Source organism: Aquarana catesbeiana, linkage group LG02 (assembly GCF_042186555.1).
Source record: "Aquarana catesbeiana isolate 2022-GZ linkage group LG02, ASM4218655v1, whole genome shotgun sequence".
NCBI classification, from domain to species: Eukaryota; Metazoa; Chordata; class Amphibia; order Anura; family Ranidae; genus Aquarana; species Aquarana catesbeiana.
The window spans coordinates 715,325,602-715,469,780 of NC_133325.1; positions in this window are offsets into that span (position 1 = coordinate 715,325,602).

A 144,179-nucleotide genomic window follows, 5' to 3' on the forward strand; every position below is an offset into this window, starting at 1 on the left:
TGTGTACACTGCACACATATGCCTCAGTCTTACAAAATCCTACTAATCACTAACAAAAAAACCTACACAATTTTACTAATTACGTATATTAAAAAATATAATTATAAAATTACAATTATATTAAAAAATGATAAAAACCTACTAAATGTTACGAATTATTGTGCCATAAGTGAAAGCTTCACGGACATACATAAACCTCAGGATAAAGGATATTTTTTTTAAACATTAAACCCATATTACATATCTATTTCCTATATTTCCACACACAAAAAACTATCACTTTTTTGAGTCTACCTTAAAGCAGAATTTCATTAAAACCAACCACCAGACAATGAAGACTCATCACAATGTATATGGACCAAAAAGTCAGTGTTATGCACTGCAGTGCATTGTCCTATTGTCGCGTACATGGTGGAGGTCCAGCTGCAGAGGGGGCTTCTCTTGCACCTCTTGCCCAACACCCTTGCTAGTGATGACAGGAGGTGTGAGGACACAAAGTGGCACAAGGACCAGTGTAACAGGCAACACCAACTGATGTTTGCAGGAAACAGATGACCACAGATCACAGAGCAGGAACCAGAAACTGGAACACGGTGACACTTGATCAGCAGACAGGAGTGTAGCCAGGGCACAATCCAAAAGGTCATCAACGGGTGGGCAGCAAGGTACAGGAACATCAGGCAGTGTCAGAACAACACAAGGTATGCCACCAAATCCAAAGACATAGTTGGGGACATTTTTTATCTGGGTACAGCCTCCTTAAAGTGGGGACTGTCCCTGGAACCTGGGGACATCTGGTCACCCTATCATAAGCTGAATAGAAATACCCAAAACTCTAAGGTAAGTTGAAACAAGACAGAGATTTATAGCACAAAGTTTTCACTACTAATGTTTGCTCCACAAATATAAGAAGTCAATTAATAACACATCCAGTCCAGACTCCAACTCTACCTAAAATCTCACTTTTGGGTGAATTGACCATTTGGGATAACAGCTTTAAGGCTGTTAAAAAAACAGTAATTTAATATGAAGATGTCAGAAACCACGAATCAGACTGAGACAGAAGTACAGTTAAATCACACTTGTTTAATAATTAAAAAAAAAGGTAAACAGAGTAAACGTAGTCAAAACATAGCCAGAGTTCCGGAACCGGAATGGATATTCAGACAAGCCAAAACGTCAGGGAGCCAGAGAACAGCGTAATAGAACAGCAAGCAGGATCTGGAGCCAGAAGGAATGTCAGCCAAGCACGTCTTTAACAGGAACACAGGAGAGCGTCTCTAGAGATGTGACCAAGGTGAAGGCAGAGATCATCTGGACTGGACGGCTTAAGTAGGCAGGACTAACGAGCAGGACATCATCATCAGGTGAATCACTGTGGAGAGATAGGAGCTAGCAATTAGCCGACAGCTGAGCAGCCAGCTCAGAGAAGGAATGGCTGAGCCCCAGCCCTAACAGAAGACTGTGTTTAATTTTATAACAAGACAGAGCTTTTATACAATTTAACTTTGCTCCAATTTACCATGCATCCACAAGACAAATTGAAGCATATTTTCATGAATCCAGGCCTCACAAATATAAATAAGTCACATTATATTCCGAGTTGCAGACAGGTAAAAAAATTCTAGGATATTTATGGATGAAACATCTGAATTAAGTAGGGACACAAGACATTTATGACACCACATGAGGAAGATGGATTCTTATACAATGCAATATGACTTTCACGGGATGGGTTTGCCAATAGAGAATATCTTCTCAAGAACGGAATGATTATAACATTTATCTTACTACGTCTTTAGGGTAATGGAGCTCTTTATAGATGTGTGGCTTTGAAAATCAGTCATGAAAAATTTGTCCTGCTTAACAAAGTAAGCAACAACAACCCAGGATGCTTTGCAACAATCCATCTTTTTTCATCATTTTAATTAAGAAAACAAATGGACAATAAATTCAAAGCAAAGAGTAAACATTAATCTTGAAATCAAAGGGATTTACATGGAGATTACTATCAATCACGTGCACTGAATCTCATATTTAATAGTGTGGTGACCTCAGTTACTTTCTTTAATCACAAAGAGAAAATCAATTTCCTAAAATTGTAATTTGGATTATATCCAAGCCTAATGCCATTAATTCAGCTGCTTCTCTGACATTAACGTGTTAAAATAAAGCCAATGAAAGTTATTTCATTTTGTTTCCCTATTGTGCGCCTTCCTGTTTTTTGAAATATTCATTCATACAAATAAGACCTTATGGCAAGTGCCTAATCTTGCTCAATTTAGGAAGGATAATTGAATCTCAGCCCTTCAAATTTACTTTCATTTTAATACACGCACAGGTAAAATACTGTATGCCAAGTTTAGTTGTTCATTTTATTAAAATTTAAAAGCTGGAGAGTCCAGCATTGGGGAAGTTAATAATCTACAAGCCTTTAAAGGGGAAGTAAACCCTGATTGCTTGCTAAACTTCACAGTGAATGCTATTGAAATTGCTCATACAAAATTTGAGACTAAGGTAAACTAATACATATATAAAACATTTAACAGACTAGGCAATTGGCCGAATGACAGGCAGTATCTGTAACTTGCAGTTTACTAAACAGCTGCAAAGTTAGAAGCAATAATGCAAGACAGGTTCAGGATGGCAAACAAGCATGCATACAGATTATGAAAGCATTGACTCTTCACAGCAATGTCTATGTGAATCAATTAGGATAACATGCAGCTGCATAGCATCAGGAACAGGGGGGGGGGCAGAAGGGTAGTGTGCCCTGGGCGCAGCAGCTATATGTAGAGGAGGGGGCATGCTGGGAGCTCCAGCAGCACCCCTCTCCCTTTCTCTCGCTTACAGGAGTGACTGCAGTGTCATTCTTGTCAGCAGGACATTGTTCAGAGCACGGTGGTACTCAGTACCACCGCCCCTGGCTCTAGCCCTGTGCTCCAAGCTGTTACTTGTTCTAAAGACAGAAGTTACTTCCTATGCCAGCTCCTGTGCCTACAAGTTACAGTGCATCCTCTGTGCAGGAGGAGCAGCTGCCAGGAGACTAAGCTGTCTGTCATGCTGCAGAGCAGGGAACGCAAATACAGAGTGCACCTTGCTCTGCCACATGACAGCCCAGTCTCCTGGCAGCTACTCTTTCTGCACTGAGGACTGGGTAAATAGCTGGGGGTGGGTGGAAGAGCTCTGTAATGGGTGGAAGATGGGAGGTGAGCTTTGTAGTGGGAAGGAGGTGGGGGGGTCAGAGTTGAGGAAAGAGTTCTGTACTGGGGACCTGTGTAATTTTGTATGCGAGAACAATGAGAAAATAGATACGGGACTTTATATGAGGCATGTCTCTGTTAGTACAAAATAATGAATCAAATACTTACTTATAATTATAAATGGATTTATTATCCCAATCCCCGTTGGGCAGTCCATAAAATTATATTGTATTTGATTGATAATTAAAAAATTTGATAGGTAAATATATATATAGTGCATAATATAGAAATATATAATGCATAAGGTAAACGAGAAAAAACATAATTATTATTATTATTAATAATAATAATAATAATACCATATTTAATATTGATCATAAATGGACATGATTGGTACAGATAACAGTGATAACCACGATGGACATGTAAATCAATTATACATAATTATCATGATGAATACAAACCATACATGATATAAAAGTAAAAACAAATTCATGATTGTAGATGAGTTTAGCTTGGCACCCTTGAGTGTAGACTCAACGCGTTTCATGGCGTTTAAAGCCAATCATCAGGAGTAGGATGCATGAATTTAGCTACAGAATAAATGGATATAAGGGTAAGTCAATAAATAAAAAAGTGTTTGGTGTATTATGCTCTCAAACTGAGAGATGAGAGGTATAATCTAGCAATGGATACTTTACCTATAGGATAACTCATAGGTATAACTCAACAGCTCCTAGGGTGGAATGGAGATGGCTTGGAATAGATTGTCTCGTCCGTAGTTGAGATGGCAGACCCCCTCCCCCTCTCTCCACCCCTAAAGTCCTCCCAGGTGGATTGGGTGGGCTGAGTTGGGGGCCATGGGACCCAGCAAATAGGGGATGGACTGGATAGCCAAAGCACGCGTGTAACTTTGTAGCAGTGTTTCTTCCAATAACACCACCAATGCAGGGACATTTGTTGTTTTCTGTAACACCACCTACACAGGGACATATTGCTTTCCATGACACCACAGACACAGGGACATTTTCTCTTTTTCAGTGGCACCACCAATGCAGGGACATTTTTTCTTTTTAGAGACACCACTAAGGCAGGGACATATTTTCTTTTCAGTGACCCGACTCAGATACATTTTTTTCTTTTCAGTGACACCACCAACTCAGGGGCTTTTTCATTTCAGCACTAATCCAAGCATATTTTTTCCTCTACCTCTGTTGGCCCCATATTTTTGCACCAATTTTAAACTTTTTACTTGTACTATACATGGTACTTACATACCACAAACATTACAACCATTTTTGGCACTCACAACTATTGGCCCCATCCCCAAAGGGAGGGTTCAGTTTCCCATCTTCACCCCAAGCACTGGTTAACCTTGTTCCAGCACGGCATAGCATAGTCTCTATAAGACTCTATAACAACAGAGAGTCTAATAGGGCGTACACACGGTCGGACTTTGTTCGGACATTCCGACAACAAAATCCTAGGATTTTTTCCGACGGATGTTGGCTCAAACTTGTTTTGCCTACACACGGTCGCACAAAGTTGTCGGAATTTCCGATCGACAACCACGCGGTCACGTACACCACGTACGACGAGACTAGAAAAGGCCGGTTCAGAACCAAGCGCGGCACCCTTTGGGCTCCTTTTGCTAATCTCGTGTTAGTAAAAGTTTGGTGAGAGACGATTCGCGCTTTTTCAGACTCGTGGCTTTCAGATCGTTTTCTGCCGTTCAGTTAGTGCTTGTGGGTTTGTATCTGCTCTTCAGTGCGTGCAGTCAGTTCATATCGGAGTTTTCTGTGTGATCTTGCCTGCTCGTTGCTGTTTTTCAGGTCGCTCTTTACGGGCCTTGCTGTTCTTCAGTGCGTTCTGTTACTTCGCTCTGAGCAGCCGACCGTTTTCTAGCCATGTTTCGTATGCGTACTCCTCGTAGAGTTCGTGCTGTGCGGGGGCTTGGTGTTGGGGTCCTGACCTTGACACAAGTCCAGTCCATGAACGGGGTGGGGAGGAGTTCATGGACCAAGAATTGGTTGCTTCAGCGTGACCAGTTCTCTCATATGCCTTTGCTTTGTGAGATCCGTGAGAATAATCCTAATGATTTCAGGAACTTTCTCAGGATGACGGACCCCGTGTTTCACAGTTTGTTGGCTTCGCTGACCCCCTATATCAGCAGGCAGGACACCTGCATGAGGCAAGCCATCACTGCGGAGCAGAGGTTGGTCGCTACCTTGCGGTATTTGGCCATAGGGAGAAGCCTGCAGGACCTCAAGTTCTCGACAGGCATCTCCCCCCAGGCTCTTCTTTGTGGACATTTACTGCTTGTGTTTGTTTGAGCTGACCCTGACAGAAATGTGTGGAGTCCAGAAAATGGCGTGATTGTGTAACCTTATACAAAGCACTGTTGGCTGTTATTTACTAAATGCAAAGACACTTTTCACTACAAGTGCACTTGCAACTGCACTGAAACTGCACTTGTAGTGCAAAGTGGATTTGCCCTTAGGAAATTACCCCCATTTTCTCATAAAACAACAATTACATCACCCCAAAAGTGTTGTAGCGTTGAGACAATAATCTACACATTCTTGATGAACAATCTTTTTAATACCTGCACAATCACATGTGCATTCTGACAAACCAACATGTTTGTTGTATAACAATTTTTGTGGTGTCATTATCCAAAATCAAAATTTGCATTTTATAGAAAACAGGCCTGTGTAAAACCAACAAGAAAGACACAAATCTTGATCTTACAAAGTTCACATTTGGTAGAACTTGAAGGCAATATCAGACATGAGTATTTAGGAACTGTGTTTGATATTGCGTTCAGATGGGGGGAAATCACCCCTGGAAAAGCCAAATTTGGAAGATGCACACCAATTTCCCAATGTCAACATGTGCTATCTGCCATCACGGGGGATCAAGGGACGTGTTTTGGGGGAGAAAGCCCTTCCTCACCGCTACTTTATTATTGAGGAAGGGGTTGCACCCCCAAAACGCGTCCATTGATCTCCCGTGATGGCAGATAGCACATGTTGACACACTGTGTGCATCCTCCAAATTTGGCTTTGGGAAAAATCACAAAAACATTTCGCACATTGTAGCACACAAAAGAAGAAAGTGATTTGGAGGGGTTTTAAACTCGCCCCAAAACATCAATGATGTTTTTATATTTTGGAATAACATCATTGATGTTTTGCTTGATGTTTTCCAATTGTAAATTACACCCCATGATCTCCTTGATCAGGATCTGGGCACTTTCGGATGTGAAAGGATCTTCATCCACAACCTCACGATCACCTAAAAAGAGAGGAAACCCAAAATAAATTAGGTCTAAAAAAAATGCCGCCATCCATCTCTTATCTGAGCCTGTGGTTGCAGACACTGTTGTGGTGGCTAGTTCCACCACGTCTTCTTCCTCCTGCTCATCTTGTGTTGGGGGGATTTCCCCTTCTTCCAGGGGGGGGGGGCTCTGGTCTCCTCGGATGAGGGGTGTCTTCCGAGTCTTTTCTCCCCTATGTAAAGCAAAAATGGTATAATTAGCACACAGATATTTAATGTCAGAACTATAAAGATGAAACATTGCTTGGAAGTGGGGTACAATGATCTATTTTAGCAGAGTTCCAACATGTAGCTTTTTTTGTGTCCTTTGTCAAGCTGCAATACTTTACCTGTTTTGTACAAGCTTCACAGATGTATCCCCCCCTATAGTATACACTGGAGCACCTGTGTGGCCCCCCTAACAAAAATGGTGTTCTGGGGTCCCACACTAGTGCTCCAGTGTCCAGATGTGAAAACAGCTGCTCAGTGTCCTCTCCTTACACAGAATCTAGTTTGCATTTCATTCTATTAACAAAGCCATCTACACAACCCAATTCTTTGAAGACAAGTATAGGGCGTCAAAATGGTGGCCAAATGCATATGGCCTAAACAATGGTATTTTATCGTCCGAAATCAAAATGTGTGATCCGAACGAATAATGTGCCCATGAACATGAAAGTTGACATTTTAAACTGTACAACAGTTCCTAAAAGCACATGGAGCAGCACGAACGTAATAAACACAAAAAGAATAGGAACACAGCACAAATACTTACTTTTTTGCAGCACTCTCCGGATCTTTCTGTACTGCTCATGTTCTCGTAATTTCAGGTCCGACCACCGCTTCCTGAGCTGATCTTTCGATCGTCGTACCCTGAATTTCCGGTGCAGACTTCTGACCACTTTCACCATGATCTTGGCCTTTCGTATATTGGGGTTGGGGTAAGGCCCATACTTTCCATCATAGTCGGCCTTCTTCAGGATGTCCACCATCTCCAACATCTCCCCAAAGGACAGATTTGAGTCCTTTAATCTCCTTCTGGATCGGGACGTTTCAGGCTCCGGCCTTTCCTCCTCCTCCTCGTTGCTGTAATTAGCACGATCCTGCTGTCTATCCGCCATGTGCTCTTCCTCCACTGCGCCGAACGAAAAGGGGCGGGGAATAGAATAGAAAGAATGTCAGGGGCGGGCGGAGTTATACGCATGCGCAGTGTGTATAAATCGTAACGCGCGCGTCTTACGTACGATCTGTGAGCGGAGGAAGGAGCATCGGAGACGCCGAAGGTATGATCTAAACTTGGGCCTATACTGCTTCGAAATGGAAGCCTATATTGTAACAAGATTAGGGGAGTTTGGCCTGACATTAGGGTTTGTCTTGTGTATTGCAGAGAAAATGGATGGGTTCAACGACCCCAATTTCCTGCCCCTGTTCATTGACAAGTACAGGGAGCTGCCCTGTCTGTGGCAGGTGAGACACCCCCACTATAACCATAAACAAAAGAGGCAGGCAGCGCTGGAGAAACTGCAGGAGTTGGTGACGCCGGTGGTCCCCACAGCAACCATCCCTTATTTAAAAGCCAAAATTGGTGGCCTGAGGAGCACTTATCTTAGGGAGCGCAAGAAGGTCACAGATTCCCAGAGGTCCGGAGCTGCAGCAGATGACGTTTATGTCCCCAGGCTGTGGTACTATGAGAGACTGCGATTTCTGTCAGACCACACTGAAGTCAGGGAATCCCTCTCCACTCTTCCTTCCACACTTCCTTCCATACCAGCTGAGGCTTCCGATGTCCAACCTGGGCCTTCCAACCAGGAAGAAGTGGAGGAGCCCAGCTGGAGTCAGGTATAGCATTCTTCTACAGATTTCTGGGCAATAAATAAATGATGTTTACTAGATGTTATTATTGATCATTAATTGCTGATTAAAAAAAGTGTTTTACATATCAATAGACAGTAGTGGGCACCCAAAATTGGGACAAGAATGCAAAATGCTGAGCTCAGAATGATAGTCAGTTATATTTGTTAACATTCAATTTGCAGCAGTCAGGAGGTGAAAATTGTGTGTGATTGATGAAAACAATACTAAAACTATGTCCCTTTTTCATACACAGGAAGACCTCAGCCAGGAGGAGGCTGTGGAATGTGGCAGTCAGGAGGAGGCGGGGATTAGTGTCAGCCAGGAGGAGGCGGGGATTAGTGGCAGCCAGGAGGAGGTGGGGCTAAGTGTCAGCCAAGAGAAGCCTGGGACCAGTCGCAGCCTGACTGAGTCTCAGGTTCCTCCCCTCCGCCTGCCACATAAACGAGCCAGGAAGATGACTCCCAGTCCTGTGCAGGATTCAGCATACAGGCTGATCCAGGAGGCTTCGGCATCCCTCAGAGCCTTTCCCAGTCCTGAAGAGGCCTTTGCCTGCATGGCTGCCACCAAATTGCAGGGCATGCAGGAGGGCCAACGCAAGATCTCTGAGGACCTGATTTATAAAGTCCTACGTAAGGGGGAGAGTGGGGAACTGACACACAAGACGGATGTCATTGAGATCGACGATCCTCCTCCTCCTCCTGCTGCCACAACTCCACCACCACAGCCAAAGGCTGGAAGGAAGCGTGGAAGGAAGACCAAAGAGTGATGACCCTGTGTTCAGTCTGGTCTGACAGAAGATGCAGTCTCTCGTATGACCACAGCCTGGGGACACAGATGTCATCTGCTGCTTTCCGGATCTCTGGGACTTCTGGACCAGACTGCCCTCCCTTAGATAAGGACTCCTCAGGCCACCAATTTTGCTTTTAAATAATTGATGTCTGCCCTGGGGGTCCAAGACTTCGCCCACTTCTGCAGTTTCTCCAGCGTTGCCTCCCTCTTTGTTTATAGTTGTGACCCCTTAATAAAATTTTTTTAGGTAAATTCTACTCTCCTGTGTGTGTTTTCATCCAAAAAGGACAGTTTGTTGGTGACGATTCAGGTACATTTCTAAAGTACAATGTGAAATTAACACGGGACAACAACACCAAACAATCTCCTACAGATTAAATAGAACAACATATCAATGGTGTTGTGGGAACTTGTCACAAAAAACACACAAACATTTTCGGGAGTACAAATCAAAATCACCAAAAAACAAAATTAAAAAAGAGAAACACAAAAAAAGAATCTACATTAAAGTCAAAAAAAAAAAATATGTTGTCAGATGTGAGAAATCAAAATATATTGAGGAAATCCCGATAAATAGTAACGAAAGAAGTTTGTGAGAAGTGTGTGTGAATATGAGCATCAAAACGACTTAATTCTTGTCACATTATAAAGAAGAAGAGAGTGCGCTGTTTTAAACCATTTTGAACATTGCAGCGTGACGAAAGTGCTGTATCCATTGCGAACGCTAAGTTTACCAGAACGAGCTGTCCCGTGTCGGAATTTCTTCTGAGCATGCGTGGCACTTTGTGCGTCGGAACAGGCCACACACGGTCGGAATTGACGCGATCGGATTTTGTTGTCGGAAAATTTTATCTCCTGCTGTCCAACTTTGTGTGTCGGAAAATCCGATGGAAAATGTCCGATGGAGCCCACACACGGTCGGAATTTCAGACAACACGCTCCGATCGGACATTGTCCATCGGAAAATCCGACCGTGTGTACGGGGCATTACTGAGAATACTATTTTAATAAAACAGTTCAGAAAATAAAAAAAAAAAAATGAAAAAACAGGTGTTTCACCAGGCCTGCAGAAACACCACTCAGCGCCAGGTCACGATGCTGATCCCAAATGCAGATAGGTATAAAAAAATGCAAATAAAAATTCATAAGTGCATATATATGAGTGAAATCCACTCTGCAGCTATGCAGAGAGGAAAAAACACCAAAGCAGGAAAAAGCAGCCGTCTAAAAAAGAATACATAAATATAAACACAGTGTTTCAAATAATCTACAAATAGACTGAATTGTCACACTAGACAGCGCTAATGTTGAGCAATAATAAAATAAACTAAACATGCGGCCAACCACACATGCATAGGAAAATCCTTTAAAAGCAAATCCCTTAAAAGAAAGTCCCTTGAAAAGAGAAGTGATGCAGAGTTCAGGGTGTAGTTCCAAAAAAGTTCATCCGGTGATCATGAAAAAATTCCACAGAGTGCACCTTCCACCGATCACTAAGGATTCTACCCAGTGCGAACACACTCCCCCTAGGGGGTTAAACTCACCAGAATTGGAAAGTAATAGAGCATTCAGAATAATACTCCATGCCAGCAACTGTTGTTAACACCACTCATGAGGGATCACGGATGTTCAGGGCTCATAATAAGTCAAAAAGCAAAGAGAGAAGCGCACATAGCGTAATCCTGTTTATTGACTGTATTCCCTTCCACCACATATAAAAAACACCCCCTTCAATGAATACACGTACATCAATATTTGTAATAAACGAGCAATCAATCAAGCAGGTAGTGAGAGCGTATCTACTTCACCATGAAACGCCAGCGCCGCTGTACAGGAGACGTTGACCACTTCCTGGTTGTGCAGTTGGCTCAGGTGGAGCGCACGCGTCGAAGTCAGGATATGACGAAACGCGTCAGGGCGTGGCTTACGCGACGTAGGAAGTGACGCGTGCGCTCCACCTGAGCCAACTGCACAACCAGGAAGTGGTCAACGTCTCCTGTACAGCGGCGCTGGCGTTTCATGGTGAAGTAGATACGCTCTCACTACCTGCTTGATTGATTGCTCGTTAATTACAAATATTGATGTACGTGTATTCATTGAAGGGGGGTGTTTTTTATACGAGGTGGAAGGGAATACAGTCAATAAACAGGATTACGCTATGTGCGCTTCTCTCTTTGCTTTTTGACTTATTATGAGCCCTGAACATCCGTGATCCCTCATGAGTGGTGTTAACAACAGTTGCTGGCATGGAGTATTATTCTGAATGCTCTATTACTTCCCAATTCTGGTGAGTTTAACCCCCTAGGGGGAGTGTGTTCGCACTGGGTGGAATCCTTAGTGATTGGTGGAAGGTGCACTCTGTGGAATTTTTTCATGATCACCGGATGAACTTTTTTGGAACTACACCCTGAACTCTGCATCGCTTCTCTTTTCAAGGGACTTTTAAGGGATTTGCTTTTAAAGGATTTTCCTATGCATGTGTGGTTGGCCGCATGTTTAGTTTATTTTATTATTGCTCAACATTAGCGCTGTCTAGTGTGACAATTCAGTCTATTTGTAGATTATTTGAAACATTGTGTTTATAGTTCAGAAAATAAACAGCTGCTTGTGATTATTAGACATGTGCACACTGAAATATTTCATTTCGGAATTTCGTTTTCTTCCGAAAAATACATTTATGTAGTTACTCCCGAAATTCATTTTTATTTATTTCATTTTTCGTTAAAAATTGCATTCGTCCGAAAATCCAAATTAAGGTCTAATCTGTCATTGAAGGCTTATGATGTCTTATAGAATGTTCAAAGAAGATTCGACGGAGCAGCTAAACTGTACGACGCTGTATAGTTTACCTGCTCTGTCGAATCTTCTTAGAACTTTCAACAGACACCATAAGCCAAAGTACGTGTGTACTTAGTTCTACTTATTTTACGGCTCCTCCTCTTTGGTTACAATCAACCAATAACATTCATCATCATCATTATTTTTATTTATCTTTCCTCCCCTACGTCAACATTTTTCCCCCCCTTACGTCGAATCTTTTCTCCCCTACGTCGAATCTTTTCTCTCTATGTAGAATAATCTTGGACTAATAGAGTTAAGGTTAGGCACATTTGACCACAGGTTTGATGGACACAGATTGTTATTGTCATCATCATGTCGAATCTCCTATCTATATTGAACTGTTGTAGCAACGAAAACGAAAATAAAGCATTTGTTTATGTCGGATCTTTCGTTTTTCGGATTCTGCACTTTCGTTATCGTTTTTTAAATGAAAATACCTGAAATTCGGACGAAAATGCATTTGGACGAAAACGAATGCACATGTCTAGTGATTATTCTCAAAGACAGGTTCTCTCACAGTGAAGTCCTGGGTAACACAGGTGAACAGGGACTCAAGGACCAAATAGAAAGGGCCACCCCAATGAAGTATTCTCGAAGCAATTGGGGAGGTGCACCCCACAGTACCTGGTTCTTCCAGAGAAGCTGCATGTTATTAGGCTCTGGCCCAGCTACCTGCATGTGACAGTGGAAGGCCCCTCAGCTGGCTGCAGGACACATGCCTAGTTACCTGTGCCTCATTAGGTGTGGCTTCTCTAAGCTGCTGTGGGAGTGAAGCAGAAAAATGTATATTTGCATTTGCATGTCCATTAACCCAAGGAGTTGTGAGAAAAGAAATTAAAAGGACCTGTGCCTGCATAGTGAGTAAATGGGCAATCCCTTACATACACACTATGGTTCACATATGCATTATTTTAAAAGTCAACAAATCAATTTAAAATTCAGGCATTATTAATGACCTTAAAATGAGCTGCCAGCCATCCACTAAAAGTGGCTTCTATCAGAAGAAGGGTATTGAGGAAATTACCTAGGTGTGTTTGCCAGCAAATTAGGGTGTGTGTTCCCAGTCTGGCATTAGTCCAAAGTAGACAGAAGGCAATTACCATGTAGTACATAAGAGATCTGTGGATCAAGAGAGACCATACAATTTCTATACATGTGTTATAGCACTTTATGAATTCCTACCCCTGTCCCCCTCCCTAGCCCCTTAATACAATCAGGTGTGTTAAGGAAGACCTTATTAGGATAAGGTCTTCCCTCTTCCCCACAGTCCCTTACCTACCTCCTCCAATGTCTAAGGCTTCCTGCTTATGCAGTTTGGCCCATAGACTTGAATGAGTTATACCTATACTGCAGGAATAATATCCCATTCCATTCTATGGTACGTTAGTGCACAGGCATGAGCAGCCCAGCACTAAATGTTAACAGCCAGGTTACACAGGGCAGGAGGATGAACCTGGCAGAAGCGGTAAGTGCTTCTAGGAAATTGGGGGGTCATACACAGAGCTTTATAAAAGTAAAAAAGAAATACAAGCATTTCTTTCGATAATTATTTCTCCGACTGAAGATCTCCCTCCTCTCACACAACCCCACCCCCTCCTCCCGATAGGAGCACATACTATTCTGTAACAGCTGCTTTGAGGCATTCCCCATGGATACATGGATTTGTGTATTTTCAATGCAGTCCCACTGAACCTATTTTTTTTTTTTTGCCCCAAGGCAGTGCTCAGCCACCCAGCTCCCCAGCTTATTAGCCTTGAAAAAAAAATCAAAAAGAAAGCTAGTTATTCCCTTTATAGACTTTAACCACTTTCCGCCCGCACTATAGCCGAAAGATGGCTACAGCGCAGGCTTAAATTGCTGGCAAGGCTTCCATAGACATCCTCTCATTCTTGCGCTTCCCGCGCGCCCCTTGGCAGCGCCCTCTGTGTTTGCCGAGTCCGTGAGACTTGGCTGATCAAAGATCTGGTAAAGTACCAATCAGGGCAGGCCCTTTACCAAGTGATCAACTGTCAGCCAATGACAGCTCAACACGGAAATAAACAGATGCCTGTTATCATTTTTTTTTTTCCTTCACACTATCAGCATGAAGGGAAGAAAAGCTGCGGCTTCTGTTAGAGGGACATTGGTCCCCTTAGTGCCCGAATATGCTGCAAATCAGTGCCATCTATCAACGCTCACCGGTGCCACCTATTAGTGCCCACCAGTGCCACATATCAGTGCCCATCAGTGCCACCTATCAATGCCCACCAGTGCCACATATCAGTGCCCATCAGTGCCACCTATCAGTGCCCACCAGTGCCACCTATCAGTGCCCATCAGTGCTGTCAATCAGTACCTCATCATCAGTGCCGCCTATCGGTGCTGCCTACCAGTGCCTATCAGTGTCCATTAGTGCCGCCTAATAGTGCCCATCGGTGCCACGTATCAGGGCCCATCATTGCCGCCTATCAGTGCTGTCTCTCTGTCTCGCCTATCAGTGCCCAGCAGTGCCACCTATCAGTGGCCATCAGTGCCACCCATCAGTGCAGCCTCATCAGTGCATCGTGATCTGCATCGTGATCAGTGCTCACCAGTGCCGCCTCATCAGTGCCTATCAGTGCAACCTATCAGTGCCCATCAGTGCCACCTATCAGTGCCCATCAGTGCCGCCTCATCAGTGCCCATCAGTGTCGCCTATTAGTGCTATCTCTCTGTTTCGCCTATCAGTGCCCAGCAGTGCTCACCAGTGCAGCCTCATGAGTGCTTATCAGTGCAACCTATCAGTGCCCATCAGTGCCCATCAGTGCCCATCAGTGCAGCCTATCAGTGCCCATCATTGCAACCTCATCAGCACACATTAGTGAAGGAGAAAAATGACCTGTTTGCAAAATGTTATAACGAATATTCTGTCTTTTTTTTGTTTGTTTAGCAACAAATAAAAACCCCAATGGTGAATAAATATCACCAAAATAAAGCTCTATTTGTGTGAAAAAAAAATTATAAAAATGTCATATGTGTACAGTGTTGCATGACCGCGCAATTGTCATTCAAAGTGTGAGAGAGCTGAAAATTGGCCTGGGCAGGAAGGGGTTATAAGTGTCCAATAAGCAAGTGGTTAATGGGATTCGGCACTCAGTTCAATAAACTCAGCTCTAACTGTACCTGGCCAGATTTGTTCATCCTTATTTTACTGTAATTAGAACACTGAAATATTAAACTGTATTTATAGACAATACTTTATTACAGCTCTCAAATTTTCACAGGTAGGCTGCATTGATGATCACAGGTAGGCTGCATTGATGGACACAGGCAGGCTGCATTGATGGACACAGGTAAGCTGCATTGATGGACACAGGTAAGCTGCATTGATGATCACAGGTAGGCTGCATTGATGGACACAGGCAGGCTGCATTAATGGACACAGGCAGGCTGCATTAATGGATACAGGTAGGTTGCATTGTTGGGCACAGCTGAAGCGGCATTGATAGACACAGGTTAGGCTGCATTGTTGGGCACAGGTTAGGCTGCATTGATGAGCACAGGTGAGGCTGCACTGATGGACACTGATAAAGCTGTTGTTAATATTTATTTTTGTAACCTAATTCTGCATAAAACAGTTCATTTCATGAGATAAGTTATGAGGGCGTGTTTAGGGGCGGGGCAGGGTAGGGGTTTAGTGGGTCAACCGGTGCCAAGTAAACCTTAAGGCCTGACTAGTAGCTCAGGACTTGAAATTTTGAGCCCTGACTTGACAGGGGTATTAACCTTTTTTGCTCTATCCAAAAATTTTTATAACTAAACTTTATGGATGATTTTTAAAGCAGATGGTCATTTCTATTTTTTGGAAATAGTGGGAAGCATCCGCCACCAGCTGTCACACACGGACCTCAGCCCCGTCCACCCTTCTGCATCCCAGACTACGGGCAGTTCTCTCCTATCACGCCTCCCTCTATCTCCTGCACTTGCCCAGATCCCATCCCCGCCGCATAGTACCCACCATCTCTCTCCCCCCGCAGATTCCTCAGACTCCCATGCCCACTTCTCATCAGCCCCTTCCACCCATCCATGTCCCCAGCGGTACCTTTTCTTCAGTCCCTCAAAATTTCTTACCCATCATCTGGAACTCCCATTCGATGCCGATCAGATGGACAACCCAGTGCATTCCGTCACCTCCCTCAGTCACATCCAGCAGGTCAGTAACCATTTTTCTGGTAAAAATGTTTTTTTAAGTATCCCTTGGATGAAGTTTAGACTATCTTTAAAGAAAATGTTCTTATCCATTTCAAGATTCTGCTTCCCTTTATGTCATTTTATCAGTTTTTATTAGTTTTTTAAAAATGTATACTGTTTGTTTTTTAAATACAGCTTCACCCTTGTATACAATGTGTCCATATATATGACATGTAAACTATTTTTATCCTCTTAATCTTTATTTCCATATATGTATAACATGCTATATTTTTTTTTTTTCCGTACATTTTTATTTGTTGTCTCTGATAGCCCTGAAGAGAGGGGAGTCTTTGTTCCCCCAAAACGCATTGTAAATTGCATTGAACTGCTTGCTTTTTTCCCTTTTTAAAACATTAATGCTATTCTATGTGCTATAGCACACTGCAATGTGTTTGTGCTCTTTCACACTGATCAGTTTTTGATGAGTTTTTCAGTTAAAAAAAGTGGAAGAAAAATGCATGAAAAATTCATCCCTTTAAATCCTATGGAATTCTTCACACCAGTCTGTTGTGTCTCATTCGCGATTTTGGCTGCTTTCACATTGCAAAATCATGGTAAAATCGCATAGTCTTCTGCTATTTTTAACTGAAAAACTAATGAGTGTGAAAGGGCTCAACATGCACCAAAAATGCAGCAAGCAGGGCTTTTAAAAGCACAACTGAGCAGTGTAAAGAATCCTATAGGACTAAGGGAATGCATTATGCGTTTTTTCCACATTTGTGCAACAGAGCAGCGTGAAAGCAGCCAAAACGCAACTAAAAATCAACTGACCGGTTCCATAGGATTTAAAGGGATGCATTTTTCATGCATTTCTCTTCTGATTTTTTAACTAAAAAAAAAGATCAGTATGAAAGGGCCCTTATAGATCGTGGGAGTGCATTGCGCAAAAGTTCAAGATGTCCTATTTTTTTTTTTTCAGCGCTCACCAATGCAGTGCGTTGAACTGAACCCATAGGACATAAGGCATATTGGGGTTCATTTACTAAAACCGAGGAGTGCAAAATCTGGTGCAGCTCTGCATAGAAACCAATCAGCTTCCAGATTTTATTGTCAAAGCTTAATTGAACAAACTGAAGCTAGAAACTACTTGGCTACCTTGCACAGCTGCACCAGATTTTGCACTCTTCAGTTTTAGTAAATCAACCCCATTGCCTTAATGTTGACCAGGGACTGTGTTGCACAATGCTGCTGATCAGGGCCGCTGATAGAAATCATGGGGCCCCGTACAGCCTACCTGATGGGGCCCCCTTCAGCTCCACCCCTGGTCCCGCCCCTAGTCCCTCCTTCAGCCCCACCCCTGGCCCGGCCCCTGGCCCCTCCCCAGACCCCGCCTTGAAACAAAGTGCAGGTTTGTCTACAAGTGATAGGCATGTGTGGCACTGTCTGCAGCACATTACGACATTGGTGGCACGGGTGGCACTGTCTGCAGCACATTAGGGCATTGGCAGCACTGTCTGCAGCACATTAGGGCATTGGCAGCACTGTCTGCAGCACATTAGGGCATTGGCGGCATGGGTGGCACTGTCTCTGCAGGCAGCACATGCGTTATGGGCCCTAATGCATGTGCTACCTGCAGACAGTGCCACCCATGCTGCCAATGCCATATTGTGCTGCAGACAGTGTCACCCATGCCATGCTGCCAATGCCGTAATGTGCTGCAGACAGTGCCACCCATGACACTAATGCCATAACGCATGTGCTTCCTGCTGACAGTGCCACCCATGCTGCCAATGCCATAACGCATGTGCTGCCTGCAGAGACAGTGCTACCCATGCTGCCAATGGCATAATGCCATTGGCAGCATGGGTGGCACTGTCTCTGCAGGCAGCACATGCGTTATGGCATTAGCGTCATGGGTGGCACTGCCTGCAGCAGAATATGGCATTGGCGGCATGGGTGACACTGTCTGCAGCAGAATATGGCATTGGCGGCAGTGCAACCCATGCCATAATGTATAGATGCTGCTTCAGTAGTAGTAGATCTTGAATTCTCCCCCCCCTCCCAAGCAAGCGCACACCTGTGTAATTTTTAGCTGGGCCTCACGAGGCACTTCTACCCTGATCCTGCTGCTGCCTGGACTGGAGTGTCCACAAACGATTCCAATCAGATGCGATGTCGATGATGCCAGCTGCTTTTTTTTTTCTTCTGCTGCCGCCGCCGCTCGCCGCACTGGTACTTCTCTCACAGGAGGGAGAGGAATCACTCTGCGGTGCCAGGGGGACGGCACTGTAGAGGAATCGCTGGCTGGCACTTGAGCCAGCATGAGGAGCAGGCTCGGAAGAGGCATTCTTCCGCTCCCATAATAGACGAAATAGTTCCTCCCCTGCCACCACCTAGTCTGCATATAGCTATCTGCACAAAAAAAAAACGCAAAAAATAATGGGGGGGGGGGGTTTGGTTTGCATGGTGGTTCAGTCGGACGGACTCTAATCGGCCATGGCTGGAGGATTTTTTTTTTTTTTTTTGAATTAATTATTTATTTGTTCAGCTTGCCCGGGCCCCCCTGCTGGTCGGGCCCGGTACAACAGGGCCAGTTGTACTGGCCTATCAGCGGCCCTGCTGCTGATGTGGAGGAGTCAAAAAGAAACTCATATTGAACTTAGAAGGAGTTCAAACTGATCTCAAATGGAGGCTGAAGCCATCTACAAGCAGGCTGCATATGTCCATCTATACAAGCACAAACAGGGGTACAAACAACACAAAGAAAGTTGACAGAGGTCCTAATTCTTCTCCACTTAAAATGGAACTTTACTCTCTCAATCAACATTGACTAATTTGAATCCTTATGCTGCTAGTATTATATCATATGAGATTGTAGGCTACACTCCTCCCAAACGCTTTTCCCCATATACAAAACAATTAAAATAAATACACAGAAAACAAAACTTGGCAAAATGGCCGTGGCACTTTATTGGTTTTCTACACATTAATATCCTTTAATACTCTTTTATTATCAACCAAATGACATAAATTCAAATAAAACATCTATTCTTACTGCTCAGTTTTCAGAACACGAGCAACAGTACCACATATTTTACATAGAAAATAACCAGCCCCCCAGAATACCAGGGTGACCCAACCACATAATAGTGCTCGCGACTGGGGCGGGAGGGAGGGAGCTTTTTTCCTCTTGTCTTGACCGCCAGGAAAGAGGGCAAACCCCCATTCTCACTTACTTAAATAGCCTCTTCCCGGTCTTCCAGAACATTCCCGGGATTTTCATTGGTTCCCACAGCAGAAACTTTCCCCGCATCCTTAAAGGGCACAGCGTCCTTAACCGGTTGCGGACCAGCCATCGCAGTTTTACTGTGGCAGGTTGGCTCCGCTGCGCAAAATCACGTTATATTACATGATCTCACGAGGCTTCGATAGCAGGTGTGCCTGCCGCGAGCTCCGTGAGTCCGATCGCGGGTCCTGCGGACTTCCGGAGAGGAAGAACGGGAAAATGCTGATGTAAACAAGCATTTCCCGTTCTGCCTAATGACTGACACTGATCATAGCTCCCTGTCAACCCCTTCACTGCCAGTCACATTTAAACAATAATCATTGCATTTTTAATCGCACTGATTGCTGTATAAATGTGAATGGTCCCAAAATAGCCATAAATCTATCCCCTATTTTCTAGACGCTATAACTTTTGCACAAACCAATCAATAAATGCGATTTTTTTTTTTTTACCAAAAATATGTAGAAGAATACGTATCGGCCTTAACCGAGGAAAAAAAAAATGATATATTTTTTGGGGATGTTTATTATAGCAAGTAGACAATATTGCTTTTTTTTCAAAATTGCCGCTCTTTTTTTGTTTATAGAGCAAAAAATAAAAAACCGCAGAGGTGATCAAATACCACCAAAAGAAAGCTCTATTTGTGGGAAAAAAAGGACGTCAATTTTGTTTGGGAGCCACGTCGCGCACCCGCGCAATTGTCAGTTAAAGTGATGCAGTGCCGTGAATCGCAAAAAGTGCTCTGGTCTTTGGCCAGCCTTATCCTCCGGGGCTGAAGTGGTTAAATACCTAGAATACTAAATGCTATAAATTCTTATTTTATTAATTAAGTTGATTAAACCTGAAGGGGTGACCACAATCTTAAGAAAGTGGGCCCATATTGTGCCCCCTTTTAACATTTACTTGTTTTAAACAGCTTTTTACATTTCATTAGTTACTTCCTGGTTTCCATGCCTAGGCAAATTATGTAATACATCCCAGGAGCTTCCTACCTGCATGCCTGTGTTAAGGGCAGATGGATTCCAGGAAGTAAATAATACATGAATCATCTGCCCTTACTCAAGATGGCCACAGCCAGAAATGCTAGGGGGGGTGTTTTTTAAGGTGATTTCTCAGCAAAATAAAGCATGGAGACATGGATGGGTGGGTGTTTTTGATTTGAATATTAAAGTGAATTAAATAGCACTTTTGGTTTGTGCTGCTCAGATACAGTGTAGTTCTGCTTTAATGAACAGTAGGGGAGACTCACTAAAACTGGTGCACACAGAATCTGGTGCAGTTGTGCATAGTAACCAATTAGCTTCTAACTTGTTTAATTAACCTCTTAAGGACTGACCCACGTACATATACTGCGACAGGGCCGGCCTTAAGAGCAAGATCACATACCTGTATGTGATTTTTTTCTTTGGCTCTGGGACGTGCGGGCGTACGCCACCGGAACCCCCGGTCCCGCTGTGATTGGACAAAGCTGAAGCTAATCAATAGCTTCAAATGCAATGTTTTCTTGTGCGATTCACATGCAGTTCTCTGTAGTGCGATTTCAACCCATTTATTTTAGTGCATGCACTACTTTTGGAAACTCACTGCAACCGGATCGCATGGTACTCTTTTATCATGCGATCTGGTGCAGGCAAGTGCACTGTGTTTGTGACCTGCGTTTGGGGTGTCATTAACTAAAAGTGGTTCTTAAGCCACTTGTATAAAAAGCTCCCATCCCCTCTGTATTAGAACAAGAAGTTCCCCTGTGTCTGTGTTATATCATAAATATGCTTATCTGTACTGAAAACACATCATCTCATCTTCCTGCGATCATGTGGCTCTGTCTCTCCTCCTCTCCTCTGCCCGGCTGACAGTTCCAGTGGGCGGGGCCGAACACTGCTGCTGACGTCAGCCGGGAAGGAGAGGAGAGAGGAGAGACAGAGCCATATGATTGCAGGATGCTGTGTTATAAGTACAGATAAGCATATTTATGATATAACACAGACACAGGGAAACTTATTGTTCTAATCAGAGGGGATGGGAGCTTTTAACGTTGAGTATGAGAGCAGCAGGATTGGATGGGGGGCGGGCACTGATACAGGCAGACAGTCAGAGACGGGGGGTGATGGAGGAGAGGACACAGGAGATAGAGAGCAGGGCTGTGACTGACGGAGGCACGTACTCTGACAATGGTGCTCAGCAGCCCTGATATATTGTGGTCAGCGTACTGGGGAAGGGCATAGCCAGGTAGGATCAGACAGGTATTACAGGTGATACAGGGGTCCAAATGACACAGCACAAGCGCTGTACTGTATAACATGCTTTAAGAGAACAGGATCTGTTTTTTTGGGGGGGGGGTTAACAAACGCTTTAATATTGACACCCGCTGCAGATCGCAACTGCAGTGCGTTTTGAATGTGTTGCAGGAAACGTGCACTAAACTCAGGTTTATCGCACTGCGTTTTCTGGTGTGAACTGGTCCTAAAGCTGACCATACACTAGAAGAATTTTGTTTGACAATTTTAATTGTGTTACATTTATTTGATTTGCTAATTGTTGTTGGGGATAAACTGGCAATCATTTTCGACTTTAGTGACAAGAAAATTCAAAGGAGCAACTAAATTAACTTTTCATTCAGGAAATATCATGCATATTGTAATGCGCATGCGCTACATGCAAAATAAATCTGTTTATTATGTCTGGGATTCCATTCTAGTAGCAGGTCCAATCAAAATTTGAAGGGCTTTTGAAAAAAAATTAGTTGACTCAATGATGGGAAGATCAATTGCTTTGTCAAATGATTTTTTGGAATTTCCATGGGAATGATCAAACAAAATTCTGCTGGTGTATGGCCAGCTTAGGATACATATTTTCTAATAAATACCTTTGAAAAGAAAAAAAAACAAAAAAAGTCTTGGAGCAATTTATTTTTTTTAGCTAGCCTGCAGTTCAGCTTTAAAGTATATGAACTTGCTTCTTGCCTCCAGTAAATCTCTAGAAAAGAGTCTGCGGTGAAGTACATTTTTGAATACAGTATGAAAATAGTACTACCGTTTTAATTTAAATTATGCCAAAAGAGACACAGCCCATGTTGCCCATAGTAGAAGAGGGCTTTAGGTCTCTTTCACACACCATTAAATATTCCCCCTACCTGTACGGTGGGATCGTTGATATAGAATTGGCCTACAAGCAAGGAAATGAAAGTCATAACACAGACACTGTACACTAATTAGACACATTTTACCCAGACAGATCACTTAATTAAACAGCATGAAATCATGTTACTCAGGGGAAATTTTGAGAGCTGTCATGAAAGCAGGAAAAAAAAGCATTTAATAAAACAATTTCATGAATAAAGTGGAACTTTTTTCAAGAGTGCTGGGATAATTGCACTTCTACTGTCCATTCACACAATACAGTGATGAGATAACATTGAAGGAAAGGTCAGGACACGGAGGTGAATTATATTCCTTACATGAGTGTACTGGCCTTCAACTTTTTTCCTCCTTAACCTCCCTGGCAGTATTCCCGAGTCCAGGAAGAGCTTACTTACCTTGTCCCCTGGATCCTGCGATGTCTCCCCGCAGTGTGAGCGGCTCCTCCTCCGACCGATTCATCACGGAGCTGAGCTCCGTTCCCTGCGAGCGCTGCGACGCACGGGGACGGAGAATGGCGCCAAATTCAAAAAGTGAAACACAAACAATACATACAGTATACTGTAATCTTACAGATTACATTACTGTATGAAATTATTTCACCTCCCTTTTGTCCCTAGTGGTTTGTCCAGTGACCTGCATGCAGTTGTATATTATAAAAACTGTTCTTTCTGCCTGGAAACTGGAGATTGTCCATAGCAACCAAAACCGTCCCTTTACATCAAAAGTGGTTTTAGACCAGCTAGAAAAGAGTGATAATAAATTAGAATCACTAGCAGAATTGAGTGATAGTGATTTGTGGGGAGATCTGTCATCAAACACTGAAAAGTAATGACAGTGACTCATTCTGCAACTGAGCAAATTTTAGTGTTTTTGATTTGATTTGATTATTATATTATTATTTGGTATAATTATTTATAGTTACAGGTATACCCCATTTTTAAGTACACAATGGGGTTTATTTACTAAAGCTGGAAAGTGCAAAATCAGGCTCACTTCTGCATAGAAACCAATGAGCTTCTAACCCCAGCTTGTTCAATGAAGCTTTGGTAATAAAACCTGGAAGCTCATTGTTTTCTATGCAGAAGTGAGCCTGATTTTTCACTTTCCAGCTTTAGTAAATAAACCCCATTGTGTACTTAAAAGTGGGGTATGCCTGTATTTATTATATTATAATTTATGATTTCGTGTTTCAAACTTTATCATACCCGGGAACTAGACTCTAGTTTGGGCAGATTTAAGTGAGTTATTCCTAAGAATTACAGGCCTACAATATAAAACGTCAAATTTCCACAAAATAATTGTACCGCTTTCAGCATCAAAAATATGAAATAATCATACCGCCAAGGAGGTTAACACACTATTTTTATACATTCCATATAAATCAATTTAAATACAAGTATAATAACAAGCTGATTTATGTAAAAAATCTCTAACATGCACAGAAAGGTATGTCTAATATATTATTATTATGGTTTTTATCAGCCATTCAAGCAGAGTTCTACGGAACTTTAGGGTTGCTCAAGAGTTTTCTAGGGGTTCCTTGAGCTGTAGCTGATTGACTTCCCATTTAATGGCGCCTGTATCGTTTCTCCATTAATGTCATTTGACAGAGTCATCTGCATGACACCAATGATCTTTTTAGCTGTCTGTAAATAGACTTTAACGGTGTTCACGTGTTCGTCAAATTTTTTGCCTGTTTGCAAGTTCTAGTATGAACTGAACTGGGGTGGGGGGAGTGTTCGGCTCATCTTTAGTAGCAGAATACATTTTAGCCAAAATTTCAGAAGAAATTTAATTTTTTACATTTTATTGGATATGTTTTATAACAGAAAGTAAAAAAATTTTTTTTTTCAGTCTTTTATATTACAAAAAAAAGTGGAGAGCAAATACCCCCAAAAGATCTATTTGTGTGAAAAAAATGATATAAATTTAATTTGGGTACAGCGTTGCATGGCCACGCAATTACCAGTTAGTAGCACAGTGCAGAATAGCAAAAGATGGCCTGGCCTATGAAGGGGGAGTAAATCTTCCGGAGCTGAAGTGGTTAAACTTTGTATCTCACTTCCTATAACAGACATGGTCACTGGGGCATGATCGGACTGTGGCATCATAAGGAGCGGGGTCACTGGGTGACATCACCCAGTGACCACGCCCCATGCCTATATAAGTCGTTGCGCACCTCGCACATGGCATTACAGCGGGAGAGAGCGTTGTGTCAACATCGGAAGAAGAGAAGAAGGAACAAGACGATGGAGAAGACCGGGCCACCGCTAGCAAAAGACCGGCAAAAGAGCAGAAGATAGCGGAGGAGCCAGGCAGAAGAACCGGAGAGCGGGAGAAGAACCGGAGATCTGGAGAAGAGAGTGGGAAAAGAGGCCGGAGAGAGCGGAGAAGAACCGGACAATGGGAGAGGATCCCGGGGAAAGAGCGGAGAAGTCAGACGAGACCCAACGAAGTCGGAAGAAGACCAAGGAGCTGCCCAATAAATTACTTTAAAAACCTGTGTAGTGTGTTTTTATATTGACACTTTTTTTCCCCCCGGGTGAATGGGTAGGGTACTACATACTCATTCACATAGGGTGGGGGGCAGGATCTGGGGGCCCCCTTATTAAAGGGGGCTCCCGGATTCCGATAAGCTCTCCGCCCGCAGACCCCGACAACCAACGGCCAGGGTTGTCGGGAAGAGGTCCTTGTCCTCATCAACATGGGGACAAGGTGCTTTGGGGTGGGGGGTCCGCAGGGCGCCCCCCTTCCCCAAAACACCCACTCCCCCATGTTGAGGGCATGTGGCCTGGTACGGTTCAGGGGGGGGGGCACTCGCTCGTCCCCCACCCCCCCTTCCTGACCAGCCGGGCTGCATGCTCAGATAAGTGTCTGGTATGGATTTTGGGGGGACCCTCATGCCGTTTTTTCGGCATAGGGGGTTCTCCTTAAAATCCATACCAGACCTAAGGGACTGGTATGCTCCTGGAGGGGAATTCTCTCTCGTGCTGGCTGCAATAGGAAAATGTGTTTTTCCTATTGCAGCTAGCGCGAGATGTACAGTACCCTGTCGCTGAGAACCAGCGCGATGGGATCCCGCTGGAAACACATTCTCGTGGGCAGGTACTGTATGTAAACTCAAGGTCTACTCACCAACACGTATCAAGAGATGGGGGTATAGCTGTCTCTCCTCCCATCTGTTGGCCACATATAAAAATGAGATGAACAGAGGTTTTGGTGATTTGATTTTAATTTAGGTTCACGTGATTTAATTTTTGTTATGACACATTCTGTCCCCCCTCCCCTCCATTTTTTTTTGTGGGGTGAGATATGCCTTGTGTCAATGCAGTCTTGATTAAAAGGGAAGCTTTTTGTGGATATGGTGATATATAGGGCTCGTCCATCAGTGGTTATTTGTGTCCACATGGATGATTGTACTCATATTACATATCTGAGAGATAGATCATTTCATAGGGCAGATAGTCCATATCTTCAGTAAGATAGTATTTACTAGCATACTTTCTCTTTTTCCGATCATCTCATTTTTATATATGGCCATTAAATGGGAGGAGAGACAGATATAACCCCATCTCTTGATACGTGTTGGTGAGTAGACCTTTCATTTATATATCCTCTACACAGCCTGGAGCCTTTATATTGAATGTAGGAGGAGATTATAATCTCATATTGTCTATATGTATCTATCAAGAGTAGTTTCACCATTTAAACTTGGTAGACTTAATATTACCACATAGTGATAGAACGTTGATTCATACATATTGGCATTGACCTCATCCTATAGGTATACCTGTTATAGTCATTTACATACCTTTTATGATTTACAATAAAGGTTACGTTTTAGTTAAGGTTTAGTTAAGAACTAGACACCTTTGTCTAGTTCTAGTTTATTTTTGCCACAGTTAAGTGTTATCAATATCACAGGCTTTTGTAGATACAGTGGAACCTCGGTTTGCGAGTAACGCGGTTAACGAGCTTTTCGCAAAACAAGCAGGTTATTTCTAAAAATCCTAACTCAGTTTGCAAGTGTTCTCTCACAAAATGAGCAGGATTCAGCTCACCGCTTTTGGCCTGAGGTGGGGGGCGCCGGAGCCGAACAGCGCCGATCTTCGGCGTTTGGAAATGCATGGAAAGGCCCGAGATCAGTTCGGCTGACCTCGGCAAACCTTGGAAAGGCTCATGAACGGAGTCTTTCCGAGGTTTGCCAAGGTCAGCCGAAGTGTGCTTGGGCCTTTTCGGCCATTTCCGAGGCTCTCCGGCGCCCCCTGCCTCTGGCCGCATGCGGTATTGCATCCCATTGAAGTCAATGCGGAACAAATTATTTTCGTTTCCATTGACTTCAATGGGAAAACTCGCTTTGATATGCAAGTACATTGGATTACGAGCATACTCCTGGAACGGATTATGCTTGTAATCCGAGGTTCCACTGTATATATTTATTCTTTGCTAGTTTTGTTTTTCTTCAAGAGTGGCGTTTGACTTTCGAATAATTCCAAATAATTTTGCTACACGCTGCAGGACACTATAAGAAAAAATCCTACAATACAGTTTCAGTAAACTTTTAACTGTGTCTCTATGTGAAAGCTCAGCAATCATGCTGAGAACGTAGACATCCGTCCACAGAGGAAGACACCAAAGACACAGTCCTCCCCCGGACTCTTACTGGAGCCTGCTCTGAGTTTAGGCTGTTCTTTTCTACCCGTAACATAAACCAATTTCAAACCTCATTTCATGTGCAATCCCAGAACTTGATAATTATACTCTTCGGAACATACAATCACAAGTTTTCTAGTTTCCGAGATGACTTGTTCCAGCTGCTGATAAAAATGACATATAGCATTTTTGGTCTTTTAGAATCAGTCAGCAAAATGTTCTATACGAAGCCTTCATCTGCTTTTTCCAAACAGCTAAACACAAGTGTTTCTTTAACACATTCCCCCAGGAGAAGCTAACATATGGCGCTGTTAGCACTATAATTATGCCAGTGTTTATTAGTTAAGTAAAAATCACACATCTTCTTTAAGGAAATTAACCCAGACGACTGGAATCAATATACTGTATCCCCTCCAGAAGGAACTGTAACATTTTCCAGCAGACCTTACTTTCCCAGGGCTCAGAACTCACCAATTATGTCAGAGAACCTAAGAACTACTGACGATAAGTTCACTGTAATGTCTCTTGTTATCAGAGTCTAATTAGGAGGCAAAAGAGTGATGCAATGGTTAGCAAGGACAGGCAGTGAAGTGTTCAGACTTAGTAGCTCAAATAAATGTGGGCAATTAACTACAAATATGCATTATAAAAGGTTCTCTTTAATAAAGTGAGACAAAGAGCAACGTTCTATGACCTCACAGAAGCCATTACCACACTAGCTTTCAACAGTCTGACTACTCTAAACTGCTAGGGTGGTAAAACATATAAGGTGGCCCAAAACAAAAACAACTTTTAATGATCCAGTCTTTAAAAAAGAAGTATGTTTTTTTTTACCATCAGATCTACCTCGGACTGATGCTGCATTTTTCCCCCGCCGTCTCTGCAGTGAGAACCGAGCGATTGAACCCTGCCGATGGCTCAGTTTTCACAGCTCTCTGCTCTGCCGCCCCCCATGCGTGAGTGCTCACTGGAGTGCTGGGCTGTGGAGGGGCGGGGAGCAGCTGTCTCAGGCTCTCAGCGGCTCGCTGAGAGACTGAGACAGGCATCAGTTCAGGCACCTGGTGGATCCAGGCTGTCATGATGATGGGGTGCCTGGACTGATTCCAGTGACGTAAGCAGAGAGCAGACTTCAGTCCGCTCTCAGCTGAAAATGGTCACAGGATTTCAAAAGGGATTGCACTTCTGTGACCCATAGGAGAAGTACAGCCAAACAAGCTCAGGCTTGACTTCTCCTTTAATAGTTTTGTCTATGACTGACCCATATATTCTTGACCCAAGTCTTTAATCACACAGGGAACAATAGAAGGGGTCACAGAAAGCTATATAGCTTGCACTATTTATATGTGAGAGAGAAAATATATCAAATTTTCTGTAAAACTTAAAGTGGTTATAAAGGCAGAAGATTTTTTATCTTAATGCATTCTAAGCATTAAGATAAAAAGCCTTCTGTGTGCAGCAGCCCCCATCAGCCCCCCTAATACTTACCTGACCCCACCTCGATCCAGCGATGTTGCACGAGAGTTTTGTCTGTCCAGGACTCTCCCTCTTCATTGGCTGAGACAGCAGCGAAGCGTCATTGGCTCGTGCTGCTGTCAATCAAAGTCAGTGAGCCAATGAGGAGAGAGAGGGGAGGGGCCGGGTCACAGCTCCGTGTCTGAATGGACACAGGGATCTGCGGCTCAGCTCGGGTGCCCCCATAGCAAGCTAACTGCTGTGGGGGCACTCAACAGGAGGAAGGGTCCAGGAGTTTCAAAGAAGGACCCGAGAAGAGTAGGATCTGGGCTGCTCTGTGTGTAGCATCTTCTACCATAAGGTAGGTGCTAGAATAGGATTTTTCTGGGTTTAAGATATCAGTGTAGGCTAATTTAGACAGCCTGTGCTTTAGGCTGGGCCTGGTTGTTTTGATTTGGGACTGGGAGTGTTTAGTGTAGTGGTGGGTGTGACCACCTGTTCTCTGACTCAGAGGCGCCTCCCCTGTTTTCAGGAAGATTGTTCTGAAACAGAGGTTGGACCTGAGGTCTGAGTGGCAAGCAGCTCATGTGAGGAACTCTGACCAATTACCATTCGGTATTGGCAGGGGGCAGGCCTCCCATATAAGCTGGGGTCACATGCTGCCAAAGGAGATTGGACGGTGCAGGAAAAGAAAAATGGAGTTATAGGTAGCTGCCGCAGGGCGTCCCCCACATGGGGGGCGCGCCGAGCGCGGAGGAGGGATGGAGGAACTGTTAGGATGTATTCCTGGATAAAGATCTTCACCATGGAGTTGGTGTCAAGCTGCTGTGATCAGGGAACACAGGACTTGTACACAGGAGAAGATCAGTGATAAGCAACAGTAGGAACGAGGAGAATAGATCAACGTTCTGTGACCGGGGAACACAGAACTTGCCTTTTTTGTCGAAGGTCAGTGTGAACGAAGCAAGAGGAGAATTGCTGAGAGTAGTGCAGAATGCTGTGGCCGGGGAACGCAGTGTTTGCATTTATGGACTGGCTGGGAACAGTAGTCCGCCTATTACCATGTGCTAGGCCGTCAGGGAGAGGTACCGAGTATCTCTGGCCTGGTAAAGCACTTTAGTAATACCTTCCAAGAGACTGTGTAGCTACCAAATTCACTGAGCCACCAGGGAGAGGTATTGCATGCCTCTGGCTTATTGATTTGTTAAAGCCACGCCATTCAGAGACTTTACTACAGTAACAAAGTACAGCCAGTGATCCCTTCTTGTTCTATTGGAAGTGAAGCAACAGTAATCTAATGCCCTGTACACACGGTCGGATTTTCTGATGGAAAATGTGTGATAGGACCTTGTTGTCGGAAATTCTGACCGTGTGTAGGCTCCATCACACATTTTCCATCGGATTTTCCGACACACAAAGTTTGAGAGCAGGATATAAAATTTTCCGACAACAAAATCCGTTGTCGGAAATTCCAATCGTGTGTACACAAATCCGACGGACAAAGTGCCACGCATGCTCAGAATAAATAAAGAGATGAAAGCTATTGGCCACTGCCCCGTTTATAGTCCCGACATACGTGTTTTACGTCACCGCGTTTGGAACGATCGGATTTTCCAACAACTTTGTGTGAACGTGTGTATGCAAGACAAGTTTGAGCCAACATCCGTCGGAAAAAATCCTAGGATTTCGTTGTCGGAATGTCCGAACAAAGTCCGACCGTGTGTACGGGGCATAACAGTTTTGCAGTGCAGGATTTGTACATGAAGAGAGGAATTCAGAGGAGTGATATTCTGCAGGAGTTAGTGCAGACGAGGAGGAGCAATAGTCTGCAGAGGAGATGTGGAGAGAAAATAGACTGTGAATGTTAGAGGTGCATCATTTCAAGACTAAAGCTGCTAATCAATGTCTTACCAATGTGATGACAATTCAATAAGCGCTATGGGCGTCCCATATCTTCCTTTACCCCAACCAAGTTCTATCCCGCAATAAACACAAGAAAACTACGCAAATGACTGCTCATTGTCTCAAGTGATATATGGGGGTCTGGCAGCAGGGTGATTTGGCGGATTGTTTGTCAGTAGTGCTCACATCATGGCTACATGTGCAAAACCAATACACAGAACAGGTAAGTATAACATGTTTGTTATTTTTAACAAAAAAAAAAAAAAATTAGACTTTAGTATCATTTTTAGATTGGTGCAACTTCTTCCCACCTCCTAATCCTTCCTACTAGTCCTCAAAACTTCTCATCTCATCAACAGATCAGTAGAGAAGTTTACAAAGGGTTAGGGCAAAGCACAGTGTTAGACTCCTTTCACACTGAGGCGCTTTACAGGTGCTACAGTTCTAAAAATAGCGCCTGCATAGCGCCTCTCCTGTCTCTCCAGTGTGAAAGCCCGAGTGCTTTCACACTGGAGCGGTCCGCTTGCAGGACGGTAAAAAAAGTCCTGCAAGCCACATCTTTGCAATGCTGTAGGAGCGGTGTATACACCTCTCCCAAAGTACCCCTGCCCATAAAAACAATGGGGCAGCGCCGCCAAACCACAGGCAAACCGCCACTGCAGTGGCACTTTGCGGGCGGTTTCAACCCTTTTTCGTCCGCTAGCGGGGGTTAAAACCACTCCGCTAGTGGCTGAATAGCGCCGATAAAACGACGGTAAAGCGGCGCTAAAAATATCGCTGCTTTACCGCCAATGCCTGTCCGCCCCAAAAGGGCTCTTAAGGAAATAGTCATTAATTGCATCAAAACACCACTACCTATCTATTTGGAGCTACACAGATTTTCAATAAAATTACATAAACCTGTAATCTTATTCTTCATATGTACACTAGTTTGAGAAACGTTGAAAAGTTGGTGGAAATGTTTCCCCTATAATTGGATGGAGACTAAAGTGATTAGCACATTTTAACATGCAAAGTTGCAATGCTTGCATTGGGGCCTATGGAGAAAAGCTACGTGTATGAAGTACACTGCGACCCGTTGACTCAAAAAGATGACTGTAGAACTGATAAAGCAGTTGTAGACCATGGTGAGTCAGCAGTTGGACTTAAGTTTGTATTAGGGAGCATAAGAGGGGTGGAAAGGAAGAGGGTTGGCAAAAAACTGAGCCAATGGTTACCAAGGTCAGGCTGTAAAGTGTTCAGATTTAGTAGCTCAGATAATTAGCTACAAATATGCAAAGTAGAAGGTTCTCTTTAATAACATGGGACAAATATCAATGTTATATAAAACCCAGCGGCTAATAACAGACTAGATTTCAGCAATCTGACTACTGTAAACTGATAGGGTGGTCAAACACATACCTATTAAGTCTCTCAACTGTTTAAGAAATATTTATGATTGACTCCAGCTGGTCATAGACTGCTGAACCGGCCGAGATTGGAATCATGTATGGGCAGGCTGAATATACCCAAGTTGACTTGATAGATTGATCAACTTGGGTACAACCACCCTGCTGAATTTTACATGCGATTATTGCTAGCTGACCTCCGTCCACCCAGGTTTCTCGGACCAGCTCCAGGAAGTGTTGCTGCCAACCCACAATGCCGAGGGCTCCATCCCGTTTCCTTTGACGAGGAATGCCAGCTATCCGGCAGCGGGGACTCTTATCTACTTGACAAGCATATCCACTAAGATCCTGTGAGTTGTTTAATAATTGTGGTTATTAAAGTCTCACACCACTACTTTTAGATGGTGCTGCCTTTCTTCTTGTCTTCCCTGCAGAGTTACTTCTAGCTCCTCCAAGGCAGCTGCCACTAAGTTAGCACTTTGGACTTTTCTCCATGTGACTGTTTTGTTGTTTTGTTGTTTTTTTTTTAATTTAACCTAGTTGTTTTGGGACTGACAGCTTTCAGAGCGCTGGAACACCTTCCTGTTGCAATTATTGCTAGCATCTGTTATAGTCGCTAGCAATAATCACTGTGTTCTCTCGGGGGGGGGGCAGCTTCCTCTGCCTATTTGCTGGGAGAACACAATGGCTGTGCGGAAGGAATTCTCCTTACAACACTGTCCGTGATAGCAGGAAAGACATTTGCTTGGTCTATGGCCAGCCACAACCTCCTTACACCTCCTGATCCTTCCTACTAGTTGTTAAAATTTCTCCTCTCATCAACAGATCAATAGGGAAGTTGAAGGGTTAGAAAGTTGTGGGGACAAACGCAGATATAGGAAATAGACAGTTATTGCATCAAAGCAGCACCGCTACCTCTATGGGGTTGATTTACTAAAACCGGAGCGTGCAAAATCTGTTGCTGCTCTTGCATAGAAACCTCCAAGCCTCGCCTATTGTGAGTAACCTCTTCACTTTCGACATGAGACTAGCATGCCACAAAAACGGACGTTCGGTCTTCCGAAATTTTGATTGTGTGTACGAGGCTTAAAGTGATTAGCACATTTGAACAGGCAAAGTTGCAATGTTTACACTGGGGCCTATGGAGAAAACCAAGTGTGTGCAGTATGCTGCGGCCCACCGGCTCAAGCCAATGACTGCAGAACCACTGAAACAGGAGTATGTCATGGTGATTCATCAATTGGTTGAAGTCTGTAGTAGAGTGTATAGGAGGGTTGGAAAAGAATGTTGTAAAATGTAAGTTATGCTTTAAAGCCCAACTCCAGTAAAATTAAAACTACTTGGGTTACCTGCTTGTTTCTTTTTAACCACTTCAATACCAGGCACTTTCGCCCCTTCCTGCCCAGGACAATTTTCAGCTTTCAGCGCTGTCGCACTTTGAATGACAATTGCGCGGTCATGCAACACTACCCAAACTAAATTTTTATCATTTTCTTTCCACAAATAGAGCTTTCTTTTGGTGGTATTTGATCACCTCTGGGGTTTTTATTTTTTGCTAAACAAACTAAAAAAGACTGACATTTTTGAGAAAAAAAAAGTTTTTCTTAGTTTTGGTTATAACATAGTTTTCTCCTTCACTGACGGGCACTCATGAGGCGGCACTGATGAGTTGTAACTGATAAGGTGGCACTGCTGGGTACTGATGAGGAGGCACTGATATGTAGAATTGATGGGCACTGATAGGTGGTACTGATTTGCAGCACTGATGGGCACCAATAGGCGGCACTGATATGCAGCACTGATGGGCACTGATAGGAAGCACTGATAGGTGGCACTGATGGGCACTGATAGGTGGCACTGACAGGCGACACTGATGGGCACTGACAAGCGGCTCCATACTTCTATTTTAATGATGTTAGAGAACCTTAGACTGACAGAGTGCAGAGGAGAAGAGGCAACAGGGACTGGTATAGTAGTACAGATACCACTATATAAAATGGATGATCTGCAACATCGCTTTTCACCTACAATGATAGGTGAAATTAATAATAGTGGCTCTCTAACCACAAAGATCTCTGTTAGTATTAAGGGGACATTCCACCCAAATGTGATATTTCATCTATAAAGTAGCTATGGGGTATTGAATCGCTCACTAGTTTCTTCCAGATTAAAACAGACGGATATTCATGTTGGAGTTTCCAACTGTAAATCTCCCCCTTCCGAATCTCCATTGTGGATGGACTGAACCTTTCATCTTCCACGCAATGTACACTTTTCCTAGGAGGCATGAAAGTTGTGTAAACATGCATGAGGAATCTCCTATTTCTAAGCACAGTAATGTACTCAGAAATTCTCTTTTGGTATAGAATAGAGAAGAGAACACATCTGTCAATCATTGAAAACCAACATCGTGTGAAAGACCGGGCCAGCAATTATTTGATTCTTGTATTATGAAGAATAGATAGTAAAGCACTGAAATGAACAAAAACAACCAAATAAACAACATATGGTGAATTTAATATCAGGTTCTATGTATGGTGTTAGGGGACCAGTTAAAATAACAGATTTGTCAGTAAAGTGAGCTGTATTTCATTATTGCTAATCCACCTGGATGATATAATTGTGCAGCTACCTGGGTGTCCAATATATAGTAAACTGGCTGCATCAACAGAACCATTGATCACAATATGGATGTTACCCGATATACTTGTAAACAGATAGAGTGTTCACGGTCAATTAGGTCTGGGCTGGAGCAGATTGTCTCATAGTCTGAGCTGGTAAAAGGTACCCCTAAAAATTCATTATTCACTTGTTCTATTAATCCAGCTATGACTACTGTTGAGCACACCCTTTTCTTCTTTATTGTGTTTTTGAGAGTATAGAATGGGGAAGGGCTTTAACCCTTCCCCACTCTTAGAAATACAAGCTACGTCTATACATACACTTCAATGAGTAATTGTACACTAACCCTAATGCTAAACCAGCATTTTTTACTATCAAGTCATGTAAATTCAATGTGTTATTATTAATTAAAAAAATTCCAATATTCTAGTCATTGATTCTAGGTGAACTCAAAGCCATGTTTTAGGAAATACAATTGAGAAATATCTCCCTGTGCAATTTATTTAGTAAAACATGTACAATGCATGTTGTATAAAATACAGTGAGGTTGATTTACTAAAAATGAAGAGCGTAAAATCTGGTGCATCTCTGCAAAGAAACCAATCAACTGCAAGGTTTTGTTTTGTTTTTTTTTTGTTTTTTATCAAAGCTTAACCACTTGCTTACTGGGTACTTTTACCCCCTTCCTGCCCAGGCCAATTTTTGGCTTTCAGCGCTGTCACACTTTGAAAACTGGAGAGCGTAAAATCTGGTGCATCTCTGCAAAGAAACCAATCAACTTCAAGGTTTTGTTTTTTTTTTGTTTTGTTTTTTTAATCAAAGCTTAACCACTTGCTTACTGGGCACTTTTACCCCCTTCCTGCCCAGGCCAATTTTTGGCTTTCAGCGCTGTCGCACTTTGAATGACAATTGTGCGGTCATGCAACGCTGTACCCATATGACATTTTTTTCATTTTTTTTAACACAAATAGAACTTTTCTTTTGGTGGTATTTAGGCACCGGCTTCTGCTTACATTATTATTATTTAAGGTACTTGTATAGCACTTATATAGTACTTTACATATACATTGTACATTCACATCGGTCCCTACCCTCAAAGAGCGTACAATCTAAGGTCCCTAACTCACATTCATACATACTAGGGACAATTTAGACAGAATCCAATTAACCTACCAGCATGTCTTTGGAGTGTGGGAGGAAACCAGAGTACCCAGAAGAAACCCACGCAGGCACAGGGAGAACATGCAAACTCCAGGCAGTCAGTGTCGTGGTTGTAGTTGGGATTTGAACCTGCGACCCTTTGTTACTGCTAGGTGAGAGTGCTAACCACTACACCACTGTGCCACCCACTGATTGGACACAGCTAATAACGTGGTAAAGAGACGCTGATTGGCTGTCAGTGTGAAGAAAGAAAAGCAGATAACTGGCTTGTGTTTAGATCCAGTGATCAGCTGTCATTGGCTGACAGCTGATCACATGATAAAGGGCCCTTTACCCTAATCTGTGATCAGCAGAGTCCAAAGAACTCAGCGATCACAGAGCGCGTTGCCCGCATGCCACAGGGGGCATGTGGGCAGCATGATCACAGGGTGGATGTCCATGTACACCCTCCTGGCAAAGTAAGCCCACACTGTAGCTGTCTTTTGGCTTTAGTGCAGGCAGGAAATGGTTAATTGAACAAGCTGAAGTAAGAAGCTGATTGGCTACCATGTACAGCTGCACCAGATATTGCACTCTTCAGTTTTAGTAAATCAACCCCAGTGTGTTTCGGTAATAAAAAAAATCTAAACAATATCATCTTCAATACACCAGGGTTTCGTTAATTACAAGAGTGGCTGAACAGAATTACATATAAACTGGCAGCTGTAGTATGCTGTACCATGTTAGCCATGGGTGGTAGTAGAAAAGTTTCAGCGTGAAATCCCTCATCATCAAACTTCAACCTCGTCGTAGTTGCATTGAGGTTGCAGCATGGCCCCATTCACCTCTAGGGGACACAGTGGCAGGCAGTGTCACCTGTTGAACACGAAAAGCCCTATTTTTTTGCTACGTTGCAAACTTCACCTGCAACATTGAGTATAGGGCTGTCCGGTGGCCTTTGCCTGGTTTTAACAGATGGATGAGGCAAGTTAACCACTTCAGCCCCGGACCATTATGCTGCCTAAGGACCAGAGGACTTTTTCCAATTTGGCACTGCGTCGCTTTAACTGCTAATTGCGCGGGCATGCAATGCTGTACCCAAAAGAAATTTGCGTCCTTTTCTTCCCACAAATAGAGCTTTCTTTTGATGGTATTTGATCACCTCTGCCGTTTTTCATTTTTGCGCTATAAACGGAAAAAGACCAAAAATTTTGAAAAAAAATGATATTTTCTACTGTTTGTTATAAAAAAAATCCAATAAACTCAATTTTAGTCATACATTTAGGCCAAAATGTATTCGGCCTAATACATTTGTCTTTGGTAAAAAAAAAAGTCAATAAGCGTATATTTATTGGTTTGCGCAAAAGTTATAGCGTCTACAAACTAGGGTACATTTTCTGGAATTTACACAGCTTTTAGTTTATGACTGCCTATGTCATTTCTTGAGGTGCTAAAATGGCAGGGCAGTACAAAAAACCCCCAAATGACCCCATTTTGGAAAGTAGACACCCCAAGGAAATTGCTGAGAGGCATGTTGAACCCATTGAATATTTATTTTTTTTGTCCCAAGTGCTCAGTCTGAAGCTGTAGAACTTGGTGTAAGTGGAGCTGGAATAAGTGGGAATAAGTGGGAGTTAAAAAAACCAGAGTTAGAGTGTACAAGTCTTGCTGTTTGTTTGCTGTTTGTTTGCTGTTTGCTGTTTGTTTGCTGTTTGCTGTTTGTTTGCTGGGTTGCATTTTTGGGGCTTTTCCTTTTAGTTTTTAATTTGCCTTTTGCTGTCACTTTTTAAATAGCTTTTTTTTTTATTTATTTTTTATTTTTTTCCCTCTGGTTTCATCAGTCTATCAATTAAGGGGTGTGGTTAATTGCTCACAGGTGCCTATTTAACTGGTTGTAGGACTCAGTCTGAGCGTGCTCAGTCTGAAGCTGTGGAACTTGGTGTAAGTGGAGCTGGAATAAGTGGGAGTTAAAAAACCAGAGTTAGAGTGTACAAGTCTTGCTGTTTGTTTGCTGTTTGTTTGCTGTTTGTTTGCTGGGTTGCATTTTTGGGGCTTTTCCTTGTAGTTTTTAATTTGCCTTTTGCTGTCACTTTTTAAATAGCTTTTTTTTTTTTTTCCCCTCTGGTTTCATCAGTCTATCAATTAAGGGGTGTGGTTAATTGCTCACAGGTGCCTATTTAACTGGTTGTAGGACTCAGTCTGAGCGTGCTCAGTCTGAAGCTGTGGAACTTGGTGTAAGTGGAGCTGGAATAAGTGGGAGTTAAAAAACCAGAGTTTAAAACAGGAGGTTATAACAGGGGTCATAGTACCTGTGCAGTGTGAGTATCTGAGTGTTGTCTGAGTAGTGTGTGTAGATCGTTAGTACTTGTGTATTGTGTACTGTGTACTTGTGTATTGCGAGTGCACGTAGGTCTGTGAGTACCTGTGTATTGTCTTGTTGTGTACCTGTGTATTGTCTTGTTGTGTACCTGTGTATTGTATTGTCGTGTACCTGTGTATTGTCTTGAGTATTAGTGCCAGGAAGCTAGCTGTTAGGTAATTTGGACAGGGTAAAATCCCCAAATCCTCACTAAATTTAATAGGTACGATGCCCGGCGGGTGTGGAGAGGCGACTCTTTGTACATCTTGCCGCATGTATGCGTTCCTTGATCATCCGATCGAGGGCGAATACTGCTGTGCAAAATGTAAGCACATTGTTTCCCTGGAAGCCCAGATTCTGAATCTGGGGAAGCAACTGTCAGCACTGAGAAGTCCCTCCATACTAAAGGTGAGCCAGGAACGTACACGGCAGGTGCAGAGGCGGGTGGAGACAAAGAGGTGCAGGCACTAGCAAAGAGAAGATGGGTGACAGTCAGGAGGGGTAGAGGGGGAAGTGCCAGAGAGGCCGATCCAGGACTGGAGCATCCCAATAAGTACGCTCCATTGAGTGACATTGGTGAAACCAGTCAGGGACCAGCACTGCTGGAGATGAGGGACTCTCCTAGCTGCCAGGGGAAGAACTCCTCCAGTGAGAGTGGGGGGGCAGCAAAGGGAAAGGAAAGACAGATTCTGGTGGTAGGGGACTCAATTCTTAGGACAGAGAGGGCAATCTGTAACCAAGACCTGAAGCGCCGAACAGTATGTTGTCTACCGGGCGCTCGGGTTCGGCACATCACGGATCTTGTGGACAGATTACTGGGAGGGGCTGGGGAAGACCCGGCTGTCATGGTGCACGTTGGCACCAATGACAAAGTCAGAGGCAGATGGAGTGTCCTAAAGAACGATTTTAGGGACTTAGGAGCTAAATTGAGGAAAAGGACCTCCAAGGTAGTGTTCTCAGGAATACTACCGGTACATCGAGCCACACCAGAAAGGCAGAGGGAGATTAGGGAAGTAAACAAGTGGCTGAAGAGCTGGTGTAGTAAGGAGGGGTTTGGGTTCCTGGAGGACTGGGCCAACTTCTCAGTAACCGGTACTATAGAAGGGACGGACTGTACCTAAATGAGGAGGGTGCAGATCTGCTGGGAATGAAGATGGCCAAAAAGTTAGAGGGGTTTTAAACTAGGCGATGGGGGGGAGGGTCCAGAGACAGTGATAGCCAGCGTGGAAGATATTCCAGAGGGTAGTATTGGGGGCATTAGTGGTAGGTTAACCAAAGCACAAAAACACAAGGTGAGTATAGTAGCAAGTCCTAGTTGCAATCTTGAAACACCCAATACGAGGACAATATGCGACCGGTCTAAACTATGTGGCATGTTCACTAATGCCAGGAGCATGGCGGACAAGATGGGTGAACTGGAGATATTGTTGTACAAGGAGGATTTGGATTTTGTGGGAATTTCAGAGACCTGGTTCAACAGCTCTCATGATTGGCTGGCAAACATTCAAGGGTATACCCTATACCGCAAGGATAGAGAGGGTAAAAAAGGGGGAGGGGTATGCCTATATATCAAGAATAATGTACAAGTGAATGTGAGAGATGACATCACTGAGGGGGCTAGGGAGGAGGTGGAATCTTTATGGGTAGAGCTCCAAAGGGATGAAGCTAAGGGGAAAATAATACTGGGAGTATGCTATAGGCCCCCTAACCTGAGGGAGGAAGTGGAGACGGATCTCCTATCACAAATTGGATTAGCAGTAAGGATGGGAAGTGTTATCATAATGGGGGATTTTAATTATCCAGACATAGACTGGGCGGAGGGAACCGCGCATTCATTTAAGGCTCGCCAGTTCCTTAATGTCTTGCAGGACAATTTTATGGGTCAGATGGTAGACGCACCAACTAGAAATAAAACATTACTAGATCTACTGATTACCAACAATACAGACCTGATCACAGATGTGGAAATACGGGGCAATTCAGGTAACAGCGATCACAGGTCAATTAGTTTCAGTATAAATCACACAAATAGGAAACATGAAGGGAACACAAAGGCACTGAATTTCAAAAGAGCCAACTTCCCTAAACTACAAACCTTGCTAAAAGGCATAAATTGGGATAAAATATTAGGAACAAAGAATGCGGAGGAGAGATGGGTTTGCTTTAAGAGCATATTAAATAAGGGCATTAGCCAATGTATCCCATTGGGTAATAAATTTAAAAGAGCGAACAAACATCCTGGATGGCTTAACTCCAATGTAAAAATGCATATAAAAGCAAAGGAGAAGGCCTTCAAAAAATACAAGGTTGAGGGATCATCCTCAGCATTCAGAATTTATAAAGAATGCAATAAGAAATGTAAGGGTGCAATTAGGATGGCTAAGATAGAACATGAAAGACACATAGCGGAGGAGAGCAAAAAAAATCCCAAGAAATTCTTTAAGTATGTAAACAGTAAAAAAGGGAGGACAGACCATATTGGCCCCATAAAGAATGAGGAAGGACATCTGGTTACAAAGGATGGGGAGATGGCAAAGGTATTGAATTTATTCTTCTCCTCAGTCTTCACGAGTGAATCGGGGGGCTTCAGTAACCAAAACTGCAGTGTTTATCCTCATGACACAACACAGGAAGCACCTACATGGTTAACAGAGGACGGAATTAAAATTAGACTTGAGAAACTTAACATTAATAAATCACCGGGACCAGATGGCTTGCATCCGAGGGTACTTAGGGAACTCAGTCAGGTGATTGCCAGACCGTTGTTCCTAATTTTTACAGACAGTCTATTGACTGGAATGGTACCAGCTGATTGGAGAAAAGCCAATGTAGCACCAATATTTAAAAAGGGCCCAAAAAACATCCCTGGGAATTACAGACCAGTTAGCCTAACATCAATAGTATTTAAACTCTTGGAGGGGATGATAAGGGACTATATACAGGATTTTAGTAATAAGAATGATATCATTAGCAGTAATCAGCATGGATTCATGAAGAATCGTTCTTGCCAAACCAATCTATTAACCTTCTATGAGGAGGTGAGTTGCCATCTAGATAAAGGAAGGCCCGTAGACGTGGTGTATCTGGATTTTGCAAAAGCATTTGACACAGTTCCCCATAAACGTTTACTGTACAAAATAAGGTGCCTTGGCATGGACCATAGGGTGAGTACATGGATTGAAAAGTGGCTACAAGGGCGTGTTCAGAGGGTGGTGATAAATGGGGAGTACTCAGAATGGTCAGGGGTGGGTAGTGGGGTTCCCCAGGGTTCTGTGCTGGGACCAATCCTATTTAATTTGTTCATAAACGACCTGGAGGATGGGATAAACAGTTCAATCTCTGTATTTGCAGACGATACTAAGCTAAGCAGGGCAATAACTTCTCCGCAGGATGTGGAAATCTTGCAAAAAGACCTGAACAAATTAATGGGGTGGGCGACTACATGGCAAATGAGGTTCAATGTAGAAAAATGTAAAATAATACATTTGGGTGGCAAAAAATATGAATGCAATCTATACACTGGGGGGAGAACCTCTGGGGGAATCTAGGATGGAAAAGGACCTGGGGGTCTTAGTAGATGATAGGCTCAGCAATGGCATGCAATGCCAAGCTGCTGCTAATAAAGCAAACAGAATATTGGCATGCATTAAAAGGGGGATCAACTCCAGAGATAAAACGATAATTCTCCCGCTCTACAAGACTCTGGTCCGGCCGCACCTGGAGTATGCTGTCCAGTTCTGGGCACCAGTCCTCAGGAGGGACGTACTGGAAATGGAGCGAGTACAAAGAAGGGCAACAAAGCTAATAAAGGGTCTGGAGGATCTTAGTTATGAGGAAAGGTTGCGAGCACTGAACTTATTCTCTCTGGAGAAGAGACGCTTGAGAGGGGATATGATTTCAATTTACAAATACTGTACTGGTGACCCCACAATAGGGATAAAACTTTTTCGCAGAAGAGAGTTTAATAAGACTCGTGGCCACTCATTACAATTAGAAGAAAAGAGGTTTAACCTTAAACTACGTAGAGGGTTCTTTACTGTAAGAGCGGCAAGGATGTGTAATTCCCTTCCACAGGCGGTGGTCTCAGCGGGGAGCATTGATAGCTTCAAGAAACTATTAGATAATCACCTGAATGACCGCAACATACAGGGATATGTAATGTAATACTGACACATAATCACACACATAGGTTGGACTTGATGGACTTGTGTCTTTTTTCAACCTCACCTACTATGTAGCTATGTAACTATGATTGAATAATGCACAAAAAAAAAAATATTTACAAAAAGTTATCACTAAATGATATATTGCTCATACAGGACATGGGCCTGTGTGGAATTGCACCCCAAAATACATTCAGCTGCTACTCCTGAGTACGGGGATACCACATGTGTGGAACTTTTTGGAAGCCTAGCCGCGTACGGGGCCCCGAAAACCAATCACCGCCTTCAGGATTTCTAAGGGCGTAAATTTTTGATTTCACTCCTCACTACCTATCACAGTTTTGAAGGGCATAAAATGCCCAGATGGCACAAAACCCCCCAAATGACCCCATTTTGGAAAGTAGACACCCCAAGCTATTTGCTGAGAGGCATGTTAAGTCCATGGAATATTTTATATTTTGACACAAGTTGCAGGAAAGTGACAAATTTTTTTTTTTTTTTTTTTGCACAAAGTTGTCACTAAATGATATATTGCTCGCACAGGCCATGGGCATATGTGGAATTGCACCCCAAAATACATTTAGCTGCTTCTCCTGAGTATGGGGATACCACATGTGTGGGACTTTTTGGGAGCCTAGCCGCGTACGGGGCCCTGAAAACCAATCACCGCCTCCAGGATTTCTAAGGGTGTAAATTTTTGATTTCACTCTTCACTGCCTATCACAGTTTCGGAGGTCATGGAATGCCCAGGTGGAACAAACCCCCCCAAATGACCCCATTTTGGAAAGTAGACACCCCAAGCTATTTGCTGAGAGGCATGGTGAGTATTTTGCAGCTCTCATTTGTTTTTGAAAATGAAGAAAGACAAGAAAAAACTTTTTTTTTTCCTTTTTTCAATTTTCAAAACTTTGTGACAAAAAGTGAGGTCTGCAAAATACTCACTATACCTCTCAGCAAATAGCTTGGGGTGTCTACTTTCCAAAATGGGGTCATTTGGGGGGGTTTTGTGCTACCTGGGCATTCCATGGCCTCCGAAACTGTGATAGGCAGTGAAGAGTGAAATCAAAATTTTACACCCTTAGAAATCCTGAATCCTTGAGCAATATATCATTTAGTGACAACTTTGTGCAAAAAAAAAAAAAAAAAAATTGTCTCTTTCCCGCAACTTGTGTCACAATATAAAATATTCCATGGACTCGACATGACTCTTAGCAAATAGCTTGGGGTGTCTACTTTCCAAAATGGGGTCATTTGGGGGGGGGGTTTGAACTGTCCTGGCATTTTATGCACAACATTTAGAAGCTTATGTCACACATCATCCACTCTTCTAACCACTTGAAGACAAAGCCCTTTCTGACACTTTCTGTTTACATGAAAAAATTATTTTTTTATGCAAGAAAATTACTTTGAACCCCCAAACATTATATATTTTTTTTAAAGCAAATGCCCTACAGATTAAAATGGTGGGTGTTTCATTTTTTTTTTCACACAATATTTGCGCAGCGATTTTTCAAACGCATTTTTGGGTGAAAAAACACACTTTTTTAAATTTTAATGCACTAAAACACACTATATTGCCCAAATGTTTGATGGAATAAAAAAGATGATCTTAGGCCGAGTACATGGATACCAAACATGACATGCTTTAAAATTGCGCACAAACGTGCAGTGGCGACAAACTAAATACCGTTTTAAAAGCCTTTAAAAGACTTTACAGGTTACCACTTTAGATTTACAGAGGAGGTCTACTGCTAAAATTACTGCCCTCGATCTGACGTTCGCGGTGACACCTCACATGCATGGTGCAATTGCTGTTTACATTTGACGCCAGACCGACGCTTGCGTTTGCCTTTGCACGAGAGCAGGGGGGGACAGGGGTGCTTTTTTTTTTTTTTTTTTTTCTTTATTTTTTTTTTTGCTTTTTTATCTTATTTTTAAACTGTTCCTTTCATTTTTTTTTTTTTAATCATTTTTATTGTTATCTCAAAGAATGTAAATATCCCCTATGATCGCAATAGGTAGTGACAGGTACTCTTTTTTGAAAAAATTGGGGTCTATTAGACCCTAGATCTCTCCTCTGCCCTCAAAGCATCTGACCACACCAAGATCGGTGTGATAAAATGCTTTCCCAATTTCCCAATGGCGCTGTTTACATCCGGCGAAATCTAAGTCATGAAATGCTCGTAGCTTCCGGTTTCTTAGGCCATAGAGATGTTTGGAGCCACTCTGGTCTCTGATCAGCTCTATGGTCAGCTGGCTGAATCACCGACTGCATTCCCAGGTTCCCTGTTGAGACAGGAACAGGAGAGCCAGAGAAAAACACAGAAGATGGTGGGAGGGGGGGCATTCCCTCCCACTGCTTTTAAAAGCAGTCTAGAGGCTAATTAGCCGCTAGGATTGCTTTTACATGAAAGCCGACCGCTGGATGAAAAGAATGATACCAAGATGATACCTAAACCTGCAGGCATCATTCTGGTATAACCACTCAAAGTCGTGAATGGCGTACCTGAAGACAAAAAAATGGTTAACAATAAAACACAGTAAACGGTAAAGTATAAAAAAATTGCATACCTGAAAAGCAAACATGATAAAACATAATAACAATAAAACATTGCAGAATAGAATACAGTAAAAAAGAGCAGAACAATAGAGAGAGAATAGAGAGAGAGAGAACAATAAAATGACAACTATTTTTTTTATTTTATATATATATATATATATATATATATATTTTTTTACACTTTTTTTTTTGTAACTAACTTTTATAACTGTAACCGGTTCCAGGTTCGGGTCTCTCAAAATGCGATGGCATCTTGGGAGACCCTGTGAAAGTGTGCCTAGTCTGTGCAATGCTGTACCCTACGCTAATACTCAACTAGTGAATGGTAGCGTTCAAAACATTCACCAATGCAAAGACCAGGATTGTCAGGACAGGAGGGACAATAATAGCGAGTGTCACGTCTATATCCGCGCTTGCTGCAGACACAACATCTTTTTTGGGGGGGTTCGCTGGGTAGGGGTACTCGGGAGGACATAAAGAAAATGCCTCTCATGCAGCCGACTGCATTTGGTAGGGGATGTGAATGGGGGAAGTACGGGCGCTGCAGAAGTGGTGGGTTCCCAATTAGGATTGGCGAATGCAGCAGGAAGGGCACTATGGGCATGACGGGCCTGTGTGTCTTCTTCTTGGTGGCAGCAGGACACTACTTGAGCTTGCCACCTCACCAGCTTGAACTGCACTTATGGGACTCGCCACGTCACCAAGTGTTACTGCAGTGCTGGTTTGACTACGACCGGGGTGTACTAGGCCGCTGGTGCTTGCCAGTTCACAAAAACGCTACCAAAAAAACTGTTAGCGATCGCAGGGATCAGGCCTGACTCTGCGAACACTGCAGTTATGCGTTTAATGTTTTGTAAGTGACAGTGATCGATCGATACTGCACTTGGGTGGGCTGGGCTGGGCGGAGGGGCAAAACGCAGGTGCTAGCAGGTATCTGGGCTGATCCCGCTAACACTGCGTTTTTGGGAACCCTAAAAAGCTGGGGACGCTAGGATAGATCTGATCGGATCAGATATTGATCCGTTCAGATACTATACCACTAAGGGAGGCGTATGCTGCGTGTGTGGGTGTTAGCGGTACTGGCGCTAACCTGACGCTGCCTGGTGCTTGCCAGTTCACAAAAACGCTACCAAAAAAACTGTTAGCGATCGCAGGGATCAGGCCTGACTCTGCGAACGCTGCAGTTATGCGTTTAGTGTTTTGTAAGTGACAGTGATCGATCGATACTGCACTTGGGTGGGCTGGGCCGGGCGGAGGGGGCAAAACGCAGGTGCTAGCAGGTATCTGGGCTGATCCCGCTAACATTGCATTTTTGGGAACCCTAAACTGCTGGGGACGCTAGTATAGATCTGATCGGATCAGATATTGATCCGTACAGATACTATACCACTAAGGGAGGCGTATGCTGCGTGCGTGGGTGTTAGCGGTACTGGCGCTAATCTGACGCTGCCTGGGGTGACGCATATCACCGCCGGGCGATCAGGGGGCTAAACCTTTATTCGGTAATAAACGGCGGGTGTCCTGACACTATAAAAAATAAACGAACTAACCAGCGTCACCCGTAACACTTATACGGTGATCAGTGGTGAAAGGGTTGACTAGGGGGCAATCAAGGGGTTAAAACAAGTATTAGGTAGTATATGGGGGTCCCTGTCGCTATAAAACGCTGACGGCGAACCTAAATATTTACCTCCCTAACTATCGTCACCAGTGACACTAATACAGCACAGAAAATTGATCGCTTAGTGACACTGGCGACGGGGGGTGATCAAGGGGTTAAAACTTTATTAGGGGGGTTAGGGGGGTACCCTAGACCTAAAGGGGGCTAACCCTAACTGCCCTAACACACTGTCACAAACTGACACCATGTAGTAATCAGAAAAAAAAAAAAAACTGCTTGGTGTCAGTGTGACGGGGGGGGGGGGGGGTGATTGGGGGGTAATGGGGGGTGTTTTGTGTGCCTGGCATGTTCTACTGTGTGTGTGTAGTGTTACACTCACATTGCAGTCTTCTCTCCTCTGCGCCGGAACGGAAACTGCCGAGCCGAGGAGAGATGACATCATTTCCTTTGCTGCTGTTTAGCATACAGCAGCAGAGGAATGATTTGATTGGCCGGTGGCGATCGCGAGGGGGGGGCCACGAACAGATGGTCTCCCCCTCATCTCCGATCGCCGCTGATCAAAAACGGACCGCCTTGGGCACGGGGGGGGGGTCCGATCGGACCCCCCGCCCGCGGGAGGCAGATCACGTATATGTACGTGATTCTGCCTGCCCGTGCCACCTTGCTGACGTACATCGGCGTGAGGCGGTCCTTAAGTTGTTAAACATTTTTTCTAATTTTGCCACCTGACAGTGGCCATGTAAAAGGACAATGATTTCATTTTGCAGGCATGGTTTCCTACAAATAACTGAGACATCATGCATATAAACACATATGTACATTTGGCATCAAAGAACACAGACTGATTAAACCCAATGCTCTCATAGTGGGGAAGATTAATATAAACTGATGGCCATATAGTAATAGGTTTGGTTTGAAGTCTGTGTTTCATGTTCTTTGTGGTGCACCATAGTATCAAGTGATCAATTATTTGATTAGCTGCCATGGTCTGATTTGATTAGCTGCAGTGTGAAGTGAAGAATGTGTTCAGATACTATATTCCCTTTAATTTGAACTATGCTTATGTGTATGATGTCTTAATGCAATACAATATTGGAGTTTCTAGCAGAATAGTGACACAACAATACTCAGTCGTCTTTTTTAAGCGATCTTTATCAAATTAAGGGCTCATTTAAACTTGCTTCGGCTTCAACACACATTAACGGTTAGTTTACACTTGCTTTGAAACAAGGCTTCGGACATGCTTTGTTAAAGCTCTCTGAACGCTAGTCAAAGCCCCTGTCACTAAATAAAATGGTTAGCTTACAGTCCTGTTTACATCTTGCTTTTGCTTTAGTTTGCTTTGGCTTTGCTTCAAAAGCTATACCCCATGTAGCTTCAGTGGTGCTTCAAAGCGTCTTCAAAGCCTCCATGGAAGTCCATGGCAAAGCTCGCTCGAAGCCCCGCTGAAGCCCCACCGAAGCCTCACTGAAGACTCACCGAAGCCCAATTGAAGCTCCACCAAAGCCTCATCGAAGCTTTATCGAAAGACCAAGCAAAAGCAAGGTTTAAACAGGATTGTAAGCTAACCATTTTATTTAGTGACAGAGGCTGTGACTGGCTTTCAGAGAGCTTTAACAAAGCGTGTCCAAAGCCATGTTTTGAAGCAAGTGTAAACTAGCCCTTACTTTCCGTCAGAAAAGGTCAGACGGAATCATTACGTCGGACATTATGATCATGTGTGGGCTTCATCTGACTTTTTCTTTCTAAAATTCTGACGGACCTAGAAATAGAACATGTTTCAAATCTTTCCGACTGAATCAGTTCCTATCGGGAAAACCGCTCGTCTGTATGCTATTCCGACAGGCCAAAAACGACGCAAGGGCAACTATTGGCTACTGGCTATTGAACTTCCTTTTTCTAGTGCCGTCATACGTCATCGTGTTCTTCGGACTTTGGTGTGATCGTGTGTAGGCAAGTCCATTTCAGCTGGACTCCGTTGGAAAGACCGTCGGAGTCTATTCTAACAGAAAGTCCGGTCGTGTGTACGCGGCATAAGAGTGCTGAAGAAGACAATGAGTGGAACACTTATCTACTCTTACAGGACAAGCAGATTATCAAAGGAACAAAAATAAATGATTTAAGTAAACCAGCTTAACTCAGGGAGGCTTTCCTAGAGCTCCAAGGTTCCAATGATTTCAGTTCACATAAACAACAGGTTTCTTGGAAGGAGAGACCTCAGTTGACTCGACAGTATGATCATAGCAACTGGTGCTGAGCAGGCATCCTACGAAATGGTACTCAATTTCCTCTTCTCAATCAAATACCCTCCCTAGGATGAGTCCTCCCAAGCACATCTTTTCCTATATGAATGGACACTGTCACAAAAGTTACTCCCATTCAATGGGCCCCTTGTGGCAGATATTGTGATATTAATACCACCTTTGCATCCAAAATAGCCACCAAAATCTTGTGAGAGCCCTATTTCCAAGAGAAACACAGGATCCACCAAGAAGCTGCCCGGAGCCCATAGCAGAGGATACCTCAGTCCCATACTGGGTTCCCTCACTTTTTTGGAACTAGGGATCATTATCTTGGGTTCTAGCAGAAAAATATTTTACTTTATATTTTATAAATTCTCTATATTTTGCATATCAATGCCCGAACGGCTTCTTTCACACAGGCGGCGGGCTCTAAAAAGTAATCTGTAGTGGATCCACTTTCAGATTGCAGTTTAGAGACAGTTTACAGGTGTTCAGGAGGTGATACTGCCACTTCCTGGGGAAATAAGGATCTTCACCAGAACACCTTGGTATAGGGATAATCTTGTCATTTATTTATATAATGCAACAGACATCATAGGCCAATGTTTCAGGACTTTGCAGAATCTCTTTTTCAAGGCACCTTGAATGCACTAATTCACTCTGCCTTGAAGGGGTCCGGCGAGGTCTCAAAACATTGGCCTTTGATATCTGTTGCTTTATGTGAATAAAGGACAAGAACATCCCTATACCAAGGTTTTCTGGTGAAGATAATTATTTATCTATGTTTGCATGGTGGTACCATCCACTAGTTCACTACAGCACCCTATACAAACTGTGAGAGATCCTGTAAGGAGTGCAGTGAATACATTACAACTTCACTGCCACCTCCTAAACACATTTTCCAATCCTAAGGAGGATTTAACTTTGAAATACTGCACTGCAACTGCCATAGCCGCATTTGGCACATGGGTGCGGCACAGTCCTATTGACTTTAATAGGCATTATAGCGTGTTTTGCAAACACATCATGCAGAGTTAAGCCTTATGCCCCGTACACACGGTCGGATTTTCCGACGGAAAATGTGTTATAGGACCTTATTGTCGGAAATTCCGACCGTGTATGGGCTCCATCAGACATTTTCCATCGGATTTTCCGACACACAAAGTTTGAGAGCAGGATATAAAATTTTCCGACAACAAAATCCATTGTCGGAAATTCCGATCGTGTGTACACAAATCTGACGGACAAAGTGCCACGCATGCTCAGAATAAATAAAGAGATGAAAGCTATTGGCCACTGCCCCGTTTATAGTCCCGACATACGTGTTTTACGTCACTGCGTTCAGAACGTTCGGATTTTCCGACAACTTTGTGTGACCGTGTGTATGCAAGACAAGTTTGAGCCAACATCCTTCGGAAAAAATCCTAGGATTTTGTTGCCGGAATGTCCGAACAAAGTCCGACCGTGTGTACGGGGCATTATTCAGGAACACAGGGGACTGCAGTGAAAAAACAGGCGTTTGAGTCATGGCAGTGACGTCTACATCTGTTTTTTACATTACTACCAAATGGGGCAGTGCAGGATGCATTTGCAGCACATTGTACCAAAGCACGCTAGTTTTAATTTGACATGTTCAGCAGGCATTATGCCTTTTATATACTGTATGCCCACTAAAGACACAGGGAATGCACACCCAAACGGATTTTAATATTAAAAAAAAAGACATTTAGGAGTAGCAGCACTAATGCCTCTCGAATGCCTGTAAACTGGCTCCTAATCATGATCTGAAAGGCAATCCACTGTGGATCACTTTTTCAGAATCTGTGTGAAAGGACATGGCAATGCTGGTATGAACTGCCCAATTCAGCAGAGAGGTTAACAACAGATGTGGGCATCACTACAACAATGCCTATTATTTTTTACCGCAAACTTCCTCCCATGGGAATAGGGCCTATATGGTCTTATAGAAGTCATTCTGATACAATTTTGTGTATCTTTTTATAAAATGCATGCTTGATGTGATCTGGAGGCACCTAAAATCAGTATAAGAAACCCCCTTTTTTTTTTTTTCGCTCATTGTATGCACACCTCTGTTTGACTCTACTTGGGCAGATAATAATCTCTGATCGTTAAACTTCTATGCTAATTCCAATCTAATTTGCATTGAGAGTATATTTTGTTAATGAATATCTTCTTTTTAGCTGATCAGGAAATCAAATAATCATATTATCGTCATTCACAAAATCCGCTCAAGTGAGCATGAAACTTTACAATCAGGACACAGATTTAATTTTCCATTCTCAACAAAAATAAAACTGAATGAAGACTTCACAAGTATCTCATTTAGTGATAAACAAAAGCAACAACTGTCACTCTTCTGCCTCCTAGTGGTGAGCCCACAGAAGTACATCATTTTTGTAAGTCGCTGTTCCACCATCTACTGCTGTTGTTCTTTGCTATAATTACATTTAGGGCTTTAAGTAATAGCATGTTACAAAAAAGTATAGATATGTGCAGAAGTCAACACAATTGGCTTTGATTATTCTGAACTACATGTTTTTTAATGCATTGTCAAGAGAGATGGCCTTGCTAACGGCCCATTCTCCTCCTCTTACTCTTTGTAATAACGTGTGTTTTGTTTAGGCGGTATTCACCACTTAAGTACCGGGCACTTTCACCCCTTTCCTGCCAAGGCCAATGTTCAGCTTTCAGCGCTGTCACACTTTGAATGACAATTACACTATCATGCAATACTGTACCCATATGAGACTTTTATCCTTTTTTTTTTTACATAAATAGAGCTTTCTTTAGGTGATTAATGTATTTTTTTTTTTGCTAAATAAACAAAAAAAGACAGAAAATTTTGTTTCTGTTATAAAATTTGGCAAATAAATAATCTTTCTTCGTAAATTTAAGCCAAAATGTTACCTGCTACATTTCTTTGGTAAAAATAACTCAAATTAGTTTATTGTTTAGTCTGTAGGAAAAGTTATAGAGTTTACAAAACTAGGGTATACCTGTATATCTGAAATTCGATCAATCCTGATGTACTGATGGCCTAATCTAATTTCTTGAGACTCAAAAATGCCAGGAAGGTATAGATATCCCCCAAATGACCCATTTTTGGAATGTAGACAGTCCAAGGTATTTAGTAAGAGGTATGGCGAGTTTTTTGAAGCTGTAATTTTTTTGTCACTTTTTTTTGGAAAATAAAAATATTTTTTTTTTACATTTTTTTTTTTTTTTTTTTACACGCTGTTACCAGTGCAGTACAGCGGCATCATATAACTGGTGTGGCAGTGATCAGGGACACTGACTGGTGATATAAAAAAAAAATGTAAAATTGTGATGTTAAAAAAAAAAAAAAAAATCACTTTTTTTTAAATATTTTTTTTCTTTATTACTTTTTTTAAACAATTTTTTGTGTATACTGTTACCAGAGCAATACAGTGTTACCATAGTAACACTGTACTACTCTGGGAGGTTATCTAGATTTTTTTTTTTTACATATTATGATCTCTTACAACATTTAATATCACTGTTATAAACAACCATTTTTAATGAATGAAGTCGATTCATTCAGTGCGTATTGTTGTGATTAGCTGGGATTGGCCACAGATAATCACATGGTACAGATGGTTGTGATTGGCCCTGTCTGTACCATGTGAGACCTGTGACCAATCACATTGAGCAACACAATTGTACACAATGAATGGCATGAATGGAAGCCATCCATTGTGTAAGATTGTCATGTGATTTGCTGTGAATGGTCACAGCGATCATATGGTACCGGAAGCAGCCTGATACAGTGATATGTCATCCGCTGGACACAGCAGGTGACAGATCATGCCACAGTGCAGCCTGTAGGCCCTGTGTGGGGTGCGTTCTGGGATATGATGTTCACCCAGAATGGCGAATGTCTTACCCAGCTGTCATTTATCTATAGGCGGAGTGGGAAGTAGTTAAATCCAAAACCAAAAATGTAATTTTTGCAGCTTACTAATCATTAGCTGTGATGGCTGCATTTGGTTTCTTTTTTAAGCTTTTTTTCCCCTCTGTTTTCGCCTGGTGATCTGGCCAGTAACAGACCTCTTGTATTAGATGCACTAGCAGCTTTAGATACACTAACAAATTGAAGCCAAACTCCAACCTTATAAGCATTTACACATAACAGTTTTTTTTTTTTTTTTTTGGGGGGGGGGTGGGATAAACGTTTTACATAATAAAATAAAAGCTGATCATTGTAAGCACCACTGTCAGTGGTTTTTGGTTTCTCTCAACCCTGTGACTGTTACATCTACAGGACAGCTTGTTCTTTTGAAAAACAACAGATTTACTGGCCAGATCACAGGTAAAAATCAAGGAAGGAAAGAAAAGTAATGCAACCATCACATCTAATAACTGGTAAGCTGCCATATAATAAATGTTTACTTTTGGGTTTAATACCACTTTAAGGGTTTTTTCACACCATTGTATTGGAGTAATGTACATTACCAGCATTGGTGTGTTGCAGTGCCACTACATGCCACCATCCCTGATATATAGATAAAGGAATCGGGAGCCTGGTCCCCAATCAGGCTTCCACAAGGACATGGGGGCAATTGGACTATAGCGGTACAGCGAGGCAATAAGATTCAAATGTGTAGCAAATATTAAAATAATCAAAGTTTTATTGATACAGAGAAAATGATAAGTTACAAGTTAAAACATGGTAGCAGTTCATATATATCACCAAAATAATTAACCCCAGATGGGGAGGATCACTTTGGGACAATTGATCACGGATAACATCTCAACTAGTTTCGCGGACTGCAGCCGCTTCGTCAGGAGGGTATCTGTATCCCGGCAGGCACCGGGTGCAGGGCGTCACCATCAAGGGGGGGCCCCTGCAGTGACTCGGGGGAACTAACAAGCATAATGAACTGGAATCTGGTAATTAGATGCAAAGAGTTTAGTGGTCCCGGGAGAGGCAGTCCCACTGAGGGAGAAGGTACCAGCATGCAGCCGCAGTGTGTAGCACTACAGACAGATGGCAAGGGGTGGAAGCATGGTAAGGCACTTGCACCCATGCCAATGTCACTGAGGGCTGACTGAAGCACACAATCCTGGGAATCTGAGTCTATGCTCTGGACCCGGTACCTGCCGGGATACAGATACCCACCTGATGAAGCGGCTAAAGTCCGTGAAACTAGTTGAGATGTTATCCGTGATCAATTGTCCCACTGTGATCCTCCCCATCTGGGGTTAATTATTTTGGTGATATATATGAACTGCTACCATGTTTTAACTTGTAACTTATCATTTTCTCTGTATCAAAAAAACTTTTGTATTATTTCTATATTTGCTATACATTTGAATCTCATTGCCTCACTGTACTGCGATAGTCCAATTGTCCTTGTGGAAGCCTGATTGGGGACCAGGCTCCCGATCCCTTTATCTTTAGATTCCTGGATGATGGTACAAGTCTCTAAATATTTTTACCTCCAGTAATTGATTACAGAGGTCACACTTATTTCTTTATCCCTGATATATAGATATATAGAAAAAAGATTGATATTCATGAATTGATTAATTGTGTGCAGGAAGCATGTAATACATTGCGACATTGCTGCATTACATTATACCTATATTTATATTATCTTATATTAATCTCTATCAGATTACGCATACTATTTATTCTCAGTAATCAAATGCACAGATATGCCTCATGTAAAGTCCCACTATCCCCTCTTTTTTCTATATATCGACAATTAAGTGAAAGCAGCTGAAACCATGTTTCAAAGCAATTTTATAGTTGGGGTCACAATGAAATCAAATCCTTTTTTGTAGAGATTAGTCTGTAGGAGGTGTCGGTAGCCCACATAAAATACTGTACCTGCAGCAATACAGCATAAGCTGTGTAAGTTGTTGGTTCCTCTACAACACTTTAATTCACACAGGTGTCTTATTTTTCTGTTGCACACATTTTTTTTTCATTCTGTTATACCTATTAATGTTAAACACAAATCAGGAAATAAATTTAATTTTGCTCCAGATCAAGAAGTATTCATAAAGTTCTCCGGAATGCCACAATAACTGTTACAACATTGCCTCCTAGTGGCAAATTGAAAACACTTAATTCCAGTTTTATATATTTATTTACAAAGCCAGCGTTAAATTGCGCTGTAATAAAAATACTAAAAGTACAACTAAACATGTAACTTTGAAATTGGTATATTATTTGCTTTGTTTACAGTATATTGCAAAATAATTTACATAGTATATAAGTCAGCTATAAAGAATACCTGTAATAGGAGTAAGTATGGATATAAAACAGGTAGGCAGAACAAAAAACGGGTAATGTTAGGGAAAATCTGTTGGGCATACAGTGGGGAAAATAAATATTTTAAGCCCTGCCTATTTTGTAAGTTTACCCACTTACAAAGAAACAAAAGGTCTATCATTTTTATCATAGGTGTATTTTAAATGATAGAGACAGAATATCAACCAAAAATCCAGAAAAATAAATGATACAAAATGTTATAAATTGAGTTGCAGTTCAGTGAGTAAAATAAGTATTTAATCTCAAGCAAAACATGACTTAGGGGAGAAACCCTTGTTGGCAAGCACGGAGATAAGACGTTTCTTGTAGTTGATGACCGGGTTTGCACACATCTCAGGAGGGACTTTGGTCCACTCTTCGTTACAGATTTTCTCTAAATCCCTAAGGTTTCCTGGCTGTCTCTTGTCAACTCGAAGTTTCAGCTTCCTCAATATATTTTCTATAGGATTAAGGTCTGGAGACTGGCTAGGCCACTCCAAGACCTTAATGTGCTTCTTCTTGAGCCACTCCTTTGTTGCCTTGGTGGCATGTTTTGGGTCATTGTCATGCTGGAAGACCCATCCATGACCCATCTACAGTGTTTTGAGGGAAGAAGGTTCTCATCCAATATTTTAGAATACATGGCCCCGTCCTTTGGCTCCTCAATGCGGCAAAATTGGCCTGTATCTGGAAAGTGGAAACGCCCACAAAATGACCCCATTTTGGAAAGCAAACACCCCAACATAGTTTCCATGAGGCATAATGAGTCTTTTGAACATGTTATATTTTTCCACAAGTTTTTGGAAAATGTCTAAAGAAAATGGAAACATATTTTTTTACACAAAATTGTCAATTTATAAGATATTTTAAATATACAGCATAGACATACCAATAATTACACCCCCAAACACATTCTGTTACTCCTCCTGACTATGGCAATACCACTTGTGACTTTTTAACAGCCTAGCCATATAAAAAGGCCTAACATCTGATTTCCTTACAACCTGCAAAATTTTGAATGCTCTGGAGCACCAGGACAGTGTGAAACACCCACAAAATGAGCACATTATATAAAGCAAACACCTAAATATATTTTCTGTGAGGCATAACGAGTCTTTGGAACATGTCCTTTTTTTTTACAAGATTTTAGAAAGAAAATGAAACATATTTTTCTTCCAAAAGTTGTAAATGTATAAGATATTTCTAACACACAGCATGGACGTATACAAAAATACACCCTAAAACACATGCTGCTTTTCCTGCTGAATATGGCGATACCACATGTGTGAGACTTTTTCACAGCCTAGCCATATACAGAGGCCCAAATGTCCAAGGAGCAGCTTCAGGCGTGGGGCATAGATTACACATCTAATTTCCTAACTACCTTTCACAATTTCGGAGGCCCTAGAGCATTGGGACAGTGGAAATACCCACAAAATGACCACATTTTGGAAAGCAAACACCCCAATGTATTTTCCATGAGGTATAATGAGTTTTTTGAACACTGTAATTTTTTTCCACACGTTTTTTGAAAATATGGAAAGTAATTAAAATATTTTTTTTTTACATAAAGTTGTGAATTTATAAGATGTTTCCAACATACAGCATGAACATACCAAGAATTACAGCCCAAAACACATTCTGCTACTCCTTTTGAGTATGGCAATACCACATGTGTGAGACTTTTTCACAGCCTGGCCACATAGAGAGGCTCAACATCCAAAGAGCACAGTAACAAATAGCAGCACAGGTCACAGTATGGGGAATATAAAACACAATGCAAGTTCATCAAATAATCCTTTGAGCCAATGAAGCTCCTTGTGAGAATGTGCAGTCTATATAGCAGGGCAGCCTTGTGGGGGGAGGTGAAGCCGCTCCAATATGTAAGAAAGACAGCAACAGGCGCCACACTCACATGTAAAGACATGATTGTCCAGCGCAGGGGAGTCCAGTATAATCCACGAGTGATCTCTGCAGCCTAGATGGAAAGTAGCTTTATTCCTCTGGTCTGTTGGCTTGTCGGTGCACAACACACTTCTGGGATTCGGTCGCGATCCACAACGAGGCTTACAGCGCAGCCAAACAGTCACATGGAGGACTGGAGTGCAGAGTTCAGGGTATGGGCTGGGACATTCCTTTCAGCTGCGGGTGTCCTAAAAGTCAATAATGTTGATAAGGAAGATGTCAGGCACCTGCACAGTATCCTTGTCTGAACCTCCACTGCCCCTCTCTGTCAGCACTGGAGTCACCAGGTGACAGAGCGGGGCAGTGGAGGTTCAGACAAGGATACTGTGCAGGTGCCTGACATCTTCCTTATCAACATTATTGACTTTTAGGACACCCTCAGCTGAAAGGAATGTCCCAGCCCATACCCTGAACTCTGCACTCCAGCCCTCCATGTGACTGTTTGGCTGCGCTGCAAGCCCCGTTGTGGATCGCGACCGAATCCCGGAAGTGTGTTGTGGAACGACAACCAGACAGCACAGAGGAATAAAGCTACTTTCCATCTAGGCTGCAGAGATCAGTCATGGCTTATAATGGACTCCCCTGCACTGGACAATCATGTCTTTACATGTGAGTGTTTTAATGCTAACTTGCCATTAAATGTTACAGTCTTACTAAGAGGCGCCTGTTGCTGTCTTTCTTCTTTCCAACATCCAAAGAGCACCTTCAGGCATTCTAGGGGCATAAATTACATATCTGATTTCCTGACAACCTTTCACGTTTTTAAAGGCCCCGAGCATCAGGACAGTGGAAACACCCACAAAATTATGAAATATTGGAAAGCAAACACCTCAACCTATTTTCTATGAGGCATAATGAATCTTTTATACATGTAATTATTTTCCACACGTTTTTGGAATTTTGGATTTTTTCCTACATTCTTACCTGTAAAATCCATTTCTTGGAGTACATCATGGGACACAGAGTAGGCCTTAATAATTATCTGGGTTATAGACCACCTATAGGTGAATGGACTATGGCAAAACAAAAAAACAGGAAGCCCACCTCTATATACAGTAACCAATGAAGATCCCAGAAAAGAAGGGGGTGGAGACCTCTGTGTCCCGTGATGTACTCCAAGAAATTGATTTTACAGGTAAGAATGTAGGAAATCTGGGATGTCCTAAAGCAGGAATATGCAATTAGCTGACCTCCAGCTGTTGCAGAACTACAAGTCCAATGAGGCATAGCAAGACTGACAGCCACAACTATGACACCCAAAGGCAGAGGCATGATGGGACTTGTAGTTTTGTAACAGTTGGAAGTCCGCTAATTGCATATTCCTGTTCTAAAGCAATGCTTTAGTAAATGTTTCTAGAGACTGGCTTCTTTAAGGGCATCCACTGCAAAGCACAAGGTAAGTCTGCCAACTCTTTAGCAGCGTCTCCATGAGCAGGAAGATTCTTAACCAACCATTTAAAATGGTCCTTTAAAAATTTACAAATTTCAATTGCCGCCACAGCCAGTTGTACTGCAGACTTGTCAACCGCAAATGAAGCCCTTAGTAAAGATTACAACTTTTTATCTGCTGGATCCTTGAAAATCTGGGCATTGTTTACGGGACAGGTTAAATTTCTGTTTACAGAAGAAATAGCAGCATCAACCGCTGGCATACGCCATTTCCTTATATATTTTTCCTCCATAGGATATAAAAAAGAGAAGCTTTTAGGATGCACAAAAAACCTATCAGGGTGATCCCAGTCAGCATATACAACCTGTTCTAGTAAAGGGAAGACTGAGAACTCTGTGGAGGATACAATGAGCCCAATGAGGAGAAGGAAGCCTCTAAAACCTCTAACCTCTTGAAATTTTTTAAAATTTTTTCATGTTACAACCAAAAACATAAATGTATTTTATTTGGCTTTTATGTGATAGACCAACACAAAGTGGTTCATAATTGTGAAGTAGAAGGAAAATTATAAATGTTTTTCATTTTTTTTTTACAAATAACTATTTGAAAAGTGTGGTGAGCATTTGCATTCAGCCCCTTTACTATGATACCCCTAACTAAAATCTAATGGAACCAATTGCCTTCAGAAGTCGCCTACTTAGTACCACCTGTGTGTAATTTAATTTCAATATACCTTCAGCTGGTTTGTGAAGCCCTCGGAGGTTTGTTAGAGAACCTTAGTGAAACAAACAGCATGACGAAGGCCAAGGAACACACCAGACAGGTCAGGGATAAAGTTGTGGAGATGTTTAAAGCACAGTTAGGTTATAGAAAAATATCCCAAGCTTTGAACATCTCACAGAGCACTGTTCAATCCATCATTCGAAAATGGAAAGACTATGGCACAACTGCAAACCTACCAAGACATGGCCTTCCACCTAAACTGACAGGCCAGGCAAGGAGAGCATTATACACAAAAGCAGCCAAGAGGCCCATGGTAACTCTGGAGGAGCTGCAGAGATCCACAGCTCAGATGGGAGAATCTGTCCACGGGACAACTATTAGTCATGCACTTCACAAATCTGCCCTTTATGGAAGAGTGGCAAGAAGAAAGCCATTGTTGAAATAAAGCCATAAGAAGTCCCGTTTGTAGTTTGCGAGAAGCCTTGTGGGGGACACAGCAAACATGTAGAAGAAGGTGCTCTTGTCAGATGAGACCAAAATTGAACTTTTTGGTCTAAAAGCAAATCGCTATGTGTGGCAGAAAACTAACACTGCACATCACCCTGAACACACCATCCCCACCGTGAAACATGTTGTGGAGATGCTTTTCATCAGCAGGGACAGGGAAGCTGGTCAGAGTTCATGGGAAGATGTCTGGAGCCAAATACAGGGCAAGCTTTGAAGAAAACCTGTTAGAGTCTGCAAAAGACTTATGACTGGGGTGGAGGTTCACCTTCCAGCAGGACAACGACCCTAAACATACAGCCAGAGCTATAATGGAATGGTACTTTAGATCAAAGCATATTCATGTGTTAGAATGGCCCAGTCAAATTCCAGACCTAAATCAATTGAGAATCTGTGGCAAGACTTGAAAATTGCTGTTTAGCTCAAGCTCTGTCAGATTGGATGGAGAGCGTCTGTATTTTGCAAAAAAGAATGGTCAAAAATGTCACTCTCTAGATGTGCAAAGCTGGTAGAGACATCCCCAAAAATACTTGCAGCTGTAATTGCAGCGAATGGTGGTTCTACAAAGTATTGATTCAGGGGGGCTGAATACAAATGCACGCCACACTTTTCACATATTTATTTGTAAAACAATTTGAAAACCATTTATCATTTTCCTTCCACTTCACAATTATGTGCCACTTTGTGTTGGTTTATCACATAAAATCCCAATAAAATACATTTGCATTTTTGGTTGTAACATGACAAAATGTGGAAAATGTCAAGGTGTATGAATACTTTTTCAAGGCACTGTAACTCAAACCCAGACCAGACTATCTCTGTTAGAGAATGAATCAACAATCTCTGAGACTGAGAGGCTTGAAATGGCTCCTCAGACACTGACTCCCCAGAAGTGGAATCCTCAGCCTGACCTTTCTCCAGGTCATTCAAAGCTACTTCTTCCACATCCTCTACCCAATCCTTTTCCAACACAGGGGGCTCAGGAGAAGGAGATCTATCATGCTTTTTTCCTCCTTGAGACACAGAGGCAATCATACCAGCTATTTTACCCTCTAGGCCAGCTTAAGCTGATGCCAAATCGTTCTTTGTGATGTAGGCTGAGGCAGAAGCACTAGAAGTAGCCACAATGCCTGTATTGGCCACTTGCTTCTGGTCTTTCAGGGGAAGTTAGCACAATGGAAATACGCCTTGGAAACTACTGACCAGGGTTCCATTTATACAGGGTCCAGTGCCCATGGGGCGCAAAAACCTTCCTCTTTCCTTCCCAAGGCTCAGGTACCATCCATCTTAGCCCTTAGCCATCCAAATGGATCCGATCACACAGCCCTTTCTCCTGTGATCATCATCATAGTTAGAGAGCTTAACAGCCATGACCATCACCTTCAAGATAATGTTGAAATAAATGGAGGTACTTCCTGTATGGGAGGTGGTCTATAGCGGGGGACTTCCTGTCTTTTTGATTTGTCAGTGTCCAGTGTCCATTCACCTATAGGTGGTGTATAACCCAGATAGTAATTATCATGGCCTGCTCTGTGTCCCCTGATGTATGATAAAGAAACATTTTTTTACACAAAGTTGTCAATTTATAAGATATTTCTTACACATAGCATAGACATTCTAAGAATTGAACCCCAAAAGACGTCCTGCTATTCCTCCTAACTATGGCGATACCACACGTGTGAGACCTTTTCACAGCCTAGCCATATACAGAGGCTCAATAATGAACACCATTCAGGAGTTCTAGGGGTATACATTACACATCTAATTTCCTGACAACTTACCAGATTTTTGAAGGCACTGGAGCACCAGGACAGTGGAGACAAGCACAAAATGATCACATTTTGGAAAGCAAACATCCCAATATATTTTCTTTGCCTGTATTGGCCAGTTGCTTCTGGTCTTTCAGGGGAAGTTAGCACAGTGAAACTAGTGGGTACCAAAATTGTAGCGCTTAAATATGAAGCAAAATACAACAATGAAATATAGAACAGAAATAAACCCCAATGGTCACTAATAAAAAAGCAAAAATACAAATGCAAATGAACCCAGTGACTGGTGATAAGTGTCCAAAAAAAGTCCAAGTGAACAAAGTATGAAAAAAAAATTAATGAAACAGTATTATTAGGGTCACATGTAAATTAATCCAAAAACTTTGTGTAGAAATCATAACAGTGAACACGATGTGAACTTGAAGTAGAGAGTGCCACCACCAAACTTAGGGAGGCTTACCAGAGCATTTGGACACACAAGAACATATGTTCTGTGGGTCAAACAGGCTTATGCTGTATGTACAACCAATGGGACTGGACACTGGGATCCTCTAGGCTCCAACAGGAAATCACAGCTGTCATCAGGATAGGTGGTAATGATGGTATTTCTCATAGAGTTGGTAACCAGGTGATCGTGGATATAGCAGATGAATTTGGACGTAGAGGCACAGTGGGGATGGGAAGACTCGGGATTGCCAGCTACCCTCTTCCGCTATGAGTGTGGGCGAGCTGGGATCAGGCACTCAGCTGAAGCTACAGCACGGTACAGCATGCTGCACTAGTCATCTGTCCGAAGGGAAGCCAGCACAGTGAAACTAGGATGCTGCAATCCTGACTGATGGACTTGCGCCCCTTCCTGCTGTGCCCCCTAACTCGGTTTTCTGGAAGACACTGCTTACTTGCACTCTATACCTTTGCAAGGCTATGATTCAGTATTCAGCATTTAAATTACACATCTAATTTCCTGACAACCCAACTGATTTTTGAAGGCACTGGAAAACCAGAACAGTGGAAACACCCACAAAATGACCACATTTTGGAAAACAAACACCCCAACATATTTTCTATGAGACATAATAAGTCTTTTAAACATGTTATTTTTTTCCATAAGTTTTGGAAAAAGTGGAAAGTGAATATAGCATAGTTCCTGCACCTAAAAGTCAGGCAAGACTAACCTACTGGTACGTGGTTACCCCCATAGCACAATGCCATATTCACTGGCCAGAAAGTATAAGAGACTGTACAGAGGGTAAATAAAAGATTAACCTGTGGTTTGAGAACATTGGTCCAGGCAGCAGGCAGAGACATGATCAGGAACAGCCAAAGAAATCGTCCAGGCAGCAGGCAGGAATATAGTCCATAAACATGCCAGGGTCAGTACAGTGGTACAAAAAAGACACCACTTGCTCCCATCTATAGCTGGCTATCGCAGTAAGAAGTATTGGAAGGCTAACAACAGGTACAAACAAGGCCAAGGATAAATCCAATAAAAAAACCAAGCTTAACTCACCGACCAGCCCGCAAACAACCTGCTCTCACCTATCCATCAGAATGCATGTGCCTCCACTGTGGGGACACTTATAAGTTAGTGTTAGGTACCACAGATACAAGGGTGCCTTGACGAGGATCTGTGGCTTACGCATGCATTTGCAAAGGTGTGCAGACTAAACCCCTGCTTTTAACGCATACTGTTAGACAGGTTACTTGATTGTCTGCTCGCTGGTTGGTAAGTTAAGCTTGGTTTTTTCCTTGGATTTATCCTTGGCCTTGTTTGTAACAGGGTCAGTACAGGCAGCAGGCTGACATCCAGGCAGCAGGCAGGGGCATGGTCTGCCTGCCTGCTGCCAGGGTCAGTACAAGCAGCAGGCAGAGATATAGTCAGCAGGCAGGAACATTGTTCATAAAAAGTCCTTGGTCATTACTTGCAGCAGGCAGAGATATGGTCAGCACAGCCAAAGCATTGATCTAGGCAGCAAGCAGGAACATTGTCCATAAAAAGTCCTGGGTCATTACTTGCAGCAGGCAAAGATATGGTCAGCACAGCCAAAGATTTGGTCCAGGCAGCAGGCAGAAACATCAGGCCTAGGGCCTTGGTCAGTAAGACCTGGGCATAGGGTAGGAGGCTTCTTCTCACCTAAATCTCTTCAAAGTCTCTGGACTCCAGACCCTGATCCGGGAGTTACAAAACCCCCCCAAAAAACAAAAACCGACATTCTCTACTCGTAAAGATCTGGCGCATAGAGCTTATGTGTCCGTTTATGTGTCCAACTCTGAAAAGACATAAAAAAAAGGGGGGGGGCAACTAAGTGTAGTATTATAGTAGATTTTAATAGCACAAGGTGAAGAAACACTTATAGGATAAAGGGTTAAAAAAGGTGCTCATGGTAAGGTGGTCTGCCCGGGATGTAATGCCATCCTGCAGGCTCTGATGGCTGGGTCCTGGTCACTAACAGTGGATGGTGGGAGACTGTGGCTCTCTGCAGCTTCAGGAAACTCACACTGAACAGCGTTGAACACTCCGGTGGAAGTTATGTCACTCTCCCCCACTTTACTCTTTCATGAAAAACCCCACTCCCTCTTCTGCAAAAAAAAATCCAGCACTAGTCTTTATGCTCACCCTTCACTCCCACCAGCAAAAATCAATTCTCCCCCTCCCAGAACAACCCCCCCCCCCAAAAAAAACCAAACAAATCTTTTTTCCCCTTCCACAGCACAAGTATCCCTCCACCATCCCCAAAATCCCCAGTCCTAGCACAATCCCCCCTTCTTCCCTATCCCAGCACTTATCGCCACCCCCTCCTCTTACAAATCAACTTCTCCTACCAGCACAAATCCTCCTTCCCCCCAGTACCACCTGGGCCGCAGACAGGGGGTACCATCGGGGCCTCCTGTAGGGGCCCCAGCACACAGGGGGACCTGGACAGCAGGGGGATCAGAGCAGCGGTGCGGGGGGCGGACAATTACAAGAGAGACAAACTGGAAGGGAGAGAGAGGCACCTGGTCGCCGCAGTCATTTTTCTTGAATTAAATGTTTAACCACTTGCCGGCCGCTGCATGTACATTTACGTTGGCAGAATGGCACGGCTGGGCAAATGGGCGTACAGGTACGTGCCTTTGAATTTGCTGCCGTGTGGTCGCGTGCGCATCGCCGGCATTGCGCACGCGACCTTGCCGCAAGCTCCGTGAGTAGGATCGTCTCACGGAGCTGAAGAACGGGAGCGGTGATCAGTGATGTGTCACACACAGCCCCTCCCCCCCACAGTTAGAATCACTCCCTAGGACACACTTAACCCCTCCCTAGCCCCCTAGTGGCTAACCCCTTCACTACCAGTGTAATTTTTACAGTAATCAGTGCAATTTTATAGCACTGATCGCTGTAAAAATGACAATGGTCCCAAAAATCTGTCAAAATTGTCCGATGTGTCCGCCATAATGTTGCAGTCATGATAAAAATCACAGATCGCCGCCATTACTAGTAAAAAAAAATGTATAAAAATGCCATAAAACTAACCCCTACTCACGGAGCTTGCGGCACGCGACCTTGCCGCAAGCTCCGTGAGTAGGATCGTCTCACGGAGCTGAAGAACGGGAGCGGTGATCAGTGATGTGTCACACACAGCCCCTCCCCCCCACAGTTAGAATCACTCCCTAGGACACACTTAACCCCTCCCTAGCCCCCTAGTGGCTAACCCCTTCACTACCAGTGTCATTTTTACAGTAATCAGTTCAATTTTATAGCACTGATCGCTGTAAAAATGACAATGGTCCCAAAAATCTGTCAAAATTGTCCGATGTGTCCGCCATAATGTTGCAGTCATGATAAAAATCACAGATCGCCGCCATTACTAGTAAAAAAAAATGTATAAAAATTCCATAAAACTAACCCCTATTTTATAGACACTATAACTTTTTAGCAAACCAATCAATAAACACTTATTGCGATTTTTTTTACCAAAAATATGTGAAAGAATACGTATCGGCCTAAACTGAGGAAAAAAAATTGTTTTTTATATTTTTTTGGGGATATTTATTATAGCAAAAAGTAAAAAATAATGCGTTTTTTTTTTAAATTGTCACTCTATTTTTGTTTATAGCACAAAAAATAAAAACCACAGAGGTGATCAAATACCACCAAAAGAAAGCTCTATTTGTGGGAAAAAAAGAAAGTCAATTTTGTTTGGGAGCCACGTCACACGACCGCGTAATTGTCAGTTAAAGTGACGCAGTACCAAAATGTACTCTGGTCTTTGGCCAGCCAAATGGTCTGGGGCTTAAGTGGTTAAAAACACTCTATATTGCACTCACACATGTCACAGTGGTAGGCATATGGCAGTCTGTGAAGTCCACTGCCAGCATTCTCCCCATCCATGCTGCTGTTATCACTAAATGGCTGGAGGAAGCCGGTATAATGATACAGAGAGCCACGGAGAAACTCCAGTGAATGGTCAGGCTCTGATGATGGAGGCGTGGTTAAGCCTCCGAAGCACTCTGCTTGGTCACAGCACCCCAGGGTATCTGATAGTTCACTGGAGTTTCCCCGTGGCTCTCTGTATCCTTACACTGGCTTCCTCCAGCGATTCAGTGATAACAGCAGCGTGGATCGGGAGAATGCTGGCAGTGGACTTCACAGACTGTAATCTATGCCTACCGCTCTGTGACATGTGTGAGTACAATATAGATTGTTTTTAAACATTTAATTTAAGAAAAACTACTGCACCATCAGCTACCTGGCGCCTATGTCTCCTCTGTAATTGTCCCCCCGCACCGCCGCTTCGATACCCCTGTTGTCCGGGTCACCCTGTGTACTGGGGCCCCAACAGGAGGCTCAGTGGTACCCCCTGTCGGTGGCACTGGTGTGCAGGTCTCAGGCAGAGGGAAACCTGAGCACATTATTCAAAACCTGGACTGTCTGGGTACAAACTGGGCAGGTGGCAACCCTAGCTTATCTGCCTCCTCCCCCCTCCAGTGCCACATTTGGCACCTTTCAGGGGGGAGAGGGGAACGGGACAGGTACCCTTCTCCACTACCGGGAGACTGCACTGGTGCACCGTCCCTCGGAAGTTCGGCCCCCCTCTTCTTCCTCAGCTGCTGGGCCAGTTAGAAAGCGCAGTAGGAAGCCAGCTGTGAAGACAAAAGGCTTCACTGCCGTTTCCGTTACCATAAATGGCGGCGACAGCACCCAACAGCAACAACAAAATTGCCTGGGGTGCTGACATCGCGAGCTCCCTGGACAGGTAAGTGTGCATATATTAAAAGTCAGCAGTTACAGTATTTGTAGCTGCTGACTTTTACATTTTTTTTCCCCAGGCGGACCGTCTGTTGAAGTGTGAACATGGCACAGTGTCAATAGCTGTCTTCTGGTGATGATTCTGATTAATGGAAGTAAACAGACATTGAAAACAGTTGTCCTGGTGATAATTCTGTGTAGGATAATGGAGGTAGACAGACACGGTGTGAATGAGCCCCTTTGTGGATAGATGTGGGGTACACTTTTGTAAAGGTGGTGATACATACACTACATTTTATCCAAAATCATTATTAGTGACATCACATATTTCCTACAGAGACTTTATTACATGAAGAATGTGATATGTTTTATATAGCCGCCAACTGTCCCTGATTTGGAGGGACTGTCCCTGATTTGGAACAAAGTCCCTCTGTGCCTCTTTCCTCCTCATTTGTCCATCATTTTGGTCTGATCTCTATAGTTGTATATAATGTGCACTTTTTATCTTTCAAAAAGTGTTTCCCAGTGCTAAACCTTTCATCCAATTTCTAAATTGCTGCATTTGTAAATTGCAAAAGTCAATATAAAGGAATAGTAGTGGTAAAAAAAAAGCACTTGTGGGTTTAACTAATTACTTGTTTTTGTATAATTCTCCTTTAAGGGGGTGTGACAGGGAGTGTGTCCAATACCTACATACTTTGCTAAGGCTTCATGTACACTAGAGTGAACACGCGTCCTGGATTGCCCGGGAAAGTCCCGCATCTTGGAGGTCTGTCCTGGGTCCTGGGCACCTTCATTCCAGGACAATACAGTGTCCTGGAATGAAATTAACACGGCCGATGCAGCCGTTCACGATTCTGTGGCCATGTCTGTCTGTCTGTCTCCTCTTTCGGCTCTCCCGCCCCACCAACGATTTCATCCTATCAGCACAGAGCAAGGGGGCAGAAGGAGCTGGAGATCTGCACACACAGCGGGATTGGTGGAGTAGAGGGTGATTGGATGGAGGATCGGGGCTGGCAGTCGGGTAGTAGTAAGGTGGATGGAGGTGTAGGTCGGGAATAGCAGTGCTGGCTCCCTGTCAGACGTGCAGTGTATGGCGGATCCCGGTGAGCGGTGCTCTGACACTGCTCGCCTCTTGTGACTGAAATGGGGGCAGGGTGCTGCCTGTGTCCCCGAGTGCCTCCCGTGCTTCCCAGTCCTCAGGTCCCTCCTTCTCGGTGCTCACCCCCAGCTGCTCCCTCCCTGATCGTTTCCCCCAGCTCTGATCCAGGTCCCTCCGACCGTTCCAGGCTGTCAATGTCCAGGGCCCCCTTTGACTCTGTCCTCTGCTTTCTACTCCTCCATTGAACCCTGTGTGGAAGCCCTCTCTTCTACCTGTACCTCCCATCTATCCTGCAACCCTAACCCCTCTACTCTACAGAACCCTGCCCCCAACCCATAGTACTCAGCATGCCTCCACAGAACCCTGCCCCCAACCCATAGTACCCTGCACCCCTCCACCTAACCCTGCCCCCAGCCCATAGTACCCTGCACCCCTCCACAGAACCCTGCCCCAAACCCATAGTACCCTGCACCCCTCCACAGATCCCTGCCCCCAGCCCACAGTACCCTGCACCCCTCCACAGAACCCTGCCCCCAACCCATAGAACCCTGCACCCCTCCATAGAATCCTGCCCCCAACCCATAGTACCCAGCACCCCTCCAAAGAACCTTTCCCCACAACCCATAGTACCCTTCACCCCTCTACAGAACCCTGCCCCAACCCATAGTTCCCTGCACCCCTCTACAGAACCCTTCCTCCAACACATAGTACCCTTCACCCCTCCACAGAACCCTGCCCCCAACCCATAGTACCCTGCACCCCTCCATAGAACACTGCCCCCAGTCCATAGTACCCTGCCCCCCTCTACAGAACCCTGCCCCAACCCTTAGTACCCTGCACCCCTCTACAGAACCTTGCCCCCAACCCATAGTATCCTGCACCCCTCCACAGAACCCTGCCCCCAACCTATAGTACCATGCACCCCTCTACAGAACCCTGCAGCCCTCACTATACACCCTGCCCCCAAACCCATAGTACCCTGCACCCTTCCACAGAACCCTGCCCCCAACCCATAGTACCCTGCACCCTTCTACAGAACCCTGCAGCCCTCACTATACACCCTGCCCCCAACCCATAGTACCCTGCACCCCTCCACAGAACCCTGCCCCCAACCCATAGTACCCTGCACCCTTCTACAGAACCCTGCAGCCCTCACTATACACCCTGCCCCCAACCCATAGTACCCTGCACCTCTCTACAGAACCCTGCACCTTTCACTATACACCCTCACTATTAGCTGACAAGTGACACTGCATCTGGTGGCAGGCTGTGGGTGGCAAGTGGCATACAGCATCTGGTGGAAGTGTATGGGTGGCAAGTGGCACACTGCATCTGGTGGCAGGCTATAGGTGGCAAGAGGCACACTGCATCTGGTGGCAGGCTATAGGTATAGATGGCAAGTGGCACATTGCATCCCGTGGCAGGCTACGGGTGACAAGCGACAAGCTGCATCAGATGACAAGTGACACACTGCATCTGGCAGCAGACAGTGGCATGCTGTATCTGGTGGCAAGTGACAAGCTTAGGGTTCCCACTGATTCTGCATTATGGTGAGTTGAACTATTTCATTATATATTACAATGTAATAATAGAAACAATGTGATTTGATCATCCTGACACCATATTAAGCATGGTGTCGGGATTATTTAAGTGCTAACATCAGCCATTCACCCGACAAATCACCTGCTGTCGAATTCCCTGTCAACCCAGAGACTACATTCCTTCCTCCCTTCCACGAAACCGGTCGACCATGCAAAAAAGGTTGGGGACCGCTGTTCTAAAGTGACATTACTTCCTCCTAGTGTTCTATGATACAGATAGCCATGCAGGAGGGAAATGAGTGACAGATTCCATCGTTGGCGAGGGTTTTGAAACCATATTTTTTTGGGAAGGGGGGTGTCCCTGAATGGTAGTTTGGAAATGTGGTCACCCTAATGTACACTGTTGCTGGTAAATGGACGTTTAGGAGCAGTTCATAGTTGCCAACGGTCCCGATTTTCCCGGGACAATCCCGAATTTGGGTCCCTCGTCCCGATTTAAGATTGTCCCGATAATTTTCCCGGGGTTTTGAGTTTGTCCCAAGAAAATCGGGAATGTTTTTGCTAAAAAACGGCAGCGGCTACACAAACATGGCCGCCGCCGCCGCCACCACGAGTGTTATTCCCCCTTGTGTTCAGTGCAGAGGAGAGGGGCAGCCAATCGGCTTCTCTCTTCAGTGTGCCTATTGGCTGCAGGGATTGGCGGCCCCTCCCCGCTCTCCACTGAACACAAGGATGTAATCATCTGCCGCCCCTCCGCCCCGTGTGTCAGCTGCACAGAGAGATCCTGGGTGTCTTTTGGATGAGGTACAGGGAGAGATGGAGCTGGGTTCTGTTAGACCAGGCTCCGCTGGTGACTCCTGATGTAAGGGGGGGTCCGCTGGGGACTCCTGATGTAAGGGGGGGTCCGCTGGGGACTCCTGATGTAAGGGGGGGTCCGCTGGGGATTCCTGATGTGAGGGGGGGCTCCACTGGGGACTCCTGATGTAAGGGGGGGTCCGCTGGGGACACCTGATGTGAGGGGGGTCCGCTGGGGACTCCTGATGTGAGGGGGGGCTCCGCTGGGGACTCTTGATGTGAGGGGGGCTCTGCTGGGGACTCCTGATGTGAGGGGGGTCCGCTGGGGACTCCTGATGTGAGGGGGGCTCCGCTGGGGACTCCTGGTGTGAGGGGGGGCTCCGCTGGGGACTCCTGGTGTGAGGGGGGGCTCCGCTGGGGACTCCTGGTGTGAGAGGGGGGTCCGCTGGGGACTCCTGGTGTGAGAGGGGTCCTCTGGGGACTCCTGATGTGAGGGGGGATCCGTTGGGCACTCCTGATGTGAGAGGGGGATCCGCTGGGGACTCCTGATGTGAGAGGGGGCTCCGCTGGGGACTCCTGGTGTGAGGGGGGGCTCCTCTGGGGACTCCTGATGTGAGAGGGGGCTCTGCTGGGGACTCCTGATGTGAGGAGGGGGCTCCGCTGGGGACTCCTGATGAGAGGGGGGCTCTGCTGGGGACTCCTGATGTGAGGGGGAGCTCCGCTGGGGACTCCTGATGTAAAGGGGGTCCGCTGGGGACTCCTGATGTGAGGGGGCTCCGCTGGGGACTCCTGGTGTGAGGGGGGTCCGCTGGGGACTCCTGGTGTGAGGGGGGTCCGCTGGGGACTCCTGATGTGAGGGGGGCTTCGCTGGGGACTCCTGATATAAGGGGGGTCCTCTGGGGACTCCTGATGTGAGGGGGGTCTGCTGGGGACTCCTGGTGTGAGGGGGGCTCCGCTGGGGACTCCTGATGTGAGGGGAGCTCGGCGGGGGACTCCTGATGTGAGGGGGGCTCGGCTGGGGACTACTGATGTAAGGGGGGGTCCGCTGGGGACACCTGGTGTGAGGGGGGCTCCGCTGGGGACTCCTGATGTAAAGGCGGGCTCCACTGGGGACTCCTGATGTGAGGGGGGGTCCGCTGGGGACTCCTGGTGTGAGGGGAGGGTCCACTGGGGGCGCCTGATCTGAGGGGGGGTCCGCTGGGGACTCCTGATGTGAGGGGGGGGGCCGCTGGGGACTCCTGATGTGAGGGGGGGTCCGCTGGGGACTCCTGATGTGAGGGGGGGTCCGCTGGGGACTCCTTTTGTGAGGGGGGTCCGCTGGGGACTCCTGATGTGAGGGGGGTCCGCTGGGGACTCCTGATGTGAGGGGGGGCTCCGCTGGGGACTCCTGATGTGAGGGGGGCTCCGCTGGGGACTCCTGATGTGAGGGGGGGCTCCGCTGGGGACTCCTGATGTGAGGGGGGCTCCCCTGGGGACTCCTGATGTGAGGGGGCTCCGCTGGGGACTCCTGATGTGAGGGGGGGCTCCGCTGGGGACTCCTGATGTAAAGAGGGGTCCGCTGGGGACTCCTGATGTGAGGGGAGCTCCGCTGGGGATTCCTGGTGTGAGGGGTGCTCCGCTGAGGACTCCTGGTGTGAGGGGGGGTCCGCTGGGGACTCCTGATGTGAGAGGGGGTCCGCTGGGGACTCCTGAGGTGAGAGGGGGCTCCGGTGGGGACTCCTGGTGTGAGGGGGGCTCCGCTGGGGACTCCTGATGTGAGGGGGCTCCGCTGGGGACTCCTGATGTGAGGGGGGATCCGCTGGGGACTCCTGGTGTGAGGGGAGGGTCCACTGGGGACGCCTGATCTGAGGGGGGGTCTGCTGGGGACTCCTGATGTGAGGGGGGGTCCGCTGGGGACTCCTGATGTGAGGAGGGGTCTGCTGGGGACTCCTGATGTTTGGGGAGTCCGCTGGGGACTCCTGATGTGAGGGGGGGGCTCCGCTGGGGACTCCTGATGTGAGGGGGGCTCCGCTGGGGACTCCTGATGTGAGGGGGGGCTCCGCTGGGGACTCCTGATGTGAGGGGGTCTCCCCTGGGGACTCCTGATGTGAGGAGGGGTCTGCTGGGGACTCCTGATGTTTGGGGAGTCCGCTGGGGACTCCTGATGTGAGGGGGGGGCTCCGCTGGGGACTCCTGATGTGAGGGGGGCTCCGCTGGGGACTCCTGATGTGAGGGGGGGCTCCGCTGGGGACTCCTGATGTGAGGGGGTCTCCCCTGGGGACTCCTGATGTGAGGGGGCTCCGCTGGGGACATCTGATGTAAGGGGGGCTCTGCTGGGGGCACCTGATGCAAGGATGGACTCTGCTGGGACACCTGATGCAAGGACGGACTCTGCTGGGACACCTGATTCAAGGACGGACTCTGCTGGGGCACCTGATGCAAGGAAGGACTCTGCTTGTGGCAGGCGACGTGGCAGGTGACACGCTCAGGGATCCCACTGATTCCGCATTATGGTGAGTTAAATGATTTAAAATATAATAATTTTTATATTACAATGTAATAATAGAAATAATGCACTTCAATCATCCTGACACCATAACAACCACGGTGCCGGGATGATTGAAGTGCTAACATCAGGTGTTTGGAGTATCTTTATCTGCTGATTATTAAACTTTCTAGAATACACATATTTTCATTGTTGTGTAGGATCTTTGGTTGCTGTCCCTCTATCCCTCTCCTCCCCTTTCCTTCTCCATCCCTCATTCATCTCAGACTCTAACCACACCTCCTTTGCGCCACGCCCATTTAAGACACGCCCACTATTTCACGAAAACTACGCCCATTTTTCGCAGCGGCGCGCAAGGCATTTTTACTTTCCCCCTATGCCACTCCCACAAACGCATGCCCCACCCCCTAATTATAACAAGACTCCGCCTACAGACAAAAAAGTGTCCCTAAAATTTTTTTCACAATGTTGGCAACTATGGCAGTTGGGCGTTTTTTTCATCTGCTCCTTAACTCTCCTCTATGTTATCTTATCAGTACATTTACACAGGGTGGTTTTTAGTCGTTTCTACGCAGTTGAGTTTAGAAACATTTTTTGGAAAGCAAAAAAATGCGTTTAGGATGGATGTTCAGAGGCATTTGAACCGGCAAATGCCTTTAACAGCTTGTAAACGCGGTAACTCGCGTTTAGCCGCATTTCGTTTACAGGCGTTTTTAATGGAGATACATTTTTGACTATTTGAAAATATATATATATATATATATATATATATATATATATATATATATATATATATATATATATATATATATATATTTTTTTTTTTTTTTTTTAAATGCTCCTTAACGCAAATGCGGCTGTAGCGCTGGTAGATTTGCAATCTACCACCTGATAGGTAAATTTAGTAACTTGTTCGTTAGGAAGGTTAGATTTGCCTCTGTTCCAGCTTGTCTGACGTTGCGTGTGCTTCCCTACTGAGCCGTGGGTGTCGCTGTTACCACTGGCTAGTGTTGGAAGGGCAACGTGTCTAAGCGTATGGATGCCCTTCTGTCCCGGAGACAACTCGGTGGAGGTGGTCCTCCGAGTTGCATTCTGGGCGAGGGTATTTATGGGACAGACGCCATATTTTGGGGTTCGTTTTACAGCCACCTGCTGGCCCTCCTGGCCGACAGGTATGCGTTAGAGAGCTACCTCGTGGTCCTCCGTTCCGGAGGCCCGCGTTGCTGCGGCGCAGGGGTGGGCCCAGAAGCTTGTCTGGGGCCTACCACAGCGGCCGAGGAATGGTCCTGAGCTGTCTATCCAGAGGGAAGAAGCTGGACGACCGAGGAGATCCCAGGGGAGGACCCGTCATGGAAGGATCATGCAGCGTGCTGGTCTGGAGAGGGGCCTGGTGACTCGGTTGGAAGACATATCCTAAAGCAACTATACAGCATAGTGTTGCCGGGTTTGGCTTAAAGGTTCAAGCACTGTGACTGACATTCATCGCAGAAAAAAACAATACATCCTGTGGCAGAGGATTGTACGGGTTCATCCCAAACAAGTCTGTGGCAGATACTTTTGTTCGTGCTACATACTGGCTGCTAGGCAAGTGAGAGAGGCCTATCCAGGCGAGTAAGGAGTGTGACCCACCAAGGGAGTGCATTCTATTGAAATATCCAACCCCAAAGGACATTTGTCAAGAATCTTACTGAAAAGGGTATTTGAGTTTTCCCCTGCGGTTTTCCTTCTGCCTCTTTCCTGCTATTTGCTTTGTTGATGGTTTAATAAAGCATTGAAAACGTACTCAAGTGTTGGTGCGTGTGTCGTCCAGAGGTAAACTCAACAGAACCCTAGACCCGGTGCCAGTGAAACAGAGGGAAGCAGAGTGAAGGTAACAAGCCCGCTTAAACCAGCAGCTCCACCGAGAGTTAATGCTACCTGGCTAAACGCAGCTAAACTTGGCATGTAAATGCGGCAAAACTGACATTTTTAAATGTCGTTTACTATCTGTCAAGTTAAATTGTTCAGGGGGGGTTTTAAAACATCCGTGTACATTAAGCCTAATAAATGTCCCTCGTTCCCATCTCAAAAAGTTGGGAGGTATGGATATGGACAAATTGATATCTGATTTTGCACATTGTCATCTATTTGCAAATCAATAGATAATTGCAATTAGCGTTTTTGCTTTACTTTTTAGTCATTTTGGCTTTATTTTATGTATATTTCATATGCATAAATATACACATTGGGAGTTATTTATTAAAGGCAAATCCACTTTGCACTACAAGTGCACTGCAAGTGCACTTGAAAGTGCACTTGGGAGTGCAGTCACTGTAGATCTGAGGGGGACATGCAAGGAAAATAAAAAACTGCATCTTAGCTTGCACATGATTGGATGATAAAATCAGCAGAGCTTCCCCTCATTTTAGATCTTCCCCTCAGATCTACAGTGACTGCACTTCAAAGTGCACTTTTCGGTGCACTTTGAAGTGCATTTGTAGTGCAAAGTGGATTTGCCTTTAGTAAATCAACCCCATAGTCCCGTGTTGTGAGGGCTGCTCCACAAAACGGCAGCGCCCAGACAGAACCCCAAGCACAGGAAAAAAAGGTTTGTTCTCTAGTGTTTGGGAAATCTCCAAGTACAATCCAATGCAGTCTGCCCACCGCAAAATGGCCGCCTCCGGCTGGAGCCCTGTTGTAAGACAGATCGTCCTCTAGTGTTGTAGGTGTCAAAGGAAAGGCAGGGGATGCTGGGAGGGGAAGCAGTTTTTGCAGAGACATGGAGGGGAATGGATGGGTGGTTGGGCGTTTTTGATTATAGATAGGAGATTAAGTTAATACCATTATAATAGATCAGAAATATCGACGTTGTAAGATAGAGAAGGATGAAGGAAGCTAGATGATTGTTCTGATAGGATTGTATTATACAGGATGGCGGAGATACAGAGCAGATGGAGGAGGCCTAATATAGAGATCTATAGGAAGGGAGATCTGATAGGATTATATTATACAGAAGATGGAAGGAGAGATCAGAATGATATATACAGACAGGAGGAGGATTTGTATAGAGATCTATGGAGCTGATAGGATTATATTATACAGACTGGATGGAAGGAGAGATCAGATATATACAGACAGGAGGAGAGTTCTGTGTACACAGCTACTGATATCACAATATATTCAGGGAATATAAAGAGAAATCTCCGCTGGGCTGATTTGCGTTCATCTCATCTGGGTGTTATGTTGATAATTTCTGCAAACAGATTTTTAATTTTTTTTTTATGTTGCATCAAAGAGGGGAGTAAGGGCCGGTTCACGCTAGTGTGATGCCAGACATTGTATGTGATTTGCACCGCATTGCTGTGCAGATCACATGCGATGTCTGTGCGATACAAATTTAGCCTTACAAACTGTATGGCTGAATTTGCATCCCATTCACACCAAACTCCCGCAGGACCCTTTTTTTTGCCCGTACCAAATGTGATCCGATTCTGCAAATCGCGCTGCATTTTGTAAACTGATTGTGAGGTATCGTAAACTTAACATACACGCCGCAATCAGTTTGCATGCACAGGTTGAGATTTTGATGCGTTGCGGATTTGCAGCGAATTTGCACGGTATGTAGTGTGAACCGGCCCTAAGACTCCATTCATGTCTTTGCTGGTGTGACGCTGTGCAGGAGATTTCTTGTGCTGTGTGTAGGGCTGATCTAGGAGCAAAAATCACACAGAAGACATGCGTTGCATTTTTTCCCCCATTTTTATAGCATTGCGCCAAAATACAATACTTTGTCATGTATTTTTGGAACATGCGCATTAGTGAGGTGTGTTGGGGTGCGTTAGAAATGAGGAAACCGCCTGCAAAAGGGGAGTACGTTGTTTGTGCGCTGTGGGAACGTGTGTGATTTTGCAGGCCTGCATCACACAGGGTAAAATGCCATCCCTGTCCTATGACATATATAAGTAAGGGCTCATTTACAACATAATCTTTGTACTCTGTGTTTACGCTTATGGAGTGCATCTTTGCAGTAAATGAAAAAAATATTCCAAAGTATTTATTTTGCTGCTTTTTAGTTGCTTTTACATGCAGTTGCACACGTTCATACACATTTGTAATGCGTTTTGGTACAGAAAACTGCAGCATGCTGTACTATTTTTAACCACTTCCCGACCGCCGCACGACGATGTACGTCCTAAGTTTGAACGGGGATATCGTTGTTATGGCAGCAGGTAGCTGCGATAACCCCGGTATCCCCGTTTTCGTGCGGCGGCCGGCTTTCAGATAAAAGTGGTCCCTGCGGCGGATTCGCCGCGAGATGACTTTTATCGGTGGCGGGAGAGGGCCCCCCCTCCTCCCGCCGCGATCCGGTGCCCTCCGCCGCTTACCAGAGCCGTCGGTAGCGGCGGAGGCGATCACGTCCTGTGCCGTGGTGTGTCTGGAGACGAGTGAGGGGAAGATGGCGCTCACTCGTCTCCATGACACTGCTGGGCGGAAGCGACGTCAAAACGTAATTTCCGTCCACGCCTCTTAAAGGCATATTTTTTCAAATGTCATTTTTCTAAATGACTTTTTTTTTTTTTTTTTTTTTTGCATTTTAGTGTAAATGTGAGATCTGAGGTCTTTTTGACCCCAGATCTCATATTTAAGAGGTCCTGTCATGCTTTTTTCTATTCCAAGGGATGTTTACATTCCTTGTAATAGGAATAAAAGTGACACAATTTTTTTTTTTTTTTTAAACAGTGTAAAAATAAAAGGTAAAATAAATACGAAATTTTTTTTTTTTTTAAACGCGCCCCGTTCCGCTGAGCTCGCGTGCAAAAGCGAACACATACGTGAGTAGCGCCTGCATAGGAAAACGGTATTCAAACCACACGTGAGGTATTGCAGCGATCGGTAGAGCAAGAGCAATAATTATCGCCCTAGACCTCCTCTGTAGTGCAAAACATGCAACCGGTTGAATTTTTTAAATGTCGCCTATGTAGATTTTTAATGATAAAAGTTTGTCGCCATTCCACGAGCTGGCGCAATTTTGAAGCGTGACATGTTGGGTATCAATTTACTCGGCGTAAAATTATCTTTCACAATATAAAAAAAAATTGGGCTAACTTTACTGTTGTCTTATTTTTTAATTCAAGAAAGTGTATTTAAAAAAAAAAAAAGTGCGCTTGTAAGACCGCTGTGCAAATACGGTGTGACAGAAAGCATTGTAGCGACCGCCATTTTATTCTCTAGGGTGTTAGAAAAAAAATGTATAATGTTTGGGGGTTCTAAGTAAATTTTATAGCAAAAAAAAATGGTTTTAAATACTCATGAAAAGAGACCAAAAAAAAAAAAATGTTATCAAGTGTTAGGGCGGTTCCCACTGCTGCGATGTCCGAGATCGGATGTGATTCGCACCGCACTGCAGTGCAAATCACATGCGATCAGATTTCAGCCATACAGATAGTATGGCTGAATTTGCATCGCATTTGGGCCAAACTCGCACAGTACCCTTTTTTTGGTCCGCAGCAGAATCGGATCGCATGGGTGTTCACACCATGCGATCTGATTCCTGTTTGACTTTGCAGATCGCACTGCGATATGCGAACTGATTTGGGAGTGTCATTAACTTTTAACTGACACTCCCAGCAGTTTGCATAGGGCAGTTTGAACTGCCGCCAGGAGATATGCGATGCGGGAACCCGCAGTAGATTCGCAGGGTTCCCACATCGCAGCAATGTCCTTAAAGAAAATCTGTACCTGATGATATACAGAGCTTTTCATGCTGACAAGTACTAGTTGCCACTTGCCAGGCTGTTTCTGGCCGTAGAACTGAACTAGAGCAAGCAGGGGTGTAATCTGGTGTACTTAACACTTGGGGCAGATTATATTTATTTTAATTATTACTACTGAAAATAATTTTGACTACGGTAACAGAGGAAGGTGGTGTCTCTTATATAGTCAAAACTATTTCTCGAATCGTCTTCCAGGGCAGCATCCGAGAGATAGGCTCCTCCTCCCTAAAACAGGAAACACATTAGTCCACCATTATAAATTTCACACTCTTACCTGTGTGCCTCAGTTGTTTGTGTTTCCTCCGGACCCACAGGAGCTGCAAGAACGTTTGTTATTTTATTTTCACCTGTCTCTGTGCTTGTTGCAGGAGACCCCCTGCCAGCATCCCATACAGCCCAAGGGGCTTTGGGAGGGCGAGCAGGCGCAGCACTGGGCAACATTGCTCAAAGCCTGAGATTTCGCCCCTACTGAGGGGTCTGCAATCATCCCCCCAGGCTGCAGGAGGACTCTGTCATCCCCACCCCATGCCGCTGTTAGGCCTGTGTATGCTTCCGCAAGCACCCCAGCTTTCCGAATCTGGAGCCCGCCAGGGGGGATGGATACATGCATAGATGGGCGCCCCCCCCGCCGCCGCCGACGACCGCTGCCGAAAACCTCAGCAGCAGAGGGTCTAGCAGGGAGGGTTTTGCACCTTCTAAATTAGGTCCCTGGTGGCTGCGGCTGTCCCCCCAAACGAATCCACCGCTCTCCGGGCGGCGCAGCAGCGTCCTCACCGCCACAGGCCGCTACAGGAAGTCGGGGGTGTACCAAGATGGCGCCGAGGAAGTTCCGCTTCCGGGTTGGCGGCCATTTTCCCGTAGTCTATCTACTGCGGAGATAGAGCAGGGACACCTAGGGGCGGGAAGTTTAAAAAAAAAAAAAGAGAAAGAAAACAGAATACAAATAGCAAATTTGTTCAATGCTACCCTTCACTACCAGCACAGTTACTCTACAATACAGCGGCATGTGCAGGTGTGTCCACCAACCTGCATGGGGTCAGCCGGGGGCGGGGCCGGAGCTTATGCAGGAAGCAGATAAAAAGGCCTCTAAGCAGAGGATCCTGGTGGCTGATCATGTCTGACGCTTCCCCACCCTGCCCTGCAGATCCTGCAAATCAGGACAGCTCCAAGGTAAGCCAGAATATTCTTGAATTATCTCTGTCTTAACCTCTTTACTGCCTATCTACAGGCAGTTCCTTTGACCACCTAAACTCACGGGGTTTTTTTGTTCTCTATGCTCGCTCGCAGGCAAAGACCCCTGAGGAAAGGAAGGCTAAAGGCAAAACATGTGCCTCATGCAGCCACAGGCTTTCCCCAGATTGGAAAAAGCCCCTGTGTCAGAAATGCTTAGACAAAATGGTGGCAAAAGAATCACAGGGATTTTTGAAAGACCTGCTCAATTCTTTTAAGAAAGAAATTCAGAGCACCATGGCACCACTACGCTCAGCTATAGAGAAATTAGAAACGCCAGCAAGTGTCGCTCAGGCCAGTATCCCATCTACCAGCGGAACACACATTCCAAGGGAGAACAAGGTACAGGCAGAACAAGAGGTGGATTCAGATGAATCTGAACAATCTGAATCAGAAGACGGTATCTGTTCAGACTCAGAGGAGGAAGATGACACGACAGACTGCAACCTGTTTCCTTCTGAGGACACAGACAGTCTTCTCAAAGCCATCACTGACACTCTAGGCATTAAAGAACAGAAAACCGCAGAACTCACTATGCATGACAGAATGTACAAAGGGCTCCAGCCCAAGAAGCCAAGAACGTTCCCGGTACACCAAACACTTAAAGACATAGTCAAAAAGGAATGGGAAGACCCAGAGAAAAAGCTTTTCATCCCCGCCACAATCAAACGCAGATACCCGTTGCGGAAGCAGACACCAAAACCTGGGCTAAATGCCCCAAGGTGGATGCCTCTCTGGCAAAAATCACGAACAAATCGGACTTGGCTTTTGATGACGCAGGTACCCTCAGCGATCCCATGGACAAGAAAATAGAAGCTCTCCTGAAAAGGGCATGGGAAGCAGGGGCGGCAAACCTAAATCCGGCTATTGCTTCCACCTGCACAGCCCGAACCTTGCTAATCTGGCTAACCCAGCTGCAAGATCTATTGGAGAACGACACACCCAGGGAGGAACTAATTAAAACCATCCCCACACTAACTAGAGCGGCAGCTTTCTTGGCAGATGCTTCAGCAGAAACTGTCAGAATATCCTCTAGGACCACGGCACTACTAAACTCGGCCCGCAGAGCCCTGTGGTTAAAATCCTGGGGGGGGGATGCACCTTCCAAGAACCGTTTATGTGGCATACCATTCACTGGAGACCTACTGTTTGGTCCCGAACTAGAAACAGTCCTGGATAGGACTGCAGCAAAAAATAAGGGGTTCCTTCAAACCAAGAAGAGACAAGGGAAGGCGCCCTTTCGGCATTTCAAGAAATTCAATAAGCCAGGGGCAAAAAAGGGAGACATTCATGGCAACACTAGACTTACAGGATGCCTACCTACATGTCCCCATAAGGAAGGATCACCAAAAGTTTCTAAGGTTCGCAATCCAGGGGCCAGCAGCTACGCTGCACCTACAGTACACAGCTCTCCCCTTCGGAATCTCCTCAGCTCCAAGAATATTCTCAAAAATAATGGCGGAAGCGCTAAAAGGTCTAAGACAGGAGGGTATTGGAATAATACCATACTTAGACGACCTCCTGTTCTTTGCGGACTCAGCAGCAATCCTAGAAAACAACCTGCGCAAGAGTATGATCTATCTGCAAAACCTGGGATGGTTAATAAACGCAGAGAAATCGCAAATGATCCCAAGCCAGAGAGCAGTGTACCTGGGATACGTGCTGGACTCCAGACTGTCAAAAATTTTCCTAACAAAGGAAAAAGACGTAAAAATGACACAAGCAATTACGTCCCTGCTAAGGAACCATTCCACAACGATCAGGCACGGAATGTCCGTACTAGGACTGATGACGTCTTCCATTCCAGCCATCACCTGGGCACAAATTCACATGCGACCCTTACAGAACTACATTCTGTCCCAATGGGATGGCAGGCAAGCATCCCTAGAAAAATCCATTCCCGTCCCCGCCACAGTCAAACAAACACTCTACTGGTGGCTCAACCCACTTCGGGTCATTGAGGGGCGCAGATGGGCTCAAGTCAATCCAGTCAGCATCACCACCGATGCAAGCGCCCTAGGATAGGGAGCCCACATGGAAGGGCGGTTCTCGCAAGGGAAATGGATACCCAAATGGGCACAAGCCTCCTCAAACTTGAGAGAGCTGAAAGCTGTGGGGGAAGCGCTAAAAACCTTCAAGCCAGCATTACAGGGGAAGGATGTAAAGATACAATCAGACAACGCAACGACAGTCGCATACCTAAACAGACAAGGGGGCACAAAATCCCAAAAACTGATGAGACTGACACAATCTATCCTACTGTGGACAGAAGTGAACATAAGATCGATATCCGGTATTCATCTAAAAGGAACAGACAATACAGTGGCAGATTTCCTGAGCCGGAAAACGATAAAACACACGGAATGGTCGCTAAACCAAACAACCTTCACTCAAATCACCCAGAAGTGGGGAATACCCGAAGTAGACCTATTTGCTTCCAGGGCGAATGCAAAATCTCCGATATTTTTCTCCCTGGACCCTACAGATGGCAACAGCGGGGTGGATGCTTTCAACCAAAACTGGAAATGGCATCTGTGCTATGCATTCCCTCCAACTGCCATAATCCCAAAAGTAATCCAAAAAATCAAGGCAGAGAAAACAACAGTGATACTAATAGCACCACACTGGCCCCAGAGAGCATGGTTCAGTCATTTAAAAAATCTCAGCATACAACCTCAGCTGACACTGACGGACCGCCCGGATCTACTGTCACAAGGCCCAGTCAACCATCCGAACCACAAAATCTTGAAGCTCTCGGCTTGGTTACTGAGAGGGTAAAACTCCAGAACAAAGGCCTGTCAGACAGAGTAATCAACACCATCTTAAACAGCAGAAAGCCGGTAACGAGAGCCATCTATGAGAAAATAAGGAAAAAATTTGTTTCTTGGTACGAAGACAGACCAATCTCCAACGGTGGGATAATTCCAATAGTTTTGGACTTCCTACAAGATGGTGCAGACAAAAACATATCACCAAGTACCCTGAAAGTACAAGTTGCAGCACTTTCCTCGGTCATGGATACTAGACTAGCGGATAAGACGATTCCTCATAGCTCTTAAAAGATCCAAACCAGCCAAATTGTACAAAACTCCCACCTGGGACATGGGCACAGTACTTAAGGGCTTTCTTTCCCCTCCGTTTGAACCTATCGAGGACAGCTCAGACAAAAACCTCACGTTAAAAACTGCGCTCCTTCTGGCCTTAGTATCCGCCAGAAGAGTGAGTGAGATCCAAGCTCTATCTTCAATAGAACCATACTGTCTAATACATCTGGACAAGATAATTCTCTCTCCAGATCCGGCCTTTCTACCCAAGGTCTCTTCTACATTTCACAGAACCCAAAACATCGTCATACCCTCACTTCCAACAACCATGGATAGTAGGAAAAGAAACATTTACAGCAAACTTGATGTAAGGAACACGCTCATAGCGTATCTCGAAAGAACAAAAGAATGGCGTAGAACGACCTCCCTCTTCATCCTCTATGCAGGAATCAACAGAGGGAAACAAGCTTCAAAAAGCACCATCAGCAGATGGATAAGGATGGCCATACAGATTACCTATAAGGCACAGAATCTCACTCCACCTAGTGAAATCAGAGCGCACTCAACTAGAGCCTGGGCAACCTCGGCCGCAGAGAAAGCAGGGGCAACTCAGGAGCAGATCTGCAGGGCAGCGACATGGTCGAGCTTCAGTACTTTCGCTAAGCACTACCGCATAGACCAGCTGTCTGACCAAGACCAAGCATTTGGTCATAAAGTGCTCCAGTCTCTAACCCCACCCTAGTAAGTATTGCTTGATATATCCTCTCGGATGCTGCCCTGGAAGACGATTCGAGAAAACAGAGTTAGGTACCTGGTAACTCTTTTTCTAAGAAGTCTTCCAGGGCAGCACTAGTTCCCACCCTTGAAACAACAAAAACCAGGTACAGAGGGGGAGCTTGCAGCTTACAGGGAATTCCTTCGGTGCTTTAACATAACTGAGGCACACAGGTAAGAGTGTGAAATTTATAATGGTGGACTAATGTGTTTCCTGTTTTAGGGAGGAGGAGCCTATCTCTCGGATGCTGCCCTGGAAGACTTCTTAGAAAAAGAGTTACCAGGTACCTAACTCTGTTTTCAGTAGTAATAATTAAATAAATGAATGCTAATAATGTCCAAAAAAGAAATGGAGACAGAGGCTATATTTTTCTCTGAACAACAAAAGGGCGAACTTCAGATGCAAAAGGCTGGACTGATATTTTCAACCCACAAATCTATATATGATGTACAGAGCCCTGTTTATAATGTAGAGCCTGGTATATGATGTACAGAGTCCGGTGTATAATGTAGAGCCTGGTATATGATGTGCAGAGTCCTGTGTATAATGTAGAGCCTGGTATATGATGTGCAGAGTCCTGTGTATAATGTAGAGCCTGGTGTATGATGTACAGAGTCCTGTGTATAATAAACAGCCTGGCATATGAAGTACAGAGCACTGTGTATAATGTAGAGCCTGGTATATGATGTGCAGAGTCCTGTGTATAATGTAGACCGGGTAAAATCTTGTAGTGGGTCGGATGTCGTTTTCATGCCATAGTTTGGCGACCCCTAGTCTATACTGCCTTTCAAGTGTGCAATCTAAAGGGAAATACCCCAAAATAACAACTGATAGCTATTGTTTTTCCAAGATAAACTTAAAATTTCTGGCTGTGTTTTTCACATGGCAATATTGAATAATAATGCATCCAGAACAGCTTGAAAAATTTGGTGATCAGATTGAACCTACATAATGTACCCTGTACACTTGTCCTCTGAAGTCTATTGCCACAGTATAAAAGCCAGCCAGGAACTCAGCACAGGAATGGGGGGAACCCCTTATGATGGGCACAGCAGCCAGCAGCTGTACAGACCCGGGAACTCAGCACAGGGATGGTGGGAACCCCTCATTATGGGCACAGTGAGGCTGCATTTGATGAAATAGACACTTGCATTTGGCAGTGCCATCTCTCTTTTAAACTTACCCATATTTTCATTTGACTCATAGGTATTGATCATTGTAGAATTTGTTTTGAAAATGAGTGAAAATTCGGTACCATCTTTGAAACTATTTCCCTTCACAAGGCGTTCGAATGAGGAAAAAAAAGAGGATAAAGGAGCTTTTGGACCACATCAACCCAAATTGCAAATTCAGCAGAGGTCAAGTGATCGTGGTCTAGTTTACACTCGAAGCTTTTCCACCGCTTTCTATAAAAAATGGAGTTGGCTAGCTGGATGTGATGTGACTCATGCCTATTATTGTTTTCCCTGTTTGCTATTCCAAAGGCATGGCACCGACACGCTGTGGATATCACCAGGGTTAATGACCTAAGCATCTCACTGAAAAGTGCAAGCGGCATGAAACTACCCAAAGCCATCTTCACAATGTTATGAGGCTCGAGTTTTTTGGGAAGCGTAGCATTGGTGAACAGCTAGATGCAGGCTACAGAATTGCCATTAGAAAACACAATGAAGAGGTCACAAAAAATAGACAAATCCTATCTCAAATAATAGACGGTGTGAAATTTTGTGGTGCATTCAAGCTGGCTTTGCGTGGCCATGATGAGAGTAAGAGCTCCGATAATCCTGGCATATTCCGTGGCTTGGTCGATTTTGTTGCTTCTCTTGATGGAGTTTTGAAAGAGCACCTTGAGAATGCCACTGTTTTTAAGGGAACTTCAAAAACTGTGCAGAACGAGCTGTTGGACTGTATGTTGTCTGTAGTGAAGGAGCACATTATTCAAGAAGCACAGAGCAGCAATTTCATTTCAATCCAGGCTGACGAGACCACTGATTGTGCCACACAGTGCCAACTTGTGCTTGTACTGCGCTACATTGATGCCAAAAACAACGTACAGGAGAGGTTTTTTTAGTTTATTCCTCTACATTCCGCTAATACAGCACTACAAGAGCGTCTTGCTGTCATCCTTCCAGGGGAGCAGAAACATAAACTTATCTCCCAAGCATATGGTGGAGCCAGCGTGATGAGGGGTGCCACTTCAGGGGTTCAAAAGAAGATTCAGGATATGTACCCAAATGCCCATTATATCCACTGCTATGCACATCAGCTCAATCTAATAATGCAACAGGCCACTTCTCAAATACCCAAAGTGAGGCTTTTTTTTGCTAACCTTGGAGGATTTGCCAGCTTTTTTGCGAGATCACCCAAGCGCACAGGTGTACTTGATAAAGTAGTTGCCCATAGACTACCAACATCAAGCAGTGTCAGATAGAACTTCCACAACCGTGCCGTCAATGCAGTGTTTGAGCACAGAGAGGACCGAGACTCAGGTGACTTTGACCCTGTTACCATGAGAGAAGCAGCAGGCTTTGCCGTGCTGCTGGAGGATCAGGATTTTACATTTTTTCTTACACTTTTCCGCAACATCATGCCACATGTGGACCTCTTCTATGCCAAACTCCAGAAGAAGCACATAGATTCAGTCCACATTAAGGGGAGCATCCAGCAGTTCCAGCGGGACATACAGAAGATCAGGTAGCAGCTGTATTCCTCCTTTTCCATGTGTTGTTGTTGTTATTATTATTTTTTATTAGTATTGCTCATACATTTTGCAGAGATTCTATGCCATCCCTGGTTGACCAAAGTAGTCAAGGTGGTTCTCAACCGAAGAGGCGGGGCTCCCTGAATCCAGGAGAACATAAATGCATTGCAACCGAGGTGAGTTTTAATTTGTTGCAATATTTGTATTTTTGATAGCTCACTTATAGATATGAAGATTGGAAAGAAAAACATTTTTCTTACAATATTCATATAAAAATGATGTGATCTAAAAGGATTTGTTATTCCCTCTAGTGGATAACATTAGTATTACAGCCTTCATCTGTGTTAGCTGCCTGAACATCAGAAATGCATGAGACTTGACATATTTACTAAGAATGTCTTGTCCATGTGTATGGAGTTATGAGAAATTATGGATTCAAAACCACTGAAACTGATCTCCCTTTATAACTTATAACTGAATATTTTAAAATGGCCAGTTTTAATGTAGGGAGATCAGTTTCAGTGTTTTTGAATCCATAATTTCTCAGAACTCCATACACATGGACAAGACATTCTTAGTAAATATGTATAAGTTTCATGCATTTCTGATGCTCAGGGAGCTAACACAGACGACATTGACATTTTGTCATCACTACCTAATTTTTGTTTTTATGCTTTAATCTATAGGTCCGTGATACCATACTATTACACACCATGTGACGTTTCTCCTTCACAATACAAAATATTCTACAGCGCACACATCCAAGAATGACATTTCCTGCAAGGCTAGTTAAAAACACCTTAACATATTCAAAAAATACAGGGGTTTGGTCATACTATATGGTCATATAGTGCTAAGGTCGCTTACTGCGACAAAGTACCCCGAATTAGTGGGTCCTACTCTAGTAATAGAATGGAAGATCCTTTGTCTCAACCATGGGAGCTAAACTCCTCTATGTGGGAGAACTGAAGGGGATACATCCTATACACTGGTGGCCACTAAATAAGAGGTAATGAGGAGGGGGAGGGGTGCTCCAGCCCAAAAAAACCTGGTCAGGGTCTATTCTTATATACAAGTACATATTTGGGGGGCACACCCTATAATGTGTTTAAATTCAAGATTGTGCTGCTATAGGATAGTATAGGATGTATCCCCTTCAGTTCTCCCACATAGAGGAGTTTAACTCCCATGGTTGAGATAAAGGATCTTCCATTGTATTACTAGCGTAGGACCCACTAATTCGGGGTACTTTGTCGCAGTAAGTGGGCTTATCACTATATGACCATATAGTGTGACCAAACCCCCGTATTTTTTGAATATGTTCAGGTGTTTTAACTAGCCTTGCAGGAAATGTCATTCTTGTATGTGTGCGCTGTAGAATATTTTGTACTGTTTATAGGTCTTATAGCAGCACCATCTTGAATTTAAACGCATTATAGGGTGTGCCCCCCAAATATGTACTTGTTTCTCCTTCACAAAACACCTTGTTAGTGCCACCTTGCTTCAAGCAGACAGGTTTGAACAGTACGCAAGAGTTTCCGGAGGATGCACTGAGTGAGACTTTGAAGGCCTATCCAATGCTCAATAAGAATAAGTTAAAGACAGAGCTTGGTCTCATCTACCGCACAGAAGAGTTCAAAAAGTGCAATGGTGCTGTGGACCTATTCCAGCTGTTTGTGGAGAACAATCTTGCTCATGTATTTAGAGAGACTGTCACTCTGCTAAAGATCCTCATCACCACACCCATGACCACAGCAGAAGCTGAGAGGTGCTTCTCAACCTTAAAAAGGATTAAGACTTTTCTGAGAAATAGCATGACCCAGGAGAGGCTGAATGCATTGGCCATGCTGTCAATGGAAAAGAGAGTGGTGACAGAGATGACTGACTTCAACCAGAAGGTCATAGAGAAATTTTTTCAAGCCAGAAAGAAAGGAGAGCAAAATTTATTTTCAAATAGTTCTACTGGCACTAATGTGAATGCGGCGTGCATTTGTATTCAGTCACCTTTTCAGAATTTTTGTTGTTGTTGTTTGTTGTACAATAAAGTTTGTTTGCTGTTGTAAAAAAATTCACTGATTCGTGGTACATTTATTGCATTCTTTAACAGTTGACTTAAACATTAACATTTTCAATATTTTATCTAGATATATAATCTGTCCTGTGATGCTGGCACTGTATACTCTTTCCTGTGATCTGAGCTGTATACTCCTGACACTATGGGTGGAAGCAAGTGGAATACAGGGGACGGAGTGGGTGGATTATATAAGGGGTGTGGTTTATGAGAAGTGGGAGGGGTCAAAAATTATGGGCGGGGTCTGGCGCCCCCCCATCCAAAAACTTCACCAGCCGCCACTGGTTCTGAGTCTAGATAAGTGGAGGTGCAGGTAATACTATGTGTGTCTAGGAAGACTCTGCCTACCATTGTCTCCCATGCAGCTGACCCCTACATGCCCACCCACTAGGTTAGCACAATGCCATTGCTAAGGGCATAGCATTGAGCACCATTCAGATCGGGTATGGGTCTATGGTGTGTAATTCTGCTCAATATGCTAAAACTCAGCCACCTGTTGCCTCCTACTACAAAGGAAATAGTGCTCCATGTCAGAAGTGGCAGTATCCAGGATGGACCACTCCCCCTTCCTCTCATAAAAACACTGTACCCGGGGCTGGTAACCTCTCTCTGCCCTCTCCCTGGTCCCAGCCTGTGGTATGTTTGCTGTCTGTAACCATTTAATATAGTGCGTTCAAACTCTCTGACTATATCCTGTACCATGCCCATAGGTCTTGATCATCCATTATATTCTCTAGGGCTTACGCTTTCAGAAAATATATAAGGTTTATGGGTTCTAAATAATTTGAGCAAAAAAAAAAAAATGCTGATTTTAACACGTGTGTGAAAAATTGACCTTGACAGCAAGTGTTTAAAACACTGGAATTGCGCATTCAAAACACGTGCATTCTTATGCGGTGCCTTTTGAAAGCCCATCACTTTGAATGGGCTACAAAATGCACTAGACCACACAAAAAGTAATGCTTGCACTACTTTTAAAAACACACTGCGATACTAGGTGATTTGGTGCTTGCAAATGCACTGCATTTGCAGTCTGTGTTTGGTTGTGCCATTAATAATACATTCGCATCCACATGCAGATCGCAATGGCAGTGCGTTCGAACGCGGTATAGGAAACATGCACCAAACGCGCCTTTCCCATACTACGCCTGATGTGAACTGACCCTTATGATTTAATAAATAGAGACAGCCAGATGACCAAGAAATGGGTACATACACTATTGGAAAGTGTACAATCAACAATTCACACTGTGTGTGTAAAGAGTTAAAAAAAATACACGGACAAAACACAAAAGAGGGTTACCTGCCAAAGGATTTGTCTGGCCGGATAGGAAACCTCTATAGGTCTTGTCCCACCTCCAGCTTGTGATTACACAGTAAACAGGACAAGCATTACACTGAAAAGTACATCTCTCTTTCACTCTGCTAAAATCTTCACATGCAGAACAACCGATTGGCTCCTTGTTCTGCTTCTCTAGGTATCAGACAGACAGTAATGTGCAACTTGAAGTTTATTGTATGACTGTAAGATAGATTGACAATGTCAATAAGGGACATGTAACAAGCATAAGACAAACTATAACATGCAGTGCAACTGTTGCAGTACAGAGCTGTCTTGGAGAAGTTTAAACAAAGTCCTCTAGGTGGCAGCACAATGCAGAATAACAGTACAAAGAATACAGAGCATACAAGTATGAAGAAATCATTAGTAATAAACAGAACAGTTTGATCTAGTGTAAGCACAGTGTGTGGCTGCATGACTGTGCATTGTTATTCAAAGTGTGACAGCAGAGCTGAGACTGTTAACCAGCTGGAGGTCCCTCCCTTGGCACCATTTTTCTCTCGGTGTCAGGAAAACTTGTCAAGTGGTTGATGCTAATAGCAGAGGAACAAAGCAGCAGACAGAAATGACACTTAGTGAGCTTAAGACAAGTATACACTATAGAAGGATATACTTTGTTCATATTTCATGTCTGGGGTTTACCACCACTTCAATTGTTTATTTATTTTTCCTCTTAATAAAATATTTATATTGGTTTTGTATAAAAAGGATGACACATTCCTGGTACATGGAACCAATAATGTGTTCTGAAAAAGTTGATACTTTGGTTCTGAATCCAAAAAATGTTCCAGTTTAATTTTAGGGCTATGGATAAACAAAAAGAGTTTGTGCTTCTGAAAGTATATGTAGGCTGTCAGAAGTTCCAGGAGGATACTACCCTCAACTTCAGCTCATATATTGTATATTGACTTATATACTACAACAAAATAGCAGCAATAGCTTTTTAGAACATAGAAAACTGTGGCCAAATGCATAAAGACAGGCTGCTATTTATTTTTATAGACCATGACTAATTTTTAGCCCCAGCCTGTCGCTGTGTGGGAGTACAGTTAGGGCTTGAACAGTCTAGAGTTAAGCTGGCCATACACTGTTCGATCTAGTTTTTTTTTCAGCCCGTGTGCTGACTAAAAGATTTATAACAGACTCCTTCGCCTGTGCTACACAGCGCAGGTGGACAAATCATCCCACTGGGCTATTGCAAAAATACCTGAGCAGCAGCTGCATCTGACTGGATGCAGTTGCTGTTTGGCCAAAAAAATTCCAGTAGGCTGCTTTGGCAAAGGTGGGTCGATCGACTGTAGAATGGAGTGGGTTCAGCAGGACCAGCCACTCTGATGAAGCAGCCCCACACAGGAAACTTTTCAAAGCTCAATCCTGCTACTAAAATTGCTAGTGACTTTGTGTTAACAAAATAAGCGAAACAAATGGAACACATGCCCCGATGGAGCAGACTACACAAGTAGCATGCAGTAGCACCTTGTGGCAATCAATTGCACATGAATGTGCGATTGTGTGAATTTGATCGCTACTTATGTATTCTACACCATGGTAAGCCATTTATTTAACTTGTCTTGCCATCATTTGCTACACCTAACCCACTAGCACTTTCACTAGAAGAATTGAGCTACTAAATATCTCCAGTGTAGCTCTAGCTATTCAGGTAAATAGTTAAATCTCTTAGTAGCAAGATACTCAAATCACCAGTCTATCCGTACACTGAGGACCAAATCATGCCAAAACAGTCTGTTCTAATTGTTGTTTTTTTCACATACAGTATTTTCCAACTGCTCTGTGGTATAATTTAGGGGGGGAGCACTAATTGAATTTTCCATGTGATTAAAGTGTTCAGTCTTAAGGATAGTAAATTGAATCCTTAAATTCCTTGTTTCCAGGCACTGAATTAGTCCAAATCTCTGCTCAAAAATGCCAAAGGATCTTCCTTCTCTTAAAATGATTCCAGTAACAGCCACCATCACCAGTCCATGCTTAGAATTCACACATTTAAACCGTTCATTATCAATACTTGGCCTAAATTCTAATCTCTCCTGGTTTGTAAGTTTCAGCAGGAAATCACTCACACATTCAGAACCTTCATAGCGGTGTAAAATGTGCTGTCCATTATAATTTATCATCTCAGCTGTGTCATTTTCCCAGAAAAGGTGAGGACCCCAAGGAATGTTTTCTCTTTGTCCATTTGATGGATTCTGGGAGTTCCAGAGAGGATAGAACTCATTACGGAATGCTAGGCCTACTGCTTCACAGGGAAATAACTCTCTTCCTCGCGTATCTCTGCTTTGTACCTGCAAGCACATTTTTAGTTTAATTAGATCTTTAAAAGATATATTTTTTTAAACTTGTCTGGATCCATTAATTAGCACATAGCAATTTTGACGTTAGTATATGGGCCTATTTATTTATAGTTACTTATGTTACAGGATGCCCAGGAACTTTTTCGGTACCAAACAATACACCTAAGAGAAAATTAATAACATCATTTTTATCCATTAGTTGACTTTTTTTAAATTATACAACTTAATTTAAATTCCTTATAACATATGAAAGGACATACTTATTACAATAAACAATTATTGTCTTGGATGTTGAATATAACAACCTTCTCTTTATGAGGCATACCATATGTCTTTCCAGTAGGCCAACTAAAGCGCTACCCCCATAGGAGCCGCTGCTTAAGATAGGTCCTCTGTTCTTCACCTCAGCCTCCTAAAGAACTATAACCCCTCTGACACACCTAGATTGAGCGTACAAAGCATGCAATATCACAGAAAATTACTGAAAGTAATAGCTGGTAAACCAGTATTAGTACTAGGTCAAAGAAAACAGACACTGAACCAGTTGGTAAAGGCAAGCCTTATATATTGTCAACCGATATGATAGGCCTAGACCAACTGGATGTGCGCTGTCCATAGAAATGAAAGAAAGGGGAGAAGGGATCAAGAGGGATTTTCAGGATGGTCTTACTTGTGGGGCAGTCCTTTCTGTTGTTCTTAGACCAGCTATTATTGGGGCCCTTTTAGGAAGCGTTGCTACACTTAACAGCTCAGTAAACCAGCATGCAGTATAGCTGCAGTGAAGGTGTGGTAGAGGTGCTGTAAATTCAATGTCCTGCCTCCAGTAACTCAGTTCCTGCTAGTAGTGTGAAAAATGGGCAGTGCCTCAACAGAATACCTCAGGAGATTCAGCTGTAGGAAGACGAGGGTGGGAGGATTCTCTGGTCTCCAGATCTCAGGCTCAGTCCCAGCTGATCTGGCTTCTCAGCAGTGTGGTCAGCATGCAGCAGAGGTCCTCTCCTCGATTCTGTCGGCGTCAAGAGGAAGAACATTCCTAGGCAGTTTAATAAAAATCATCTTCCACTCCTCCCGATGCACATTGCATATTAGGATCTGTATTGTAAGGAGTCTATTGGTCCCATTATATGTCTGCCATCTCAAACCACAACTCCCAGCATTCTCAGCACACAGTAGAAGTCTATGACCCTGCTTGGCTCTAGCTCTCCCTCTGCTGACCAGAGGAGAATGGTGCAGCACAACATCACCACAGTAGAAGGAAAAAAGAATGAAATGTAATGTCTCTTTCTCTATATTCCTGTAGCCCAACACTTGGCTACACAATCACATGATGAAATTGAGGAGTAGTCTTTTCCTCTATGCATTTTGCAATATAGTTTCCTCAGGAGGATCTATGGAGGTGAACATTGCACAATTGCTCATCCAACATCAAAAAGAAGTTTCAACACACCAATTTGTGCCCCCAGAAGGGGCAGTGAAAATACCACTGAGCATGCCTAAAAGATCTATTTGAATGTTCCCAAAGTGTGTGCCTGTTTGGAGCACAGATATAAGTGGCTGTCTGTCTGCCAAATTCACAACTTTGTGTTGGGTACTATCTGCACTCTTTGGGAACAAATTTGGGCTCATCATGTGCCAATAGTGTCCAATAAAAAGATACCAACAGACAGTCACTTATACAGTTTTGCTCATAAGTTTACAGACCCTGGCAGAATTTATGATTTCTTGGCCATTTTTCAGAGAATATGAATGATAACAAAAAAACTTTTCTTTCACTCATGGTTAGTGTTTTTGGCTGAAGCTATTTATTATCAGTCAACTGTGTTTACTCTTTTTAAATCATAATGAGAACAGGAACTACCCAAATGACCCTGATCAAAAGTTTACATACCCTAGTTTTTAATACGGTGTATTGCCCCCTTTAACATCAATGACAGCTTGAAGTCTTTTGTGGTATTTGTGGATGAGGCTCTTTATCTTCTCAGATGGTAAAACTGCCCAGTCCTCTTGGCAAAAAGCCTCCAGTTCCTGTATTATCTTGGGCTGTCTTGCATGAACTGCACGATTGAGATCTCCCCAGAGTGGCTCAATGATATTGAGGTCAGGAGATTGAGATGGCCACTCCAGAACCTTCACTTTATTCTGCTGTAGCCAATGACAGGTCGACTTGGCCTTGTGTTTTGGATCATTGTCATGTTGGAATGTCCAAGTACGTCCCATGCGCAGCTTCCTGGCTGATGAATGCAAATGTTCCTCCAGTATTGTTTGATAACATACTGCATTCATCTTGCCATCAATTTTGACCAAATTTCCTGTGCATTTGTAGCTCACACATCCCCAAAACATCAGCAATCCACCTCCGTACCTTTCATCATTGGCCTTGTTGACTCCTCTCCAAATGTAGCATTTGTGGTTATGGCCAGGAAGCTTAATTTTGGTCTGGCAACTCGACCATGCAGCCCATCTTTCTTCAAGTGCCTCTTTATTGTGCATCTTGAAACAGTCACACCACATGTTTTCAGAGAGTCCTGTATTTCACCTGAAGTTATTTGTGGGTTTTTCTTTGCATCCCGAACAATATTCTTCGCAGTTATGGCTGAAATTTTAGTTGGTCTATCTGACTGTGGTTTGGTTTCTACAGAACCCCTCATTTTCCACTTCTTGATTAGAGTTTGCCAATCAGCAGTGTTCATTCTCAATTCCTAGGATGTCTTTTTATATCCCTTTCCTGTTTTATACAGTTCAACTACCTTTTCCCGCAGATCCTTTGACAATTCTTTTGCTTTCTCCATGACTCAGAATCCAGAAACGTCAGCGCAGCACTGGATGAAAGGTGCAAGGGTCTGTCAGGAGTCCAGGAACTCATTGACCTTTTATACACACACACTAATTACAAGCAAACAGATCACAGGTGAGGATGGTTACCTTTAACCACTTCAGCCCCAGAAGATTTGGCTGCAGAATGACCAGAGCATTTTTTGCGATTCAGCACTGCGTCGATTTAACTGACGATTGCGCGGTTGTGCGACGCTGTACCCAAACAAAATTGACGTCCTTTTTTTCCCCACAAATAGCGCTTTCTTTTGGTGGTATTTGATCGCCTCTGCGGTTTTTATTTTGTGCGCTATAAACAAAAAAAGAACACAATAAAACACAATATTTTGTACTTTTTGCTATAATAAATATGCCCGTTTTTTTTTTTTTTAAAAAGCAAATTTTTTCTCAGTTTAGGTCGATATGTAATCTTCTACATATTTTTGGTAATAAAAATCGCAATAAGCGTATATTGATTGGTTTGCACAAAAGTTATAGCGTCTACAACATAGGGGATAGATTTATAGCATTTTTATTATTATTATTTTTTTTTACTAGTAATGGTGGCGATCTGCGATTTTTATCACAACTGCGACATTAAGGCGGTCACATCGGACAAATTTGACACATTTTTGGGACCATTGGCATTTATACAGCGATCAGTGCTATAAAAATGCATTGATTACTGTAAAAATGTCACTGGCAGTGAAGGGGTGGTTAACACTAGGGGGCGATCAAGGGGTTAACTGTGTTCCCTAGTGTGTGTTCTAACTGAAGGGGGGATGGGACTAGCTAGGGGAAGAAATAGATCAGTGTTTATACTTTGTATGAACACACGATCAGTCTCTTCTCCCCTCGCAGAACCGGGATCTCTGTGTTTAACACAGAGATCCCGGTTCTCGCTGTGCCACGAGCAAACGCTCTGGGGGAGATCAGCGGGCACGCGCTCGCCCCTAGTGGCCACAAATAGAAGCAACGTAACATGACGGCGATTCGTGCAGCCGAGCCATGTTGCCGCAGTGCAACTTCGGCGGCTGGTCGGCAAGCGATTAATAACCATTCAAACCCCTTTGTGTCAACTTGTGTGCATGTTATCAAGCCAAAATCACCAGGGTATGTAAACTTTTGATCAGGGTCATTTGGGTAGTTTCTGTTGCCATTATGATTTTTAAAAAGTAAACACAGTTGTTTACTAATAAATGGCTTCAGCCAAACACTAATCATGAGTGAAAGAAAAGTTTTTGTGTTATCAATTCATATTCTCTAAACAATGGCCAAGAAATCATACATTCTGCCAGGGTATGTAAACTTATGAGCACAACTGTATTTGTGCTCTATATAGGCAACCACTTTGGAAATCAAGTAGATCTTTTAAGCATGCTCACTTACCACGGGCTTTGAAAAATATACCAGGTGCTTCCACTGGCCCTTGTCGTGGGCAATAATTGTCCCACTGATTCCTCTTTTTGATGGTCAAAAGGGCAGTATTGCAATATTAACCTTCCTCTAATTGCCCGAGCAATCATTACTGTAAAACATGTCAAGAAAAAGACTACTTCCATCATATGATTGACTGACTGTAACACTGAAAAGACGGACAGTATGCCTAATAATATGATATAGCATACATTTAGGGATTTACTTATATTTAGAAGGTTTTTATGTTCAATGTCCAAGAAATCATGTTTAATGCAATAAGCATGTCCTTCCATATGGTATAAGGAATTTTATGAAATTGTATAATTTTAAAAAATGTCAACTTTTAAAAAAAAATGATAAAATTGTAATATTGTGTTAAGTGTATTGTTTGGCATCTGAAAAGTCCCTAGGCATCCTGTATCATAATAAGTAATTCCCTAATGTTACCGAGACATGGTGCCACAACCCATCTGTGAGTTACATTGTTAAGTTTGAATCTTATTAATTTAAAGACAATCTGTCCTGAATAGGCCCACTTATACTCTGTTTCACAGCACTGTTTCCCTGCTCCATTGCAGGAATTGTATGATGCTTCCAGGTATGGGGCAGCTTGTGAAAGATTATGTCATTTGTTCTGAGTCCCTTCAGGAAAAAGAAAATTATACAAAGCATTATAACCCGTATCAAATCAACTTTCAGTGTTTTGCCTACTTTGAGCTGATAATAGGTGGATTCTATGGGTTACTACAGACCACAGCAGTGAAATAATAGAGTGTACAAAACAACAACAACATTGATGTCACACTGACCTTAAAATTTGTAAATGATTCCTGTCTAAATGATCCTTGATCCTGAGAGTAGCCTGAAGACATGGCAACTCTACTGAAGGCATTTGGAGAGTCAGTAGTAAAAGCAAAACTGCTCTAAAATGCGGAGAGATTAAAAACACGTATATCAGTGCCATCTTCATCTAACTCCAGTACAGTAAAATTAAATATAACCCAAAGTCTTACAATGTTCTGATCATAATGAAAATTGTACATTTATTTTGCAAGATGATAGCTATATGTCATTTTAACCCATAATGCTTTATTAGTCATTTTGTTAGTAATCAGGGCTGTATACCTCTTGCTATGTTGCATGAATAAAAAGGCGTGATCACTAGATAAAAATCAAGTGAGGATGAAGGCAATATAATTAATACAAATAGACCCAGACATTAGTATGTATTGATAACATTTAATGTATATTTAACCAGAGTCATGGTTACTGGAATTTGCAGGTCTTATCATGCATTGTTACGATCAACATTCCCTGAATGCAGTTCCCCTTTCTCACCACAAGATGGAGCTTCTTTCGGACTTAGAGCTTCAGATTTACTCACAACTGGAGCACTGCATGTTGGAAGATGTAGTTTGGGCCAGGAGAAATGCCAATACCATACAGATAAAATAAACTATAGGACCCAGTGTGCCTGGAGGTAGAAGGAGCCAGATAAAAAGAAAAGCCTGGAAAAGAGCAGGGACAGTTGGAAGATAGCTGCCGGTGTGTGAAGAAGGGAAGAATCTGTTGTGGAGAGAGGAGAGCTGAGGATTCCGGTTAGAGACTTGGTGCTGTATCGTTGGCAGGGACAGTCAGCTCCAGAGAGTGTGGCGATCTGCTGCATTCCGTTGGACTGGGATAAAGACTACTCTGTCAAGTTCCATACTGGGGCCTATCACTTGTGCTGTCAGGGGATCTGGAGTGCAGATTCCACAATAGTTGATTGCTGCTGTTGCCAAAAAACTGCTGCTGCATCACAGAGGCCAAGACTCATCGGATTGCTACAGGAAGCTGCATGGAACCAACATCATCTTAAAGGGAACCCCTGTTTGAAAAGGAAGCCTGCTTCTAAAAATACAGGAGAATCTTACTGTTCTTTTCCTCCATTTACATCTTCCCCTTGCTTTCTACTGATCACTGCTAGTCATGTTGGCCAGAGTATATACTTTCTATCAAATCTCAGAGGCCTAACACTTGTTTGGCCCCTCCCATTTCAGTGCTCCAAGAAGCTCATTGTTACCCAGAACTGTCTCATTGCTTGCGGAGATATCCCTCTCTCTAACAAGTGTGCCAACATCTTCAAGGTCCCCAGCGTAGCCGGCAAAAGACTAACCTTAAAGACTGGGCATCATTCACCTGCTATTGAGCACAGTTTTCAGTACCTTCATATTTCTCTGTTTTAGGAAGGCCTAGGCTTAGCTCCCTCACCTCAACTTAGCCCTGATCTGCATTGGTACCAGTCTGTCATTGCCCTATGCTACTCATTTAGTGAGGGAAGCTATAGTTTATGTTGGTTCATTTTGAACGTGAGGTAACACCCTAACCATATCAATCAAAGCCTTGTAATAGTGTATGCTGCAAAGATTTCTTCACCATTATACTCAGCTTGTCTGAACATTAATTGACAATATACCATACTTTGTTACTTTACCACAAGGTCTCAAGTCTCATTTCAGAGGTTAAAGTGGTTGTATAGTCTATTTTTTAACTTTTACCTACAGGTAAGCCTATAATAAGGCTTACCTGTAGGTAAAAAAAATATCTCCTAAACCTGTACGGTTTAGGAGATATTCCCCTTGTTATGAGCCGCTGACTGCAGCAGCGCATGCGCACTGGGGATTCTCGGCTGAAGGCCCGGCAGCTGCTGGATCTTGTCGGGAAAGAAATCTCCCGCGCGCATGCTCGGGAGTGACGACGTTGCGGCTTCAGCCACTCACAGCGCTGGCGCCACGATACCCGGAAGACGCGCCGAGGCAACATGTCAGCTACCTCGGCGTGGACCAGGTAAGACACCGACCGACGCCTCGTTCTAAGGTAAGTATTTCATAATGAGCTAGTATGCGGTGCATACTAGCTCATTATGCCTTTTGCCTTACAGGGGTAAAAAAAAAAAATGTCAGCGGGTATACAACTGCTTTAAGGTTAGGTTCACATCTGTGTGTAATGATCACTGCATGAACGCATCTGTTCCCGCAGCCGCAACCACCCACACAGAAAAATGCAGGAGCGGTGTGCAGATGCCATTAATGCTAATTGCATGCCGCAAGCACTGGAAATCGCACCCACACTAGAAACCGCACTGCTCTTGCGGTTCCCATGTGGGCTGCAATTTCTAAAATGCTACAGGGACCTTTCCCCTGCATTTCAAATAAATGGGTTGTCGTGCCCGCGCAAAACGTGGCCCGCTGAGCCACACAGATGTGAACCTAACCTAAGGCATTAACAAAAAATTAAGGTGTCAGTAGTGCTGAGGTCTTTGTCAAGGTAAGAACAAAGGACCTGACATAAACAGCGGCTGCTGTGGGGTTAGTGACTGGTGTGACACTTTACAAACTCTTTGAAGAGGAATGCTATAGGGGTTTGATAGCCTGTCAAACGTTAAAATAAAATTTCCTTCAAAAGAAGTCTATGGGCATGCTATAGCAGCCTAAAGGGTAATGCCACTTTCGTGGGAAAAAAATATAGGAAGTAAAACAAAAATAATATACAGTAGCATCTACATTTGCTACTGAAGCCATCTACACAATAGCAGATCTTTACAGAAAGCTACAAAAGGAGTTTTCCTGTGCCTGGCAGGTTCCCGCAACAGGGACTGTGTACACTCTTCAGGAGAACACACCTTCAGCTCTCCACGCTATGTCCACAAAAGAAGCATGCTCTCTAGAATCTTATCTTTTCTGTACCTCCAAAGTCTGCCAAAGAAGAGCATAAGTCAGTCTACTTGGAGACCATGCTGCTTGCTTGTAACCAGGGCCACTGTTAGGAAATACAAGGCCGCGTACAGCCTACCCCCCACCCCCTGTGTGAAAATATCAAAATTATATTTTCACAAAAAATACATGAAAATCATTAGTGGACACAAACATTCTGTCTCACTCAAAAAAAAAAAATCACCTGCCTAGCACACATCAAACTTTCTATCCTAGAACAAACCAAATCCCCCTCCCAGCACAAATCTTTCCCTCTCCAATCTCGTACCCCATAAACAAGGAAAAGGGGCGCCTCTGAGTATATATCAATAAACATTTATTTCAACAAACAATATCCACTCACATGGAAGACTGTAGTGTTACGTTCCGGTGCGTCTCTGAGCAGAGGAAAAACTGGAGGACCACAAGTCTCAGCAAGTCCGTGCAGTGCTGATCCCACATCGGATCCTGACGAGGATGGATAGTGGTAGCTGGACACAGCAGGGGCTCCCTCAGGTCTCCAGATGGCACTTCCGGGTTGGGATGGGTTAAAATAACACAGACCCACTGTCTGCGGGTTCCAAGGATGGGGTTAAGAGGACGCCAAGGCCGATCGCCGGGCGTGCTGCAGAGTATGGTGAGGCTCGTCTGGCTCCGTGGATGGAATAGTAGCGGCCGTATAGGGAGCCAAAACGAGGCCTGGAGGGCAAGCACAGCGCGGCGCCGGGCTGTGACGTCACAGCTATGCGACGCGTTTCTGAGTCTGCGCGCTATTGGTGGCAAGAATAGCGGCACTCCTTTCTCAAGCATGAGGGGCGGGTGTTATGGCAGTCATTTTTGTAGTCTTGGAGGGGGCGGGGCAAGGGATAATAAGCGATACACTACAACTAGAGGCAATACTGGACATAATACATATGGAAGTGGAGCACAAATTAAGAAATAAATAAACTGGAAGTTAATGAAGGAAGTTTTAAAAGGACAATAGCATAAGTTATACATATATGTATATATAGGAAACATGCACACATACAGATATGTATAAAGGTAAAGGCAAGTACGTATCCACGGGCAGGATAAACCTAGTACATAAACATTTAGCGTGAACCATGAATAAAAACATACATATATATCTATTAAAAGGCAAAACATAAGTTTAAAATTAATTAAAATTAATATGCGAATACAATACGCGAATACAGGATAAAAAATATATAATAAAAAATATATAGGATACAGAGGAAAATTAAAAATTGGTGATTATGCGAACATGAATATTGATGGACACCATTAATATAATTAACGGTGAACACAGTCCACAGGGGAAATAATGGGAGGGGAGGGGGGAAAATGGAAAGGGAAGAGGGGGGGGGGGGGGGCAGCAGGAAATGTGGATAGGGGCGCTGTGTGTATAAAGTGCAATGCGATATTCAGTAAGAGCGATCCCTGGTCTCATGTGCTGTATACTGAGTGCAGAGGAACGCTGTTCTGACAGGAGGGAGAACACCTCCTGCTGGATGTTTCCTCTCTGCCTCTTCTGTCTCTGCTCCTGCCTCCCGTCTCCCATCCCCAGCTGAGAGTATGGGCTAGGGCAGGGGAAGGAGCTCAGCGGCAGCCAGCTCATCATCCAAGGAAGGGATGGCCTGGGCCCCCTGTGTCTCACACCCAGCAAACCAGCTTTCAGTTGCTGGGTGAGAGACACGCAGGGCATTGTTCTGTCATCAGTTCTTCTCTGCTCCACCGATCCTCCTGCTGTCCGGGCCCCCCTGTGTGCCGGTGCCCCCTTCAGGTGGACCGGTGGTCCTCCCCTATCATCAGCCCTGCTTGTAACATTGCACATTCTCCAGAAACTGTTTTCCCTCATCTCTGCTTCCACAAACCACATACAGCCCCAGTCTTCCCCCAAGAGTCCACCACCACCAGTTCCATGATGGGACAGCATACTGGATACATATGATTACAGAGAACACAACATACTGGATACATATGATTACAGAGAACACAGCATACTGGATACATATGATTACAGAGAACACAGCATACTGGATACATATGATTACATTATGATAGGAAAAATGGCTATGGCTGCATTCATGAGGAGAGAGAACATGGGGTAATCGGGCTTGGAATAGGAGAGTATAACCTTCCTACACACAGGATACATCATTTAAAGCCACCTTCATTCTGTTTGCTGATTTACCTTTCCACAAGGAGGTCCTTTATTATATGAGGTTTGACATGTTTCACCTAAAACAAAAAAAATCAGAAGACATTATTATGCATTGATCCCTGTTCCAAAGACATCATGCTTAGTACACAATATTTAAGTGAAAATAAAACTCCTGCACTGTCACCAAATTATGATATGGAAATAACAAAATATTTTAAAATAATTACCGGTACACCAAGCTGCTGATGACACTTTTCATGTGCTCCCACATTCAAAATAAAAATCAAGGCTATATATAATGCTGTGCTGCTTACAACCTACAAAACAGTCCTGTATGTGAAAAAAAACAATACAGATGCAAGGAGTCTATTCAATAGTACACATTTGTGAGCTAAAGTCCATTAGGTCCATTAACAAACAAATAAATAAAAACTTTTACCAAGGTCAGTGATCTGACAACTCTGGTGCTGCACAGCAAACCAAATCACAGGTGCCTCTGTGATAATAATGCCCCCACCTTAACCACCTCAGCTCTGGAAGGTTTTACCCACTTCCTGACCAGGCCATTTTTTGCAATATGGCACTGAACTGTTTTAACTGACAATTGCGCAGTCGTACGATGCTGTACCCAAATAAAATTGATGTCCTTTTTTTCCACACGAATAGAGCTTTCTTTTGGTAGTATTTGATCACCTCTGCGGTCTTTATTTTTTGCACTATAAACAAAAAATGACTGACAATTTTGAATAAAAAAACAATATTTTTTAATTTCTGCTATAAAACATTCCCAATAAAATATTAAAAAAAAAAAAATCTAATTTCTCCATCAATTTAGGCCAATATGTATTTTGCTACATATTTTTTGTATAAAAAACCCCGAAAGGGTATATTGATTAGTTTGCACAAAAGTTACAGCATCTACAAACTATGGGATATATTTAGGGACTTTTTTAAAAATAGTTTTTACTAGTAATGGCGGCGATCAGCGATTTTTAGTGGGACTGTGACATTGTGGCAGACAAATTGGACACCAATTGACACTTTTTGGGGACCAGTGACACCAATACTGTTGTCAGTGCTAAAAAAAATGCACAGTATAAATGACACTGGCAGGGAAGGGGTTAACACAAGGGGCGATCAAAGGGTTAAGTGTGTGCCTGGGAGGTGCTTTATAACTGTGTGGGGAATTGATACAATGGAGGAAAGGAGAGATCGGGTTTCAGCTTAGCTGAGACAGAAGATCTTTTTTGCTCCCTGACAGATCAGCGGTTTGCCTTGTTTACATAGGCACACCGTTGCTCAGTCTCTGCACAGAATGATCGGCGGGGTCACGGCGACCATCGTGGCCACCGGGCCCGCTGATTGGCTCCCGCTGTGTCCAATCATAGCGGGAGCGGCAATCTGGTGGCGTGCCCCCTACACCGCGTGCACAATATCACGTACAGGTACGCGATTTTGCGCAGCCAGGCCACCCTGTCGCAGTATATATGCAGTGGGCGGTCCGGAAGCAGTTAAAGAATGGACCTATATGAGACTACAAGTCTTATATGGAAAACCCGTCATGGGGTAACAGGTCGGTCTGTTGCCACTCTTCAGAAATCCAACAAAACAATATTCACCAAGAGGCTGGTCCGTTCACCAAGCAGCTGGAAATGGGCTCAAATCATAAAAAACCGCCATAGTGTATGAATATTTATTAAATTTTTTGCATTTACCATACATTTGCATAAAAGGTCAGCACAGTACATCAAATGTTGCATCAGGCTTAAAAGCATTACCTTAAAACGTTTGTTAACCTAAAATAAAAAAATAAAAAATTGGATCCTGTTCCCTTAAAGCATGTTATACAGCACAGTGCTTGTGCTGTGTAATTTGGCCCCCTGTAACACCTAAAAAATTTGGCTGATCCTGCCTGGCTATACCCGCACCCCTTTAAGCTGACCATGGTGTATCATGGCTGCTGAGCCCTGACACCATGGTCAGCTTACGGGCCTCCGTCATCCACAGCTCTCCTCTCTTCCTCTCCCCCCCCCTCCCTGCCTGCCTGTCAGCTCCTGTGTCAGTGAGCGCCCCCTCCTGCTGCTGAAATAACATTTCATAGTTTATACAATCCTCCTCGTCTCCTAAGAGTATGTCCCCCGTGTGTGTTTTATTAAAATAAGTCGTTCTTTACCTTATCTCAGAGCGCCAGTCAGCGCTCACGTGACCCGCCGGCTCTCTCCTCCCCTCCAGACTAACGTCAGCGGGGGAATCTGGGCCCCGAGGGCTACATCTGTTAGAAAGGGGGAGGAAAGAGCTGACGGGACACGCGAATGGCGATCGGCGCTCCGAGATAAGGTAAAGAAGGGCTTATTTTAATTAAACACACGCACAGGGGGACATATCCTTAGGAGACAAGGAGGACTGTAAAAACTATGAAATGTAGGTTAACAACCACTTTAAGCTACCCTAATTTCAACTTTCCCTTTGAAATGGCAACATTTCATCAAAATAGCATTTTTTTTTTAGTGAAATCTCTCTATTGAAAAGTAGGCAAATGATCTTCCAAGTCTGCCAGCAGTTTGCCCCAGGATAGATGAATTTTATATACTGTGGATGGGCGGCACATGCAGGCAAAGTGATGTACCCCTACGTAGCTGCCTGATTCTGGGTTTAGGGTGCACACGTGCGCCCCTCGCCCAACACCCCTGCTGTAATTGTAAACAGCAGGAGTCTGTCAGTGGGCCAATGATTAAGGGCCGCGACCTGCTGTGTCCAATCACAGCCCAGAGCCCAGTGACAAATAACACAGGGCTCTGTACAGAGTGAACGTTCTCCCTTTTTCTTATCCCTGCAAAGCAGGGATAGGAAACAAAGAGGTCTTTAGTAAAAAAGCAGCACACATTACACATTGTTAGGCACACTGTTAACTCCTTGATCGCCCTAGATGTTAACCCATTCCCAGTCAGTGTCCTTAGGACAGTGTATATTATTAGCATTGATCACTGTATTAGTGTCACTGGTGATGTCAGTTGCAGTTAGCCAGTCCCCCCCCCCAGCTTAAGTGCCAGATTTCCCACCGTACTCTGATTATAAATCACCGATCACCGTCATTAGCAGTAACAAAAAAAAAATTCTTATATATACACAATGCCTTGCAAAAGTATTCACCCCCCCGGCTTTTTACCTATTTTGTTACATTACAGCCTTTAGTGTTTTTTTAAATGTATTATGTAACAGCGCTCGAGCCCATAAAATAATTCATTCATAAAAATAGTCAATAAAAAATAGTCCAATGCTATATAGTAAAAATGTAAAAGTCTATTGTTTATAGATCATCCGTGATGGGAATGGATGTGGGAGCCAGGGGGATCTCTATAGACACAGTACTCAGGGCAGCTTCCTGTTGAGTGAAGTCAGCTCTCCATAACAGTCATAAGAAACAAAGAGAAAGCGCCTCTTAAGTATAAGTGTTTATTAAAGTATAAAAAGCACACATAAGCACTTACATCAAGGTTGGTGGGTAACAGCTTCCAAAGAGAACAAATCTAGGTATCGTCAAACATCCAGTGTGAATGGCTTAGATGTGAACCGGGCGGATGGCCGCGGTCCTCCGCACGGAGAAGCCGGCTGCAGTGTGGTAAGGCTGGATAGACACTTCCGCGTTCCAGCGAGGCACACGTGGGTATTGACGTCACTCGGGTAGTTCAAGTTAATGGGAATCCACTACGCGTTTCTGAGCATGCGCGAGGCTCACAACGGGCATGTACGCTCCTTTATCAAGTGTAAATAGGATGGGAAGCAAAGAAGCTTAAATAGCTCTGCATAGGGGACCAGTAGTTGCTCGAGCCAATTGGGGGGAAGGGGCGTATATGTGGAAGATAAATAACAATAAAACGGATTGATTCTCTATGGATAACAGTGCAATATACATTATAGGATAATGGAACTTATCACAAGACATTCCATATAAGGATAAAAATAATAATAATGATAATAGATGGATGGATGGATAATAATGTATGAACAATAGTGAAAATTAAAAAATTAAACAATAAAGTTTAAAAAATAGAAGATTATTATTATATATCTGTTACTGTATCTGATAGTCATACAAACAACTAATAATCTACCATGTATAACGATAAATTATCTCAAATAATTAAAAATCACAATGAAAAATAATGAAAAATAAATAATAAAAGAGAAAAATATTAATTAGGTAATCTTATTAGCTGTCATATTGTAGAGGGCCCTCAGTTAAAATACAGTGGAAAGTGGCCATCGTAAATGAAATAATAATAGATGTGATAAAAACAATGAAAATAAGGGGGAGATAAAACATATACTGTATGTAGTCTCACAACACATCTGTACAGCATGTGTTGTTATATCAGTACAGGGAAGTGTGATGCAAACAGTTGCAGATTAGATTATATGTTATAAAATGTATTATTAAATTATATTATATAATAGTATTGACCTCTAATTCCTCATTTAACCCATTGGGTGCCAAAGTGTCTAAAATATAAATCCAAAATGTTTCACGCTCACATAATTTGGAAAAGCGTTCAGCCTCAGATAATTTGCGTGGTATGGATTCAATTACCCATACGCCAGCAGTAGATTGGTGATGGTGTTCGAGAAAATGTCGAGGAACGCTGTGTATGTCACAGCCTTTTTCTATAAAACGGCGATGTTTGCCAAACCGTTGTCGCAGGGGACAGATGGTGCGTCCAACGTACAATAATTTACACGGACATGTTAGATAGTAGACCACGTAGTCAGTTGAGCAGTTATAAAAACCTTCGTCTTATTCTTGTGTTGGAAGCTACGTTGGCCATGTCTAACAAAGGCGCAGGTCTTGCATAAGGCTTTATTACACCTATACATACCAGTAAGTGGAATGAGACAAAGAGTATTCTTTGGTTTGGTGGTTTTTAGTCTGCTAGGTGCTAGTTTATTTTTTAATGTTGGGGCCCTTCTATAGGTGACCTTCGGTTTATCACTGAGATCATTATTAAGAAGGGGATCCTGTTTAAGGATATTCCAATGTTTTTGGAATATGGATTCCATTCTTTTGTGCTCATTGTGATATCTGGTAATAAGCCGAACAGTGCCATGGTCAGATTGTTTTAATGCCTTAGGCCTTTTGCCGGAAAGGTAAGTTGTGTGTGCTTGATCCACCAACCTTTCAGGAAACCCTTTTTCTAGGAATTTGACATTATCCATTTGACATTAATGGAGGGGTCAAGAGACAGAAAATGTTGGACTGCCATTAAGCCTATCTGATGGGGGATGGACGTATACAGGGAGTTAACGTCCAAGGAAAGCCAAGAGTAGCTGTCTTGCCATCTATAGGGTGCCAGAAGTTCCATGAGGTGTATCGAATCTCGAACATAGGATGGAAGGTCCTGGGCAAGGGGCTGTAAAAATGAATCAACATATTGAGAAAATCCACTCGATATTCATGGAAGCCACGATAGGTCTGCCAGGGGGGTGGGAAGAATTTTTATGTATCTTGGGCAGATGATAAAAGTAAGGTGTGCTGTGCATGGCACTTTGTGCGTCGGAACAGGCCACACAAGTTCAGAATTGACGCGATCGGATTTTGTTGTCGGAAAATTTTATAGCCTGCTCTCAAACTTTGTGTGTCGGAAAATCCGATGGAAAATGTCCGATGGAGCCCACACACGGTCAGAATTTCCGACAACACACTCCGATCGGACATTTTCCACCAGAAAATCCGACCGTGTGTACGGGGCATAACAATTCTGAGAAAATTAGGCTGGTTTACTAAAAGGATTTTTTTTTTATGTGCAGATAAAATACATAAATAGGTATTTTTCTTTTCACATGATTTGATAATTATAGCGAACATTCTCAACTCCAGAGTAAATCCACCTCAATATGTCCAAATTCTGAGATAATAACACAGAAATCCTATATATGAAGAAAAAAGTACTAAAATATCTGAGAATATACACATAAAAAAGTGTGAAGATTTAAGAATAAATAAAATGGGACTTTAAAAGTAGGACTGAAAAATTTCAGACAATAAAATAATAGAAATCAATATAAAAGTCTTTTAATGGGCTAAATAACATTTACAAAGTAATTTTTCATAAAAGCATGTAAAAACATAAAAAAAGTTTGTGAACTCCTAGAAAATGTTCTAGATTTCTGCATAAATGGTTTATAAAATGTGCCCTGAAGTTTAATAATAAGCAAAAACAATCTTTGCATTACATGCAGCTTATCTAAGCCCCCCCCCCCCCCCCTCGGGGTAACACCAAGGCAAACAGGAATGGTGCTTATTGTGGGTTACAACAGTAAAAAGTTGCCTGTCTCAACTTTGCTAAAGACCACTTGGGAGTGTAAAACTAATACTAGAACAATGGCGTAACAAAAGTTGTGCTTTTCGGTGAACAAATAGTTAGGCTACTGAAAAAATATTTGCATATTTACAAAAACTCATCTCAGCTGGAAAAGCATGGAAAAGGGAGTACAATTTTATGTATGTGTAGCTGCTGACTTTTATTTTTTTTGCTGGGGGGGTATCTCCGCTTTAAGATCATGGAGTGGCCTAGTCAGTCTCCAGACCTTAATTCTATAGAAAATCTATGAAGGTAGCTGAAATTTTCGAGTTGCCAAGAGACAGCCAAGAATCCTTAAGGATTTAGAAAAGATCTGTATAGAAGAGTTGACCAAAACCCCTCCTGAGATGTGAGCAAACCTGATAACCAACTACAAGAAATGTCTTATCTCTGTGCTTGCCAACAAGGGTTTCTCCACCAAGTAGTAAGTCATGTTTTGCTTGGGGATCAAATACTTATTTTAGGGTCGGTTCACACATCAACGCTGTCCGTCCCGGTTCTCCGTTTCAGGGACGAATCAGGGGAGAATCTTTGCCTGAATTCGGCCCTGAAACAGAGGCAAAGACGCACAGTGTTTCTGTGCAGTGCGCTCCGCAGCCGCCCCTCTCCATAGAGAGCCAGTCATATTCTCCTGCTATGCGAATTAGATGCGCTGAATTCCGCATGCAATTTGCATAGGTGTGAACCCACCCTTACTCACCGAACTGCAACTTAATTTATAGCATTTGTTTTATGTGTTTTTTTCTGAATTTTTGGTTGATATTCTGTCTCTATCATTTAAAATACACCTATGATAAAAATGATAGAACCTTCATTTCTTTGTGGGCAAACTTATAAAATCTGAAGGATATCAAATAATTATTTTCCCCACTGTATATCCCATCACTATAAGCACTAACGTTGTAATTCATTATATGGTGTTGCTCCCAGGATTAAGTTTAGGTGAGAATATTTTTTTGATCACTGAATTTATTTGCTTTACTGCCAATACTTACAGAGGCACCATTTCTAGTTAAGTGTATACAGCCTTACTGGAACTGTAAGGATTGGATAATGGGCAACTTTGGAAATTGCTACATACTGTATTTACCCAGGGTCCCTGTTTGCTGTGAAGAATAATTTCTTCCTGAAATAAGGGGTTTTCATTTTGTATATTTAATTGCACGGTTATGTAATGTGATGGTGTTCTGCACACTCCAGATATATAGCATGTATTAGGCAGTTTTCAAAACAGCAAAATGCAGATTTTAGGTGATCTCCCACCTCGAATGACACGGACTGGAGTTATCCTTAGAAAGAATAAAGTGAAAGAATCTAATAACTTGTTTATTCAGGAAAGGGGACAGGTTTGTTTGTTAGGGTACCTCCAGCCACTGATAATTACCTTCCTACATTCCCCCATCCCTCCATACATCTGCCAGGACCCTGAGTATAATCTCTATGTAAGGTCTGTGTCAGCGCTTCAAGTGTTTGTTACCCCAAAATTTCATATTCCTGATATGTGCCCGCTGTACCATGTACTTGTATGAGAAAGTATCCTGTTCCCTCTGTATTGCTTTCTTTGTGTGAAATCCCTGGTATTCCTGCCAGTCCCTCTGAATTCCTATTAAAAACTGACCACACTAAGCAGAACACACTGTGGTCTGTTCTCTAGCTGTGCTGGCAACTCAGCCTGCTTTCCTCCAATGAGCAGACTTGTCCTAACCCCACCCTGCACAGCCTGTTGCTGGGAAGCTCAGTGTGCTGCTGCTACTCCTCCCCTAGCTCTTATGCAGATGAGAACAGAGGGCATGTGATCACTTTTAAAAAAAAAGGGAAGAAAGGTATTTATAATGTTCATTTATATCTATACAAAAATGTTTTGTCTTTCATTTCTATTTTAAACTGAATGGGCTGTTTTACAAGGTGATCGTTTACAATCACTTTAACCACTTACGCCCGCTGTCGTTTTACGTCGCTACTTTGAAGAGGAATATAGTTGTTATGGCAGCAGCTAGCTGCCATAACCCCGGTATCCTTTTCTTCAGCAGGCGGCCTGCTTCAAGATAGAAGTGGTCTCTATCACTGCAAGATCACTTTTATCGGCAAGGGAGAGGGGGCCCCCCCTCCCGCCACTCTCCGCTGTTTACCAGAGCCGTCGGCAGTGGCAGAGGTGATCGTGTCCTGTCCCTGGCTTGGCATGGAGACGAGTGAGGGGAAGATGTCTCCATACCACTGCAGGGCAGAAGCGATGTCAAAACATCACTTCCGCCCATAGCTCTTAAAGAGACATTTTTTTTTTCAAATGACATAAAAAAAAATATTTTTTTCATTGCATTTTAGTGTAAATATGAGATCTGAGGTCTTTTGAGGTCCTGTCATGCTTTTTTTCTATTACAAGGGATGTTTACATGTTTTTTTTTTTTTTTTGAAGAACAGTGTAAAAAAATAAAATAAAAGGTAAAATAAATAAATAAAAAAAAAATGAAACACGATGAGCTCGCGTGCAGAAGCGAACGCATACGTGAGTAGTGCCCGCATATGAAAATGGTGTTCAAACCACACGTGAGGTATCGCCGCGATGGGTAGAGCGAGAGCAATAATTCTAGCCCTAGACCTCCTCTGTAAGTCTAAACATGCAACCTGTAGAATTTTTTAAACGTCGCCTATGGAGATTTTTAAGGGTAAAAGTTTGTCGCCATTCCACGAGCGGGCGCAATTTTGAAGCGCGACATGTTGGGTATAAATTTACTCAGCGTAACATTATCTTTCACAGTATAAAAAAATTGGGCTAACTTTACTGATGTCTTATTTTTTAACTCAGAAAAGTGTATTTTTTCCCAAAAAAGTGCACTTGTAAGACCGCTGCGTGCTAATACGGTGTGACAGAAAGTATTGCAAGAACTGCCATTTTATTCTCTAGGGTGTTAGAAAAAAAAAAGTATAATATATATATATATATATATATATATATATATATATATATATATGTGTGTGTGTGTGTGTGTGTGTGTGTTTGGGGGTTCTAAGTAATTTTCTAGCAAAAAAAAAAAATGTTTTTAACTTGTAAACACCAAATCTTAGAAAGAGGCTCGGCCCTTAAGTGGTTAATTATCTTCCCTTTTCCCTATATGTGTTTGGGCATGACTGACCACTGTATCCAGGGAGGAGGAGGAGGAGAGGGTCACACAAATCCCCATATCTGGAAGTACTGAGACAGATGAATGGAATGACTGGGGAGCATGGAAAAGATAAGTATCAGTGGATGGAGCAAGCTAATGGTCCGTACACACGTTCCAAAAATCTGATAAAAAAGAACACTTTCGAATCGACCCTACGACAATCTGATTAGTAGTACACAGCTTTCGAGAGCTGATAACGACAGTTCATCCGATATTATTCGATCTGACAAGCACGAAAATGTTTCTTGTACGATTTTCTTCCGAAAATACAATACAAATACATTACAACACATTACATCACTTCCGACTTTTACTTTTTATTCTGTCGTACCAGAATTTAGAAACCTCTTCATTTTCCATATGCGCTTAGCATGCAGAAAAAAAAACAGACGATCTGTTGTCTGATATTCAGATTGTGAGTACGGCCCTTAATTAGGAGCCTGTTTCTGTTTAATGAGACATATACATTTCATATGTATACCCACACAATCACGATTCCTCTAGCTTTAATTTAAACAGTTTTAATAAGTATATGACATTTTACAATTTTGTGTATGCTGGTATGGCTTAGATGAATATCAGTTGACACTTTATGAGCCATTACTGCAGAAATGCAGAAAATTCTTCAGGGTTAGCAAACGTGTATATACTGCTGCACACTGTTAAATACCAAGATCAGCATTCGTTAAATTGATTCATTGAGTTTTTTTTAATTATAAGATCAGCATCGGTAATTTTGAAATTGCCATCATCTGGATGTCTAGCTAATGAATCAATGATCAAACAACCCTATAAATACGTTATCCCTATGCACAGTTCCAGATACATTCACAGTTAGTATGCCATGATTGTTAAGATGGCTCCTTATTCCTCCAAGAGCATTATAGTTAAATTTTAGTCTTTCCTGTCTTATGAAACCTAATAAGATCCGGCTAAACATTTTAGCTCCTCCACCATGTATTTCATTTCTGTCATCTAATGTGTAGATACAGTGGAACTTCACATTGTCATAGAAAGCGCTGGCTGCCCAATCACGTATATTTGCATAATCAAGATGAGGGAGCGTGCCCTTATAAAACCGATGGCAGAACTCCTCTCCCCAATCTTCCCGCTTCTGATTGACCTACAAACAGTGATAGCATTCAGTCAAAAAACCTCTGGGCACCTTGTACATTTGTGGTCTCTATTTGTGTCTTGCAGCACCTATTAATGCACTGCACCATTACATACTTCTAAGAGTAGAGAGCCACCATGCTTTACACTTTATATCATCTAAACATTTACCATTATTTTTACCTAATGATTTCGAAGGAAGAATAAAGTCCAACTGAACCTGCAGTTTAAATCAGCTAAATACAATCCAGGTAAAGTCTTATGCCGCGTACACACGGTCGGACTTTCCGGCATACTTGGTCCGGCGGACCAGAGTGTGCCGGACAATCCGCCCGTGTGTGGGCGGCGGCGGACTTTTCCGGCGGACTTCTTCCCAAAAGCCCGCCGGACCTAGATTTTAAACATGTTTGAAATCTTTCCGTCGGACTCAGTTTCGGGCGGAAAGTCCGCTCGTGTGTGTGCTGGTCCGACGGAAAGCCCGCTCGTGTGTAGGCTGGTCCGACGGACCAAATGCGACACGAGGGGATGGTATTGCATCTCGCGCTCGCTGCAATAGGAAAAACAAATCTTCCTATTGCGGCGAGCGCGGGGCATACCAGGCCCTTAGGTCTGGTATGGATTATAAAGGGGAACCCCGCTACGCCGAAAAAACGGCGTGGGGTCCCCCTAAAATCCATACCAGACCCCGATCCGAGCACGCAGCCTGGCCGGTCAGGAAAGGGGGTGGGGACGAGCGAGCGGCCCCCCCCCCTCCTGAACCGTACCAGGCCGCATGCCCTCAACATGGGGGGTGGGTGCTTTGGGGGAGGGGGGCGCCCTGCGCCCCCCCCCCCCAAAGCACCTTGTCCCCATGTTGATGAGGACAAGGGCCTCTTCCCGACAACCCTGGCCGTTGGTTGTCGGGGTCTGCGGGCGGGGGCTTATCGGAATCTGGGAGCCCCCTTTAATAAGGGGGCCCCCAGATCCCGGCCCCCCACCCTATGTAAATGAGTATGGGGTACATGGTACCCCTACCCATTTACCTAGGAAAAAAGTGTAAGTAATAAAACACACTACACAGGTTTTTAAAATATTTTATTAAACAGCTCCGGGGGGGGGATCTTCCTCCGGCTTCGGGGGTCTTCTTCCGGCTTCGGGGGTCCCTCCGCTTCATCTTCTCCCGGCGTCCGGTTGGTTCTTCTCCGCTCTCCGGCCTCTTCTCCCGGTGTCGCAGGTCTTCGGCCGGCCCCTCCGCTCTCTTCATGTAGCTCTATTGCGAGCGGAGGTCCGGACTTCTTGGCTTCTTGGCTTCTTGGCTTCTCTTCTCTTCTCTTCCCCCAGATGTTGACACGACGCTCTCTCCGGCTGGACTGGTCTCTGAGGGCTGCGTTGTGACTTATATAGGCGGAGACCCCGCCCCCATATGATGTCACAGTCCCTGGGCATGCTGGGACTGTGACGTTTTAGGGGGCGTGGTCGGGGGGCGTGGTCGACCACGCCCCCTAAAACGTCACAGTCCCAGCATGCCCAGGGACTGTGACATCATATGGGGGCGGGGTCTCCGCCTATATAAGTCACAACGCAGCCCTCAGAGACCAGTCCAGCCGGAGAGAGCGTCGTGTCAACATCTGGGGGAAGAGAAGAGAAGAGAAGCCAAGAAGCCAAGAAGCCAAGAAGTCCGGACCTCCGCTCGCAATAGAGCTACATGAAGAGAGCGGAGGGGCCGGCCGAAGACCTGCGACACCGGGAGAAGAGGCCGGAGAGCGGAGAAGAACCAACCGGACGCCGGGAGAAGATGAAGCGGAGGGACCCCCGAAGCCGGAAGAAGACCCCCGAAGCCGGAGGAAGATCCCCCCCCCGGAGCTGTTTAATAAAATATTTTAAAAACCTGTGTAGTGTGTTTTATTACTTACACTTTTTTCCTAGGTAAATGGGTAGGGGTACCATGTACCCCATACTCATTTACATAGGGTGGGGGGCCGGGATCTGGGGGCCCCCTTATTAAAGGGGGCTCCCAGATTCCGATAAGCCCCCGCCCGCAGACCCCGACAACCAACGGCCAGGGTTGTCGGGAAGAGGCCCTTGTCCTCATCAACATGGGGACAAGGTGCTTTGGGGGGGGGGGCGCAGGGCGCCCCCCTCCCCCAAAGCACCCACCCCCCATGTTGAGGGCATGCGGCCTGGTACGGTTCAGGAGGGGGGGGGCCGCTCGCTCGTCCCCACCCCCTTTCCTGACCGGCCAGGCTGCGTGCTCGGATCGGGGTCTGGTATGGATTTTAGGGGGACCCCACGCCGTTTTTTCGGCGTAGCGGGGTTCCCCTTTATAATCCATACCAGACCTAAGGGCCTGGTATGCCCCGCGACGGGGCTAGCAAGGTGTCAATCTCGCCGATAAAAGCGGCAAGATTGACATCCTTCTCTAGTCCCGTCGCACCTGAGTCACGTTCAAAATGAACGGACTTGTCCGTGTGTGGGCAAGTCCGTTCATTCTGAAAGTCCGCCGGAACTCCGGCGAAAGTCCGTCGGAAAGACGGGCGGACTTAGCCCGCCGGAAAATCCCGGCGTGTGTGGGCAAGTCCGTTCGTTTTAAAGTCCGGCGCACCTGGCGGACAAAGTCCGTCGGAAAGTGTGCCGGACCAAGTAGGATAGAAAGTCCGCTCGTGTGTACGCGGCATTACCGTTTGTCTTCTTTTTAATGCAGCCACAGCCTGAGTAGAACGCCTACCTCTGGCAGGAGCCGCAGAGTGTGATCCTTGTTCTCTTTGTGGAAGCAGTGGCCTCACTGCCAAGGTCCCCCCACACTGAATCGGTCCTATAGATCTGTAATCAGTAAAGTTCATGCTCCCCATTCTTGGAAAGCTCTGACTCAAAAGGGGACATTTTTGCCTTCTTTAACTGCTTCCCATCCATGCTATAGCCAAATGACAGCTATAGCGTGGACCTACATTGCCTGGAGGCCGTCAACAGGCATCATCCCCTTTGCACGCTCCCTGCATTCCCCCTGCAGGGTGCGTGTGGCACGCGCTGAGATCACAAGTCAATGAGACTCGGGTGATCACGATCCCGGCCCCTTACCACGTGATCAGCTGTCAGCCAATGACAGCCATCATGTGATGTAAACAGAAGATCTGTAATTTTTTTTTTCTCCTCACGCTGACAGCGCGAGGAAGAAAAAAAGTCGATCACCGGCTTCTGTGTAAGGGACATCATCTGTGCCCACCAGTACCGCCTGCCAGTGCCCAGAGTGCATATCAGTGCCACCAATCTGTGCCCACCAGTGTATATCAATGCCCATGAGTGCCACCTATCAATGCCCACCAGTGGTGCCAATCAATGCCTCATCAGTGCAACCTAGCAGTGCTGCCTATCAATGTCACCTACCAGTGCCCAGCATTGCCACCCATCACTGCCACCTATCAGTGCCAGCCATCAGTGCTACCTATTAGTGCCCTTCAGTGCCGCCCATCAGTACCACCTCTCAGTGCCTATCAGTGCCCACCAGTGCCACCTTATCAGTGCCCACCAGTGCAGCCTCATCAGCGTACATCAACGAAGGAGAAAAATGACCTGTTTCCAAAATTTATAACAGAATACAAAAACGAAGTATTTTTTTCAAAACTTTCGGTCTTTTTTCATCTTTTTAACAAGAAATAAAAAAACCCAGAGGTGATAAAATACCACCAAAAGAAAGCTCTATTTGTGGGGAAAAAAATGATAAAAATTTAGTTTGGGTACAGTGTTGTATGACTGCGCAATTGTCGTTCAAAGAGTGAAAGCTGAAAATTGGTCTGGGCAGGAGGGGGGTTTAAGTGCCCAGTAAGCAAGTGGTTAAAGAGACCATTGCTTCCCCCAGAGAACGATGGTCCCACTTTGCAGCATGCTGACAGGGGACAGGGTTTGTTTTAATGTACCCGTGATTTATTTTGCTAATTTAAACTGAAGGTTCAATTGGGTTTGAAAAATTTTAAAGAAAAAACTCATTATGCATTATTTGCCTCTAAACTGATCATATATTATGCTGTAACCAAAGAGATATTTATTTTTGAAAAATCCTTTAACTGTAAAATTATATGAATTTCCGAAGAACTTCTTAATAATACTGTTTAAAAATCAGTTAGGCTGGGTTCACACTGATACGACACGACAGTCGTACCACTTTGGATCTGACTTTGCCCTGCGACTTGAAGTCCGACATGCGTCCGACTTCAATGAACAGGGATCCGACTTTGATTCCCGACAATACCAGGCACTGTGTCTGGTATGGATTTTCAGGGGAACCAGCCAAAATCCATACCAGACCATTATCCAAGCACACAGCCCGGCAGGTCAGGAAAGGGGGTGGGGACGAGTGAGTGCCCCCCTCCTGAACCGTACCAGGCCGCATGCCCTCAACATGGGGGGTGGGTGCTTCTGGACAGGGGGGCCCTGCACCCCCCACCCCAAAGCACCTTGTCCCCATGTTGATGACAAGGGCCTCTTCCCGACAATCCTGGCCATTGGTTTCGGGGTCTGCGGGTGGGGGGCTTATCAGAATCTGGAAGCCTCCTTTAACAAGGGGGGCCCCAGATTCCAGCCCCCCACCCTATATGAATGAGTATGGGGTACATTGTACCCCTAACCATTTACCTAAAAAAAAATGTCAAAAATAAAACGCAGTACACAGGTTTTTAAAGTAATTTATTAGGCAGCTCCGGGGTTTTCTTCCGACTTTTTCTCCCCTCTCCGGCTCTTCTGCCTCCTCCACCGACGTCTTCTGCCTCTGCCGGTTCTTCTCCCCTACTCTGCTGATGTCTTCTAGCCCTCTTCGGTTCTTCTCTCTCTGTCTGCTGCCTTCTCCGCTGTCCGGGTCTTCTCTGCTATCTTCTCGCTCTTTTGGTGGGTCTTCTTCACTGTCTTCTCCCTCTGTTCTTCTTCCGATATTGACTCAACGCTCTCTCCCGCTCTAATGCTGGGTGCGTGGTGTGCCACTACTTATATTGGCATGGGGCGGGGTCACCGGGTGATGTCATCCGGATGCCTCGCCCCTTATGATGTCACCGCCTGGGGCATGATGGGGCGGTGATCCCGCCTCATGCCAATATAAGTAGTGGCACACCGTGTACCCGGCATTAGAGCGGGAGAGAGCGTCGAGTCAACATAAAAAGAACAGAGGGAGAAGACAGCGGAGAAGACCCAGCAAAAGAGCGAGAAGATAGCAGTGAAGACCCGGCAGAGGCAGAAGACAGCGGGAGAAGAACCAGAGAGGGTTAGAAGACATCAGTGGAGAGAGGAGAAGAACCGCCAGAGGCAGAAGACATCAGTGGAGGAGGCAGAAGAGCCGTAGAGGGGGGAAGAAGTCGGAAGAGACCCCGGAGCTGCCTAATAAATTATAAAAACCTGTGTACTGCGTTTTATTTTTTTTTTTAGATGAATGGGTAGGGGTACAATGTACCCAATACTCATTCACATAGGGTGGGGGCTGGAATCTGGGGGACCCCTTGTTAAAGGGGGCTTCCAGATTCTGATAAGCCCCCCACCCACAGACCCCGACAACCAACGGCCAGGGTTATCGGGAAGAGGCCATTGTCTTCATCAACATGGGGACAAGGTGCTTTGGGGTGGGGGGAGCAGGGTAGGTAAGAGGTGTGATTTGCTGTAGGAAAGGATTTGTATGAGCACCTTGCCACTGTATGGTTTGTCTTCTCTGCACATTCAGTCACCAGGAGATTTATCGTCTATATGGACTTTTACTTTATGAAGGTTATGTTTTACTTTGATGGACTTTATGTGTTTTTTTAATTTTTTTTTTTATGTGTTATGTGACTTTGTGACTTTTTATGTTTTTCCAATGTTTTAGGTACCAAACTGTGAATATTGGTTGTTAATTGAAAAAAGCACCTGGTCACTTTTACTTTAACCATTTGAGTCCCTTATTCAGACTTCACTGGGTAGCGGCTCTCATACACTCTTTTGGGATTTGTTACTAATGCATCTATTCAGATTATTTATTTATTTTTATTTCAAGATTTGATAGTGGTGTTGGTCACTTATTTATTTAATCACATTTTTTGGTGGATAAGCACAGGACCCCCCCCCCCCCCTTTAATATTGATTGATTATGCACGCTACTGGAGGAGGTTCCCATATTCAGTATGAGAAGAAATATTTATCCTCTCCAACCAATCACTGAAGAGTTTGTTTGGTGGTGTACCTTCCAAAGAGTTCTTTTCACCTCTGGGCTCCAGACTGAGAAGCTTTGTGGGCTGTAATTGGCCCTTTTGGAGGATCTGTACAGAGGGAACTGTGCATGAAGATGTTTGCCTGGAGGAAACATCTTAAACTTAATTTTTTTGTGCTGGAGAAGGGTCCAGGGAGAGCTGGATCAAAGCTTGCAGCTGCTATACTGGCAAGAAGAATTCCCTGCTTTCACAATAAGGTACCTATGGCTGCTCTGAAGGGTCAAGAGCTTAACCACTTCCCGCCCGCCCTATAGCGGATTGACGTCCGGGAAGTGGTTCTGTTATCCTGACTGGACGTCATATGACGTCCAGCAGGATAACATGCCGCAGCGCGCCCCCGGGGGAGCGCATTGTGGCGATTGGCGATTGGTGGAGCGGTGTGTCAGTCTGACACACCGCTACACCGCTGGCGATTGGTGGAGCGGTGTGTCAGTCTGACACACCGCTACACCGATCTTGGTAAAGAGCCTCCGGCGGAGGCTCTTTACCACGTGATCAGCCGTGTCCAATCACGGCTGATCACGCTGTCAATAGGAAGAGCCGTTGATCGGCTCTTCCTCACTCGCGTCTGACAGACGCGAGTAGAGGAGAGCCGATCGGCGGCTCTCCTGGCAGGGGGGGTCAGCCCCCCCGCAGATCACCACACTGGACCACCAGGGAAGGGGCAACATGTGGATGGCCAGGTATGTACCCCATGGCCATCCACATGTGCCCAGTGTGCCAAATCTGTGCCAATCATTGCCCACAAATGGGCACTGATTGGCACCATTATGTTGCAGTGATGCCCAGCAATGCCACCCTTAGGGGCATCACTGGAAACAAGCAGTGCCATCAGTGCCATCCATCAGTGTCCATTTATGCCACCTGTCAGTGCCCATCTATCAGTGCCCATCCGTGCCAACTATCAGTGCCACCCATAAGTATTCATCAATGCCACCTATGAGTGCCCATCAATGCCACCTATGAGTGCCCATCAGTGCTGCCTATAAGTGCCCATCAGTGCCGCCTATAAGTGCCCATCAGTGCCGCATACCAGTGCCACCCATCAGTGCCCGTCAGTGCCACCTCATTGGTGCCACCTCATCGGTGCCCATCAGTGCAGCCATATCAGTGCCCGTCATTGAAGAAGAAAACGTACTTATTTACAAAAAAGTTTTAACAGAAACAAAGAAAAACTTGTTTTTTTTCAAAATTTTCGGTCTTTTTTTATTTGTTGCGCAAAAAATAAAAACCGCAGAGGTGATCAAATACCACCAAAAGATAGCTCTATTTGTGGGAACATAATGATAAAAAATTTGTTTGGGTACAGTGTAGCATGACCGCGCAATTGTAATTCAAATTGCAACAGCGCTGAAAGCTGAAAATTGGTCTGGGCGGGAAGGTGTCTAAGTGCCTGGTATTGAAGTGGTTAAAGTGGTATTAAAACCTAAAGCAGACATTACATTACAGCTTATAAATTCTTAGATGTGTTGGCTGCAATAGTTTTCTTTTTCAGGCTTTCATTCTTTTATTTCACCTGGTGATCCTGCCAGTAACTCTGTTGTTCTTCAACGGAACAGCTGTCCTGCCAATGTAGCAGTTAGATGGTTGGGACAAACCATTTAACACCGACAGGTGAGCTTACAATGATCAGCTTTTATTTAATGTATGTAAAAGCTTTATTCCAAAATAAAAAAAAAAAAACTGTTGCTCTACTGCTTATAAATTGTTAGTTTGAGTTTCGCTTCAGTTTGTTAGAATACCTCAATCTGCTGGTACATCTAACAAACCTCTCCCCCTAGACTGACAATCCTGCTGTCCAAAGGTGTCTCTTGCTGCTTAATACAGAGTAGGGGTGCTCTAATATAGGAGGTGTGTTACTGGCCAGATCACCAGGGAAAAAAAGAGAAAACCAATGCAGCCTCCACATCTATGGATTAGTAAGCTACAATATATTATATTGTTGTTCTTACTTTAACTCCTTCCCATCCATGCTATAGCCAAATGATGATGTTCGAACAGATGTTATCGTCAGTTAGGTTTGGGAAGCATACAAATAATTGCTGTCAATGTTTCCTGTCTAAATGAGTGTCCTGATAGTAGAGAGTTGAAGGCATTAATTAAGGTTGGTGATAATGTTTCAATATATGTATGATAATATAGTGCGCAAAATCCATCAGGGCCAGGTCTTTTGTTTATTTTCAGTGTTTTCATAGCATTGGACACCTCTTCAACCGATACAGGATTCTCTATTAGCTCTGTGTTGTGGATAATGGGGGAAGGCAAATGTGGGAAAAGAACTCCTCTGCCTTGGATGTATCCAGCTCAGTGTCAGATGATTAGAAGGTATTTAAGTGTTTCTTGAACTTTTGAAGTATTTTCATTGGGTTATTGGAATATACATCTTTAGATATTTTGAGGCGAATAGGTTTAGTGGGAGAGTTGTGAGATTTGAGCGTGCGGGCTAATAGAGTTTCTGGTTTATTAGATTTCATGTAAAAATTGTGGCGTAATCAATTAATAGTTTTGTCTGCTGATTCTGTGAAAAACAAATCAAATTCAAGTATAGCCTTCTCTAATTGCAATTGTAACGAAGGAGAGGATTGGATTGAAATGCCATGTAGCAAGTGTTAAAATTTGTTTCTAATTTATTATATAAAGCTCTACATTCTCGGTTAAATAGAGCCGCTTGTCTCATACATTTACCACGTAAAACTGGTTTGTGAGCTTCCCACAGAGTGAGCAGGGATATATCAGGGGTAGAGTTGTCTTCAATGTATTCCTTTAGTGCAATTTCAATATTAAGTTTATGTGTCGGATTTTTACGCAGGTAGTCTCTAAGAAGCCAGGTCGGATCATGTGCTTTTGGAATGGTAGAGGCTATACCGGTATATATTGCACTATGATCTAAACATGGGATTGGCAAAATTCTGGATGTTAGAATTTCAGGCACCATTACCTGTAGTTAAAAATATGTTGTCTATTCGTGAGAATGAGCGATGGGGATGTGAATAATGAGTATATTGTATTTTTAGTTGGATTTAGTTCACGCCAGGAGTCTACTAAATTATGTTTTGTAATAAGTTGTGAAAAAGAGTGTCTATTAGAGATATTTGATTAGGATATAGGTGATTTGTCTAGAAAGAGAAAGAGAGTTAGATCAGAATCTCCACATATAAATAACGTACATATTTTGTGTGATTTGATTTACCTGTAAAAGGTGAGAAAGGAAAGAAGTAGGACTTTTGTTGGGGGCATAATATGAAACTACTGTTATGGCAGTATCATGTAACTGTCCTGTTAGAATCAAGTAGCGCCCTTACGGGTCTTTAGTCTCTTTTAATAGTGTAAATGGGTTATTGTGGTGAAATGCAATGAGTACTCCTCTTTGTTTGGTTAGAGCTGAGGCTGTGTAAACCTGTGAATACGTTTTACTGAAACATTTAGGGGTGGATTGTGGTGTGAAGTGGGTTTCCTGAAGGCACAAGATTTGTGCTTTTCTAGTGGCAAAAGAACGAAATGCTTTGGTTCGTTTTTGTGGGATGTTCAAGCCCTGAACATTCAGGGATAATATATTTAACCACTTCAGCCCCGGAAGGATATACCCCCTTCCTGACCAGAGCACTTTTTACAATTTGGCACTGCGTCGCTTTAACTGCTAATTGCGCGGTCATGCAATGCTGTAACCAAACGAAATTTGCGTCCTTTTCTTCCCACAAATAGAGCTTTCTTTTGATGGTATTTGATCACCTCTGCTGTTTTTATTTTTTGCGCTATAAACGGAAAAAGACCGAAAATTTTGAAAAAAAATGATATTTTCTACTTTTTGTTATAAAAAAAATCCAATAAACTCAATTTTAGTCATACATTTAGGCCAAAATGTATTTGGCCACATGTCTTTGGTAAAAAAAATGTCAATAAGCGTATATTTATTGGTTTGCGCAAAAGTTATAGCGTCTACAAACTAGGGTACATTTTCTGGAATTTACACAGCTTTTAGTTTATGACTGCCTATGTCATTTCATGAGGTGCTAAAATGGCAGGGCAGTACAAAACCCCCCCAAATGACCCCATTTTGGAAAGTAGACACCCCAAGGAAATTGCTGAGAGGCATGTTGAACTCATTGAATATTTATTTTTTTTGTCCCAAGTGATTGAATAATGACAAAAAAATAAAAAATAAATAAAAAAAAAAAAAAATTACAAAAAGTTGTCACTAAATGATATATTGCTCACACAAGCCATGGGCATATGTGGAATTGCACCCCAAAATACATTCAGCTGCTTCTCCTGAGTATGGGGATACCACATGTGTGGGACTTTTTGGGAGCCTAGCCGCGTACGGGGCCCCGAAAACCAAGCACCGCCTTCAGGATTTCAAAGGGCATAAATTTTTGATTTCACTCCTCACTACCTATCACAGTTTTGAAGGCCATAAAATGCCAAGATGGCACAAAACCCCCCCAAATGACCCCATTTTGGAAAGTAGACACCCCAAGCTATTTGCTGAGAGGCATGTTGAGTCCATGGAATATTTTATATTTTGACACAAGTTGCGGGAAAGTGACAATTTTTTTTTTTTGCACAAAGTTGTCACTAAATGATATATTGCTCAAACATGCCATGGGCATATGTGGAATTACACCCCAAAATACATTCTGCTGCTTCTCCTGAGTACGGGGATACCACATGTGTGGGACTTTTTGGGAGCCTAGCCACGTACGGGGCCCCGAAAACCAAGCACCGCCTTCAGGATTTCTAAGGGCATAAATTTTTGATTTCACTCCTCACTACCTATCACAGTTTTGAAGGCCATAAAATGCCAAGATGGCACAAACCCCCCCCAAATGACCCCATTTTGGAAAGTAGACACCCCAAGCTATTTGCTGAGAGGCATGTTGAGTCCATGGAATATTTTATATTTTGACACAAGTTGCGGGAAAGTGACAATTTTTTTTTTTTTTTTTTTGCACAAAGTTGTCACTAAATGATATATTGCTCACACAGGCCATGGGCATATGTGGAATTACACCCCAAAATACATTCTGCTGCTTCTCCTGAGTATGGGGATACCACATGAGTGGCACTTTTTGGGAGCCTAGCTTCATACGGGGCCCCGAAATCCAATCACCGCCTTCAGGATTTCTAAGGGCGTTAATTTTTGATTTCACTTCTCACTACCCATCACAGTTTCGAAGGCCATAAAATGCCAAGATAGCACAAAACCCCCCAAAATGACCCCATTTTGGAAAGTAGACACCCCAAGCTATTTGCTGAGAGGCATGGCGAGTATTTTGCAGCTCTCATTTGTTTTTGAAAATGAAGAAAGACAAGAAAAACGTATTTTTTTTTTCTTTTTTCAATTTGCAAAAGTTTGTGACAAAAAGTGAGGTCTGCAAAATACTCACTATACCTCTCAGCAAATAGCTTTGGGTGTCTATTTTCCAAAATGGGGTCATTTGGGGGGGGGGGTTTATGCCATCTGGGCATTCCATGGCCTCCGAAACTGTGATAGGCAGTGAAGAGTGAAATCAAAAATTTACGCCCTTAGAAAGCCTGAAGGCGGTGCTTGGTTTTCGGGGTCCCGTACGCGGCTAGGCTCCCAAAAAGTCTCACACATGGGGTATCCCCGTATTCAGGAGAAGCAACAGAATGTATTTTGGGGTGTAATTTCACATATTCCCATGGCATGTTTGAGCAATATATCATTTAGTGACAACTTTGTGCAAAAAAAAAAAAAAAAATTGTCTTTTTCCCGCAACTTGTGTCACAATATAAAATATTCCATGGACTCGACATGCCTCTCAGCAAATAGCTTGGGGTGTCTACTTTCCAAAATGGGGTCATTTGGGGGGGTTTTGAACTGTCCTGGCATTTTATGCACAACATTTAGAAGCTTATGTCACACATCACCCACTCTTCTAACCACTTGAAGACAAAGCCCTTTCTGACACTTTTTGTTTACATGAAAAAATTATTTTTTTTTGCAAGAAAATTACTTTGAACCCCCAAACATTATATATTTTTTTAAAGCAAATGCCCTACAGATTAAAATGGTGGGTGTTTCATTTTTTTTTTTCACACAGTATTTGCGCAGCGATTTTTCAAACGCATTTTTTGGGGAAAAAACACACTTTTTAACATTTTAATGCACTAAAACACACTATATTGCCCAAATGTTTGATGAAATAAAAAAGATGATCTTAGGCCGAGTACATGGATACCAAACATGACATGCTTTAAAATTGCGCACAAACGTGCAGTGGCGACAAACTAAATACATTTTTAAAAGTCTTTAAAAGCCTTTACAGGTTACCACTTTAGATTTACAGAGGAGGTCTACTGCTAAAATTACTGCCCTCGATCTGACCTTCGCGGTGATACCTCACATGCATGGTGCAATTGCTGTTTACATTTGACGCCAGACCGACGCTTGCGTTCGCCTTTGTGCGAGAGCAGGGGGGGACAGGGGTGCTTTTTTTTTTTTTTTTTTCCTTATTATTTTTTTGCTTTTTTATCTTATTTTTAAACTGTTCCTTTCATTTTTTTTTTTTTTTAATCATTTTTATTGTTATCTCAGGGAATGTAAATATCCCCTATGATAGCAATAGGTAGTGACAGGTACTCTCCTCTCTCCTCTGCCCTCAAAGCATCTGACCACACCAAGATCGGTGTGATAAAATGCTTTCCCAATTTCCCAATGGCGCTGTTTACATCCGGCGAAATCTAAGTCATGAAATGCTCGTAGCTTCCGGTTTCTTAGGCCATAGAGATGTTTGGAGCCATTCTGGTCTCTGATCAGCTCTATGGTCAGCTGGCTGAATCACCGGCTGCATTCTCAGGTTCCCTGTTGGGACAGGAGAGCCAGAGAAAAACATGGAAGACGGTGGGGGGGGGGGGCATTCCCTCCCACTGCTTGTAAAAGCAGTCTAGAGGCTAATTAGCCGCTAGGATTGCTTTTACATGAAAGCCGACCGCTGGCTGAAAAGAATGATACCAAGATGATACCTAAACCTGCAGGCATCATTCTGGTATAACCACTCAAAGTCCAGCAACATACCAGTACATTGCTGGTCCTTGTTGGGCATACATTGTAAACTTTTTTTTCATGCAGCCTGTGGGCTGAACGAAAAAAAGATCTTGATCGGTGGGTATGCCCACCATTAGAATACCTCCCTTCATCCACCCACTTCTAATGATGGGCATACATGCACCGTTTTATATATGCCGAAGCATGGGGGCATCCTCCCGCAAAAGGCAGGAGCAAATCGCTCCTCCACCCACTGCTGCCCCCACGCTTCGGCATATATGCTGAAGTATGTAAATGTGGTGGTGAAATCACCTCCGACAGCGCTGGAGTCACGGCTTTATGTATCGTGGGAGCAAACGCTGTTGCTGTCAAGATAAATAAATCCACGCTGCAACTGAATGGCGTACCTGCTAAGCAAATGATGGTTAACAAAAAACAAAGTAACATTACAGTATAACAGTAATACTTACCATACCTGCAAAGCAAATACAAAAAAAAAAAAAAAACATAGTAAAAAATAAAACATTTAACGCAACCTGTGCCTACCTAAAATATATATATGCCGAAGCATGGGGGCATCCTCCCACAAAAGGCAGGAGCAAATCGCTCCTCCACCCACTGCTGCCCCCACGCTTCGGCATATATGCTGAAGTATGTAACTGTGGTGGTGAAATCACCTCCGACAGCGCTGGAGTCACGGCTTTATGTATCGTGGGAGCAAACGCTGTTGCTGTCAAGATAAATAAATCCGCGCTGCAGCTGAATGGCGTACCTGAAAACAAAAAAATGGTTAAAACACATTAAACTATAAAAAAATTACATACCTGAAAAGCAAACATGATAAAACATAACAATAAAACATTGCAGAATAGAATACAGTAAAAAAGAGAAGAACAATAGAGAGAAAATAGAGAGAGAGAGAACAATAAAAACGACAACTATTTTTGGTTTTTTTATTTTATATTTTTTTTGTGTATTTTTTTTTTACTTTTTTTTTTTTTTTTACATTATTTTTTTTATAACTGTAACTTTTAAAACTGTAACGGTTCCAGGTTTGGGTCTCTCAAAATGCGATGGCATCTTGGGAGACCCTGTGAAAGTGTGTCCTAGTCTGTGCAGTGCTGTACCCTACGCTAAAACTCAACTAGTGTATGGTAGCGTTCAAAACATTCACCAATGCAAAGACCAGGATTGCCAGGACAGGAGGGACAATAATACCGGGTGTCACGCCTAAATCCGCGCTTGCTGCAGACACGACATTTTCTTTGGGGGGCTCGTTGGGTAGGGGTACTCGGGATGGCATAAGGAAAATGCCTCTCATGCAGACGGCCTACTGCATTTGGTTGGGGAAGGTGAGGTGGAGCACCGTCTGGAAACAGAAGGGCTCTGACGATCTCTTCCTGGAATTTAAGGAAGGATCCAGTCCGTCCTGAAGCTCTGTATAGCACATGAGCGTTCAGCAAAGCCAATTGAAATAAGTATACAGACACTTTTTTGTACCAGCGTCTGGCCTTACGGGCAATTAGGTACGGCGCCAACAACTGGTCGTTGAGGTCCACCCCTCCCATATTTTGGTTATATTCGTGGACACAGAGGGGTTTCTCCACAACACCAGTCGCCGTAGTAATTTGGGTCGTCGTGTCTGCATGAAGGGAGGTAAGAACGAAAACATTCTTATTGTCCCTCCACTTTATAGCGAGCAAGTTATTACACTGCAAGCAGGCTCTCTCCCCCAGCCTAAGACGGGAATCTACAAGCCGCTGAGGAAAGCCCCGGCGATTAGGTCGCACGGTGCCACATGCTCCAATTTGATGATCAAAAAGGTGACTAAAAAGTGGCACGCTCGTGTAATAATTGTCCACGTACAAGTGGTACCCCTTTCCGAATAAGGGTGACACCAAGTCCCACACTATCTTGCCAGCGCTTCCTATGTAGTCAGGGCAGTTGATCGGCTCTACGTGACTATCTTTGCCCTCGTAAACCATAAATCTACATGTATAGCCTGTGGCCCTGTCACAGAGCTTATACATCTTGACCCCGTATCTGGCACGCTTGCTGGGAAGGTACTGTTTGAATGACAAGCGGCCAGAAAATTTAATCAGGGACTCATCAACGCAGACAACTTGATGGGGAGTAAACAAGTCTGCAAAACGTTGGTTGAAGTGGTTTACGAGGGGCCGAATTTTGTAGAGCCGATCGTATCCAGGGTCTCCACGAGGACGACAGAGTTCATTGTCGTTGAAGTGCATGAACTGCAAAATCTGCTCGTATCGTGCCCTGGTCATGGAGGCAGAGAACACGGGCATATGGTGAATTGGGTCAGTGGACCAATATGACCGCAACTCACTCTTTTTGGTTATGCCCATGTTGAGGGAAAGGCCCAGAAAGACCTTAAATTCGGAGACCGTAATTGGTCTCCAATCTCTGGCAAGGGAGGACTGGGGAATAGTGGCGATGTGTTGACCAGCGTACAAATTGCTTTGGTCCACAATAGATCTATAGAGATCTTCGGTGAAAAACAGTGAATAAAAATCCAGTGGCGTAAAATCAACTGTTTCCACCTGAATTCCGGGTTGGCCAGTGAATGGGGGCAATACGGGTGCTGCAGAAGTGGTGGGTACCCAATTCGGATTGGCCAATGCAGCAGGAAGGGCACTATGGGCACGACGGGCCTGTCTTTGTCTTCTTGGTGGCAGCGGGACCCTACTAGTGCTTGCCACCTCACCAGCTTGAACTGCACTTATGGGACTCGCCACGTCACACTGCAGTGCTGGATGTACGACCAGGGTGTACTAGGCCGCTGGTGCTTGCCAGTTCACCAGAAGGAGTAGCGGCACTAGTACTGCTCTGCTCCATACGAGGGACCTGCGGTTCTTGCACTTCAAGGACAGAAGAAGAAGTTCGGGGTCTGGTACGCCTGACCCTAGCAGGGACCACAACTCCGTCGTCAGAGCTATCTGTCATGGAGCCGCTGTCCTCTACAGGATCGTATTCTGAGCCTGAACTTGACAGATGAGTGACTTCCTCTTCACTATCTGTCATACTCAGAAACGTGTAGGCCTCTTCACTAGTGTACCTTCGATTTGCCATTTTGGCCTCTAAATTTAGGGGTACACTAGTGAGACTCACAGGCAAAAAAGCTCCTGACTGTCAGTGACTGATTCAAAACGCTACCAAAAAACTGTTAGCGATCGCAGGGATCAGGCCTGACTCTGCGAACGCTGCAGTTATGTGTGCTTAGTGTTTTGTGACAGTTATCGATCGATACTGCACTTGGGTGGGCTGGGCTGGGCTGGGCCAAGGAGCAAAACGCAGGTGCTAGCAGGTATCTGGGCTGATCCCGCTAACACTGCGTTTTTTTGGGGGACCCTAAACTGCTGGGGAGTATAGATCTGATCGGATCAGATATCGATCCGCTCAGATACTATAGCACTAAGGGAGGTGTATGCTGCGTGCGTGGGTGTTAGTTACTGGCGCTAACCTGACGCTGCCTGGGGCGACGCAGACCTTATCTGACCCTAAAAACTTAACTTAACTTATATCACCGCCGGGCAATTAGGGGGTTAAACCTTTATAAGGTAATAAACGGCGGGTGCCCTAAAACTATAATAAACTGTAATAAACTATAATAAACTACAAAAAACAAACCAACTAACCAGCGTCACCCGTAACAATTATATGGTGATCACTGGTGAAAGGGTTAACTAGGGGGCAATCAAGGGGTTAAAACCTTTAGAAGGTAGTATATGGGGGTCCCTGTCGCTATAAAACACTGACAGCGAACCTATATACTTACCTCCCTAACTAGCGTCACCTGTGTCACTAATACAGCGATCAGAAAAACGATCGCTTAGTGACACTGGCGACGGGGGGTGATCACGGGGTTAAAACTTTATTAGGGGGGGTTAGGGGGGTACCCTGGACCTAAGGGGGGTACCCTAGACCTAAAGGGGGCTAACCTAACTGCCCTAACACTTATAACTGACACAAACTGACACCAATGCAATAATCAGAAAAAAAAAAAAAACCTGCTATTGGTGTCAGTATGTGTGGGGGTACAGGGGGGTGATCGGGGGGTGACAGGGGGGTGACAAGTGTGCCTGCGTGTTCTACTGTATGTGTAGTGTTGGTGCACTTACTTGGATGTCTTCTCTCCTCGGCGCCGGACGAAAAGACCGGCTCAAGGAGAGATGACATCACTTCCTCCGCTTCTGTTTACATTCACAGAAGCCGAGGAAGCACATCATTGGCCAGGAGCGATCGCGAGGGGGGAGCCACGAATGAGTGGCCTCCCCCTCACCTTCGATCGACCCTGACCTCGATCCGACCGCCGCTGGCACCGGGGGGGGGTCCGATCGGACCCCCCACCCGCGGGCAGGCAAGGACGTACCTGTAAGTCCTTTTGCCTGCCCGTGCCATTCTGCCGACGTATATAGTCGTGCGGCGGTCGGCAAGTGGTTAACGAAGCCATAGTGTTACTAATGCATACAATATGTTGTCATGTATTCCAAAACATTGTGTGGATAGGCTTGCCTCCGGAGGGGGGGTAAGGAAGGATAGAAAAGGAAAGGGTAGAAGATCTAATGATAGACCACACATTTTATTCATTTTGAATAGTTAATAAAACGTATATAATCTTATAACACATCCATTGGGGGGGGGGGGCAAAATACTTCCCCCAAGGGTACATTGACCACTATCAGTTGTATACTGCAGCAATGATCAAACCGCGAGTAGCAAAGTGGGAGCACAAGGAACAACCCTGAAAAGAAAAGCAAAGCCTACTAGTAACAAGATTTAATACATATACTTGGAACTAGAATATGATCGCCCTAGCAGTGGGGGTCCAATAATGGAAAAGAAACATGGCTACTAACAAGTGATCCAATTTGAACATTAAACCATTTATCTTGGATCTGTAGTAGAGCACAGTAGTTATATGTTATATTAAGAACTGTGAAGATAATTAAAGTATCTAATTAAGGCGATGAATGACTATAGAAAATAAAATAAAGGAAATAGAACTGTTCAGTTGGATTTTTGGACAAGAGATAGATGGAAAATGGATCATAAAAGTATGGAGATAAGAAAATGGGAAAAACACCACATTTTCATACTAACGTAACCGAATGTGTATAACTATGGTAAAAATTAATGAGGCCAAATGTAAAATAGATAGTAAGGGTTGGTGGACTTATCTAGCAATTAGAAAGAGATATATGAGTATATATTATTCTTCAGTCCATAGAATCATCCAGGACTTGGTCAGGTGATCAATATCAGTCTCTTTTGTGTGAGCTCTGGTGCTCATTTCTCCTTGGCAACGCAGAGGATTTATTTGGAGAAGATGATGTTGATCTATGTCTTGTGGTTTCCTGATTCTGCGTTGGGTTCAGCAGTTGCATGTCTTGAAGAGTAGTTTGGAGGTTGTTTGCAGAACGACATGTAAATTTGGAGCCTTGGAATGTGAAATGTACTGAGAAGGGAAAACCCCATTGATACACAATTTTATTACATTGTAATACTCGCAATAGTGGTTTTAAAGCCCTTCTTTTATTAATTGTAATTTGGGAGAAGTCTGCAAAAAGCTGGTAGTTATGTCCTTGGAAGTTGGGAGTTTCTTTATTTCTTGCTGCAGATAGTAGTTGTTCTTTTGTTCTATAGAAATTAAATTTTGCAACGATGTCCGTCAGGTTTTTTAGGTGTTAGGGCTCTATGGACTCTGTCCATTTCCAGTCGTTCAACCGGAATGGCTGGTTGTAATTCCTGGAAAAGTGCTGTTATTGTAGCTTGTAAATCAATTACAGTTTCAGGAATACCTCTAATGCACAGATTAGAGCTTCTAGCATGGTTTTCGTAGTCTTCCAATCTCATTTGTAATGTTGCATTTTCTTCTTTGAGGTTGTCAATTTCATTGTAGTAATTTTTTGTGTTAATTTACATGTCGTCTACTCTGGTTTCAAGTGTAGATAAGTGTTGACCCAGCTCTCTTATTTTCTTGGTAAAGCTAGTAATAATATGTTCAGAGGTGCTTTTTAATGCTTTTTAAAGCATTCTTTCTATTTGTTTCAGCATAACTGGTGAAGTAATTTCATCCTGAAATGAATCTTCCAAATACTCACAATCTATTTCAGGTTCATTTGATACAGTCTTTGAGGCGGTATATGCCTTAGAATGTACATCAGTGCAGCTGGAGGTTCCAGAGGCAGAGTGCTGTGGTGCCGTTTTAGCTGTGCTGTGAGGCAGCGTTGTTTTATTGATTTTTAGACCCATATTTTGTCCCAAAAAGTCGGGCATGAATCCCCGAGTGCAGGAGTGCTGTGGGTGCAGGTATATCTATTTTATGTCCGGGTGTTTGTCGAACATCCGCTGTTATTAGGCATTACCGTTCTCCCAGAGAGCAGGGCTTCAGGCGGGCATGTCCGCTCCGCTCAGCTCCGTGCATGCGCCCAACTCAGAATTCCCTATTCTCTCATGATCTTTCCATTAGAATGTATGGGAGAGGTTGCAGGGCAAACAGCTTGGACAACGTGGGACTCCAACCACTAGTCATGGGAATGGTTATGGTGTAGTTTTCTTTTTGCAGCTATTGATGGGCTCTTCCAGACTGCACAGTGGCTGGAGGGCAAACCAGAAATTCAAATGCATACTGTGCAAGCTCTGGGCAGCTGGATGTTGTTAGCAGTCATGTGGTTTGGGAGCTGCCTTATGAGTGCTGCAAGCAGCCAGGCCTAGCTGCTTTGATTTAAAAAAAAAAAAGCTTGTTTCACAGATTAGATGATGGGAGGAACTAGCACTATCAGGAAATGTGGCAAAGACGTTTTTACACAGCATCAAAGTGTGGCATTTGTGCACTCCCATGGATGATAGCCGTGGTTAATTAAATTTAGTTTTTTTTTTAGTTTTGGACAGAGTGGAGATGGATTGGAACACCTGTTCGACTATTACCTCTGCCCCCATTAGGAAGATTCACACTCTATTTATCCTCTTTACCCTTATCATCACAAGTAAAATTAAAGGAAAATCACAGATTTTGGGTTGTCCCCAGAACAGTAATGCCCCGAACACACGGTCGGACTTTGTTCGGACATTCCGACAACAAAATCCTAGGATTTTTTCCGACGGATGTTGGCTCAAACTTGTCTTGCATACACACGGTCACACAAAGTTGTCAGAAAATCCGATCGTTCTATACGCGGTGACGTAAAACACGTACGTCGGGACTATAAACGGGGCAGTGGCCAATAGCTTTCATCTCTTTATTTATTCTGAGCATGCGTGGCACTTTGTCCGTCGGATTTGTGTACACACGATAGGAATTTCCGACAACGGATTTTGTTGTCGGAAAATTTTATCTCCTGCTCTCCAACTTTGTGTGTCGGAAAATCCGATGGAAAATGTCCGATGGAGCCCACACACGGTCGGAATTTCCGACAACACGCTCCGATCGGACATTTTCCATCGGAAAATCCGACCGTGTGTACGGGGCATTATAGCGGGGAAATGATCCAATGGGGTACTAGTTCTGGTGGCCTGGGGAGCCCAATTGATTCCCTTAATTTGCGGGGATTTTCTTCCTTTTCCTGTTTTGGCTATGGGACAGGAAGTGAAGGGAAATCTCCCCAATGGGACACAAATGGCAAAAATAACCCGTACAGAGGTTATAACCCTCCCTCACTATCCAAAATGAAAAAAGGTTTGCCTAAAGTTCTACGTGAACAGAGTTTGAGTTTTTCCCATGTTGCTCTCAAAGTGGTGTTAAAAGAACCCTCTCCCCATTGTACTGTATGTGTTGTAAACATAGCTTGTATGCTTTGTTTGATGTCTTCCCAGTGTCCAGCTGCTTGTGCCATTTTTGACAATAGTTTGCCTACAGTACCTGACCGCGAGATTGTGTTTCCAGCGCGATACCATCGCGCTGGTTCTCGGCGACAGGGTACTGTGCATGTCGCGCTGGCTTACTCATCGGGAAAGGAAAACTTTGTTTTCCTCCCGCGATGAGTGACAGGCAGCGCTGACAGCTGTCTGGTATGAATCCTGAGGCGGGAACACCGCGCCAAATTTTAAATGAAAAAAACTGGCGTGGGTTCCCCCCCAGGAGCATACCAGGCCCTTAGGTCTGGTATGGATTGTAAGGGGAACCCCCCTACGCCGAAAAATTGGCGTAAGGGTCCCCCCCAATCCATACCAGACCCTTATCCGAGCACGCAGCCCGGCCGGCCAGGAAAGGGGTGGGGACAAGCGAGCGCCCCCCCCCCCTTCCTGAGCTGTACCAGGCCGCATGCCCTCAACATGGGGGGGTGGGTGCCTTGGGGGAGGGGGGCGCCCTGCGGCCCCCCCCACCCCAAAGCACCTTGCCCCCATGTTGATGAGGACAAGGGCCTCTTCCCGACAACCCTGGCCGTTGGTTGTCGGGGTCTGCGGGCGGGGGGCTTATCGGAATCCGGGAGCCCCCTTTAATAAGGGGGCCCCCAGATCCTGGCCCCCCACCTGTGTGAATGAGTTTGGGGTACATGGTACCCCTACCCATTCATCTAGGGAAAAGTGTCAATATAAAAAAAACACAGTACACAGGTTTTAAGAGTAATTTATTAGTCAGCTCCGGGGTCTTCTTCCAACTTCGGGGGGTCTCCTTCCGACTTCTCCCGGTGTTCGGCCTCTTCTCCCGGTGTTCGGCCTCTTCTCCGGGCCCCGCCGCTATCTTCTTCCAGCTCTATTGCCAGCGAGGGGCCCGGTCTGCTGCCGCTGTTGTCTCGCCGCTGTCGTCTCGCAGCCGCTGTCTCTTCTTCTCTTCTTCCCCGATGTTGACACGATGCTCTCTCCGGCTCGAATGCTGTGTGCGAGCTGCAGAGCCATTTATATAGGCGGTGACCCCGCCCCCTTACGACGTCATGGTCCCAGCATGCGCAGGGACTCTGGGGTCACGCCCCCTTATGACGCTAGAGTCCCTGCGCATGCTGGGACCATGACGTCGTAAGGGGGCGGGGTCACCGCCTATATAAATGGCTCCGCAGCTCGCACACAGCATTCGAGCCGGAGAGAGCATCATGTCAACATCGGGGAAGAAGAGACAGCGGCGACAAGACAGCGGCAGTGAGACGACAGCGGCGAGACGACAGCGGCAGCAGACCGGGCCCCTCGCTGGCAATAGAGCTGGAAGAAGATAGCGGCGGGGCCCGGAGAAGAGGCCGAACACCGGGAGAAGAGGCCGAACACCGGGAGAAGTCGGAAGGAGACCCCCCGAAGTTGGAAGAAGACCCCGGAGCTGACTAATAAATTACTCTTAAAACCTGTGTACTGTGTTTTTTTTATATTGACACTTTTCCCTAGGTGAATGGGTAGGGGTACCATGTACCCCAAACTCATTCACACAGGGTGGGGGGCCAGGATCTGGGGGCCCCCTTATTAAAGGGGGCTCCCGGATTCCGATAAGCCCCCCGCCCGCAGACCCCGACAACCAACGGCCAGGGTTGTCGGGAAGAGGCCCTTGTCCTCATCAACATGGGGACAAGGTGCTTTGGGGTGGGGGGGCCGCAGGGCGCCCCCCTCCCCCAAGGCACCCACCCCCCCATGTTGAGGGCATACGGCTCAGGAGGGGGGGGCGCTCGCTCGTCCCCACCCCCTTTCCTGGCCGGCCGGGCTGCGTGCTCGGATAAGGGTCTGGTATGGATTGGGGGGGACCCCCACGTCAATTTTTCGGCGTAGGGGGTTCCCCTTACAATCCATGCCAGACCTAAGGGCCTGGTATGCCCCCGGGGGGGGAACCCACGCTGGTTTTTTCATTTAAAATTTGGCGCGGTGTTCCCGCCTCAGGATTCATACCAGACAGCTGTCAGCACTGCCTGTCACTCATCGCGGAAGGAAAACAAAGTTTTCCTTTCGCGATGAGTGAACCATCTCGGCGCTGGCTCCTGCGATGGGGCTCGCAGGTGTCAAATCTCGCCGAGAAATGCGGCGAGATTGACACAATCTCGCGGTCACCTACTGTATTTGTTTTGAAAATGTATTATCAAGATTCGCCCCTCCCCCCATAAACTTTAATGGGGTTCACTGCTGTTTGGGTTTTGCCAATTAGGAAGTGGGATTCAATGAACCCCTTATGAATCAAGCACACTTCCAGGAGTTAAGAATGCCTTGTCCCCTCTGGGTGATGGGTTTCCACCCACCAGCCATGTGACTACTGTGTCCTTTGTAGCCATTGTATAGTAGGGGTAACAAACTTGTGAGTGACAAACCTGGAATTCTTTTAAATGATGGCAGGTAACTTTTTTAAGACAGTCACTTTGATCTTTTAGTTAAACTGAAACTTATTAGCTCCAGGCATTTTTTTAAATATAGCATTCCCAGTATTCCCTGAAAACCATTGGGAGACAGGTGTTTTTGTAGCAACAGTTCATATAAATCCAAATTCCAGGTAGAATTTCAGGGGTGCTTTAACTAACCTGAATGTGTGTGCCTTCCTCATTTCTTCTCTGTAAACTTCTTTCATCTTCATTTCCCAAACCATCACCTAGAAGTTAAGTAAAACAAAAGTTCCTGACTGTAACGTACATCGAAAGGGAAGGCCAGTGCAAAAACTTTATCTTGTGTTAGGCTTTATGTGAGACATGCACCATTTTTTGTAAAACAATGTACCATAATGCATGGCAGTGCATTGCTTTGAGCTAAAAGGTTAGTTAATTGGGGTGCTATTGAGAATGAATGACAACACGACCCATAAAAGAGGAGTTTCAGGCTCCTTCAGAAGAAAATACTGTGGCTGCTGACTTTTAATATAAGGACACTTACATGTCCAGGGATCCTGCAATGTCCTCACCCAAGCCAATTCTTCAATCTGCTTCAGGTGCGGCTTCACAGCCTGTTTCCTACTGCTCATGTGCAAGTTGCGCTGCGCCTTGGTTCCGTACTTTTCTGGTACCTGTGATGTGTCCCAGAAGACTACGGGGGAAAGAGGGGGGCCAAACTTCCGGCTTAGTTCGCCGTGGCGAAAACCAAAACCAGGTACCCAATACCTCCTCCTCCCAAAAATTGCCAAAAGTGGCAGTGGAGGGTGCAAACAAGTGGAGCTTCCCATTTTGTGTGGCGCCCCGCTTTAAAATCCATATAGTACATTGGCACGAAGTCATGAATGGACCCTTATATTATGAACTTACCCTTGAGGATCCTATAGACTGCTCCCTTGATACTCAATGGGAACAGGTTCCGCTATGGGATTCTGTCCCATCTACTCTTTTGGTCTCTATGTGAAGGAGATTTATGTTGTGGAAGAGTAAATGAAATAAAAGTCCTTTATAAGATTATATGATAATTTTGGATGGTTGTTCTTCTGTGAAATGCATGAAATAAAACAACAAGCAACCAAGATATCACCTGTATATCATACATGTCTGAACTAGTGATTATGCTTTTCTTATAATTGTCTTGAGGATTCACTGCTGTAGTTGTTTTATATGTTACTATGAGAATTTATTATATAAAAAAGCACAGTTTTTATTTATACAGCAGTAACAAGGAAGTCACAATTTTGTTATTTGTGGATACCAGCTGTAGAATTTGTGGTTATTTAGTACCTGCAACCCAAGTAAAGTAATGTAAGTAACTGTTAAAGTTAGTATACATAGTGGTAGTTAAAGAGGTTGTAAACCTCGAAAAAAAAAAAAAAAAACCCTGCAAGACAAAGGCATAATGAGCTAGTATGCATCGCATACTAGCTCATTATGAAATACTTACCTTAGAACGATACCCTGGATCGGCATCGGCCCTCCGAGTACAGCGCAGACATCTTCCACCGAAGTTACTTCCGGGTTCGCGGCTTCGGCGCTGTGATTGGCCAGAGCCGCGATGACGTCATTCCTGTGCGTGCGCGCGGGAGCCGACGGTCACTCCTGAAGAAACGGCACCAGCTGCCTGCTTCTTCAGTGCGCATGCGCCAATGACATTGACAGCTGCGCATATACTAAATATCTCCTAAACTGTGCAAGTTTAGGAGATATTCAAGGTACCTACAGGTAAGCCTTATTACAGAACTGAGAAAACTCTTTGGAGGGAGAAAATGCTTATCTGGATGGATGCCTTCGGAAAATAAGCTTCTCTAGTATTGTGTGGACTGGAAACGCATGCCCTGGTTATGAAGGTTTTAAAGAACCCAAAGAAGGAACCAGACTTTCAGCTGACTCTGTTAGGGGTGGCATGAAAGTGGAGCGCACCAAGTCCACAAGGAATTGTACCCTAGATTGTAAAGCTGGAACATCCGCTGTTGTTTCCTCTGCAGAGGAATAATCGGTTTCCCGATCGTTTGAAGATAATACCTCATCCTGTCCCCACTGTTCCCCTGTTAAGGGTCTGGAGTGGGAGAGATGGATCTAGCACACTTCCTATCCCCTTCAATGGAGAATGTGATTAAAGAGGCTAAAACTTCCTCTAAGCCTTGCCCGACAGAGGAAAATACAATCTCAGTCCCATATACAGGGGCTGAAGTGTGACAAGCAGTAGCACCACCAGCCGGTTCTAATGGCTCACCCTGGCTTGCCATGCCAGGTATCCCCAGAGAGGTTGACAATGTGGAGGCATGACTGGAGTTCCCAGCGCCTGGGGGTGGTTAGTACTCTAGTAGTAAGCCTTGAAGCCATAGTGCAAAGCACAAAAGCAGAGGCCCTCTAAGTTTGTTCTATTTATTTGAACAATAGTAGGAAAAAAACAATGGCAGCATAGAATGACAATAAGTTTTTTTTTCCAGTATTGTATATCCCTGTGTAAACCTCTCACCTGCACCAGTGTGTCTGTGTGTCAGCCTTGCTTTTGCTGCTCTGACAGACACTGTCTGTTACAGAGTATCAGCTCTAAAAGCTATTATGTTTTTTTAGGTTTGAGCCTGATTACTGTGCGCCGTGTGTTGTAAGGACACTGAGTCCGCACACGGCGCCACGCCCCTTCCTTGCCCTCCTTTCTCTGACGTAAGCTTCGCGCGCACGTGCACGGCGGTTTGCATCGTACATAGCAGAGAAGGAGAGGAGACTGCAGTTATGCGGCGATGTCTTATATTACCGGCAAGTAATGTTCTGTGTATAGCAACAACATAGATGGGCGGGCAGGCAGTGGAGGTGTAAGGTTTACTATTATCTTCCGCCAATCGTTTTCCCATTAGGGGGAAAAAAAACCCCTCTCCACTTGCTGAGACACGCGCTGTTTTAAGCACTTTTAAACAGGTGTTTACACTTTTTTTTTTTTTTTAAACTGCCTCTAGAGGAGTACATAAGGCATTACAATATATCTTAAAGAAAAGTCATAGGTAGACTTTGCAGTTCCTATGCTTTTTTCGTACCTTTTCCTCGCTGCAAGATACTGCTGTAAACAGATCCAAACTTCACCCATCACGGCGGGCAGCGTGGTTAAACCTTCAAAGACTGGGGCCCATTTTATATATAGTTCCATTCCTTTGGGCCATGTAAAGCACCCCTGAGGACAACTTTAGGTAATGTAGCAAGACCTGGTTCCTAGGGTCCAGCCCTCAAAGAGGAGCATTACAGGCAAAACCTCGTTCTTCTATGCGAGGCCCGGTACCATCTCGGAGCCGCAGTGGCGGGATGGATCCGTTTGTGGAGGCTTTTTAAATCCAGCATGGATCCCTCCTGGAGCTCCAAAGAGCACATCTTCACTTGTGACAACACCTTTAGACACTGGCAAAAAAACTGAGGACTCCTGGAAGGAGAAGGGGTTATATAGGGGAGTTAACTTCCTTTATTGATTGCCAGTGTCAACACCTGAAGGTAGGCTAGAAGACAGCAGGGACCAGTGGGGTCGCGCATGCGCAGTAGGGAACCAGGAAGTGAAGCCGCAAGGCTTCACTTCCTGATTCCCTTACCAAAGATGGCGGCGGGAGCACCCGAGAGCCGAGGGAAAGATCGGCTTCGGGTGCCGACATCGCGGGTGCCTTGGACAGGTAAGTGTCCTTATTTTAAAAAGTCAGCAGCTGCAGTATTTGTAGCTGCTGACTGTTAAAAAAATAAATAAATCGGCGGAACGCCACTTTAAAGCGAAAGTTCCACTTTTGGGTGGAACTCCGCTTTAACAAAAGGCATGGTATCAAAACATTCCAATAAAATATATATTGTTATTAAATATTTAGATTTGAAATGTTCTGTTGAGTGCATTAAAAGCATTTGATTTGTTTAATTATTATTTAACAATTTAATAAATGTACCTGTTGCTGTCAGTATCTGCAGATGGTGGCGATTCTTGATGCAGCATGGTGTTTTGGATTCGCAAATGCCTATCATGGACAATCAATAACTTGAATGTTTCTGCTTCAGTTATATAGATGTCTCCATCCGCAATACATCCTGCAAGTCAGATTTTTCCTGACAGCAGACCGACTCTACTTGTGTAGGCATAGCGATGCAGTTGTTGCACGTGCACCATGCATTGTTTCCAACACTTTCGTTAGGAGTATGTTCCATCAATGCTGAAGATTCTCCCTGTGAAATCTACCTTCATCTTCAGGATCTGGATACTGTGACCATATTTCAGCAATCAACATATTTCTCTTTAAAAAAGAAAATAAAGTTAGATCTTTCTTAATTAGAGTAATAATAAATATTTTTTGATTATGCATTAAATACATTTATAAATACCTTTTTATAATTCTTTATTAGAGCCCTTGCACACTGGGGCGTTAGAAAAACGCCCTAAAAATATATAGCGCTATTTACGCGTTTTTGCCGCGTTTTTACAGCGTTAGCGCTAATAATAGCGCCAACGCACATGCGTTTTTATAGCGTTTTTAAAGCGTCGGCGTTATATAACAACCACACCCCCTGACATCACATCCTGTGTACTTCCTGGTTAAACAGGACGAAGATGGAGTATTATGAGCTGCTATTGATGTTTGTGCTACTCTTTTGGGAAGAAATCCTGAAAAAGAGACCACAACGTCGTTTTTGGGTTCACCCTATACAGCAAATGCATGATGAAAGAGGACAATTCGTGCTGCTTTATCAGGACCTCAGGGTGCACCCTGATAAATTTCGCAATTATACCAGGATGAGCATTACAACGTAAATATAGTCACAATATGCCATACCCAGAAACCCACCCTCTATAGACCCAAACCCCTAACCCTATAGTTCCAAAACCCCCTCCCATAATCCCAAACCCTTAACCCTAACCCTAATCCCACCCACCATAGTCCCAAACCCCTAACCCTAATACCACTTCCCATAGTCCCAAACCCCTAACCCTAATCCCACCCCCTATAGTCCCTAACCCTAATCCCACTTCCCATAGTCCCAAACCCCTAACCCTAATCCCACCCCCTATAGTCCAAAACCCCTAACCCCACTTCCCATAGTCCCAAACCCCTAACCCTAATCCCACTTCCCATAGTCCCAAACCCCTAACCCTAATCCCACCCCCTATAGTCCCAAACCCCTAACCCCACCCCCCTATAGTCCCAAACCCCTAACCCTAATCCCACTTCCCATAGTCCCTAACCCTAATCCCACCCCCTATAGTCCCAAACCCCTAATCCCACTTCCCATAGTCCCAAACCCCTAACCCTAATCCCACTTCCCATAGTCCCAAACCCCTAACCCTAATCCCACCCCCTATAGTCCCAAACCCCTAACCCTAATCCCACTTCCCATAGTCCCAAACCCCTAACCCTAATCCCACCCCCTATAGTCCCAAACCCCTAACCCTAATCCCACCCCCGTAGTCCCAAACCCCTAACCCTAATCCCACTTCCCATAGTCCCAAACCCCTAACCCTAATCCCACCCCCCATAGTCCCTAACCCTAATCCCACCCCCTATAGTCCCAAACCCCTAACCCTAATCCCACTTCCCATAGTCCCAAACCCCTAACCCTAATCCCACTTCCCATAGTCCCAAACCCCTAACCCTAATCCCACCCCCTATAGTCCCAAACCCCTAACCCCACCCCCTATAGTCCCAAACCCCTAACCCTAACCCCACTTCCCATAGTCCCTAACCCCTAACCCTAATCCCACTTCCCATAGTCCCAAACCCCTAACCCCACTTCCCATAGTCCCAAACCCCTAACCCTAATCCCACCCCCTGTAGTCCCAAACCCCTAACCCTAATCCCACCCCCCGTAGTCCCAAACCCTTAACCCTAATCCCACCCCCTATAGTCCCAAACCCCTAACCCTAACCCCACTTCCCATAGTCCCAAACCCTAATCCCACTTCCCATAGTCCCAAACCCCTAACCCTAATCCCACCCCCCCGTAGTCCCAAACCCCTAACCCTAATCCCACCCCCCGTAGTCCCAAACCCCTAACCCTAATCCCACCCCCTATAGTCCCAAACCCCTAACCCTAATCCCACTTCCCATAGTCCCAAACCCCTAACCCTAATCCCACTTCCCATAGTCCCAAACCCCTAACCCTATCCCTAATCCCACTTCCCATAGTCCCAAACCCCTAACCCTAATCCCATCCCCCATAGTCCCTAACCCTAATCCCACCCCCTATAGTCCCAAACCCCTAACCCTAATCCCACCCCCTATAGTCCCAAACCCTAATCCCACTTCCCATAGTCCCTAACCCTAATCCCACTTCCCATAGTCCCTAACCCTAATCCCACCCCCGTAGTCCCAAACCCCTAACCCTAATCCCACCCTCCGTAGTCCCAAACCCCTAACCCTAATCCCACCCTCCATAGTCCCAGAAACCATTTTTATAGTTTATTGAAACAATACCATGACCCTGATACCTTTCCACATAGTCACTATTAACTTTTGATTTAATGGCTTAATCATGTACCATTTTTAACATATGACCTATTTTCCTTATCAGATTTGACTTTCTTCTTGAGCTTTTAACACCAGCCTTGGTGAGACAGGATACAAACTGCAGAGATGCCATTATCCCCTTCCCGCCGACCGAACGCATATATGCGTACTCGGCTTTCCGGGGTTATACCGGGATGATGCCCGCAGCTGCAGGCATCATCCCGGTACCGTTGTTTTCAGCGGGTGATCGGCTACCCGAGTATAACAACCGATGCGGCTAAAAGCCGCTCGGCTGTTATACCGGAGGAGCGGGAGGGGACATCCCCCCCTCCCGCCGCCTCCCGCCGCTGTTACCGGGCCTCCCGTGCGATCGGGAGGCCCGGTGTCCGTTCGGCTGCCTTCGGTGGCTGGGGGCAGGCTGGAACGAAGCTGCGAGCGGCTTCGTTCCAGCCTTCTTCTTGTAAATGCGGAAGCGACGTCATGACGTCACTTCCCGTTTACTCGGCTGCCAATGGCGCCGAATTTAAAAAAGTACACAGTATTCAGAATCGCCGTTTTCGGCGATCTGAATACTTTGAAGTGTAAAGGAGGGATGGGGGGTCTTTTAGACCCCCGATCTCTCCATAAAGAGTACCTGTCACCACATATTACTGTCACAAGAGATGTTTACATTGCTTGTGACAGCAATAAAAGTAAAATAAAAAAAAAAAAATTTTAAACACAATTTATAAAGTACAAAAATAAAATAAATTAAATAATAAAAAAAAAAAAAAATTTTTAAAGTGCCCCTGTCCCCGCGAGCTCGCGCAGCGAAGAAAACGCATACGGAAGTCGCGCCCGCATATGTAAACGGTGTTCAAACCACACATGTGAGGTATCGCCGCGATCGTCAGAGCGAGAGCAATAATTCTAGCCCTAGACCTCCTCTGTAGCTCAAACCTGGTAACCGTAAAAATTTTTTAAAATCGTCGCCTATGGAAATTCAAAGGTACCGTAGTTCGTCGCCATTCCACGAGTGCGTGCAATTATAAAGGGTGACATGTTTGGTATCTATTTACTCGGCGTAACATCATCTTTCACATTATACAAAAAAATTGGGGTAACTTTACTGTTTGGATTTTTTAAAATACATGAAAGTGTCACTTTTCCAAAAATTGCCGTTTAAAACACCGCTGCACAAATACCGTGTGATAAAAAATATTGCAACAATCGCCATTTTATTCTCTAGATTCTCTGCTTAAAAAATATATATAATGTTTGGGGGTTCTAAGTCATTTTCTAGCAAAAAATACGGATTTTAACTTGTAAACACCAAATTTCAAAAATAGGCTTAGTCATGAAAGGGTTATACCATGTGAACGTTTACTTATAACTTTGAGGTAATTGATATGATGATTGAACATGTGCACCTATACTACGCATCAGACAAACACACACACATTGAACCCGAAAAGTATACATTTATTAGTATTCTTTCAAATATAACAGCACAACATGTGCAAATAAAACACATAGGTGTCTTATAAAATAATGTATATATATAAAGGCACAACATGTGCAAATAATAAACAGATAACCAATACGTATATACACATATATATACGACCTTTAGTAGCTCATGAACTTTATTCTTATAAAATATAGAAACAGTATATAGATATAATCAAAGAATAATTCCAAATATATGAAACAACAATTCTTTATTCATTGGAAGTTATTAAACAATTTATAAATCTTGATAAGATGGTGGAAGAGGATG